We start from the raw sequence: 144,179 nt of genomic DNA, 5'->3' as shown, positions 1-144,179 counted from the left end.
CAAGGGATGGAAGCCCCCTCCATGAAAAACACGACCACACCATAACACCACCGCCTCCTAATTTTACTGTTGGCACAACACATGATGGCAGATTATGTTCACCGGGCATTTGCCATACCCGCACTCTGCCATCAGAATCGCCACATTGTGTACCGTGATTCGTCACTCCACACAATGTTTACGCTTCTTACACCAAGCGAGGCGTCGTTTGGCATTTACTGGCGCGATTTGTGGCTTATTAGCAGCCACTCGACCATGAAATCCAAGTTTTCTCACCTCCCACCTAATTGTCATAGTACTTGCAGTGGCTCCTGATGCAGTTTGGAATTCCTGTGTGATGGTCGGGATAGATATTTGCCTATTACACATAACGACCCTCTTCAACTGTCGGCAGTCTCGTGTCAGTCAACAGACGAGGTCAGCCTGTACGCTTTTGTGTTGCACGTGTCCTTCCCATGTACTCTTCACTATCACATCAGAAACAATGGACTTCAGGATATTTAAGAGTGTGGAAATCTCACTTACAGACGTATGACACAAGTAACACCCAATCACCTGACCACATCTGAAATCCGTGAGTTCTGTGGAGTGCCTCATTCTGCCCTCTCACGATGTCTAATGACTACTGAAGTCATTGATATGGAACACTGGCAGTAGGTGGCAGCACAATGCATCTAATATGAAAAAGATATTTCTTTTTTTTGGGGAGGGGGGTTCCGGATACTTTTGATCGCATAGTGTATGTGTTCAGGGCACTCTATTTGATCTACCTCATAAATTAGGCCACAGTGCCTGACGTAGTCAAATGCCTCCTCGATGTCCAGGAACACTGGTCCTGAGCCTTCTCTCCTTGCCCTGGACAGAAAAATGTGTTCTATCAAGCAGGAGGATTGCTGGATAGTGGAATGTTCAGCGTGGAATCCAAACTGTTCAGGCATAAGGATGCCATTTTTAGCCAGGAACTGCGCGGGATTAGCCGAGCGGTCTAAGGCGCTGCAGTCATGGACTGTGCGGCTGGTCCCGGCAGAGGTTCGAGTCCTCCCTCGGGCACGGGTGTGTTTGTGTTTGGCCTTAGGATAATTTAGGTTAAGTAGTGTGTAAGCTTAGAGACTGATGACCTTAGCAGTTAAGTCCCATAACGTTTCACACACATTCGAACTTTTTTTTTCAGCCTGGAACGGACAGATGGGTAAAAGTATTATCAACACCAGGAATTTTTCTTGACACTCAATACCATTTATTTCATACACACATATTGATTGAGTGCACGGTGTAATCGATAGGGTAAAGCCTTGATGTGAAGAATCCTTACCAAACCAAATGTCTTTCTACATATATGTCCTTAAAGTTACCTGTTCACCCACATATGATTTAATTTTAATAAATGTTTTCCACTTTCAACAAACTAACTACACTAATTTCAAACATCAATGTACTCTGTCTCAAGGGTGGCACCATGAATTCTATGTTAAATGATGTTCCCAATATTAATGTGGACTAACCAAATTTTCTAGCAACCCTGTAAGTAATTTTAACATCTGGATTAATATGACCCCACAACCTGCAAAGCGTTTTTCCTGTTGCAATGTCCTTTTAGTTTGAAATACTGCTTTGAATTTTTTGCATTATCAAATGCCTACTGTGAGGACTGATAACTTTCTTCGCTTCACCCAAAACCAGCTAATATTCTCTATGATTTCAGCTTTGACAAAGGAAAGTCAACTGTGCGCACCATAAATGAATTCAATCAATGGCAAGTCTAGGATGGAATAATTATACATTATGAAACGGATAGATTTCTACTCACCATATAATGGAGATTAGTCACAGATGGGCACAACAAAAAGATTGCTAAACAAGTAAGCTTTTGGCCAAAAAGCCTTCTTATGAAATAGACTCCCCCCCCCCTCACACACACACACACACACACACACACACACACACACACACAAAACACTGTATCTGGCAAATGAAGCCAGACTGCAAGCAAAACTGCATGATGGGAGAAGAAATCTGCGTGGTGGGAATTAGGAGAAGGCTGGGGCAGGGAGAGAAAGGTATGGCAGGTTAGGGGTTGGGGACACTGAATTGCTGCTTGTGTGAGCATAATGACGTAGTGGGAGAGGGTAGGGCAGCTAGGTGAAGTCAGGAGACAGAGGGCAAGGGAGAGGGGGAAGATGGTGGAAAAGGGGAGAAGTAAAAAGACTGTGGTGCATAGTGCTGGAATGGGAACAAGGAAGGGGACAGGTGGGTGAAGAACAGTGATTAATGAAGGCAGAGCCAGGGATGTTGCAGGAACATATGATATATTACAGGGAGAGTTTTCACATGTGTAATTCAGAAAAGCTAGAGTTGGTAAGGAAGGATCCAGATGGCACACACTGTAAAGCAGTCACTGAAGTGAAGAACACTGTTTTGGGTGGCATGCTCAGCAACGGGATGGTTCAACTGTTTCTTGGCCACAGTTTGCAGCTTATCCTGTAGATCACACGACATGTAGCCCTGCCTTTGATGAGATAAGTGATGCGTGTGACTGGAATGGAGTACTTGGTAGTGGTGGTGGTGGTGGTGGTGGTGGTGGGAAGCTTTATGGGACAGGTCTTGCATCAAAGTCTATTACAGAGATATGAGCCATGAGGAAGGGGTTGGGAGTTGGGGTGGAGTAGGGATGTACCTGTGGTCCAGGAGTAGTGACTTTCATTACTTAATCAAAACATTCTTGGTCCCAAGTTCAAAACCCGCCACTGCTTAAATTTTTAATAATAATCAGTATTGGCTGCCGAAGACTTCTGGTGTAAGAAGTCACCCTAATTCTGCCAACGATTTTGTCAAAGAGGGTGGAAAAGCACATAACATGTATCCACAGGACATGTGGCCTGTAATTGAAAAAGTGTCATGGTGGTCTCTCCATTGGCAAAAGATTCTGGAATAGTCCCCCATTCAGATCTCTGGGAGGGGACTGCCAAGGGGAAGGTGACCATGAGAAAAATAAAGAATAATCAATTAAATGATAATATTCTATGGGTTGGGGCATGGAATATTAGAAGCTTGAACATTGTGGGGATACTAGAAGATCTGAAAAGGGAAATGCAGTGGCTCAGTCTAGATATAGCAGGGATCAGTGACATGAAATGGAAACAAGACAAGGATTTCTGGTCAGATGAGTATAGTTTAACATCCACGGCAGCAGAAAATGGTATAATGGGAGTAGAATTCATTATGAATAGAAGGTAGGACAGAGAGAGTGTTACTATGAACAGTTCAGTGATAGAGTTGTTCTTATCAGAATCGACAGCAAACCAACACTGACACCGATAGTTTAGGTATACATGCCAACGTCACGAGCTGAAGATAAAGAGAAAGAGAAAATATATAAGGCTACTGAAAGGGTAATACAGTACGTTGAGGGAGATCTAATAGTCATGAGGGAATGGAATGTAGTTGTAGGGCAAGGAGTAGAAGGAAAGGTTATGTAGGGGAAGGTGTAGAAAAAAAAAGGTTACAGGAGAATATGGGCTTGGGACAAGGATTGAGAGAGGAGAAAGACTAATGGAGTTGTGTAATAAATTTCAACTTATAATAGCAAATACTCTGGTCAAGAGTCACAAGAGGAGGAGATATACTTGGAAAAGGGCTGGTGATATGGGCAAATTTCAGTTAGATTACATCATGGTCAGACAGAGATTCTGAAATCAGATATTGGATTGTAAGGTGTATCCAGGAGCAGATATGGACACAGATCACAATATAGCAGTGCTGAAGAGTAGGCTGAAGTTTAAGACATTAGTCACAAAGAATCAATACGCAAAGAAGTGGGATACAGAAGTACTAAGGAATGACGATTTATGCTTGAGGTTCTCTAAGGCTATAGATACAGCAATAATGACTATCTCAGCAGGCAGTACGTAGGCAGTACAGCTGAAGAGGAATGGACATCCCTAACGGACACTCAGCATACAGGAACATGAAAACAACCTACAGTGACATTAAAAGCAAGGGTGGTAACATAAAGAGTGCAATGGGAATTCCACTGTTAAATACATAGGAAAATGCGGATAGGTGGAAAGAGTACATTGAAGGCCTCTATTAGGGAGAAGATTTGTCTGATGTGATAGGAGAAGAAACAGGAAGTCAATTTCGAAGAGATAGAGGATCCAGTATTAGTGCCAGAATTTAAGAGAGCTTTGGAGGACTTAAGATAATATAAGGTAGAAGAGATAGATAAAATCCAATCAGAATTTTTGAAATCATTGGGAGAAGTGGCAACAAAATGACTATTCATGTTGGTGTATGGAGTGTACGAGTCTGGTAACATACCATCTGAATTTCAGAAAAATATCCACACAATTCCGAAGACTGCAAGAGCTGACAAGTGTGAGAATTATTGCACAATAGCTTAACAGCTCACACATCCAAGATGCTGAGAAGAATAATTTACAGAAGAATGGAAAAGAAAATTGAGGATGTGTTAGATCTACACCTACATCTACATACATACTCCGCAATCCACCATACGGTGCGTGGCGGAGGGTACCTCATACCACAACTAGCATCTTCTCTCCCTGTTCCACTCCCAAACAGAACGAGGGAAAAATGACTGCCTATATGCCTCTGTACAAGCCCTAATCTCTCTTATCTTATCTTTGTGGTCTTTCCGAGAAATGTAAGTTGGCGGCAGTAAAATTGTACTGCAGTCAGCCTCAAATGCTGGTTCTCTAAATTTCCTCAGTAGCGATTCACGAAAAGAACGCCTCCTTTCCTCTAGAGATTCCCACCCGAGTTCCTGAAGCATTTCCGTAACACTCACGTGATGATCAAACCCACCAGTAACAAATCTAGCAGCCCGCCTCTGAATTGCTTCTGTCCTCCCTCAATCCAACCTGATAGGGATCCCAAACCGCTTGAGCAGAACTCAAGAATATGTCGTATTAGTGTTTTATAAGCGGTCTCCTCTACAGATGAACCACATCTTCCCGAAATTCTACCAATGAAGCGAAGACGACTATCCGCCTTCCCCACAACTGCCATTACATGCTTGTCCCACTTCATATCGCTCTGCAATGTTACACCCAAATATTTAATCGATGTGACTGTGTCAAGCGCTACACTACTAATGGAGTATTCAAACATTACAGGATTCTTTTTCCTATTCATCTGCATTAATTTACATTTATCTATATTTAGAATTAGCTAACATTCTTTACACCAATCACAAATCCTGTCCAAGTCATCTAATATCCTCCTACAGTCACTCAACGACAACACCTTCCCATACACCACTGCATCATCAGCAAACAGCCGCCTCACCTCCGATGAACACTCACCATCGAGGACAACATACTGGATTCTATTACTTAAGAAGTCTTTGAGCCACTCACATGCTTGGGAATCAATCCCATATGCTCGTACCTCAGTTAGGAGTCTGCAGTGGGGCACCGAGTCAAACGCTTTCCGGAAGTCAAGGAATGTGGCATCCGTCTGATACCCTTCATCCATGGTTCGCAAGATATCATGTGAAAAAAGGGCGAGTTGCGTTTCGCAGGAGCGATGCTTTCTAAAGCCGTGCTGATGCATGGACAACAACTTCTCGGTCTCAAGGAAATTCATTGTATTCGAACTGAGAATATGTTCAAGAATCCTGCAACAAAGCGATGTTAAGGATATTGGTCTGTAATTTTGAGGATCCGTCCTTCTACCCTTCTTATATACAGGCATCACCTGCCCTTTTTTCCAGTCGCTCGGGACTTTACGTTGGGCAAGAGATTCGCGATAAATGCAAGCTAAGTAAGGAGTCAATGCAGTAGAGTACTCTCTGTAAAACCGAATTGGAATCCCATCAGGACCTGGCGATTTATTTATTTTCAACCCCTTCAGCTGCTTCACAACCCCTGGGATGTCTGTCACTATGTCCTCCATACGGGAATCTGTACGAGGCTCAAATGGCAGTATGTTTGTATGATCCTCCTGCATGAAAGATTTCTCAAATGCTAAATTTAAAATTTCATCTTTCGTTTTGCTGTCTTCCATTGCCAGGCCAGACTGATCAGTGAGTGACTGAATGGAAGCCTTCGACCCGCTTACCGATTTTACGTAAGACCAGAATTTACGTAAGACCAGAATTTACGTAAGACCAGAATTTCCTTGGGTTTTCAGCAAGATCTTTTGCTAAGGTATGACAGTGGTAGTGGTTGAATGCTTCGCGCATCACTTTTTACAGCAGCACGAATCTCTACTAACTTTTGCCTGTCCTCATTCTCCCGATCTTTCTTGTACCGTGAGTGCAAATGCCTTTGCTTCCTGAGCATTCTCCGAATTGCGCTGTTAAACCACGGTGGGTTTTTCCCGTCCGTAACCCACTTTTTCGGCACTTACTTGTCTGATGCATGATTTACAGTGTGTTTAAAATTCGCCCATAATTCTTCCACATCCATCGTACTGGAAGTAATTGAAGTCAATTCATTTACTAAGCGGGATGCTAACAACTGCTTATCTGCTCTTTCTAGTAAGAATACTCTCCTAGCTTTCTTGACCGACTTTTTAACTTTCGTAACAATAGTCGTAATGACAACATCATGATCACTAATCCCTGTCTCAACACTGACACCGTCGATGATGATCAGTTTGGCTTTAGAAAAGGTAAAGGCACCAGTCTTACATTGCGGTTGATAATGCAAGCAATACTAAAGAAAAATCAAGACACGTTCCTAGGATTTGTCAACCTGGAAAAAGCATTTGAAAACGTAAAATGGTGCAAGATGTTCGAAATTCTGAGAAAATTAGGGTAAAGTTATAGGGAGAGATGGCTAATATACAATATGTACTAGAGCAAGAGGTAATAATAAGAGTGAATGACCAAGAACGAAGTGCTCGTATTAAAAAGGGTTTAAGACAGGGATGTAGTCTTTTGCCCCTCCTGTTCAATTTGTACATCGAAGAAGCAATGATGGAAATAAAAGAAAGATTCAGCAGTGGAATTAAAATTCAAGGTGAAAGGATATCAGTGATACAATTTGCTGATGACATTGCTATCCTGAGTTAAAGTGAAGAAGAATTACATCATCTGCTGAATGGAATGAACAATCTAATGAGTACATAATAAGGACTGAGAGTAAATCGATAAAAAGACAAAAGTAAAGAGAAGTAGCAGAAGTGAGAACAGTGAAAAGCTTAACATCAGGACTGATGGTCATGAAGTAGATGAATTTAAGGAATTCTGCTACCTAGGCAGTAAAATAACCAAAGATTGACAGAGCAAGGAGGACATGAAAAGCAGACTAGCAACAGCAAAAAGGGCATTCCTGGCCATAGGAAGTCTACTGGGATCAAACACAGGCCTTAATTTGAGGAAGAAATTTCTAAGAATGTACATCTGTAGTACAGCATTGTATGGTAGTGAAACATGGACTGTGGGAAAACTGGGACAGAAGAAAATCGAAGCATTCACACGTGGTGCTACAGACGAATGTCAAAAATTAGGTGGACTGATAAGGTAAGGAACGAGGGGGTTCTGTGCAGAATCGGAGAGGAAACAAATATGTGGAGAACACTGATAAGGAGGAAGGACAAGATGATAGAACATCTGGTAAGACATGAAGGAATGACTTCCCATGGTACTAGAGGGAGCAGTAGAGGGCAAAAATTGTAGAGGAAGACAGAGATTGGAATACATCCAGCAAATAATTGAGAATGTAGGTTACAAGTGCTACTCTGAGATGAAGAGGTTGATGCAGGAGGGGAATTCATGGTGGGCCGTATCAAACCAGTCAAAAGACTGATGACCAACAAAAAAAGATGGAGGAGGATATTGTGTAATTTCAGAGGGTCATGGAACAATGCTTGGGAGGGGTGGGAAAAATAATGGTAGGAAATTCTCATTGGAGGGCACAACGAGAAACAGTCAATACCCTGGCAGAGAATTTGATTCAGTTGCTCCAGCCCTGAGTAGTCCTGAGTCACAAGAGAAAGTTGTTTTGTGGCCACACAGTGGGACCTGGGGGTGACTGGAGAGAGAAGGCATGGCAGATCTGTTTCAGTACAATGCTGGGAGGGTAATATTAGTTGTGAAGGTCTCAGTGAGCCTCTTGGTACTGCAATGGCCACACGTGGCTAGGCTGAGGTGGAGGTCAACATGGTTTAATGTGGCTTGTTGGGCTGAAAAGGACCAGGTGAAGCAAATAGGGGATAAGGTGTTGAGGTTCTGGAGGAGGGTGGATAGTGTGTCCTTACCCTTAATACAGATCAGTTGTCAATGAATCTGAACCAGGTGAGAGGTTTGAGATTGTGTGTGTTTAGGAAGGATTCTTCTAGGTGGCGTATGAGCAGTTTGCCATGGGAGAGTGTGATGAAGGTGCCCATTGCCTTACCATATAAATGTTTGTAGGTGATGCCTTCACGTTTGAAGTAATTGTGGTAAGGATGTAGTTAGTCATGGTGACAAGGAAAAAGGTTGTAGGTTTAGAATCTATTGGGCATTGAGAAAGGTTGTGTTCAATAGTGGCAAGGCCATGGGCATTAGGGATGTTAGTCTATAGGGGAGTCACATCAATTAGTGACGAGCAGGACACTGTATTGTAAACGGACAGCATGCTGTTCTCAATGGAGAGACGTCTACAGACGTTAAAGTAACCTCTGGCGTGCCACAGGGGAGTGTTATGGGACCATTGCTTTTCACAATATATATTAGTGACCTAATAGATAGTGTCAGAAGTTCCATGCAGCTTTTCACAGATGATGCAGTAGTATACAGAGATGCTGCAGCACTAGAAAATTGCAGCGAAATGCAGGAAGATCTGCAGCAGATAGGCACTTTGTGCAGGGAGTGGCAACTGACCCTTAACATAGACAAATATAATGTATTGCAAATACATAGAAAGAAGAATCCTTTATTGTATGATTATATGATAGCGGAACAAACACTGGCAGCAGTTACTTCTGTAAAATATCTGGGAGTATGCACACGGAATGATTTGAAGTGGAATGATCATATAAAATTGTTGGTAAGGCAGGTGCCAGGTTGAGATTCATTGGGAGAGTCTGTAGAAAATGTAGTCCATCAACAAAGGAGGTGGCTTACAAAACACTCGTTCGACCTATACTTGAGTATTACTCATCAGTGTGGGATCCGTACCAGGTCAGGTTGACACAGGAGATAGAGAAGATCCGAAGAAGCATGGTGCGTTTCGTCACCGGGTTATTTGGTAAGCGTGATAGCGTTGCCGGCCGCGGTGGTCTCGCGGTTCTAGGCGCGCAGTCCGGAACCGTGCGACTGCTACGGTCGCAGGTTCGGATCCTGCCTTGGGCATGGATGTGTGTGATGTCCTTAGGTTAGTTAGGTTTAAGTAGTTCTAAGTTCTAGGGGACTGATGACCACAGCAGTTGAGTCCCATAGTGCTCAGAGCCATTTGAACCATTTTTTTGATAGCGTTACGGAGATGTTTAGCAAACTCAAGTGGCAGACTCTGCAAGAGAGGAGCTCTGCATCGCAGTGTAGCTTGCTTTCCAGGTTTCAAGAGGGTGCGTTTCTGGGTGAGGTATCGAATATATTGCTTCCTCCTACTTATACCTCCCGAGGAGATCAGGAATGTAAAATTAGAGAGATTAGAGCGCGCACAGAGGCTTTCCGGCAGTCATTCTTCCCGCAAACCATATGCGACTGGAACAGGGAAGGGAGGTAATGACAGTGGCTCGTAAAGTGCCCTTTGCCACACACCGTTGGGTGGCTTGCTGAGTATAAATGTAGATGTAGATGAACTGTGGGGGGTCAGCAGAGGAAATGGTTGATATCTTTTATGTAGAAGATTAGGTTGTAGGTAATAGGCTGAAGGTGTTGGTCTACAAGAGCAGAGATTATCTTAGTAGGAGCACATTAACTGGCCACAACGGGGCGTCCTGGGTGGTTGGGTTTATAGACTTTCGGAAGAATGTAGAAGGTAAGACTATGGCAAGTGGTAGGGGTGATGAGAGACAGACTCAGGGGAGAAGTTCTGGGATGAGCCTGACTATTTGAAGAGAGACTGGAGATCCTTTTGCATTTCTGAAATGGAGTCAATGTGAACCAATCTGACAGCTGTATGAGTCCTTCCACCAGGAAATCCTTGCAGTTCAAAACCACAGTGATGAGGCTTTTGTCAGGGGGTAAGATTCTGCTCCACCACTGGAGGATTTGTAAACACAAGGATTACCTGGTGGAAAGGAGTCCATCAGTTGTCAGATTCGTCTACTTGCAAACTACTTGACCCCATTCCAGAAAGCCTACAGGATCTCCAGCCTCTCCTCAAATCCGTAAGTCCATCCCAGAACCTCTCCCCTGAATATCTCTACTCACCCAACCACTCCCTGCACTGCTACCTTCTATACACTTCTTAAGGTCCATACACCCAACCACTATATGACACCTCGTTGCAGCCAGTACTGTGGCCCTATTAAGAGAATCTCTGCTCTCATGGACCAATATCTTCAGCCTATTACCTGCTACATAGCCTCCTATATAAAGGACATCACTATTGATGCAACCTCCATTTACACTAACATCCCGAATGGTCACGGCCACACCACTACTGAATACCACCTTTCCAATGTCTGATGGGTTCTAGAGCTAGAATGCCTTCCTGGTCACCATGACCAACTACAGCCTCACCACAATTACTACACCTTTGAAGATATTACCTTCAAACAAACCCATGGTACGGCAATGGGCATGCATGGCACCACCCCATGCCAACCTATTCAAGGGGCATCTAGAGGAATCCTTCATAACCACCCAGAATCCCGAACACCTCATCTGGTTCTGATTCACCAATGACATCTTCCTGGATCGAAGAAGAGTACACCCTATCCCCATTCCTCCAGAACCTCAATACCTTCTCCACTATTCGCTTCACCTGGTCCTCCTCAACCCAACAAGCCACCTTCCTCAATGTTGACCTCCACCTCAAAGATGCCTACATCAGTACTTCTATCCCTATCAAACCTACCAACCACCAGCAATACCTCCACTCCACCAAGGAGTTCCTTCCATACTGCCTAGCTACCCATGGCTGTCACATCTGAAGTGACAAGCAGGCCATCTCAAAATAGACCACCTTCCACTGTCTGGCCACAAAAAGAAGTATTTTGCTCGTGACCACCCAGTTGCTGAGCACACTGCCCAACACAACATACTTCACTCCAATGATTGCTTCACAGCTTGTGCCATCTGGATCCTTCCTAGCAACACCAGCTTTTCTGAATTGTGCAGGCGGGAACTCTTCCTGCAGTATATCCTAAGTTCCTATAACACCTGTTTCTCAACCTTCATTACTCACTGTCCTTCACCCACCTGCCCCCTTCCCTGTTCCCCCTCCAGCATTACACAGCCTTCTGTTCCACCAACACACCCACAGTCTTTTTACTTCTCTCCATTTAAATCTCCCCCCCCTCCCCCCTCTACCCTCACATCTGCACCTACTTGCCCTACCCTCTCCCCACTACGGCCCTGTATGCTCCCACAAGCAGCACTTTTCTGTCCCCCACCCCTACCCTGCTATCCCCCCCCCTTCCTTTTCTAAACCTCATTCTTGCCCCAACCAATCGGACTGCTTCTCCCATCACATTTTGTTGCTCGCAAACTGGACTCAGTGACCAGAGACAGTGGTCATTAGAATAAATTTTTCCCACTTTATATAGGACCCTATAAAATAATAGGTATTCCAGATCCGACAGTGGCGTATTTCTTAACTCTAAAATGGGTCAGAAGGAAAGGCTTATGCTAATATGATAGAGGAGTTTAAATCCTCGTGAGACATTGTGATCTTCACAAGTTTAGTAGATTTACTTCTGTCAGGTGTCTACATTAACTGTTTCACAATTTGTTTTTCCTGGAGCAGTTTCTTATACTCTTCCTATCATGTTGTCTTTGCCCTAAATCTCCTACTGTCCTATCCTAAAAACAAACGTGACTGATGAAGCATATAAATAGACCTGTAAGGCGTAATGTAAAAGTACATTACTTAAGATCTAAATTAACTGTTTCAAATATTAGTCACTGGTTATTATAACCAACATAAAGATTTAACAGTTCTTTTATAAAGTGTGATCAGTCTCTCAGTCTCAGTCTCTCTCTCTCTCTCTCTCTCTCTCTCTCTCTCTCTCTCTCTCACACACACACACACACACACACACACACACACACACACACACACAGCAATAAAATATAACCGAGCGAGGTGGCGCAGTGGTTAGACACTGGACTCGCATTCGGGAGGACGACGGTTCAATCCCGCGTCCGGCCATCCTGATTTAGGTTTTCCGTGATTTCCCTAAATCACTCCAGGCAAATGCGGGGATAGTTCCTCTGAAAGGGCACGGCCAACTTCCTTACCCATCCTTCCCTAATTCGATGAGACCGATGACCACGCTGTCTGGTCTCCTTCCCCAAACAACCAAACCGACCAATAAAACATAGCAAATGTTCTGCAAAAATTTCCTTTATTTGTTGAAAGGTTAATTTGTGTTTTCAGTGAGACATTTTGTATCTTTCTGTAAATTTTATGAGAACAATGGTTGAGCATGTTATCTTTTATAGAGGATGTAGGATACCACAAGCGAACAAGTTCATACATGCTAATATGCAAACAAAAAAGCCATAGTTCGGTGAGGCAATTGTTTTGCGCCACAGCAGTAAAATAACACTACCACTATTGTTGTCTCTTGTGAGAGTGCATATGTGAATGAGCAGAATAGTCTCCTATTTTAAAATGAGAATGTAGTGTCCTTAAGCAAGAAAGGGAAGTATCACATTTGTGGTCATTGTACAAAGGCATTATGGGAATAATTAATGAGGAGATATACTTAATATGAATTTATTCTCAAAGCTTTGTTTTGGACATGATAAATTATGTATCACAGGGATTAGACATCGAACGAAGCAATAATTTCATATTCATAGACTCCTTAATGGACGAAGAGGATCAATACGTACATGTCAAGGGCATATAACACAATATCTGGGTAGCAAGCATTCAATATTAGCATAATACATATTAATCTTAAGTTATAGAACTAATGAGTAAACCAACATGATCGAACAGAAATGAAAGGGAAAAGAAATTTACCACACAGTATTGTGAGGAGACCTTATGTATGTTAGTGGAATGGTTATATGTTTGTAAAAACACAAATGGAAGTACAGGTGAAAATGTGTTTATAGAGGGGCTTGGAAATGTCAGTTTACAAGCATCAAGGGGAAGTTGAAACTCCATATAGAAATTTCTTCAAATAAATTAATACGGAAAAGGATACAATACTTCAGTTATTATTGACTTTTGGGATGCAGTTTATCTCATATCATTGATGTGTTTGAGAGCAAAGGGTAGATGAATACAAATGAGATGTGACCTCTGCCTAGGTTAGGTAAATCACTTTACAGGAGTAGGTCTGGAAGGACACTAGCTTCATAACAATGATAGGTGATTGAGAAGTATCCTCTCACAGAAGAATGAACATGCAGTTCTTACACACAAACGAAACTGGTGTAACTGTAGTTCCCATTCACGAATAATTCTCCAAATAGGCAGAGTACGAATAGACTTAACTGGGTAATGGTGATTTACAACAGAGGCATTTCCATACATGCTTGACATAATAGATGTCCAACATTCACAGTTGGCAATGGCAGGTTATGCTTATCTTGCATCATGTAGCTCCTTCAGTGTGGCAGAACCAAGTGTATCAAGGACATTCAAATGTAAAGTGGAAAAGTAAAATGAACTTGTTAATTTATCTTCAAATGTGTTCTCAAAGGTATGGCAAAAACAGTACAGTAACCTACAGATTGAAAAAAAGGGAAATGGTACTCATTGACTGTTTAAGAATATAACAATAAAGGAATATAAGCAGAGGCTCTCCACAAATTTCGCAATAATGTTATGCATTAAGTACGGTATAAAAACTCAAGGAAATCAGAGTTTAAACCTAATGTGGCCAATACAGATAAGATACCTACATAATTAGGACTTATAAACTACAGGACCAAGATAGTGAAAGATGTATTGTTTAAGGGGGCCCGGGAAATGACCTGGGGAGTCTCTGTAGACACCGTGAGACTCTGGCATAAAATGGGGTTGATACGCGATTACAAGAACTCAGCAAGAGAGTTCGCACAGCCTCTGTCACCTCAATTCTCCCAACTTCCTACCTACACGTGGTGCCCCTGTTAAGCCGAGCAACTCAGCGAAAGGTTGGGTAACCAACCCCAGCGGGAAACTGAGTCGGTGAGCAGATAGGAGTGGGAGGACAGTGGAAGGCAACGGGAAACCACCACTGAACTATCCCAAGAAAACCCCATGGCTTCGCTCAGCTCAAAATGTTCCGGAGTTTCAAGTTCCCCGATCAGATCTCTGGGGGGACCAGGTTGAGAGGAGCTTCACGAAGAGTAATATGGTGCAAAGAGAAGCACTGCATAGGAACATGGAATGTAAGATCCATGTGTCAAGGAAAACTAGACATAGTGAAAAGAGAAATGGAGAAAATTAACATTGACATATTGGGAATAAGTAAAATGAGGTGGACTGGCATGGGAGAATTTGCTTCGGATGGGCATATGGTGTATTATTCTGGGCACGATAACAACATAAGTAATGGAGTAGCCTTCATAGTTAGTGATAAAGTGAGAAAAGCTGTAATGGGATGCAAATATAAAAATGATAGAATGATGTCCATCAGACTTCATGGTCAGCCTCTCAACATCACAGTAATTCTAGTTTATGCGCCAACAACTGATGCTGAAAAGGAAATTATTGACCAATTCTATGGAGATTTACAAGAATTACTACTGTCAACATCAAAAAAGGATATCGTCTTCATAGTTGAAGATTGGAATGCAAAAGTGGGAAATCAAGTTGTAGAAGGTATAACAGGGAAATATAGTCTTGGTACAACAAATGAAGCAGGACAGAGACTCCTAGAATTCTGCCAAGAAAATTCATTGATAATTACTAATACACTGTTTCAACTACCAAAACGTCGCCTATATACCTGGACTTCGCCAGATGGCCAACACCGGAACCAAATTGATTACATACTATGTAATCAGAGGTGGAAGAGCGCCGTTCAGTCAGCTACAACAAGACCTGGGGCTGACTGCGGATCAGATCATGAGCTCCTGATTGCAAAATTTCGGTTGAAACTTCAGAATGTAGCAAAAAGTATCCCAACTTGCAGATTCGACCCCTCCCACTACACTGTAGAGGTGCAAAACAGATTTAATGTATTAGAGCTGGAGGACAAAAGTTCACAAGAGATGTGGACAGAAGTAGCTAATACTGTCAAGGAGGCCACAGAGAAACACATTCCCAAGAAAAGGAACAGCAAGAAGGCTAGATGGCTATCAGTTGAGGCACTGCAAGTTGCAGAAGAACAAAGGAAAGCAAAAATCAAGGGAGATAGATCAGCTATGTTTGAATTAAATAAAGATTTTGAGAAATTAGCTAGAAGAGATAAAAATATATTCTTCAATGAACAGTGCAAGGAAGTTCAAGATAGTTACGGAATGGGGAAGACAAGAGATCTTTATAAGAAAATTAGAGAAATTAAAGGAAAATTCCAGGCAAAAATTGGAATGATGCAAGATAGAAAACAGGAAAGATCTGGGTGAAGCAAAGGATGTTAAGGAAAGATGGGCAGAATATGTAGAAGACCTATACAAGAGAGAACCGCATAATGACAGGTCTCCTACTGGTGATGTTAATTTAGAACTAGAGCCAGATATTTTGGAGAGCGAAATCCAGTGGGCCCTTGAAAATATGGCTGATAACAAAATTAGTGGGCGTGATGAAATACCAGCAGAATTGTTTAAAGTCACTGGAAAGGATGCAGTGAAAGTGCAGCACTCAATATGTCAAAAAATATGGATCACACAGCAGTGGCCAAAAGACTGGAAAAGATCAGTATTCATCCCCATTCCAAAGAAGAGAAGTTCTAAAGAATGCTCAGACTACCAAACAATCGCACTTATCTCACATGCTAGCAAAGTCACATTGAAAATCTTACAAAATAGACTTCGCCAATATCTAGATCGAGAGCTACCAGAAGAACAAGCTGCATTTAGGAAAGGAAGAGGAACTAGAGATCAAATTGCTAACATTCGGTGGATTATGGAAAAAGCAAGAGAATTCCAGAGAGATGTGTACCTCTGCTTTATTGACTACGCCAAAGCCTTTGACTGCGTCGATCACAACAAATTATGGAATTCACTGAAAAACATGGGTGTACCAGATCATCTCATTCATCTGCTACGGAGTTTATACCTTGACCAAGAAGCCACAGTGAGAACTATGTATGGAACAACAAAATGGATAAATATTCAGAAAGGGGTCCAGCAAGGCTGCATACTGTCACCGTACTTATTCAATCTGTATGCAGAACATGTTATGAGGAATGCGAGGCTAGATGAAGGAAAAACAGGAATTAAAATAGCTGGAATAAATGTAAACAACCTCAGGTACGCGGATGATACGATCCTGTTGGCAGAAAGTGAAGAATAATTGAGAACACTCTTGCTGAAGGTGAAAGACGAAAGTGAAAAGGCCGGTCTTAGGCTGAATGTGAAGAAAACGAAAATCATGGCAACTACACCTACCAATTCATGGGATATAGCAGGAGAAACCATGGAGGTAGTGACCACATTCAGTTATCTCAGTTCCCAGATCTCTGCTGATGGCGACTGCAGCCATGAAATCCGGAGACACCTGTTGCTCGGTAGACAGGCGATGTCAAACCTTGACAAGGTTATAAGGTCCAGAGATATAACACTAGCAACAAAGGTCCGTATTGTGAGGGCTATGGTCTTTCCAGTTGTGATGTATGGATGTGAGACCTGGACCATTAGAAAGGCTGAACGGCGAAGAATTGACTCCTTCGAATTGTGTGTTGTTGGAGGAAACTTTTTAAGAGTTCCATGGGCTGCAAAGAGAACCAACAGATCAATATTGGAGCAAATAAAACCAGATTTCTCCCTGGAAGGTCTAATGTTAAAACAAAAGCTGACCTACTTTGGACACACAATGCAAAGGCATGCCTCGCTGGAAAAAACATTAATGCTGGGGAGGATTGAAGGAACTAGAAGAAGAGGACGTCAGAGGATGAGATGGATCGATGGCATCACAGAAGCAATGTGTTCCAACCTGGAAGGTCTACGGGAGAAAGTGCAAGACAGGAAAAAGTGGTGTGATTTGGTTCATGGGGTCACGAAGAGTCGGTTCTGACTAAATAGAGAGAGAGAGAGAGAGAGAGAGAGAGAGAGAGAGAGAGTTTAAGGAATCACATAATTTTTTATGAAAAATTCATACATTTAATCGAAAGGAAGAGACTGTAGGATATATTATAAAACAAAGATTCATAGAAAAAAATACTTAAAATAGGTGTTCTGGAGGGAAGACACCTAAAAATACAAAGCTGCAAAAGAATGTTCTAATGATGTTAATAAGCAGGAGATCCATGCTCTGTCTGTGGACATAAATGAAAGTTATATGCATGGCTTTACACAGTGTTATATCAATAAGAAAATGTCATCGTTGACATCGTGTTTTCTCCCCATAGGCAGGTTTTCACATGGTAACTCCATATTCTCCTGCATTCTGTCATCCTCTTCACATGCACTTAATTTCCACTTTCCTATTTGTGTCTGAAGGCATCTCGAGTCTCCAGCAATCATGCTTCCAAGGTATTTAAATGCTCTTACTTGGATAACAACCACTTAATATTTGTCAGTCTCCTCTATTTGCTGATCGCCATACACACTGTTTTTGCTGTACTGATTCTAATCCTAATTCCACACACACACACACACACACACACACACACACACACACACACACACACACACACACTCTTCATTCAGATCTTTTTTACAGTTCATTTACTTTCTGCCACTAATACCATGTCATCGGCAAATCTAATACATTTTATTCTCTTTTCGCCAATACATACACTTCTTTTTCCACCTGAGAGCCTTTCGCAGTAATCTCTTCGATTTAAGTTGAACAATAAAAGAGAGATACAACAACCTTCTCTAATTACCCTTCCAGTTCTGCTTCCTCCTGACAGTTCATTTCCAATCCTTATTCCTACTTTCTATTGTAAATATAGATTCTGTACCAGTCGTCTCTCCTCCTAATCTACACCTTTCATCTTCAAAGCATCAATCAGCTATGTACTATGTCAAAAGCTTTTTCCCAATCAATAAAAAACAGCATCACTTTCTCTACCTTTCTGAACATATCTTTACCTATGATTCTTACAGGCCAATAACACCTCTTATTCTTTTTCCTCTTCTAAATCCAAACTGTTCCTCCTCAATCCGCCTATCCAACTTGCCATTCAACATTCTCAGCAATATTTTACCTGCATGAGAAATTAGACTCGTAGTCCTATGCTCTTCACATTTTTTGGTATTTCTCTTTTTCTCAACTGGTGTCATTACCACTGCAAGAAAAATGTCAGGCAATTCCCCCTTGTCATGTACCTCATTACACAGGCACTCTCTTTCCTTCCTTATCATTTCCCAAACTCTTCAACACCTCTGACAGCGAGTTATCGATCCCATGTAACTTCTGGTTCTTCATCTCCACCAGTGCTTTACCTACTTCTGCTTCCAAGCTGCTGCACCCCCTTCCATCTTTTCGGACATATTCCTCCTCTTCAATCTTGAGTTCACTTAGTATTTGATCTATTTTACACAGACATTCTATTCATTCTTGCAACCTGCTCAAAACCTCTATTATTTTTCAGCTAATCTACCATTTATTCTTTCTATTTCCATATTCCTCTTCCTTCTTTCACTTTCAGAAACCATCTCCCTAGCCAATTTGTATATCATTTCATATGACCCCCTCTCTCCATTTTTCTCTATTTCCTCACATTTCTCTTTCATCCCTCTTTCTTTTCTTAATTCATTTTCCAGTTCCCTGCACCTCTTCTTCCCTCCTTCATTTTTCACTTTCTCCCTTTTTCCAAGATGTTTTCCATTATTCATTCTTTCCTGATACTTTTGCACACACTAATTCCTAGTACTTCTTTTACAGAATCCACGAGTCATTTTTATCCATTTGTCATTTACATATGCTTCAAATTCACCTCTTCCCATTTTTCCATAAAATGGTCTCCCAACTCTGAAACATTTACCTACCTCCTTGAGTATCTCCTAAGTTTAATCTTACTTTTGCTTCCTCACTCCACACATTCTTCACCTTCACTTGTGTTTCCCTCATTACAAGGTTGTGGTCTGAATTTGTCTGCTCCTGAATAAGACTTGGCATTCTTCAGACAGTTCCCAAACCTTTCTGTATTAGGATGTAGTACAACTGATGCCTTTCTCTATTCAAATTTGAGATCTATGCCTAACATCTTTTGTTATTTTCACGTAATGTGTACACCACTACTAGCGAGTTTTCTTTACAGAAGCTAATTGGCTGACCTCTCTCACTTTTTATCCCTAACCAAAATTTTCCTACCATATGGTTCTCTCTCTCTCTTCACCCACCACTGCATTCCAATCCCCCATAATGATAATGCAGGAATTTCTTTCTCGATAAGTTCTCGAATTTTCTCATAATATTCCTCCACCTCCCTGGACTCTACGCTGGCTGGTTGGCACACATACATGTATTAACACAACATCTTTTGAACTACAATGTAGTCATATTACGATCAATCTTCCATCAATATATTGCAGATTCATTACCTCATTTCTCAGTTTCTGTCCTATCAATATTCCAACTCAGTTTTCACCACTCTTAGTTTCCCGAAATACAAAAGCTTACATTCCCCACTTTCTATATCTCCATTCTGTCCCCATCTAACGTCGCACATGCCAAACACGTCTAAATCTGTTCTTTTTCATGTCCTGCTTTGCATTTTCTAATTTTCCTGCTTGTAGCAGTTTGCGGACATTTCATACGTCAATCCTTATCATTCCTTCCTTCTATCTCTCCTCCTTCCTTTCACACGTGTAGCCTCACAATGTATTCCCCTGCCAGAGATCAGAGTGAGGGAAGTTTTAACTTTGGACTCTTTCACATGAAGACATACCATATCCTGCTTGGGAATTTAACATGGCAGTATCCTGTTACTTTCCTCGTAGACAGTAGGTTGCCAAAATGGCTGTGCAGACGCTTTCTGTAGCTGCCCCTCTGGCATACAGTTGCTACTTGCTATCTTTATGTACCCAAAGAGAAAGGTGCCTCTTCTTCCAGCTTCTACATTCCGAAAGACTCCGATGCCACTGCATTGAGGTCTTCACCATTACCCTGCCAAGGGGTCCTTACATGGAGCTACAAACCAGAGCCAGATGAACCAATGTTTTTTTAACAAGGTGCTCTGCCTGTAACTTTTTCCTCCCGTTACTTGAGAAGTATAACAGGATTGCCACCAGCTTAGCATTAGTGTTATGTTAACATGCATTCAATGAATTGCAAGTTGTTTTGGATAAGCAGGAAAACCTTAGTGACATATTTCATATCAGTGAGGAGTATATGTAATGTGCTATGTCAATTTTGATAAAAGGATATGTCACATTCCTTAAGCCTTCATAACGATGGAAAATGGTTGAGAGATTTGAAGAAAGTTGTGGGAGGAACGGTTTGCAATATGAGCAGGTATTATGAAAGACAAGGTTGCATCAGGCCTACAAGATGGAATGGCGAGTTAGTGTCTCCATCTGCTGTTTCTTGTAGTTTTGCAGCCATAAAGAAAAGGGTTGTTATAATAACAGTGCAAACTGTGTCAAGCAAAAAGCTAATGAACTGTTACTTGAATCTTGTCCGAACTAAGATGTAAAGAACAGTCAGTCACCATAATATATTTTGAAGACTGTGGCGGTTACTGTGATTGGATGTAATGAGTTACTGTATTAAGAGGAGTTAATACAGCAGCTCAGTGTGGAATTATTCCAAGTGATTTGGGTAGTTTGGAAGAAAACCACAGCTCCCTTTCAGCATACAAACAACTAAGGGGAGATAAGTCCATAAACTACTATTACTTTACTGTTATTTAACCCTGTCTTGCAGGTCCAAATCAGCAAAATATTGAAACAGGTGACCACAAGAAATTTTATTAATATGTGTTATCAAAAATTTCCATAAATCACTTCCTTGAGCAAGTTTCAAAGGGCATAAGGAGGGGTAGTCAAAGCCCTGGTGATGGATATGGCTGAGATTTTCAAGGCCAGTGTGGCAATAGGAGGCTAGTCAGTGGCTGGTTAACAGTTTACAAGTGACAGAGGAGACTTCAGAGAAGATCTGTTTATTGATGAGCTGGATTGGATATCTTTCTGTCAAAGATACAATATTGGCATATTTCAACAACTCCTGCTCTCCACTGTAGATGAGTGCCATCCATAAATGGAGATGCTGTGTGGAAGACACTTTTTGGCAAGGAATGGGTGACAGGTGGGAAAGTGGAGGTACTGTTGGGGGTTGTTGCACTTTACATGAACAGACACATTTACAGAGCCATCTGAGAGGTAGAGATCGAAATCTGGGAAGGTGGTTTGTCAGGCTGAGAAGGACCTGGTACGCTGATCTGGCAGTACGTGTTGAGGTTGTGGAGGAATGCGTGAAGTTGTCCTTGCCACAAGTCCAGATCATGAAAATGTCAATGTATCTGAACAAGACAAGTGGTTTCAGGTATTGACTGGATAGGAAGGATTCCTCCAGATTGACAAGTAAGTTTGCTTAAGATGGTGCCATGTGACTACCCATGGCAGAACCCTGGATTCACTTATAAATTTGGCCTTTAAAGTGAATTAATTGTGGGTCAGGGTGTAGTTGGCTAGAAGGATTAGGAAAGAGGTGATAGGTTTGGTATCAGGACATTTGAGAAGGTAGTGTTCCATGGCCACAAGATGATGGGCATGGGGAATGCTGGTGTAAAAGGACTTTGCGTGCATAGTGGAAAACAGAGGGCCTAGTTATAATGGTAAATTAACTGTGGAAAGGCGATGAAGGAAGTGAGCAGTGTCTTGAATGTAGGATAAGAGGTTACACAAAATACTTTGGAGGTGTTGATCAACAAAAGGTAGGGGTTTGTTTTATAGAAGCCTTGCAGCCAGCCACAATGAGACAACCAGTAAAGAGCCCTGTGGGTTTGGGTTTGGACAGTAGGTAAAATGTAGGTGTGCTGCAGGTTGCTGGTGTGAGGAGGGAGGCCGATTCATGTGTCATGTTTTGGGATGGACCTAAGGCCTTCAGCAGCTGCTAGAGGTCATGCTGGACTTCTATGATAGGATCATGGTCATAAGGGTTGTATGCATGTTTCCCTTTTATGCATGGTTTCATTCCGGAATCATTATTATTATTATTATTATTATTATTATTATTACTATCATCATCATCATAAATGGTTTTGTTATTTCTTTCTGTATATTCTTTTTGTGTTATTACCACAGTTTATTTACTTAACAGGTTACAAAATCACAACAGTTCACTATATATGTTCAACATTCGAAATAAAGTTTTAAACAAATAACAATAATCATTTAACCATCAATGTGTGTCCGTGTGTCTCTACATTCCTTATTACAGTATCTGTGTATATGAAGCAACGTAACAGTTGTTAATGTCATGCATCCCAATTTCTTCTACACAAATCTGTCTTCATAAGGCCCGACATTGTCAGGTGAGGGAGATAAGAGCTATCTGCATTATTTATTATAAATTTTAATGGTCTTGATTACAGTATAATGCAAATACATTATACTATGATGAAGCCCTTTAAACTCTCTAATAAATCTGTCTTCATCTGACATCATACTGAAAAATCGTAATGTATTAGGTCTAGTGAGATTTTGGTGGCCCAGTAATGGTAATGTCATGACTAATCCAAAAATTGCGTAATGTATAACAAGGAACTGCCTCGAAAGTGTTAAAAGGTGGAAACACTCCATCCTGCTGTCAAAGTACCTTCCATTCTGTGTAGCTAGTGAATCATCCACGTTTGGGGAGTAGGTGTAAGGTAGGAGTGCTGGAGGTTGCTGGTGTGAGGAGGGAGGCGGATTCAGGTGTCATGCTAGTAACTTTCACTATCTTCCATTTCTCCAAAATAAAAGTAGCACTGTGTTCTAACTTCAACAATTTGGAACAAAGAATATGTACATATATTTTTTGCTTTTAATATTCATTTATGTCTCCTCCTGGGATACTGACCTCCTCCCGTAGTAAGAGTTGTATAAGTTTGTGTGTGGCCCACTTAATAACAAAAGCAGTCTGGTATGGAGAACAATAAATTGAATTAGGAGACTACATTGTACCAACATGTGTGACTATAAATGACAGAAACTGAAGTAGTGAATCTTTTGCTTTAATTACATTCCTAATTTATCATGTCTCCATTATGGAGTAGCTGTTAAAAAAATTCAATTAACCTGTGTTGAAATCATAGGTAAATAACTGCAAGAGTTCAGCATATTAAATATCTGTCTAGATTTGTATAAATGGTTGAAACACACTGAACTGTGGCACAGCTGAAAATCTGTGTATGAAGTTTGATCAACACACAGCCCTGTAGTGTACACTGATTCAACTAAGCTTGTAAGAACAAGAAATCATTCAAACATGACGGTAAAAATTAAAAAATTTTAAAAAAATGGAAGGCACAAGACAGATCAGGTAGAACCGAAGCTGCAATGGCACAGCTGTCAGTAACTGATTCATATGTAATGTTCTGGAGATCCCATGGACATTCAGGGATGTGTAACAATTTAAGGTTTGAAACTATGTTTAAAGCTTGCTACTAATTATCAAAGGATGAGTAGAGTCTGGTTAATTCGCACTCCATTGTAAAAAATGCTGGTTTTTCACATATCTCGATCTTTATGACATATCTCCTGAACTATACATTGACAATGAAATAATTTCGCAGGTGCTCTCATTGGAGTATGTGTATACTACATGCACTATGTGTTGTTAATAAAGTTAGCAGTAAGTAATAAATTAAAATATCATGCTTGATACTAAAGTTTTACTGCATGAACAGCAAATACACAGAAAGCGATAAACATTTTTTCCTTCATTATTCTGTGTGGGATACCATTGAGAAAATTTTTTGAAAAGGTTTGAAAGTATGTGATAAGATTGTTGGAAGTCACTAAGGGCTCTTTCTCCAATTCTGGATGAATAGTTTACATAAACATCAATATTACGAAAAGGATAAATTGCTACTCACAGTAAAACAACACACTGAGTTGCGGACAGGCACAGCAAAAATATTTTTCGACACTGACCTTTTGGCCGAAGCCCGGTTCATAATGGAAAACACGCACAATCACACAAGCAAGCACACCTCACACACACCTGAACACTTCTTGGCCAGAATGCAACAGCGTTGCATCGCAAAGCAGCAATCCTGAGTGGGGCAGGGAAGGGAAAGAGATAGCAGGGTACAGTTGGTTGGGAGAGAAGTTAGTGCAGCTTGGCAGAGTGATAGGGGCTAGATCATGGCAGGGCAGGACAAGGCTGCCAGGTGCACCATCCAGAGGCTGGAGGGGAGGGGGGGGGGGGTTGAGAGGACAGGGAGTGGGAAAGGAGAGGAGCAGAGATGGGGAAAAGACTAATGAGTGCACTGGCAGAGAGTGGTGCACAAAGAGGGTGAGATGGTGTGAACTGTGAGGCGGTGATAGGCCAGGGACAGAAACTGTTGGGTGGCGAGTATGGGGGCAGTATGTTACCGTATGCTGAGGCTGGGATGATTTCAGAAGTGAACAATGTGTTTTAAAGAGAACTTTCATCTGCACAGTGCAGAAAAGCTGATGGTGGGAGGAGGATCCAGATGGCTTGCGTTGTGAAGCAGCCATTGAAATCAAGAGTGTTATGTTCACTTGTATGCCATGCCAGAGGTGGGCGATTTTGCTCTTGGCCACGGTTAGGAAATGGCCATCCATCCTGGGGGGATAGGAATGGAATAGGAAGTGTTGGGTGGGTGGATTGGGCAGGTCTTGCACATGGGTATTACACAAGGATATGATCCTTGTGGCTTGTGATAGGGAGTGTCCATCCCTATGTCACACCAAATCCCACCCCTTGCCACAAGGATTATATCCCTGTGGAAGACCCAGGTGAAAGACTTGTTCGATTCATCCAATCAGCACTTTCTATTTCAGCCCTGTCACAGGCTTTTCCTTCCCCATCAGAGGACAGGCCACCTGTGAAAGCAGCTATGTCATATACCAGCTCTGCTGCAATCATTGCACAGCTTTTTATATTGGTGTGATTACCAACTAGCTGTCCACCAGGATGAATGCTCATGCTTGATTTCAGTGGCTGCTTCACAACAAAGGCAGTCTGGATCCTCCCTTTCATCACCAGGTTTTCCTGAATTGTGCAGGTGGGATTTATCCTTACAAGATATCGTCCACTTCTGAAATAATCTTGGATTCAACCTACAGCAATCTATTGTCCTCACACCCTCCACCCAACAATTTCTGTCCCCCCTGTCTATAACAACCTCACAACTTACATTCCCTCACCCTCACTGTACACTGCTCTCTGCCAATGCACTCACCGGTCTTTACCCCATCTTTGAATCTCTCCCTGTTTCCACTTCCCCTCCCTCACTGCCACTGGACACTGCACCTCGCAGCTTGTCCTGCTATCATCTAGCCCTTTCAAGCTCCTCCAGGCTGCGCTGCCTTCTCTCTCCCCAGCCGTATCCTGCTATCTCTTCCCCTCCCCACCCTGGATTTCTCCTTTGCAAATCAACACAGTTGCATTCTGGCCAGAGGTAGTTGTCATATGTGCTTGCCTGTATGAACATGTGTGAGATTTCCTTTCAAAAGAAGGCTTTGGACAAAAGTTCAATGTGTAACAGTCTTTTTGTTGGACCCGTCTGCAACTCAATGTGTCATCTTTACATTGAGGAGCGAGCTATCCTTTCCATAATATAGTCTAGCTGATTTGCACACTGTGAGATATGCTGACTCGAGATATTTACACGCTTTCTAACTTTAATACTTGACTTACTGAGTTAAAACTTCAACATAACATCTCTGCTAGATAGACAATCATGTATGCTTGCAAATTGGAGGCTGCCTATCTGCTGGCTTCCAGGGACAACAAAAAATTCATTTCTTATGCAGTCTTGGATCATTAATTACAAGTGTTTACAAAAACATTTTATATACTAGAATATTGCTCAAATAATGACAATAGCTTGCAATTGCACATCCTCTGCTGCACTGTCACGATTATATTCCTCTTCACAAAGCATACCATAAATTAATTTTCAAAGAAGACCACGCAGGGGTTTTGAATGCACCTGCTGCAGGGCCCCACTTGAGCTCCAGTGATGTGTGTGGTCACAATGTTTCAGGAATAGATAGCTATTTCTCTCTACAACATATCTGAACTTAATGGAAATCCTGACCTGAATGTTAAGCCTTAAGAGGTCATACATGCTGAAGGTTACAAACCTGGGACCCGGAATTAACAGCAAAGGACGTCGTACACTGATTAGCCAGAACATTATGAACACCAACCTAAAAGCCGGTATGTTCACCTTTGGCACTGATAACAGTGGCAACGCATCATGGCATGAAGGCAAAGAAGCCTTCGCAAGCCATTCGAGGGAGCTGGCACCACATCTGCACACACAAGTTGCCGAATTCCCATAAATTCCAGGCAGTGGGGTGATGACCTCTGACCCCACATTCAATAACATCCCAGATGTCTTTGAAAGGGTTCAGATCTGGCGAGCTGGGGGGCCAGCACATCAACTGGAATTCGCCACCATGTTCCACAAACCACTCTTTCACACTCCTAGCCTTGTGACATGATGCATTATTTTGTTGAAAAATGCCATTACCAATAGCAAACATCACCACCACAAAGGGGTGTACATGGTCTGCAACAACTGTACGATACTCCTTGGCCGCCATGTTGCCTTGAACCAGCTCCACTGGACCCATGTACGAGTGTTTGGTGCAATGTGTGCTTAGACACACCTGCACTCTGTCCAGCATTTAAGTTTGATATTAGTTCCTCCACTGTTCACTGGCTGTACTGTTTTACCAGTCTGCCCAGCCTACAAAGTCCGACATCTGTAATGAGGGGTGGCCACCCAAAGCCCATGACGTCTGGCTGAGGTTTCACCTGGATTTCACCATGTGTTGAAAACACTCACTACAGCACTCCTTGAACACCTGGCAAGTTTTACAGTTTCCAAAATGCTCGTGCCAAGCCTCTGGGCCATCAAAATCTGCCCTCTGTGAAACTCAGATCATGCGACTTCCCCATTCAACACACGAACAGTGTGCTCACTGATACTACAAGAGCCATGTGTGTGTCTGACTAGTAGTCATTCCTCTCTAGCTGACTCTGCTATCAACTGGACGTGCTGGAATCGATAGTAGGTCAGTGGTCATTATGTTCTGGTTCATCAGCGCATTTGAAAAACTTATGCCATGAACTTCTGAAGAACATATGTGAAATGATTATGCTTACACTGAAAATACACTATATAAGTCAGTCTGGAACTGAAGATCAAGCACACAAGTCCCCATATTCTACCCTACTACTATATTAAACAGCCTGGATGTAATACTTGTGGCAAGGTTATATTGACTGTTTCATAGTGAGCACTTAAAATCAGTGGCAATGCAAATGCACATGGGTCTTTTTTTTCTTTTTTACTGAATGTGTTAACACTATAGAATACACTACTGAATATAAGAATAACTAATGTAACAAATGCACATCAACAGTCTGCATAAATCACTGCACTGCTCAACAGGAAACTGATTCTCAGTGTTCCTGTATGGCAGTTCTAGCTTTGTTCTGGAATAGGGCACATTCCCAACACCAAGTGCCACTCGCTCTTCAGTTTACAGACTGAGTATACTGATCTTTAATAAGATATTAGTGTTTTTAGACTCGCTGGCTGACAGATTCAAAAGCCACCAAGGTGCCTTTAGTCAGTATCTTACAAAAAGCTAATCAGTTAGCACATTGCATTCTTTCATTTGCACATAATACTCTTATAGGTAGATGCCTAAACAAAGCTGATACCAATATTACAATTGTCACAAGAAGAATATGTAAAATTTAATATGTGAACTATTCATACATAGAGGTTTTAATGGATTGATACAATGACAGCACATATGTGAATCAAATGGTTCAAATGGCTCTGAGCACTATGGGACTCAACTGCTGAGGTCATTAGTCCCCTAGAACTTAGAACTAGTTAAACCTAACTAACCTAAGGACATCACACACATCCATGCCCGAGACAGGATTCGAACCTGCGACCGTAGCGGTCTCGCGGTTCCAGACTGCAGAGCCAGAACCGCGCGGCCACTTCGGCCGGCAAATATGTGAATCAATTCCTGAAATACGAGAAGTTCTGGAGTTCTTCCTTATGCTGCATCCCCACAGGTAAGCTTTGAAAATAAACAACAGGAAAATCTCAGCCAGAAACTTGCAACTATGGAACATCAACATTCTTATTCATCTTCAGAATAAACACTACGAACAAACTTATCACAATGAAGATTACACTCAGCTAAAAGTTAACCAATTCATGAAACGACTTTCAATAATACAGTCAACACTTTACAAGTTTAACATTCTAATCCAGCTGGAAATTTGAGTATGTGCTGTTTAAGTAAGAAGCCACTAAAGTCTCCATTTGCATAACCACACGCTATTTACAGCAGACCAGTTCAGGGCAGTTGTTATTTGGTGATAAACAATAATGTCAACTGAATAAAAAAGTCAAAGATGAAGAGGCGAAGTTTTAACAATATCTGAACAGCACTGTTTGGAAACTTTATTATTCTAAAGCATTCTTCACACAAGAAGTGAACATAGATACATTCTCAACATGGGTAGCAACTGCTCAGAAATGATCACATAATACACCTTTATGCAATATGTTTCTGCTGCACTATCCAATGGCAGTTTTTTTAACATCTGGTATGCCAACCACACAGGTTTGGATTTGGCACTGAAAAATGTAAATGCATGAAATGGCCACATTATTAACTCTACTACACGTAACTGACAAAGATTGGTGGAGAACATCTTAAAGAAGACTGCAGATAGTGAATTCCCCAACAACATTAAAAAGTTTTAAAGGAAGGCTCTAAAAATAGTCAGCTTTAAGTTTGAAAAAATATAACACAGATCCTTACATCTCAAGCAGCATTGTCAAATGTATTTTTCATTTTGTGAAGAAAAATTCCCACTTGTACAAACATTTTGAAAGAGCACAGAAAGGTCTTACCACTGACAGCTATATTTAGTATCACAATTAACCTCAAATAAATGTCACATGGTTTGAGTTTTCTCTCAAATATGTTTCAGTAACAAGCATAATTTGTGATGCAAGAGAACAAGCCTCGGTACACAGGAGAAAGGAAAAGTGAGGCCTTCACACTCAACTGTATACTTTGATCAAACGTCCAAACTGCAGCACAGTAAACCTTAATCTTCTTTACTTACAAAGTAATTTTGAGTACATATTCACATATCACAACAGCTGTCTGAAAATATACTACAGATGGAACATTTCAAAATTAAAGCATCAGGATGTCAACTTTCTTTAATATTTTAATGGCAGAAAGCAAGCAAATTGTTCTTTTTCTGATAGGAGAGCAATCTTAGTTTACAAGCTTTGCACCATTAAATATACAGCAGTTCTACCACAAAGCAATAGAAGAATCCATCAAGAAAGAAAGTTTTATAAACGTAAGTAATCATTACCATCTGGGAGTACGTTTTCTTGGAGAAATACACAGTAGAAGCAGTTGAGTGTTTTGGAAAGATATTTCATACTGATAAGAAACACTATGTTTTTTAAGGAAGAAATTGCAGAAAACTAAAGAACACTTCAGTATAAAATTATTTCTTAAAATAAACAAATCTGTTCAGAGGTAAACAGACGTAAAAATGTATCGCAAACTATATTTAATGGGACGTCCACATGAATTAAATCTCTCATTTAGTGAAAAACATAGTTTAAAGGTAACAAAAATTAAAGGCATTTCTCTCTCTCTCTCTCTCTCTCTCTCTCTCTCTCTCTCTCTCTCTCTAAAAATGGAGCTTTGTACTTTATACACTAAAATATGAAATAAATAAGCTATTAAATGCAGTAATTCATGTATCCAAACAGAATAATCATGTCTAGCTGTCGTCCATACACATGTATTAAAAATCAACTTTGTCAGACTGGCTTCCCAAGGAAACACCATTACCCTGTAAATGCTGTACACCATTTGAAACAGATTTCACAAAGGTAAATACATCTGCTTGAAATAAGGGCAGAATTACAGTTTTCATTTCAGTTTACTGGATAATGAAGCAAATCAGCCACCCATCCCCCAAGAAAATAATCTTTTCGTTTCCCACCCCTGAAACAAAATGCATAAATAAATAAAAATCACTATTTCTTGTAGAAATCTTAATTTAATATCTGAAGTTATATCAAGACTCAATACTATATTTCACAATCTATCACAACGATTGATACAGCTTTTAATTTTGTTTCAATCTGGAAATATGCAGTGTCTGAAATTGATTAACAATGGAAGTCACTTAAAATATGTATCTATTAAAATTTAAATATAGTATCTGCATGACACATATGGATAAAAAAACTCAGCAGCACACATAATAAAATACAACTAAAAAATTATATAAAAGACAACAAATTAATTTGCATGTATATTAAGTATGTACAAATAAATTTTCTTTATGTACAATTTATAAATATATCAGCACAGTCAAGACATTTAAAAACCAAAACACAAAAGGCTCTGAATTACAACAGTCTCCAACACACAGCTTTTATACAATTTAATAAGATATGAACACAAAATGGAAATTACATGTTTCCCAAATCATCTACGATTAGGAGTCAACCAAGTGTCCCAACTATCTGAAAATTTTGATCTCTTTTTCCGGCACGATCTTCTGTTATTAACAGTATCATCTTTGATACTGTCATCTACAAAATCCATTTTTGTAACAGGAGTATATGTTAACGATGAGGAAGAGGCACTGCGTAGCCGCCTGTTAGATATACCAATTTTAATTGTAGGTACTATCTGATATTCAGCAAGATTAGGAATTCTTTTGACTTTTACACACGGTTTTAGCTCTGAACAAGTGCTGGAGTCTAAACTTCCAGTTCGTAGAAGTCTGCTATGTTTTTCATGCCTCACATTATACGTAACAGGAACATTTTCTGAAGGATCTTTATCAGTTTTTTTATCAGATTGGCTGGATTCACTGGACACCAAAGCAGAACTAACTAAATCACCCTTTGAAACTGAGTTACCCAGTGGGGTACATGTGCTATGCATACCGTCGTCCTCTATCCTCTCCCAGCGTTCTGGAACTTCAATCTTTTCAGCTTTGTCAGGATATTTTTGCACTTCAGTGTCTATGCCTAAGCTACCAGAACAACCTGCATTAATACTGACATCTAATGGAACTTCAGATTCTGTAGGCTTGCACAAATCTTCCCCGTCATGCTTGTGAACATTATCAGAATGTTGCACAGGGATATTTTCATTGCTCTTTTTAAACCTCAAATAGAATTTCCTCCTAAACTTTTGTTTGTCCACAGGCCACCCTGTCCGATTCTTTTTCCTCTTTCTCCGCTTGCCACGGATACCCTGTCTTCCTTCTGGAACATCAGAATACGCAATTGTATCACATGTAGATGAGGCGCCACATTCAGAACTGTTACATGACATCTCTCTCATGGCTGGACAAAATATGTCTACACCACACCTGAGGCAATCCTTGCTACTTACAGGGGGACCTGGACAGTGGCAGTCAGTAATGTTACTGAGTAATGAAACTACATCCACTGTTGGACCACCTCTACTACAAGTTTCAGCCTTTGGAATGCAGTCTATGGTATCTTTTGACATTGTTGCTAAACTGGCCAACACAGAATGATCAATATCAATTAGATCTGACTCTCTTAAAGGCAGCTGATTTAATTTCTTAGAAAATTTCTCTCTCTGAGATTTGCTCTGTTTCTTACAAATGACACGACTAGATCGAGGTGTTCTTAATTTCACTTCACTGTTGTCATTTGTATTTCTTGGAGAAGCACTGATACAGCTTCCACTGCTTTCTGGAAAAGATTCCAGCATTTCATCAATATTCTGAGCAAGCTCACTAAAATCTTTCTTCAGTTCCGACGGACCTTCAACAGTTGACATTTCTCCCAAAAATGAAGTATTTGATCGCTCATCTTTGTTTTGCACATCTTCATTAACAACATCATCGGATGATGATGGGCCATCATCTTTCACTGGTGGTGTATCCTCTTTGAACTTGTCTGGCTCTTTACGTTTTCTGAAATGCATAAGACTTGACAGTATAGCCAATGTAGAAGCATGACAGCGCGGAGACTTTCTAGGTTTCTTATCTAGCAAATGTGCAAATCTTTTCTTCTTTTTTCTAAAAGAAACTGGTGTGTCAATTGATCTGGTGCAAGAAGGAAGGTTACTACTTGCTGCAGCAGCTGCTAATTCAGTTGGGGACATTTCATACGGAAGCAGAAAAGATTTCCAGAATGATGTGTCAATTGGACACGAGAGATAAATCTCATTTCCAGTATCTTGTCTCTGATATGTTTGGTACCACGGCTCTCCCTGCGGCGCAGCTTCAAAAGAAAATCGCAGTCTATCAAGAGACAGATCCTTTGTAGCTAATTCATTGCCATTCTTTTTGTCACTGGACTCCTCTTTCTTAACACCTGTTTCAACGATTGCCTCAGGGGTATTCTTTACCTCATTCTCAGCATTCAATTTATCATTTAATCCTTTCCTTATTGCTTCCAGAGATTTTACATTAAATTGCACCAACTGACTATCTGATGAATTTAAGCTATTTTCTTTATTTGAATCACATGTGTGACTATTTTCACTTGACTTTTTATTATAGTTACTGTCTGTTTCTGACCCCTGAGTCTCGCTGATATTCATCTGAGGCAGCACACTACCTTGGAAACGTAACCGAGATCCAGGTATTTCAAACTTGTAATAATCTAAATTGTCATGTATGAATGCTTCAGCATGTGTACGCCTCTTTCGGTGCCTCCCAGAAAGTGTATTTGCATCCGAAGTACTTCCAACACTGCATGCATCTGCTGATCCCAAAGAACTGTCATCAAACTGATGCACACTAGCCAAGCGTCGTTTCCTACCACGAGAAGTAATACCATTTTTTGATTTTCTGGTTGTTACTTTCACTTTTCTGTGCACTTTTCTGTATATACGACGTCCCTTTTTGCGACCAACAGCTCGTTTTGCTTTCCACTTTGCTTTTGTGTCACCATTGTTACTTTTCTTGACAATTTTCAGTTTAAGTGCCACACATTCATCATCTGAAGATTCATTTGATGAAACCTTTTTCACTGGCTCGCCAAACATGAAATTCTCTGCTTCATTGCTCAACAGGGAAAGTTCTGAAAGCCGAATCCTTGTTCGGCTTGGACCACTCCCAGAACTTTCGGTCTTCGATTCCCGCTGTTCCTCAGACTCACAGCTGGCTTGCTTGTTAGAGCTGTCATTCTTCTCTTCAGTCTCCTTACACTCATTCACAGTGAAACACTGGGAATCTGTTTCTTTCCCACCATCTATAGTCTTGCGGATGGTACTCTTGTTATCAATGCTATTTTTATGCAGGTTGTTATTTTTAGTTTCACATGAACTACTCTTGCCTTGATCATTATCAATGACACCACACTCATTATGATTAATGCTATTCTCAATATTATCAAGACTGTTACTGCAATCACTCTCAGGTTTTCGACAACTTCGTAGCCTGCACCTTTCTGATTCATCTCCCTGATTGTCCTTAGTAACACATTCACTGGAATTTTTTTGTTCAATGTTTTTATGCTCAAAGTTTTTCTGATCATAATTATTTTTATGACCACCACTACAATTAACCAAACCAGAATATTGTTTACTAATGTTCACTGGCGACACTTCAGCCTCCTTGACAAAAGCGTGACCCATTTCAAAAGAACTTCTGCTTGTGACAAAGTAACCACTTGACCGAAGTTTGTTGTTTTTCATTTCCAACTTGTAGTACGCTTTATTATCCTCAATTAGCTTTTCTTCAGCAGTCAAACGCTTTCTTTTACGAGCAGGTGTACCTGTGGCCAGATGGGACACTGTCTCTTCAGCATCCCTAGTTGTTCTTGCCGGTTGCGGATGTGAGCTTGAATCTGGAGCCTTTTCCTCAGCAGTTGTTGCGACCAAACCAGCCTGGGGCCAGAAATGGCTTCGAGACCTCAGATGGTGTCCTGTTTCTGCCGTTGGTTGTTCACAAGAAGCCAACTGTTTGGGCTGGCAGCTACGAGGTTCTTCACAGTGGTTATTTTTCTGATTTGCTGATGGTAATGTTACCTCAGCTGCACACTTCCCACCAAATCTTGTCTCATAACAATGCATGCTTGAACTAATATTCCACAGCACCTGCAACAATAATGACAGAGGTACCATGAAATTCTATTATAACAATTTCTTAGAACGAGACAAAATAAAGATTTATAAGGAAAGAGGACAACACAAGACAAATGCAGCCATTCTGGTTGTCTGTGCAATACACGTGGTTGTAACACACATGGTTAACTGCACAATTGCAAAAAGTGAGGCAAGTATAAAAATCCAATATGTCTTGACATTACGAAGTAATATAGTGGCCTGCCTATTTATTGCTGCAATGAAACTCCCATATTCCACAACATATCACAGTGAAACACTAAGTACAAATGCATTAAAAGTTGTTACTTAACGTGGTCTGCCTTCACATCACTTTTGAACTGACTGACCAAATCTGTCTTCAGGAGATCTAAAATTTAATGTGGATTTCAAACTATGGGACAACTCTGTATTTTTCATGTTGATAAGTCATCGACAGAGGTGATGAGTGACAGAAAAAAGTTCTAGGACTGAATGGAGATTGAATCCCAGACTTTTGGATTTGAAGTCCCCACTTATACACTGAATTACTATACTAAAAGGGGAAGACAAAAAAGGAGGAAAAATAAAGGATATATGAAGTAAACAAAGTGCAGCCACTAACAGAAACTTATTTTCCATGGTATGGACATCATAACACAAACAATGTCAGTCAACAGAAAAATTTTGAAATCTGAACTAAACATCCGAAATTTGTAATTGTTTTGGCATGTAAATTTTGTCCAAATAATGATATTTTCATGAGTAATGTGGCAATAATTATCATAGGGGCTGTAGCATTCAATGTAAAAGCTCTTCACGTAAGCAAGAAACATAACTATTCTAGATATTTCTAATTTTATTCAGTGTATGACATTGACTGGGGCATCTATGGGCATTCATGTTTTAGTGTCATGTGTGGACATATCAAAGCCACACCTCTTAACTAAATTTGGCCACTGGAAGTCGCTGTATTAAGGACAGTAATTTAAGGTCATTGTGCTGCCAAAGTATTTTATGCAATGACCTTCCCCCAACTGCCTAAAAGTGGATTAAATGGTAGTAGCAAGCTGGAGATTCCAAACAGCACTTTACACCACATTTCAGAAGCAAGAAAATATATTACTAGCCGAAAGCTCTTGGGAGGACCAATATTTAGGTGCTGTGCAGCTCCTCTACACTGAATCACAACATAATTCAGTAGTGACTAAACAAAATCAAATCATCATTGCAAAGGGCCTCATCAAAGGGGACTTCAAAAGTAAGTTACACACATGTCCCAAACTGAGATCATTGCACAAAAAGAGTGGTGCATTGTGAAAAGTGGAAGCATATTCTTTGTTTCCTGCAGAGACAGTTCTGCACAGTACAGATAACAAGTGCATTACAGTATGGGAGTGAAACTGTGCAGCAACTAGAAACATACTCCAAAGCTTAAGTACACAAAACAGAACACTACTTGTCAGCAAATTGTCTAAATTGCACACAGATTCATCATGAAATTCTGGCAGTCCATGGACCGAATGCACTGTCAGATGCACCTGCAGTGAAATAGTGCGAACAATTTGGGCAAGGTTGCACAGAAGTGGGAGATGCTGAACAGGAAAGAAGGCCATGGAAATCTAACACAGGCAACAATGTGCAGGCAATCTAGGAACTGATTTGCAGAAATCACAGGTTTTTCAATGAGGGACATATTCACTCAGCAGTTCTTAAAGGGTTCCATGACCAAGGGCTCGATTTCTATCGCCAAGGAATTTAACAACTGTCAAAACGTTCCAACCAATGTTTACAGAGGAACTTTGTTTCTGGGATAGTTTTGTTTATGAAGCTTTTTAAAGCTGTGTGTTACACGGATAAACTAAAAACCCTCACCACCTTAAAATTCTTTATTCTGGAAGTTTTATTATAGATTACACACAGAAATTCATGAAAAGTTGATGAAAGTTTACGGGGATCTACTTCCCCATTTTCTGCAGTTCAGAATAAGCAATTAATTTCAAATATAGACAATACCAAGTGCTCGCATGAACCACATACCAAAACTACAACAATTGACTGAAATGCTGATAAAATGCACAATATGTGTACTGAATAAGCACTTAATAACTTCCAATGAAACATGCAAAATATCTGTCACTATAAAAGACAACGAAGATTAGTCCAAAAATAACTGTGGAAACAAATTTCCCCAGAAATGTTTAGACCAAAAACAATCCAACTAATTTTATTACATAGATTTTTTACTGTGGATGTCACATGGGACCATCACATCAAACAAGATATGTAACAGTGAGGGAGGGGAGGGAGAGGGAGGGAGGGAGGGAGGGGGAGGGAGGGAGGGGAGGGGAGGGTGAGAGAGAGAGAGAACTCTGACATTTTTGATTTTTGACTGTTGTAGTTTCAGAGGACCTGTAACACTGGAAAATGGTATCACAAGTCATTCTGAGTATTTGACAGTTTTATTGAGAATGAAACCTTTGACTGAACCCTGAAGATTTGTAATTTAGGTAAAGATCAAATGTAAAAAAAAGACTGATAAATGAATGCGTCTTCAATGCAGTAGATGGTAAACGAGGTCATACTAGGATGTGACAAATATCTATTAATGAAGAAGGTAAACCAAGATGGATTAGAGAATATTTTTTTCTGAAGCAATCCTCCTCCAAAGCAATTCACTGCTCTGTTCAACAATGCTGTATGTCCCTCAGCCAATAGAAATTGTGGAAGAGTAGACTGAAGGAAGGCAATTTTAGATGTTAAGACTCTACAAAGTATTACATCTCCCTCATACTGCACTTATGTGAAACCCGACATCCCAGTACTTCCTTTTGAAACCAAACTGGTAGACCTGGGAGAAGAAAACAGTCTGTGAGATGTTTGTGTCTATATTGTGAGAAAAATATTGTCATTTCATAAATGTGAAACATGTTCTGTCTTTTTAACCAATGATAGCACAGTGTCAGATAACCATAATAAACTGTGGAACCATTTCAGAAACTGCAAGATGATACTACTTTTCGCAGTTTTATCATTATCAGTTAAGAGCGGTTCAATTTTTTGGTAAAATGTAAAATTACATTAGCTAGTAACTTTGAGAGGTACACTCAAAGAGCATCAGCGTGGCATTACGACTGTATAGAAGTTAATGGATGTTGCAGGGTCTGCTGTGAGGAAACAAAGTTACTGACTTAAGTACTTTGTAAGATTAAGGCTGTATTTCATTCTCAAGTATGGTAATCATGAACTATTACAAAACAAGAGAAAGACCATAAAATACTTCAGTTGTTATTAGAAAGAGAAATTAACTTTGTTTCCTCTGTCAGTTACTGTAGTTGTTTATTTCCACCCAATATCCTTTCTCTGTCCATTTCATACTGCGGATTACAAGGTTTTCTTTTAATAATTGCACTGAGGTAAGTTAATTTTGTAAAAAGGAATGTCGATAGATGGTCAAGTTTCTTTTGAGTATTAAAGAATAACATATACACACAAAATTCAAGCTTTCGCAACCAGCGGTTGCTTCATCAGGAAAGAGGGAAGGAGAGGGAAAGACGAAAGGAAGTGGGTTTTAAGGGAGAGGGTAAGGAGTCATTCCAATCCCGGGAGCGGAAAGACTTACCTTAGGGGGAAAAAAGGACGGGTATACACTCGCGCGCGCGCGCGCCCACACACACACACACACACACACACACACACACACACACACACACACACACACACACACAAGCAGACATAAAAAAGTCAGTTTATGGTTGCAGTGCTACTTAAATTTGTAACCCTCATATGGTGTCACTTTAACACTTACTGTAATTTGCATTTGGGGCATATATTTTGTCACAACATTTATGTATCTGTTGTGTCTGGTCTCTCTCAAGTTGAAGGACAGAATGATGAACAGGTTTTATTTGAGGTTACAAAATGGAACACCATGGCAATTTCTGCAAAAGCATCACATCTGGCAATGGGAGCTCTTAATGGATCTCAGTTAGGAGTGTGACAGTAACACTGTAGAATGAGTAACAAATTTCAGTCACAATAGAGACATGAGGGAGGGCACTCCAGAAAGTGTTTCACCATAGTGTTAAGTTATACAGGAAAACTAAGGAAATGTATATTATTTTTTGCAAATAGCAAAAGGTGTTTAACAATGTAGGATGAAATAAAACGTTTTCCTTTATTAGGCAGTAAAGGTTTGATAACAGAGAGAGATGGATAACTAATTCATTCTCTTTCTTCAAAGCAATTTTTAATAGTATGCACTCACAGATTTATATAAGAATTCAAATCCAATCCATGAAAGGCATAACACACTACTGTTCATTGTAAACAATAGTGTCTGTTTCGTACTTTGAATAGGGAATGAGGGAAGTAAAAGACTTATTGTTTGGCAAGGCCAGAAAGTTAGCACAATACTGTTAATTGATGATGAAGCAGTGGTGCCTGAAAGTGAACAGGAATTGGGTTTTGTGTAAATGTAATGGAACGTGTGATAAGCTGTAGTTGTAGCTGTATATAAAGCACATAAATAATAAGAAAGCTTCATAGGTGTACATGCTGGAGACTAAGTGTTACATTCTTGAAGAGAGATATACATTTGAGGAGCAGGAAAGATAAGCACATTAGGTGCACAACAAGACAGAAGCAAGGACACAGCAAAAAAAGCTTATATAAGAAGTAGCACCTACTGTCCAAATGTAGAAATCTTGTCTAATTTTGAACTATTAAAATGAGTCAGAAAGCTGCTAAAAAAAACTCTTGAAGTGAACTATAATCGGTGCAAAGAATCAGAAAGTATGCACTAAGCATGTGGATATAATCATAATCATTTCTTCTTCTGGTTACAATTCATTTCTTGTCTTAAACAATTTTCAACAACATGATTACAGCTCTGTCACTGTGAACCATATGGATTACAATGCGCTAACATTTTATTATTATAGACTGACATTAACAGGAGTTGGGTTATTTGGTTTAATCACATTTTCCTATTCGTACTGGAAAATTCACAACAACTTTTAGTGACTAGGAAATATGGAAGTAACTGCATTAAAAATAACAAGTTCTCCATTTGTATCATGCCATTCTTCTGTTACTACAGGCTAGCCACTTTGAGCAGTAGCACCACTTCAGCTGCCGAAAGGTTGCACTTTTTGTCCTACAGAATTTGCAAATGTGTGAAGATTGTGATATATGTCAAAACAAAAAGCAACTGGATACTTCTGCCTTCACTATTTCTTTCAGGCTTTGTTTAAGTGCTTCAATGTTTACAACTGATAAGAACATGCTTATCTTGTCTTAGGTGCAGTGTTTATGACCCTTCCATTCTCTTCTGCTTACTTTTTCCATTATATTTCCCATCTTCTCTGCATAAAGACAATATGAAGCACCTTTGCTTCTCTTTCTAGTCTTTTAATAAATGTCTATCACATTATCACAACTCTCCCTAGTTTACATGTATCTCATTATTAACAACTGCTTTCTTTTTCTGGTTTACTACATAAACTCCCCACCGACCTAAAATTTAATTTCTTCTGATGAGAGCTGCTATTGTGCCCAAAAATTCTGTAATCAAGTTCTTGTTATAAATGAAATGATGTGTTCCCATATCCCAGCAACTGTAAAATTCTTGAGCATGTAGTCCTGTTTGGGTCTAAACAACCCAATACCAATACGTCTTGGTTATTATCCATTTTATACTTGTACACAAAACATTGAGTTTGTCTACAATTCAAACTCAAAAACACATTTTTTGTTTTGTTCCAAATGGTAATACACAACAAGATGATTTCTTTTTATTATTTGAGTGTGTTTGTTGATTAGAGCCATGTAACACTTTTATTTTGTCAAAAGTTGCTTTTCATATAACAATGAAAGCAGCACCAATGACTGAATTATTCTGCGATGTTGCCCACTTGAAAATTCACTATCAGCAATGTCCTTAAACTGCTCAAGTGTTATTACTTAGTTTGTGATGTCTCACAGTAAGGCACAGACCAGCAAGTATCGCTGATGAGGAAGCAACAGTAAATGCTTCTGTACTGAAGACCCCTTTCTCAATACAGAAGTATATGAGAATATACTTCTCAGACCCCAGATATTTTTTGCAACCCTGGCAAGGACTTTTAAAAAAAAAACGGACTGTCAGGGCTAGCCCTTGAACTTTCATAAGCCAATACATTGGGGCCCTGTTACTTCCCCAAGGAAAAATAATGTGCTAGGATAACTACTCTTATCACTTGCAGACACAGTAACTGTTGTCTCCACTCTGCACTATTCACAATAAACACTACAATGGTTAAAAACATTCACCATACCTAAATTAATGGGACAATAAGTGCTAAATGTGAACTGCACTTCCTGTAGTGTACACTACAAACAGATGCAGCAGATAACATGGTATACTGACCAGCTGCTATCACATATCGCTCCACCACCTGCCCTGCCTATTCACCTACAAATAACTGTATGAACTATTCCTTTGAGAAATCAAGCTGTAGGGTGGTAGTTATATTTACTTCTGGAATACACCAATCTTTCTGTAGAAAATATCATCAAGGCCACATCTGGAATCACAAGCCTCAATAGTAACTGATACATATTTTAGAAATCAACTGAAAAATAAATTACTGAGATGACAAACATTTAAGATAAGTGGATTTGTAGCTGATACTGGATAAACATGATCCAGTCAAATTACTATAATCACTGCCTGCGTTTTTGACGTCAACATGCAATCACCATCCAAAGACGGCAGGAGGCAGCACTAGCAGTGGAGGGTACATAAAGTGGCCATAGGGACGAGAAAACATTGCAGTCATTGTCGTAATGTGGAAATAGAGTGATTTATCCGATGTCTAAAAGGGCATGATCATTGGGTTTCAGACCAAAGGTTGAAGCATTTCCAAAATGGCTAACTTTGAAAACTGTTAGTATGCCACCATGGTTAAAGTATACTGTGCATGGCAAAATGGCACAGACCAAAACTGGCACTGAGGCAAATGTGATGCACCATGGACCATACACGACTGAGGTGAACAACGGCTCTGGAGATGTGTACAGGCGAATGGACGTGCAACTGTTGAGCAACTGACTGCTCAGACGAACCAAGGGGCTATCAACAGTGTCTCCTCAATGACCATTCAGCGCACGCTGGTATGCACGGGTCTACACAGCAGGCACCTGGTTCGTGCACCCATGCTGACTGCTGTTCACCCATGGTGAATGCTGGAATTTGCAAACCAATACCGTAACTGTGTCTACTGAGTGATGACAGGTGGTCTTTTCAGATGAATCACATTTTATGTGTGGATGGCATAAAACATGTGAAAGCAAATAGCCTGCAACAATTGTTGAAACAGTCCAGGTCAGAGGAGGGAATGTTATGGTCCAGAGAACTTTCTTGAAGTATTCCCTGGGTGATCTTATCATTCTGGAAGAAATGAATCACATTTTATGCGTGGATGGCATAAAACAGGTGAAAGCAAATAGCCTGCAACAATTGTTGAAACAGTCCAGGTCAGAGGAGGGAATGTTATGGTCCAGAGAACGTTCTTTAAGTATTCCCTGGGTGATCTTATTATTCTGGAAGGCACAATGGATCAACACAAGTATACATCTATCCTTGGAAACCATGTCAGCCACTATATGCAATTTCTTTTTCTTCGGCACGGTGGCATCCACCAGCAAGACAGTGCAACCTGTCACACAGTTCGCAATGTATTTGAATGGTTCGAAGAGCACCAGGATTAGTTTACTCCACTCTCCTGGCCATCAAACTGCTTGGATTTAAACCCAATCAGGAATCTGTGGGATCAACTCAATCGAGCTGTTCGAATCGTGGATCCTCAACTGAGAAATCTATCACAGCTGGCCACGGTACTAGATTCGGCATGGTCCCACATCCATGTCGGTATCTTCTTTAACCTACACTGGTATCTTCCTTAACCTCACCGACACACTCCCTGCATTTCTCATGGCTGTCCGCAGTGTGAAAGGTGATTATTCAGGCTTTAGGCATGTGGTCACATTAATGCGATTCAACAGTGTACATTGATAATGTTATTTTCCAAGCATATCTACATCTGCTGTTTCTTGTACATGTTCACCAATCCTGCAGAGTCAACAACACCTGTGTGATATGGAAATTGACTTAATAATACACTGCCTACATGTACAATGAGAAATCTATTAGAGAAGAGGTGCAACATCCTGACCAACTTGCTGCAGTTCACACTATTTAGGAAACATTTGTAGAAATACTTCCCAAAGTGATTGTTTATGAACAACTGAGGTGTATGTCCCTTAACACAGTATATTCCAAGTAAATCACCAAACGTATTTCATTTGCATTAAATTGCGAATTTATATATTTGAAACAGCGCAATGAAAAAAAAAATCTAGGTATGAGAACGGAGTTAATCTGTCAAAACATATCGAGCAACCCTTTTTTTTAATACTGATTATGAACCGGAATAAATGATTTTTAAAATGGAACTGACACTGCTGGGAATGATATAGTAATAATAGCTAGAACATAGAAAGAGAACAGGCAGCAGAGAATTTCAGTCAGTCGTTTTACCTCACTAATGACTTACTATGTTCAAGCCCGCTCATATAGTGTAACAAGTAGTGCGCTTGTCTACAAGACAGAAAGGTGAACCAGACCCTAATCAAACCTGTGCAGTGGATTAACAGCTGTCGGCTGGTACACCAGCCAGCCTGAGTGAGGTTTTAAGGTAATTTTCCAAGTTTGTTTAGTAAAATGCTGGGTTGGTACCAACATTCCACCTCAGAGGATGTAGCTCACAAACTGTTAAAACACGATAACAAACAATTCCCAGAAAGATGGCACATACAGATTCTGTCCCGTAGGCAGAACCTTTTGACAAGTGAAGTGACAGGTGGCATGGCGTGCTCAAATTCTACGCCAATGAAAGTAATGTGCAACATGCCTTCTGCCCCTGGTAGCCGAGTGGTCAGCGCAACGGACTGTCAAACCTAACAGCCCGGGTTCGATTCCCAGCTGGGTCGAAGATTTACTCCGTTCAGGGACAGGGTGTTGTGTTGTCCTTATCATCATCATCATCATCATCATCATCATCATCATCATCATCATCATCATCATCATTTCATCCCCATTGACATGAAGTCGCCGAAGTGGCGTCAACTCTAAAGACTTGCACCAGCCGAATGGTCTACCCGACGGGAGGCCCTAGCCACATGGCGTGTGTTCTAGCTTTAGTTAATCTATGTTTTATGTAAAGAAAGCAAACTATTCACATAAAAATTTAAGAACCACTGGTTTGGGATTTATGAATGTTCTCCACTGTGCAATCTTTCTCATCCAGTTTCTGAGGAAACTACTCAATAAAAATTTTTTGTTTCTTTCACACCTTATAGTTCGATATTGCAGACTTATGATGAATTGGCTCTCTTTAAAATATTGTTTATAGTTATTTTGATATTTTGAAATTAAGTACTGTGCATATACTGAAAAGTTTACAGTGCAAACTGTAGTCACTGGCCAGTTTACATTTGGTACATTTTACTTTCTTTTTTGCTGCATGTGAAATGGAGTTAAAATATTGAAACTGTTTTTAGCACTGGAAGCAGAGCCATCTCTCTTTTCACTGCCAAGCAACTATGTGACATGTTTTGATGTGTGGCCACAACAAGCTACATAGTGACACACTCAACATTACGACCACATGCTATGCGGAGTTGTAACTTGTGTTTCTCTTTTGTATGTGGTTTATGTAGTCAGTTACAATCAAATTAAGAGTTTTTTTTATTTTAAAACTAAAGTTAGACAATCGTAGATCCAGAACAGAGTTAGCTATACTAAGTGTAACTAAATTCCCTTTACAAACCTTGAGTACTCGTAGCGGGGACTAAGACACTTACGTTCAGCACAAGAACTCATGTCCACAAATCTATTATTTTCCTGCTACATGCAAAAATGTCATTTGCCAGTTCCCTGATATTTCACTACAGATTTGTTAACAGGCCATTCAGTTGAGTTTGTGAACTGCCCAGAAATGTTTGTAATTGTTGTCATCCTTGAGGTATTTATTCACCACAGTGCAGAATACAAGTTGTATGTACATTCTATTTTCAGTATGTCACACTGATACGAGGAAGAAACAGCTGAATATATGACCACTAAAGTAACACCGTTTTCTGGTTACAATGGCAAAGGAATAAATAATATGGGAATAAACAAATGGTGAGTGTGAAAAGAACTTTAAATTAAAGACATACAATCAGATGATTAATTTTTTTTATTTGTATTATAGGATTAACAATGTCTCAAAGTAAAGAGTGGTTAGAAGAAGGAGACACTAACAATGTGTACCCAGTCTGGTTGGAGTCCAGACAGTAAGTACACTTAATGACAAAATTCACAGCATCTGAAGAAGACGGATGGGTCGGTTGTCGAAATATTGTGCATAAAATGAAAACAACAACTCTGAAGAACAGCTGGAAGCACTGAGAAAACCTGAGAGAAGGGCATATTATATATGTAAAGAATGTTGTATCCGACTATATGTAGCATGACTAGCTTAGCGCCCACTGTTCGCTTGCATAGACTGTATGGCCTGCAGAGATTTTTTTTTATTTCATCGAATTTTCATGTTGTTCACAAACTGCAACACCTTTTAAGCTTTTCACTGTAATCATGGTCATATATGCATGGTCTTTTCCGAACGTACTTCTGGCCAAAAAGATTCTGGTAACTGGAGTCTAAAGTTTTTGCTTATCATACCTTTTACGTTCTTGTGGAGATATTTCCATGGCAACTTTCATCCCCTAACAAATATTTCTATATATCAACTGAAATACCAATTGTCACGGATGAAGACTTTCAAAATCACTTAATCTTTCACCCACTATTTTAACCCCTTAGTGGTTGAACCTCCAAAAATGCTGACATGTATTTTCTACTTCCTGACTAGGAAACCAAATACCAGTTTTCACAGTTCTAGCTTCAAAATTCCCTTAATAGCGACATGGTTTCAAAAAGCCTTTCATCCCTTATTTCAACCCCTTAGGAATGGAATTTCGGACAATCCCTTCTTAAACGATGCCTACAGTGTAAGATCCACACCCTCTCAAAACTTCATGTTTCCATCCTTAGCAGTTTAGGCTGAGTGACAATGTATTAGTCTCACACTACTTCATTCCCATAGAGATTGAATTTCCAAAAACAATGACATGCATACGTTTTATTTCTAACACTGAAGTCAAATACAAATTTTCATAGATTTAGCTTCAAAAACGCTTGCACAATGAAATATTTCCATAAAAACTTTCATCCCTATTTCACCCCCTTAGGGGTTCAATTTCCAAAAACAGTGAAACATGTATTTTTCTTATTGTAACTGAGAAATCAAATATCAACCTTCTTAGACGTACCTTTAAAAACACTTTAGTAGTTCTTTAATAATGGTACGCTTTCAAAAAAAAAAAAAAAAAAAAAAAAAAAAAAAAAAAAAAAAAAAAAAAAAAAAAAAGCTTTCACCCACCATGGTGTATATCCTAAGTCATCTGTACAGCACAATTTAGATTACCCTACTTATAACTCTCATCAAAAACCAGAAAACCAACATCATTAACAGTCCAAGAGGAGCACTGTCTCTTCAGAATAAAGTATGCATGTAGCTACATACCAAAGGGATCTGATGTTACATTAGATCTAGAAATCAGTGAAGAGGTTTGCAAATACTTTTTATAGAAAATCAGCTTACGTAGTTCCATTTAGTTCTATGTCTTCATTCTCTTCCACAAATGAATTGATTCACTAATAATTACTGTAAACATTTGATGTTTCTCTAGAGATCATCCCAGACTCTACGGGATAAACACCACAGAAAGGAAAGAAAATCATACTGTGTTCAACTACATAAAAAAGATTCTATTTTTAAGTACATTACATTGCATTGCAATGGCAAAATCTTCAAGTAAAGAGTGCAAGTAGGATTCATGATCCGAGGAGGTCCGAACAAACTTAATTATGTATACAGACATTTCATCTATCTCAGGAATCAAGAATTTCAACAATTTTTGCCTACTAATGATATTAATACTGGCAAGATATCAGAATACATCATGTAAATAAAAGTGTCTTTTGATTGCAAGGACGTAGAAGCTTAATTTTTTTACACTGCCAAGGGACCATAGACCTCATTAAGCAACACAAATTTCAAGTTGATATGTCTACCTGTTTATGTGAAAAACGGTTCTTAGCACATGGGCAGACAGACAAACAAAGTGATCCTGCAACTGTTCCACTTTTACTGATTGATGTACGAAATTCTAAAAAGGGTACCAATGTCCTATGACTACTATAGGAGTAAATTGTCTGTTGACACCCTTGATCAACTACTAAGTACTTACACCTAAAAATGAAAAACAAGTTGTGGGTTAATGTTCCACAACATTCTAACATTCCTTGTTCCAATGCTTGTGCCTTTAGACTTCAGTAAATCCTGGGTAGAACATAAAAAAAGTGACAAGAAGAGCTGGCTGCTGTGGCCGAGCGATTCTAGGCGCTTCAGTCTGGAACCGTGCTGCTGCTACGGTCGCAGGTTCGAATCTTGCCTCAGGCATCGATGTTTGTAATGTCCTTAGGTTGGTTAGGTTTAAGCAGTTCTAAGTCTAGGGGATTGATGACCTCAGACGTTAAGTCCCATAGTGCTTAGAGCCATTTGACAAGAAGAGTATATTGGATTCTCTGTTCAAAATGTTCAAATGTGTGAGAATTCCTAAGGGACCAAACTGCTGAGGTCATCAGTCCCTAAACTTACACACTACTTAAACTAACTTATGCTAAGAACACCACACACACCCATACCCTAGGGAAGACTCAAACCTCCTGCAGGAGGGGCCACGTAATCCATGACATGACACCTCAAACCGCGTGACGGAGTCTCTGTAATATTGAACATGCACTGGAACATGCAACAGGAAAAAAATCTGTAAAACCATGAATTTAGGCAATGTAACTTGATCGGGAACTGCTGCAAACTTATTACACACGCACACACACACACACACACACACACACACACACACACACACACACACACACACACACACACACAGGCACACACCCTATTTTTCAATATTAATTTTTCCATCTTTGAGCTTACGACCTGACATGAAAAAACTGGACACATTGTCAATCACAATATATTCTCAAAGTATGTTCGAACAGAACAGTGAAGTTACAGTAATTACAAAAATGATTATGTCCTATATAACCATTCTTCCTTTTTATATTGTTTCTTGCAATTAATATAATTTATTGTGACTTTTTAAGTACATTAACTACTTCCTAATAAAAGCCAACTAAAAGAATGAACATGCAGTGAATATTCTTAAAGATAAGATTCAGCAAAATGCATAAATGTAAAATAATTGCACCTTTTTGATAAGCAGCTTGCATGAACTGTAATTGTTTCCAACAATAACACACAAAGACCATTATTTTGCTACCTTTACTGTCACATTCAGTACACAATTAAAAGAGCACCCTACAATAAAGACAATACAAATGACAGATAAAAGATAACAAAATTATTAATCGCTAGATATACAAAACTTACGGAGGTAGAGATTAATATAAGTTGTTCCAGTATGGAAAGCTAGAACAAAACAATATGGATAGCTGAAACAAAACTGTCTGGTAACACAGGCAGATGTTCAAGGAAAAAAAATACAACCCACATCATATATATTCCTCTACACCACAGGCATTCACGTTACCACTCAACAGAACACCAAAACTTTGCTCCTGATCCAGATCATCTGGAGTCTACCAATGTGAACGCTTACCGCTAGAAGCTGCATCGTGCAGTGACAGCTGTCTCGTCAACTAAAGATAATGCATAATGTGACCGAACAGGTTGAATGTGAGTCCCTCGGAGAGAGTGGTGTCTTAAAATTGTAAACAGCAGCTGCAGTGTAATTTGTAATAAATAATTGTTATAATTTCCAGTTCAGGAAATGGAAACTAAATGAACAACGAAGAAATTATGAAAATAATTCAGCACACATTTTCACGATTTAAGATGGTACATGAATGCAACAAACAAATCAAAATACATTTAACCACAGAAGAAACATTCCAGGCAAAATAATGAGAGGAAATTAATGTAATAATGAACTCTGCATTTGTCATTGGGATAGTCTCTGTTCTTTGCCAAGGGTTTTATTGTCTAATGCTGCTACGAATTTAGTTTTTTACATGGTTTAATATTTTGTACACTAAATACTTCCCATAAAAAAATCTGCAAAACGATATAGCGCCTACCACAATATTAAAAACAGTTGATAGTCAACAAAGAAAATAAATGAACAGTTATTAGAACTGTCTCTCAATATACTTATGTAAGCTGAAATTATACAAATGTGTATTACACAGGACTGCAGCTATTATACAATTTATGTATATGGGGAGGGGAGAGGGGAAAGGTGAAAGGAAAGGAAAGAGGAAAGGAAAGGAAAGAACTAATGATATCAGTTGCACCAGGACTTTGTGCGGAATCAGCAGTGATGAGTGAAACTTTGTGCTGGGCTGGAACTTTAACACGGGATCTCCAGCTTACTAGACAGTTGCATCAACCTCTGCACTTCCCATACCCAGTGTTTATAGCAAAAGCACGGATTACCTCAGCACACTCCCTGGCCAACTCTCATGGACGGTGAATGCGGATAGGTGGTGCTCAGTGGGAGCACGAGTCAACCACAGAGCGTGCCGAGATAGTCTGCATGTTTGCAATAAACAGTTCCTGCGCACTGCAGTGGGTAGCTCAGCTGCCTAATAAGCAGGTGATCCCAGGTTCACATCCCAGTCCAGCACACACTTTCACTCTTCGCTGCTGATTCCGCACAAAGTCCTGATGCAGCTGATACACTTAGATCTCTTAGAGCCATCTATCTCCTGCAGATGTAAACGAAGTCACCACTGCATAGTAGGTCCACATCAACAAGAAAGCCACCAAGAGGGTGAGTCAAGTTCGAATAAGGCAAAGGTGATCATATGAAGCATCAGGATGACAGAGTGATCAAAGAGTTAGGACTTAGTTACAAACCATAAGAGTTTTTTTTATTTACCTTCAAACAGATGAAGGCATTAGAAAGACATTTGTGTAAAGCAGTAAAAACGGGAGGTAAACTTCATGATTCCCTTTGATACTGACAATGACTGCATAATACCATCTCACTGAAGCGGCTATATACTCTGTTTCCACCTCTTCCTTTAGCTGCAGCTGACATTCCTATTCAGTTTAAAACTTCAACTATTTATTCCACTTCAGGCATTTAAGCTTTATCTCTTTTTACTCGTGGTGACAAGTCAAATTTATTCACCAACCCATTACTTCTTGTATTACACTGATGGGCAGGTAATTTCTACAAATTTTAAGGTTACCTTTTCAGTTGCATTTTGAAGGAGCCCTTGCAAAGATAAGTACAGACAAAGCACGTTAAATGTTTTTGACTTCGTCTGTTACGAATTATGACTTTTGTGACTGAAAATGACCATAAAAATTTCACAGCAGGTCTGATATGAATGACCAGTAAGTGATAAAGTACATACATAACCACCAACTATATAAACAATGAGTACAACTAGTAAATGGGACAAAGTAGCAGAGCGAGTGTGGAGAAAGAGAAACTGCAAACACTGACTATCGACATATCTTTATAAAGTTATCAATGCAATATGAAAATAATATATATGTATAAATAGTATATAGAAACAGTTCCTCAATGCCATAAAAAAAAGATAAAGCTCTGATCAATCTAAAGGATGGTTTGAATGCTACAGCATTTAACTAGGAATGGTCTAGTTAGAGATGAGGAATGTCATTGCTTTCCTCTCATTTCGGAACTGACCTCCCCATCCAGTTACAGAAGGACCTGCTACATCAGTCCCTAAAAAGTTTCTAGATTGGAACAATAAAAAGCAACTGCCCTATCCTCTCTTCACCTTGTCCCTGTACGTTTCCACAAGCAGCACTTTACTGGTCCCCACCCCTACCCTATTATCCCTCCCCCTCCCAACCCCAGCTTCTTCCTTACCTGGCAGTACCTGGGCCACCCAGATTGCTTCTCCCATCATGTGCAGCTGCCCGCAGTCTGGTCTCAGCAGCGAGAGACAGCGGTCATCTGTGTGAGAGTTGTGTTTCTGAGAATATGTGTATGTGTATATTTTGTCTAATTCTGAAAAAAAGCCTTTTGGCCGAAAGCTTACTTGTTAACAGTCTTTGTTGTGTCTCTCTGCTACACAGAATCTCCGCTATGTGGTGATTAGCAATCTATCCTTTTCATGATATTGTCATTATTCCATCCTGGATTTTCTATCGTTCAGAAAGTAAAGAAATGTTAAGACTGTGGTTCTGATGCTTCTGGTGTTCTACATAGCGACCCCCCCCCCCCCCCACACACACACACTTATGTATAACATGCAGAACATTCATAAAACTGCACATGAAATTGTCAGATAAGTCCTGTGTTTCAGATAGTATTCAATTCGCTTGTCACATTGGCTTGAATGTCATTTATGTCATCTAAGTGCTGACCCTCATGTGAATTTCACATTTTGATGTTTCGTGGTAGTTTCATACTGTTAACACAAAGTCTCATCATCCGTGATGATATCTTCCAGAAAAGAAAATCTCTTACATCTCAATCAAATGTGTGTGAATTCCTAAGGGACCAAACTGCTGAGTCATCGGTCTCTAGATTTACACATTACTTAACCCTTTAACCTCTCTGGACGTGTTAATGAGCTCGCTTTTGTACCTGTCTGGTACACGTTCAGAGTACCAGGCAGAAGGACTGGTGGCGCGCATAAACACAACCTCTCTGGACGTGTTAATGAGCTCGCTTTTGTACCTGTCTGGTACACGTTCAGAGTACCAGGCAGAAGGACTGGTGGCGCGCATAAACACATTCAGATCACACAGGAACAGGTACAAAGGCACGCGCGTTAACACATTCAGAGCACACAGGGACAGGTACAAGCGTTAACACGTCCAGAGCAGTTAAAGGGTCAAAGTAACTTATGCTAAGACCACCACACACACACACACACACACACACACACACACACACACACATGGAAGGACTCTAACCTCCAGCAGGAAGGGCCGCACAATCAATGACATGGCGCCTCTAATCACACAGCCATCTCAATCAAATCATGGTAGGCATCCACAATCATCCATTTTGTTCAAGAGCCTGAGAGACTGGCAGAAACTTAACACACAATTTGTTACACTTTCACACTGATGTGCCATTTGAAACTGTTATAAATTTCGTATACTGTAAAAATACTACTGTGTACCACATTTTGAGATTCACCAAAAGTTAAGGTGTTCTGTGCAGTCTCATGGTTTAAAGTTTATGGTTGCTTTTCTACTGCAGAAAGACCATTATAAGATGTGTGTATCGGGACATGCTGAAAATTTGGTCGTACCAGAACTGGAGACCAACAGTCCGGATTTCATCTACAAACAGGATGGTGCTTCACCCCAATTCCATCACGATGTTCATGAATTCTTAAACAGGAAATTGAAAAACTGATGGAGTGTCCATAAGGGGGGTGTTGATCAGCAATTCATGTTGTGGTCTCCCCACTCTCACAACCTAATCTCCTGTGATTTTTTTGTGAGAGGTTATGTGAAAGATTCGACGTTTGTGCCTCCTCTACCAACAAACCTACCAGAACTGCGAGCTCGATAAACAGAGCTTCTGAACATAAAGATAGAGACATTTTGCACTAAATGTGGGAAATATTTAGTTATCAAGTTGATATGAGCAGAATCAGTAAGTGGGCACCTACAGAGCACATCTAATAAATTAAAAAACTGAGTTTTCTATGTCTGTGCAAGCCCCTGTGACAATATATCAAATAACACAGCTACAGCAAATTTGTGAAACCGCAAGAGTCATTTATAACTATTTTGTATGGAGTAACAGCAGCACTGTCAACAACAGTGATGATAACGTCCCAACATCTATGATAAATTGTAATACCTTTTTATTTTCGTTCACACCTGAAGCACTGTGAGGCATTACCCTAGTACTGTTGTTTAAAGCCAAAAGAACATTACTAAGAAAGAATAATAATGCTAGTTTGTTTTCTTGTTGAAAGTATAATAGAGTAATTATTAATTATGTCTCAGACAATTAACTGTTCTGTTCTATAATAATAAAGAGACAAAATGCGTTCTTGCGATCTAAATAAGAAGTAAACTACATTAACTTCAATGAAAGTAACACCAGCATGTTAAAATTCAAGTAATAAAATATATTAATACTATGGAGCAGCGTGGGGAAGGGGGGGGGGGGCAGGGGGGGGGGGGGGAAGGAAAAAGAATCAGGAAGCTTCGCGTGATCCAACAGGGTCTAATTGCACATAATAATAGTAATAATACTGTACGCTTCATTTTATACTGTTTGCCAAACCCTTATTTTCTGCTGGCTTGGTTCGTACTCTGGCATTCCAATTGTGCTCAGGGTTAATTGTGATTTATGCACCAATGTGGATTCTAAATTAGGCCAGTAGGAAATCCTAAAGAGGTTCACTAGCCAATTTCCTAAGTTCTGTACATGTAAATAAATGTTACTGAGAAGGTACATAATGCTCACTATAACAGAAAAGGAGACAATGGAAAATCCAGGAAGGAACAACGACAATATTATGAAAAGGATAGACTGCTGCTCTCCATATAGTGGAAATGTTGAGTCGGACAGGCACAACAAAAAGACTGCCAAACAAGTAAGCTATCAAGCCAAAAAGCCTTTTGAATCAATTACACACACACACACACACACACACACACACACACACACACACACACGCCTCTCTAGCTTCCGGCCTCGGCAGCCAGAGACAGCGGTCATCATGTGTGTGAGTTGCGTGTGCATGCGCTTGATGTCTAATTCAGAAGAAGGCTTTTGGACCGAAAGCTTGCTTGTTTAGCAGGCTTCTTGTTATGCCTGTCTGCAACTCAACACTTCCACAATATGGTGAGTACCAATCTGTTCACCTCATAATACTGCCATTACAACAAAAATGGCTTTTACTAGTCAATTGTTTTCAGTAATGAGTGTCAATTACCCATCCAAAACTACAAAACTAGTTCAAATGTGTGTGAATTTCTATAGGACCAAACTGCTGAGGTCATCAATCCCTAGACTTACACACTACTTAAACTAACTTAAGCTAAGAACAACATACACACCCACACCCGAGGGAGGACTCTAACCCCGGCGGGAGGGGCCGTGCAATCAGTGACATGGCACCTCCAAAACTAGTACTTCAGATTAACAATTCAAAACCATTGCTAACATTTCCCATTGTTACTCTGCACCACATTGTGTTCTTGGAAACATGTATACGAACCGTCTGTTGTACACACTTGGTTAATCAGAAACACAATCATTGCTGCTTTAATTATCTTTTAGGTAGTGAGTAGATATTGTCTAAATGGACTGGTGACCAGTTCAACACACTGGTTGCCGCACGATTAGCGATTGACGTTTCATCACCAGGCCAGCAGGTGCATCGCTCAGGCATAAGTGCAACCAAGCTGTGGCCAGCGGTGGCAACACGCCATCAATCATGCAGTTCTGATGTGCCCACCAGCAGCCACACAGCACTCAACACATTAATTACTTCCAAATTATTTCATTTATGTTTTGCTGTCAAATTTTCAAGTTCGTGGTACCCCTCATCATTTCATACATTACCGTGTGTGACTGCACTATTTGTGGTGTAACATGGTGATCTACAGAATAACATGTTCTACTTTTAACCAATTAGACTGACAACAGATGTTAGTGGAAACTGAAAACTTAGTTTAGGCAGTTGTTGGATGTGCACACCCTGGTTTGATGTATGTGCACATGGATGCAAAAGGAAGTCATCTCAGCATATCCATAGGGCACGACAGCGAATGCGAGTCTTCATCTGCTGTGGAGGTCCACATATGCTTTGGTGTTCGGCTCAGCAATGCCTTGGAAGTCGCGGAGGAAAGGGCATGGGCAAGAAAGTAAACATCTGAACAAATGAAGAATACTTGAGAACTTTCATTCAAGAAGCTAATGACAAACCAATAAGGCAGTATGTGTTATGATCTATGATATATTGTGACCTTAGCTATCTGTATAATCCGTAATTGTAAAAATAGCTGTAAAGAGAAGACATCGTAATTACAATACAGAACAGTTTTCACGAAACTGTTTACATTGTTTAGTAGCTAGAATAAATCGGGCTCTCTCTCAGCAACCGCCCCAACTGCAAAAGGTAGTTACACAACACAGTCTAGCAGCACTGCTTAGCATATCCCCTCAAGTAATTAACTTTCAAGAACAGCAACCGCACATTATTCGCAAGGTAAAGTCGGCACACACATGCGACTGGGTGAAAGATTTTGTGTAGAGTGGACCATACAATAACCCAAACCATCCACCAGTAACACTCTATTTCTTAATATATTAATCAAGATTCAAGTGTGCTGGGAGTATAGGAAGTGGTGTTTGTTGTTCATGACATTAACTTCTTGAACACTTCTCCCCACTAACCAGTTATTCTCTTTGTAAACAACTCCCTTACAAAATTCACTTGCTATTATTAGGCTCACATGACCACTGTCAATAAGTTTGCATTGATCGATTAATAAGTTTGGGAGATTACACATGGCACTTGGGACGGGACAATATCAGTTCCGGTACTGCCTTACCTCCAGAATTTCACACTTAGTGCAAATTCATGTTCGAATAAAACCCTTTCACTATTAATAAAAAGTCACTCCCATGCAATAACAGTCAGTGGAAACAGGAAACCATGATGAGTACAAAACATCATTGGTCGATTTTCACAGACAGAAAAGATGCCATATGCAGTGGAATCCACTGTCAAGAACTGGGACGCAAACATCACAGACATTGAAACTTCCTGGCAGATTAAAACTGTGTGCCCGACCGAGACTCGAACTCGGGACCTTTGCCTTTCGCGGGCAAGTGCTCTACCAACTGAGCTACCGAAGCACGACTCACGCCCGGTACTCACAGCTTTACTTCTGCCAGTACCTCGTCTCCTACCTTCCAAACTTTACAGAAGTTCTCCTGCGGACCTTGCAGGACTAGCACTCCTGAAAGAAAGGATATTGCGGAGACATGGCTTAGCCACAGGCTGTGGCTAAGCCATGTCTCCGCAATATCCTTTCTTTCAGGAGTGCTAGTCCTGCAAGGTCCGCAGGAGAACTTCTGTAAAGTTTGGAAGGTAGGAGACGAGGTACTGGCAGAAGTAAAGCTGTGAGTACCGGGCGTGAGTCGTGCTTCGGTAGCTCAGTTGGTAGAGCACTTGCCCGCGAAAGGCAAAGGTCCCGAGTTCGAGTCTCGGTCGGGCACACAGTTTTAATCTGCCAGGAAGTTTCATATCAGCGCACACTCCGCTGCAGAGTGAAAATCTCATCACAGACATTGCCATACAAACACAAGCACGTACAGAAACGGAATTTCAAACATTTGCATTCGCCATCAAATATGGTATACATACTAAACTGAACTGACAACGAGTATAAGGTAGAATTAAAAAGGGACACGAGTCAGAATCATAACCGGAACCTCCTATAACTATGAATGATTTATTAAGAATTTTGGTAAATAAAATTGGGTGTTCAAGCAGATCCTCAGTCGTACAAAATGGATGGGCAAATTGCATCCATCAATACTTAATAGCAATACTCGGACAGTAAACAAAAAAGTAAATTCTGTCAAAAAAGGAAAATTCTTAAGCTGGAAATAGCAATGGTACAGAGCAAATTTAATCATCACCAACACTTGGTTTAAAAATCTTGAAAGAAGTTTGTATATGTGGAAGAGACGTGGAGACACTGGAAGGTTTCAGATTGATTACGTAATGGTAACACAGTTTTCAGAAGCAGATTTTACATTGTAAGACATTTCCAGGGACAGGTGTAGACTATGGCCACAATTTATTTGTTATGAACTGTAAATTAAAACTGAAAAAATTGCAAAGACATACGATATTAGAGAGACAGGACCAGCATAAGCTGAAAGAACCAGTACGAGTAATCCTTGGATAACAAGAGATACTGAATTTAGTTGATGAAGGGAGAAAATATAAAAAAAGGCAGCAAATGAAGCAGGTGAAAGTGAATACAAACATCTAAAAAATGATACTGACAGGAAGTGAAAAATAGGTAAGCAGGATTGGCTAGAGGACAAATTTAAGGATTTAGAAGCATATTCCACTAGGGAAAAGACAGATGCCCCAGTCAGGAAAATTTAAGTGGCTTTTGGAGAAAAGAGAATCTGCTGAATAAATATCAAGAGCTCAGGTGGCAAACCAATACTAAGCAAAGAACGGAGTGCTGAAAATTGGAAGGAGTATATAGAGGGTCTGGTGAACTTTAAGCTCATTAGTCTACTGACTGGTTTGATGCGGCCCGCCACGAATTCCTGCTAACCTCTTCATCTCAGAGTAGCACTCGCAACCTACGTCCTCAATTATTTGCTTGACGTATTCCAATCTCTGTCTTCCTCTACAGTTTTTGCCCTCTACAGCTCCCTGTAGTACCATGGAAGTCATTCCCTCATGTCTTAGCAGATGTCCTATCATCCTGTCCCTTCTCCTTATCAATGTTTTCCATATATTCCTTTCCTCTCCGATTCTGCGTAGAACCTCCTCATTCCTTACCTTATCAGTCCACCTAATTTTCAACATTCGTCTATAGCACCACATCTCAAATGCTTCGATTCTCTTCTGTTCCGGTTTTCCCACAGTCCATGTTTCACTACCATACAATGCTGTACTCCAGACGTACATCCTCAGAAATTTCTTCCTCAAATTAAGGCCGGTATTTGATATTAGGCTACAGCCTTGTCTTACACCCTTCTTAATACGAGCACTTCGTTCTTGATCGTCCACTCTTATTATTCCCTCTTGGTTGTTGTACATATTGTATATGACCCGTCTCTCCCTATAGCTTACCCCTACTTTTTTCAGAATCTCGAACAGCTTGCACCATTTTATATTGTCGAACGCTTTTTCCAGGTCGACAAATCCTATGAAAGTGTCTTGATTTTTCTTTAGCCTTGCTTCCATTATTAGCCGTAACGTCCGAATTGCCTCTCTCGTCCCTTTACTTTTCCTAAAGCCAAACTGATCGTCACCTAGCGCATTCTCAATTTTCTTTTCCATTATTCTGTATATTATTCTTGTAAGCAGCTTCGATGCATGAGCTGTTAAGCAGATTGTGCGATAATTCTCGCACTTGTCAGCTCTTGCCGTCTTCGGAATTGTGTGGATGATGCTTTTCCAAAAATCAGATGGTATATCACCAGACTCATATATTCTACACACCAACATGAATAGTCGTTTTGTTGCCACTTCCCCCAATGATTTTAGAAATTCTGATGGAATGTTATCTATCCCTTCTGCCTTATTTAACCGTAAGTCCTCCAAAGCTCTTTTAAATTCTGATTCTAATACTGGATCCCCTATCTCTTCTAAATCGACTCCTGTTTCTTCTTCTATCACGTCAGACAAATCTTCACCCTCATAGAGGCTTTCAATGTATTCTTTCCACCTATCTGCTCTCTCCTCTGCATTTAACAGTGGAATTCCCGTTGCACTCTTAATGTTACCACCGTTGCTTTTAATGTCACCAAAGGTTGTTTTGACTTTCCTGTATGCCGAGTCTGTCCTTCCGACAATCGTATCATTTTCGATGTCTTCACATTTTTCCTGCAGCCATTTCGTCTTAGCTTCCCTGCACTTCCTATTTATTTCATTCCTCAGCGACTTGTATTTCTGTATTCCTGATTTTCCCGGAACATGTTTGTACTTCCTCCTTTCATCAATCAACTGAAGTATTTCTTCTGTTACCCATGGTTTCTTCACAGCTACCTTCTTTGTACGTATGTTTTCTTTCCCAACTTCTGTGATGGCCCTTTTTAGAGACGTCCATTCCTCTTCAACTGTACTGCCTACTGCGCTATTCCTTATTGCTGTATCTATAGCGTTAGAGAACTTCAAACGTATCTCGTCATTCCTTAGTACTTCCATATCGATTCTTCCTGACTAATGTCTTGAACTTCAGCCTACTCTTCATCACTACTATATTGTGATCTGAGTCTATATCTGCTCCTGGGTACGCCTTACAATCCAGTATCTGATTTCGGAATCTCTGTCTGACCATGATGTAATCTAATTGAAATCTTCCCGTATCTCCCGGCCTTTTCCAAGTATACCTCCTCCTCTTGTGATTCTTGAACAGGGTATTCGCTATTGCTAGCTGAAACTTGTTACAGAACTCAAATAGTCTTTCTCCTCTTTCATTCCTTGTCCCAAGCCCGTATTCTCCTGTAACCTATTCTTCTACTCCTTCCCCTACAACTGCATTCCAGTCGCCCATGACTATTAGATTTTCGTCCCCCTTTACATACTGCATTACCCTTTCAATATCCTCATACACTTTCTCTATCTGTTCATCTTCAGCTTGCGACGTTGGCATGTATACCTGAACTATCGTTGTCTGTTTTGGTCTGCTGTCGATTCTGATTAGAACAACCCGGTCACTGAACTGTTCACAGTAACACACCCTCTGCCCTACCTTCCTATTCATAACGAATCCTACACCTGTTATACCATTTTCTGCTGCTGTTGATATTACCCGATACTCATCTGACCAGAAATCCTTGTCTTCCTTCCACTTCACTTCACTGACCCCTACTATACCTAGATTGAGCCTTTGCATTTCCCTTTCCAGATTTTCTAGTTTCCCTACCACGTTCAAGCTTCTGACATTCCACGCCCCGACTCTTAGAACGTTATCCTTTCGTTGATTATTCAATCGTTTTCTCATGGTAACCTCCCCCTTGGCAGTCCCCTCCCGGAGATCCGAATGGGGGACTATTCCGGAATCTTTTGCCAATGGAGAGATCATCATGATACTTCTTCAATTACATGCCACATGTCCTGTGGATACATGTTACGTGTCTTTAATGCAGTGGTTTCCATTGCCTTCTGCATTCTCATGTCATTGATAATTGCTGATTCTTCCGCCTTTAGGAGCAATTTCCCACCCCTAGGACAAGAGAGTGCCCTGAACCTCTATCCGCTCCTCCGCCCTCTTTGACAAGGCCGTTGGCAGAATGAGGCTGACTTCTTATGCCGGAAGTCTTCGGCCGCCAATGCTGATTATTTATCAAAATTTAGGCAGTGGCGGGGATCGAACCCGGGACCGTAGACGTTTTGATTATGAATCAAAGACGCTACTTCTAGACCACGGGTACCAGCCAATATTATAAAAATGGAATAGGACATGGATGAAGATGAGATCAGAGATATGATAGTGTGAGAAGAATTTGACAGAGCACTGAAAGACCTAAGTCAAAACAAGGCCCCTGGAGAGGCCTCCAAGTTTAGGGAGAAGAAATAAAAACTCTGAGATTTGCCGATGACATCGTATTCAGTCAGAGTAAGCAAAGTACTTGGAAGAGACGTTTGAACGGAATGGACAGTGTCTTGAAAGGATATAAGATGAATATCCACAAAAACAAGACAAGGATAATGAACAATAGTTGAATTAAATCAGATGATGCCGAGGGAATCGCAGATTAGGAAACGAGACACTTAAAGTAGTCTATAAGGTTTTTTTATTATTATTATTATTATTATTATTTGGGCAGCAAAGTAACTGATGGTGGCCATAGAAGAGAGGATGGGAAGGCAATGGCAAGAAAAGTGTTTCTGAAGAGAAATTTGTTAACACTGAATATAGATTTAAGTGTTAGAAAGTCTTTTCTGAAGGCACTCGTCAGGACTGTTTCACTGTATGGAAGTGAAACATAGATGATAAACAGTATAGATAAGAAAAGAATTTAAGATTATGAAAAATGGCACTACAGAAAAATGCTGGAGATTAGATGGGTAGGTCATTTAACTAATGAGGTACCGAACACAACTGGGAAGACAAGAAATTTGTGGCACAGTTTGACTAAAAGAAGGGAATAGTTGATAAGACACATTCTGAAACATCAAGCAATCACCAATTCATTACTGGAGGGAAGCGTGGGGGGGGGGGGGGGGGGGTAAAAATTATAGAGAGAGACCAGGAGATGAATACAGTAATCAGATTTAGAAGAGTTGCAGTATTTATTCAGAGATGATGAGGCTTGTACAGGATAGAGTACCACTGAGAGCTGTATCAAACAAGTCTTTGGACTAAGGACAACAACAACAGTCACAATTTACTGACATAAATAGTCAACCAGACTCAGATTCAAGAAAATGTGTAGCCTATCACAGAAAGTAGAAGAGTTGCGAGATGAAATTCGGACTACACAGCAGTTGAAAAAAACCACAAATTTGAGAAACGTGGTGTCTGTAGCAGATAATAATGTTAACAAATGGATTGACCCTTCCGACAAGAAAGGGTCAGAAATGGAGACGCTGATCATGACCACTTTCGACGTAGTAAGCAGAACTGCAAAATAGAACAAACACGTCATAAAATTACAATATTTGCAAAAACATCCACAGAATCAGAGAAACCTTAGAAGAAGCTTCCTGATGATTACCAGTGTTACATCGATAATAATTACAGAACAATGACTACATTTTTGGAAAAATGTTGTACAGTAGAGACAACTAGCAGAATAATTTCAAAAATTTTAGGTACTGAAGTAATAATGACGGGAATGGGAAAGGCCAGTGCCACACAAGAACATGGCACTGAGCCCACAGTAAGATTATAATTGGAACAGAAACATTTAAATTATGTGCAAGCCAAAAGAAACAGTACTACCAACAAAGATTGGGAAAATCTTTAATTATGCTGGTTATGGGCCCGACAGGCACTGATGCCACTGGCAGCTCAGAAATAAGACAACTTTGGAATCCCTGTGATAAACCTGTTTGGATAAACCAGCGATCAGAGACAGAGTGTGTTAACACAGACCGTAATGCACCTGCAGTTACAATAAAGGAAATAAATGCAAGCAAAAGCTAAGAGCTTAGTTTGCATAAACTGAAGTTTCAGATTTGTATTAGACTTCGACCACTCTGGTTCCACTGGCTGCACTCTTCTGTAATGATTGCTAAAGTATTTCTGTATACAAACTGCGGTCTACATGCATCCGAACTTTATGTCAATGTGACCACACTACGTGTTTTATGCACCGATGATGACTATTCTATAGTTGAAATTTATCTACAGTAAAATTCAGACTTTCGTGACTGCTATTCTTCCTTTCTGAAAATGCAATGGTCACTGCATAATGTGATCTTATGGATACCAACATAAAAACTCTTCTAAATATCATATCAATGTTGAATTTACAGAAGTGATTCTTTTCTCTTAGTGTGTAACAGCCAAAAATGAGGCAACAAGCAGTATAATAAATCTACAATGCTACAATCAAAAACCAAAAGTCTGTTTAAAATTACTTTAGGACTGACATTTCGGGAGGAACATGTTGATGTGCTGAGCAGCATAATCTTACATTTCATTCAACTTTCTCCAACTCACAAACTACTCACTTTATAACTATGGAACTTTCATCAATGTGTTCTACATGAGCTGTACCATGCTTTCACTTTTATTTCTGGCAACAAATTACTAAGACAATACAAGGACAGTATATGAAAATATATTTTCTGGCAATTTTATCAAAAACTTACAAAATTATAATTTTGTTACGTAGCTACTTTCCAGTGCAAGTTGCACACTTCAAACATACAGCTGAATCTGCCTATACTTCATTTCTATTGTGATAATCGAAAAGCTCCATTGTAATCACTCTTGTCATAATGACTGATGCTTGAAGTGTCACCTGTAACTGCCACTGTTATTATTTGATGAAATAATTGTCTCCTCCACTAATGCTGACCAAATACTGGCAGTGAAAATTTTTTCCACCGCCAGGATACAAATCAGCTGAACACCGGCTCAAAGTTTATAATAAACTCAGCAGTCCAATCTCCTAACCACCACACTTTATAGCCACACATCACGGGTTTCACTGGCATATATTATTGTGTTAAATGTCCTTTGAATGCCAGCATACATTTGTCAACTACCAAAACAGAAGAATGTTTGTACACTTCACACAGCTTCTTTGTTACAGCCCTGATGACACATCAGATTTTGTGCAGCTTGTCATATCCCAGTTGTCCCTATAATCGAACACACATGCTGTTGTCACTGCAATGCAGATTCTGAACAATTTTTTTGTATCGATGCTTTGTCATCACCGATGAGATAGCAGGACACTAAGAATAGGATTGCTACTCCAATAATAACCCAGTTATGGAATTTAACATACACCCAACAAAATAAGCATTCTTATAAAAGAATTTAGCATAGTAACAGAAATGTCCTGCCAGTTTTAAGTTACTTTACTTGTTTCTTCCCTCACTCCACTACACATCTTTCTTCTTTTGCATATAAGTTCATTTGATTGTAAAGGTGTAGCAACAAATCTTCTGTGAATCAAGACTGGAAACATTATTTCTTTGTCAAACTTTGAGAAATTAGTGTGATTTTCTGGGCTTTTTTCAATTTCACTGGAAGATTTTCGAAATAAGAAACATCTTCACTCCATGTATTAACGCTGGGAGAAAACGTGGAAGCAGCTTTTACTGGAGTTAAGTTAGATACACTGGCATGCCAAGGAGACCCTTTTTTTTCAATTTCAGATACTTCTACTGTCAAATCTAAATCATTATCTTCACTTAGTACAATAATGTTATTAATTTATTCGTTGAATCAATGTCTTCACCAGAATCAGAGTCAGCATCAAAATCTTAATTTGCTATATCCTCTGGTAAGGACTGCAAAACTCAGAATCTCCTCTGGTGTCAGTCCAAGTATTCTAACCAATGAGAAACATACAATAAACATGATGCCAATTTCACAGCCACACAACTCTCACATCAAAGACAGTTCAGTGGGGTACACAGTTCCCAATAACTTACCTTCAATATTTGTCATTTCAGTGAAAGCTGCCAAATACAGGCATATAATACACGCCACTTCACACACAAAAGAAAAGCGCAGAATACAAAAAAAGTTGTTGATGTCAAAATAATGGCTTCATTTCACTCAGAAACATCACCTCTACATTGACTGTCTAAAGACGCACAACAGCTTCTGGGTGCCAGTTGACATTCTATAGGCGGTTAGCACACTATAACAGAGATGGCAGCAGATGCTAGAAGTGAGAACACTGATTACCACTGAACTTATTGCGAAAGCAAAAAAAGTGGGAACTATAATTTCCACTGGTCACGAAAGGGTTAAATCACACCCACTTCATGCAAATTGTTTTCAATGTTGTGTGAAGACTTTGGGGCAGACATAAAACACTCCTGTTCCACGCCAAGGTTAGGTGGTTATCTTGGGTAAGACCTTAACAAGATTATTCAAACTAGGAGGTAAATTATAAGCTTTTACGACTTTTTAAAATTTTTATTATTTTTTATTTAAAAGACCATTTGAGTGGTGCAACTTGATCTTGACACTAACTTTTCTGGCATATAAGTGGGAAAAATTAATGAATAAATGATCTCATAAGGAAGACAGACAACTGTTTTTAATACCAATAACAAAATAACCGCTTTAAAAAAATATATATTTTTGGATTGTTTGTGTTTGCAAGAGAGAACTTTAAAGGTTTTTAAGACTAAATGTCATTGTTGGCGAGACAGCAGAATTACTGACTGAAATATTTGAAGAAATGATCCAATGTCTCCATGATACGAGCACATCTTCTGAGACATTTTCCTGAAGATCAAAATACAAAACAAACTGAATTCATGGATTAAGAATCCTTTTGTACCAAATTTGCAAAAGATCAAAATACAAAACAAACTGAATTCATGGATTAAGAATCCTTTTGTAGCAAATTTGCAAAAGCCATTAAATATTTCAAATTAAGTCTGTGAATCCTTTTCAGAAATGACATAACATTCAAGCATGAAAGTATTGTTCAAAACGTCATCATTTCATTTTTGTTGATGAATATCCACAAATGGCCCTGGCCACACAGATGGTGTTCTCCCATTCCCAACAACATACTCAAGTGAAATGGGATTCTCAGAACATTCAGCTACAAAGCCAAAATATCAAACTGACTGGATGGTGAACCTAACATGTGTCCCAAGCTCTCTTATCAAGCCTGACAGTTGGCCAAAAATACAAAAATAACTTCATACCTCCCACTAAGCTGAAATAATTTTATCAATTCACAGTGGAATCAACAGTGTTATTTTTGTGTACTGTATTACTGTGTGGAGTTTTTATATTGTTGTTTACATCAGTAGAGTATAATGCACCTGTTTGTGTATCATTTTCATTAAATGATGTAATTAACAAAAGAACATATTATTTTAGGGCTCTGTAGAAAATTTAGCATTTCAAATGTATTCAGTCACCAAAACAAGTTTGAAAATCGCTAACACAACAAAATAATTGTCTTACAACTGAATTAATTTGTTTGATAAACACTTTTATCTACTCATGCTAAGCATCATTAGTGCTCTATAATACAAAGAAAATTATTTAATCATACATATTTCAATGTAAGATCTGTAGTGATTGGAAGAGACGGAAAAGTAGTAGGTGAATATGGAATGGAGGTAAGGAATGAAAGAGGAAGCGGCCTGGTAGAATTTTGCACAAAGCATAACTTAATCATAGCTAACACATGGTTTAAGAATCATGAAAGAAGGTTGTATATGTGGAAGAGGCTTGGAGACACTGGAAAGTTTCAAATAAATTATATGATTGTAAAACAAATATTTAGGAACCGGGTTTTAAATTGTAAGATACTTCCAGGGGCAGATGTGGATTCTGACCACAATTTACTGGTTATGAACTGTAGATTAAAACTGAAGAAACTGCAAAAAGGTGGGAATTTAAGGAGATGGGACCTGGATAAACTGAAAGAACCAGAGGTTGTAGAGAGTTTCAGAGAGAGCATTAGGGAACAGCTGACAAGAACAGGGGAAAGAAACACAGTAGAATAAGAGTGGGCAGCTTTGAGAGATGACATAGTGAATGCAGCAGAGGATCAAGTAAGTAAAAAGTCGAGGGCTAGTAGAAATCCTTGGGTAACAGAAGAGAGATTGAATTTAACTGGTGAAAGGAGAAAATATAAAAATGAAGCAGGCAAAAAGGACTACAAACTTCTCAAAAATGAGATCTGCAGGAAGTGCAATTTGACTAAGCAGCGTTGACCAGAGGATAAATATAAGGATGTAGAGGCATTTATCACTAGGGGTAAGATACATAGATACTGCCTACAGGAAAATTATAGACACCTTTGGAGAAAAGAGAGCCACTTGTATGAATATCAAGAGCTCAGATGGAAAACCAGTTCTAAGGAAAGAAGGGAAAGCAGAAAGGTGGAAGAAGTATATAGAGCGTCTATACAAGTGTGATGTTCTTGAGCACTATATTATGGAAATGGAAGAGAACTTAGGTGAAGATGAAATGGCAGAAGAATTTCAAGAATTTGACAGAGCACTGGAAGACCTAAGCTGAAACAAGGCCCTGGGAATAGACAACATTCCATTAGAACTATTGACAGGCTTGAGAGAGCCAGCCCTTACAAAACTCTACCATCTGGTTAGCAAGATGTACGAGACAGGTGAAATACCCTCCGACTTAAAGAAGAATATATTATTAATTCCAATCCCAAAACCTGAAAATTACCAAACTTTCAGATTAATAAGACACGGCTGCAAAATACTGACATGAATTCTTTACAGACGAATGGAGAAACTGGTAGAAGCCGACCTCGGGGAAGATCCGTTTGGATTCCATAGAAATGTTGGGACATGTGAGGTAATACTGACCCTACGACTTATCTTAGAAGAAAGATTAAGGAAAGACAAACCTACGGTTCCAGCATTTATAGACTTACATAAAGCTTTTGAAAATGTTGACTGGAATACTCTCTTTCAAATTCTGAAAGTGGCAGGAGTCAAATACAGGGAGTAAAAGGTTATTCACAATTTGTACAGAAACCAGATGACAGTTATAAGAGTCAAGGGGTATGAAAGAGAAGCAGTGGTTGGGAAGGGAATGAGACAGGGTTGTAGCCTATCCCCAATGTTATTCAACCTATATATTAAACAAGCAGTACAGGAAACAAAAGAAAAATTCGGAGTAGGAATTAAAATCCATGGAGAAGAAATAAAAACTTTGAGGTTTGCTGGTGACACAATAATTCTGTCAGAGACAGCAAAGGACCTGGAAGAGCAGCTGAACCGAACAGACAGTGTCTTGAAAGAAGGGTATAAGATGAACATCAACAAAAGCAAAACGAGGATAATGGAATGTAGTCAAATTAAATCGGGTGATGCTGAGGGTATTACATTAGGAAATGACACATTTAAAGTAGTAGATGAGTTTTGCTATTTGGGGAGCAAAATAACTGATGATGGTCGAAGTAGAGAGGATATAAAATGTAGACTAGCAACAACAAGGAAATCGTTTCTAAAGAAGAAAAATTTGCTGACATCGAGTATAGATTTAAGTGTCAGGAAGTCATTTCTCAAAGTATTTGTATGGAGTGTAGCCATGTATGGAAGTTAAACATGGTCGATAAATAGTTTAGACAAGAAGTGAATAGAAGCTTTTGAAATGTGGTGCTAAAGAAGAATGCTGAAGATTGGTAGATCACATAAGTAATGAGGTGGTACTGAATAGAATTGGGGAGAGGAGAAATTTGTGGCACAACTTGACTAGAAGAAGGGATCGGTTTGTAGGACATGTTCTGAGGCATCAAGGGATCACCAATATAGTACTGGAGGGCAGTGTGGCGGGTAAAAATCATAGAGGGAGACCAAGAGATGAATACACTAAGCAGATTCAGAAGGATGTAGGTTACAGTAGGTACTGGGAGATGATGAAGCTTGCACAGGATAGAGCAGCATGGAGATCTGCATCAAACCAGTCTCTGGACTGAAGACCACAACCACCACAACAACAACAACAACAACAACACAAACAAAAACGAATATCAACACTACAACTCTTCTGATTGTCACTACTGGAATCATTTTCTACATGTAGACCTTTCTATGTATTCTTGGACGTTTCCCAATGTCATCTACCAACCTTCCATTGGGTAACTGATCTGATCTTTTATACCTCAAAAGAATTTCTTTGGTTCATCCATTTCAATTTGCCTGGCTACATGTAACGCCCACCTCAATTTTGTTTTCATTATGGCCATATGTTTTCTGATACACTGTTTTTCTGTGTGTTCTAGAATTCCTAACATATGTCTTTAATTGCTGCAACTTCAAGTTTTTAAATGGTTTTTGCATTAAAAAATCTACTGTATTTACCCACATACAAGACAACTCTGAATATAGGATGACATCTTTTTTCAAAAGGCTTCTCAATAAAAATATATTTTTAACATACTCCGATCAATCAAAATTACAAACTGTTGGTGCATTAATCCACAGAACATTTTCTTTTTTGTCTCCCTACATTCTTCACTTACTAACCCTGTCGTCTGTGGTATCACTATCTGTAATTATCATTATCATTCTAATAGCACAGCCATGAAATTTATATCTTCATTCCCTCAAGTAATTGTTGTTGTTGTTGTTGTTGTTGGTGGTGGTGGTGGTGGTGGTGGCGGTGGTTTAAAAGAGGGGGGAAGGGACCAAACTAAGACGTTATCAGTTCTTTGTTCCTAATAAAACAATATCCTAAGTGTGAGAATAAAACAAACAAGACATATAACACAAAACAGAAAGAAAGGAAAAACCACAAGTATGAAGGAAAAGCAACAAACCCTAAAGGGAACGAAAGAGGACAAGAAAACAACAGAGGTGCTAGAAACAGAAGAGAGTGAAACAAGAAAGCAGATTATAGCGGCTGGGTGACCACGAGAAGAAAAAGGAGAAGACAGCCACTCTGCAACAAATTAAAACTTCAACCCTAAAAGCACTAGGGTGGAGGACACAAAGAAACAAAGGACATGTGCTAAAACCTTCATAGAAGTATAAAATCCACTCTCACGGATAAAACTTAAAACTAAAGCTGCTGCTGAGACATCATCACCCAACACTGAAGGTAGGGAGCTGAGGAAGTTAAAAGTCCGCCGTAGAGCAGCTGAAGTGGGCAGTCCAGCAAGAGGTGGACGACTGTCATTTGGGAGTCAGAGCGACACAGAGGTGGGTCCTCGCGATGGAGTAGGTGACCATGCATTAGCCATGTATGGCCAACGTGGAGCCAGCAGAGGACAACTGATTCCTTGCGAGAGAACCACATGGAAAACTTCCGCACATTCATCGTCTCCTTAATGATACGCAGCTTGTTGTGCGTACTGTTATGCCATTCCGTCTCCCAAAGCCTGAAAACCCTGCAGCGTAAGACAGAACGCAGATCAGCTTCGGAGATGCCCATCTCCAGAAGCGGTTTCCACGTCGTCTGTTTGGCCAGTCTGTCGGCAAGTTTATTGCCTGGGATTCCGACATGTCCAGGGTCCACACAAACACCACTGAACGACGGGACCATTCCAGAGCATAGATGGACTCCTGGAAGGATGCTACCAGAGGATGGCAAGGGTAACACTAGTCGATAGCTTGTAGGCTGCTCAATGAGTCAGTACATAGCAGAAATGACGCGCCAGGGCATGAGCGGATGTGCTCAAGAGCATGAGATACGGCTTCCAGCTCTTCAGTGAAAACACTGCAGCCATCTGGCAACGAGTGCTGTTCAATATGTCCTCTATGAAAATATGCAAAGCCTACGTAACCATCAGCCACCGAGCTGTTGGTGTAAACCACTGATGGCCCTGGTACACATCTAGAATCGAGAGGAAGTGATATCGGAGAGCCACAGAGTTAATGGAGTCCTTAAGGTGATGTGAAAGGTCCAGACAAAGCTGCGGCCAAGGCATACACCATGGAGGCATACATGATCAGACCACAAGTAGAGGTGGTAAAGGGTAGGACTCCAGTTCAGAAGAAAGGACTGCACCCGAACCGCAATCGTTAGCCCCAACCTGGGCCGCCGATGGGGGAGATGGACTGCTGCGGGTGGAAAAAGGAAATGGTAATTCGGATGCTCAGAAGAACTAGGAATATATGCAACGTAAATGGCGAGCAGTTGTGCACGTCTGATCTGCAATGGAGGGACCCGAGTCTCCACCAGTACGCTGGCCACCGGACTCGTCCTAAAAGTTCCTGTCACTAGCTGAACCCCGCAGTGGTGCACAGGGTCGAGTAAATGCAATGTTGAGGGTGCTGCCGAACTATAAACCACACTCCCATAGTCAATTCAGGGTTGAACAAGGGCTCTGTAGAGCCGCAGCAGCGTAGTGCGATCTGCACCCCAATTGGTGCTGCTCAGGCAATGGAGGGCATTGAGGTGCTTCTGCTTAAGCTAATTAAGATGAAGAAGCCAAATCAATGAGCATCAAAAACCAGCCCTAAGAATCAATATGTATCCACTACAGTGAGCGGATCATCATTAAGGTAAAGTTCTGGGTCCAGATGAACGGTACGACGCGGACAGAAGTGCATGACACATGAGTTTGCGGCTCAAAACTGGAAGCCGTGGGCTGCAGAAATCATCTGCATACAGAGAAGGTGAGACGGAGGGCCAGACAGCTGCTGCTAGACCATTAATGACCGCGAAAAATAGACAACACAGAGCCCTGCAGGACTCCATTCACCTGGGTATGGATGGAACTATGGTAGGCACGAACTTGGACACGGAAAGTATGGAGTGATGGGAAGTTTTGGATAAAAATCGGGAGTGGGCCCCAGAGACCCCACTCATACAATGTGGCAAGGAAATGGCATCGTCAGGTCATTTCGTATGCTTTATGTAAGTAAAAAAGACGGCAACCAGGTGTCGCGTCTGGAAAAGGCTGTTCGGATGGCAGACTCAAGGGACACAATGTTATCAGTGGTAGAGTGACCCTGGCAGAAGCCGCCCTGACAGAGCCAGTAGGCCACGTGACTCCATGACCCAACGCAACCGCCGACATACCATACGTTCCAGCAGCTTACAAAGAACGTTGGTGAGGCTGATGGGCCGATAGCTGTCCACATCAAGCGGGTTTTTACCAAGTTTGAGCACTGGAACAATGGTGTTCTCCCACCACTGTCATGGAAATGGTACCATCGCACCAGATCCGGTTGAAGATAACGAGGAGATGTCGCTTTTAGTGAGATGAGAGATGTTTAATCATCTGGCTGTGGATCCGATCAGGCCCAGGAGCTGTGTCAGGGCAATGTGCAAGGGCACTGAGGAGCTCCCACTATGTAAATGGGGCGTTATAGGATTCACTGTAGAGTGTAGTGAATGAGAGGACGTTCCCTTCCAGCTGCCGTTTGAGAGTGCAAAAGCTGGGAGGTAATTCTCCGACGCAGAGGCTCGCGCAAAGTGCTCGGCAATCACGTTTGCGCCGGTAGATAACACGCCATTTATGGTAACACCAGAACACCTTTGGTGTCAGGTACCTGAAAACACGTTTAACTTGGGATGGCAACGTATGGCACCCAATGGTCGAGACTTATCTTTCCCAACACTCTTGCTTGCGTCGTTTGATAAGTTCGCGAACGCAGGCACGGAGCCATTTAAGGGCTGTGAGGTGGTCCAGGGAAGGGTGCTGCTTATGCCACGGCAGAGCTCGCCGACGCTCCATAATTCCTTCAGCAACTTCCGGAGACAACCAAGAGACTGCCTTTTGCCGGGGACACCCTAAAGAGCGAGGGATCTCATTTTCAGCCACAAGAACAATTGCCGTAGTCACCTGCTCAACCATCACATCGATGTTACTGTGTGGGAGAGATTCAATGGTAACAGCAGAGGTGAAAGTTTCCCAGTCCGCCTTGTTTAAAGCCCATCCCATCTGGGCAGACGTCCATGGGCCTGACACTGGGGTAGTGACAGGAAGATGGGGAAGTGGTCACTACCACACAGGTTGTCATGTGCTCCCCAGTGGATAGATGGGAAAGTCCTGGGCTGCAAACTGATTTATCATTGGCCGAGTAAATACCATGGGCCACACTGAAATGTGTGGCAAACCCAGTATTTAAGAGAGAGAGGTCGAACTGAGACGGTAAAGTTTCGACATCTCTGCCTCAACCAGTAAGCAAAGTGCCACCCCACAAGGGTTATGTGCGTTAAAATCTCTCAAAAGTAGGAAAGGTTTAGGGAGTTGATCAATCAGTGCAGCTAATACATTCAGGGGTACTGCACCATCTGGAGGAAGATATACATTGCAGACAGTTATTTTCTACAGCCACAGCTTCAAGAGGGGTTTGAAGGGGCACAGTGCCACAACAGACTGAGCTTAGGACATAAACACAAACTCCACCTGACACTCAATTATAGTCGCTACGGTTCCTGTAATGTCCCTTATAGCCACAGAGGGCAGGGGTCCGCATTGCCAGGAACCAGGTTTCCTGGAGGGCAAAGCAGATAGCAGGTGTAAAGCATAACAGCTGCCGTAGCTCAGCCAGATGATGGAAAAACCTGCCGCAATTCCACTGGAGAATGATGCGATCGTGAGACTTTGAAGACATGGAACATTCAATTACGTAGGTTACGCCTCAAGAGTCACCTGCTGCCACAGACTTATTGCCTGAGCAGTCTATATCCATTGTGTCTGAGGGCCTGGCGAGATCTAGGTCCTCAGCGGACGCCAAAATTTCCACCCCATCCTCACATGCAGAGCTTGTACGTAGCAGTGGTGTGGCTGCCACTGCAATCTCCTTGGTCTTAGGGGTTTTCTTTTTGGATTTCTCTCATTGCTCCTTGGGTTTCCATGGCTGGGAGGACTTCACTGGCCCAGTCTCCGGGACTGAGGATGAGTGTGAAGCCCTACAACCAGCTGCTTTTGGGCTCTTCAGCCACTGGCAGGTGTCATTTTTCCCACTAGCAGAAATCTGGGAAGGGAGTGACCCAAGGGACCCCTTCCTAGCAAGAGAAGCCCAAGAAGACTAACACTTCTCCGGCTTAAAAGTGGAGACGGACATATGTGATGGTTGGGGAGCGTTGTTCCCGAAGTAGGTGGTGCAGGAGCAACAGGAATGGAAATGCCGCCCACCATCAAGGGGGCAGGTGTAGCCTTCCAGCTCAGAGAGGTGACTGGGGTTGGCGAAGCTGATGGTGCCAGAACTGTTGTAGCGGCAGCGTAAGAGGTCATATCCACAGGAATGCAAGCGTTCAAATTTTCTCTTAGCCTCAGTGTATGTCAGTCGATCCAGCGTCTTGTACTCCATGATTTTCCTTTCTTTCTGGAGAATCCTCCCATCTGGCGAGCAAGGCGAATGATGCTCTTCGCAGCTGACACAGATAGGAGGCAGGGCACATTGAGTATTGGGATGTAATGGGGGTCCACAATCTCGACTGGAAGTACAGCGGGAAGACATATGGCCGAACTTCCAGCACTTAAAGCACCGCATCGGGGGAGGGATATAGGGCTTTACATCACACCGGTAGACCATCACCTTGACTTTCTCGGGCAATGTATCACCCTCGAAGGCCAAGATGAAGGCACCGGTGGCAACCTGATTATCCCTCAGACCCCGGTGGACACGCCGGATGAAATGTACACCTTGCTGCTCTAAATTGGCATGCAGCTCATTGTCTCAGACTGCAAAAGAAGGTCCATGTGAAATATAATACCCTGGACCATATTTAAGTTCTTATGGGGTGTGATGGTTACAGAAATATCTCCCAGCTTGTCACAAGCGATTAACACCCATGACTGGGCAGAGGGTGCTGTTTTGATCAAGACTGACCCAGATATTGCGGACAAGCCCTCCACCTCCCCGAACTTGTCCTCTAAATGCTCAACAAAAAACTGAGGCTTCGTTGTCATGAAAGATTCCCCATCAGCTCTTCAACATACAAGGTACTGGGGCAAATAAGATCCGCTGCCATCCTTAGCCTGACATTCCTCCTATGGTGTGGCCAGGGAGGGCAACGATTTGGGGCTGTACTTCTGTGCATTGAATTGAGCTTGTTAACATTTAGAGACTGCTGGTGTTTCACCATCAGCAAGAGATGATGGACTACACTTCATCACGTGTCATCCACCCTGATGCCACCTACTTTGACCAGGGGCCCTCCCCACAGGCACCACCCAGCCGCAGCAAAGGCCACCTAGCAGGATGCCATTGCCAGGAGTCCCAATGTCCCAGTAGGATGGGCATCTACCCCTTGGCATACATGGGGAGTTAAAGGTGCAGGCATCAGCAGAGCAATCCCTGTGTGGTAAGGGGGCTACAACCAACAGGGTACATAGTGGCCCCACCACAACGGACTGGCTACCATGCTGGATATCAGGTGCAAAGAAGTCCATGGTCATCGTCGACGCAGAAAGCGACACTGCATAGACGTTGGTGGGAAACGCACCCAGGAAGGTGTCCCAAGAGATGGAGAATGGGCGGGACTGAAAGGCGGCGACGAGAAAGCGGGCTAAAGGTCTCAATGCACGATGGCCACAATGCACCGTGTAAGGTGCCCTTCCCCAATTGGCTCGCTCTTCGGGAAAATTTTGAAGAATGGAGATCAAGCCCTACAGGGGACCATCACATGAGGTCGAAACGTGAGAGATTCCTTTTAGTCACCTCTTATGACAGGCAGGAATACCTCGGGTATATTCTAATTCCCGGACCAACAGGGGGAACAAGTATTTGGCTGTTTCTTTCAGTTACATTAAGATTTCTGAGGCTGTAATTACCATGGGACCTGAGAACACAGCTGATTTTATCCGAGTACACATCGTATTTTGCTTCTGTCCTGACGTGAAGGAGTTACAATCTCTCTTGCTTCCAAACTTATCGTCCGTCTGCTGATCTCTCATAGGCTGCATAGAACTAGCAGCTGACGTATCCTCTTCCATTCCCATCACATGTAACAGTGAGTGTTGACAACATTGCAGCTCGAAACACCTAAGTACACCACTGGCTCCTAAACAGACTTTCACTGTCTCTGCAGAAATTAATATTATTGTTTAGTATTTGTCCAATTTTGAAGTCAGTTCAATTCCGGCTACAAATGGATTCAGGCAAACTCCAATTTAAATGTGGTAGGTGTTCCCAAAAAGCCAAAGTATTTGGCATAGATTCTCTTGGTTGGCATACTGCCCACTCACTACTATCCACCATAACTCATCTTGTTCTCACTCAAGCTAGTATCACTGTCCCCCTCCAACACTTCCGTAGCACTTCACCTGAACAAGTGTGAGCTAGTATCACTGTCCCCCTCCAACACTTCCGTAGCACTTCACCTGAACAAGTGTGAACACAGACTGCAAGATCTTCTAGGATGCATGTCATACATAACGACAGCAAAACAACGATGTCATGTCAGCGAGCCACAATTGTTTGCGATAGGTTTGAAGAACATTCTGGACAATGGTACATTCCATGGCACGATGGTTCAAATCTCACTCTGACATTCTTTTTTTGATGAATTTGGAATTACCATGACTTTTAAATGTATAATTCATTAAATTTATGCTAATTAAGATGCATCTAATCATCATTCTGTTTTAATTACACACTGCACACACCATTCCAGTTTTCATTGCAAATATAAATGCTTAATTATAGATTTTTATGGAAGGTAGTTAATAGAAGTTCTTTAAACCACGAAGACAACTTCAATTTTTACGAAAAAATGTGAAAAATTGAACAGTCTTTGTGGCAAGGATTGTAGAAACGTAGAAAACAATTTTCACAGCATCAAGCACACCACACAAATGCTTCATTTTTACAGTTGCCACCTCACCACATCACTATGAACACAATTGAACTAGAGCCAAATTAAGTGATTTGTTGCAAGAAATAACAAGACATTTAAGGTACCAGATGTAATGGGACTAATGCATGAAGCTTTGTCCCCTGTCATCATTGAACACTGGCGGCATACAGAACAACACATCAAAAGAAGAGGAGAAAATGTGGCACTTAGATGGCTTCATGGCTTTTGTTGATGGTCAACTCGTTACACTGTAGTAGATGACAGCTGCAGTGCTGAAATTTGCAGTATAACGTCACTTATCTGTCCCCTATGGGACCAGGAGCATGGTCAGAACACAAAAAAGGTTGGGTTATCAGAACACTTTTAATGATCCATAACATAACAATGCAGTATCTTGGGACTGTGGTTAATGTTACTACAGACCAATAATTATTCTATATTTGTCAAGTTCTGCACCCGTTACAGATTCACTTTGTGCAGCAAGAATTCTTGTGGGAAAGCATTTTGTAGTTTAAACCAGACTCATCAATATTGCACACTTTATCAAAATTAAACTCAACCAGTTTCCAAAATTCAGAATGAATTCAATGGCAGCTGTTTCGGCAGCAGATAACTTCCCACCAGAAATCACAAAGTCAGTGCCTTTTCTTTTATGAACGGTCCAGAAATTAAGTCTCTTTTCTTCTCACCTGCTTGAACCACACCCACAAAGCACTGTCTAGAATTTCACTTTTAGATTTCTTGAAAGTCTTGCATATTTTCAGTCCTTTCTCATTGTCAGTCATGACTGTACGACCTTCAAGAGTTTTCCTACTTTCCCCGCTCCAGTCTTTAACAGCTGTTATGCCAATCCCTCCCTCAGTTGCAATTTGCAATGGTTTTGGAGTGAATCGTTTTTATCTAACCTTTCAATTACTTTCAGTTTCTTCGCTAAAGTCAGCACCATATGTTTATGGTAAGTTGATGCCGTAATATAGTTTTACTCATTTTAGTGAAAGACTAACACTGTCACTAATTTACACAACCAATGTGTACACAATAACATTTAGTGGCAAAGTTGGAAACAAATTATTTCACACTAAAACTGATGGACCTACTGCTCCAACCAGACCATCCAAGAGCTTTAGCGAGGTTCTACTGTATTTCTCGGATTGGATATGAAAAGTTCAGAGGTTACCAAATGGATGACTGTAATTAATTTCAGTGGCTTCAATATTTAACTGTACAATAAAATCCCTGGAATAGGCTTTTGCATCACGCATAGCTCGCTCAGAAGAATTGCTTAGGAATTTTCATTACTCTTGCTTTTAATTGCCATATTATGTTATCTGAGAACGAAAGCATATAATGCCTTCTGTCTGGTCACCTAAGAAGCGTGTGGTATTGTTGGAATTTTAGCAAATATTATTTCGTTCTCTTCATGCTCGTCTCTTTTCACATCTTAACTGAAACTGCTCACATCACTGGCTGGCTAGGGCTGTCCAAGTTAAATGCACTGGTAAGCAGTTGCCCCATATTATCCCTCAATCAATGTGAGTGTAACACAAAGCATAAAATGTATGTTTATTATCTTACTTAACTGTGCTCGAGTCAGCATGGCTTCGGCTCCACATGAAATGAAATCCAATGAGATTCCTGCAAGAGTGTAACAATACACAGTGTAACGCTTACATCACGTTTATTCTGATGATGAACACAGTATAGTGCATATTTTCTCATATATCCCTTGCACTAGTAGCAGGTGAGTCAAATGTCACTTGATTGTTCGCATAACACTGATAATAACCAAATCTTCACCTGTAAATGTAAGAGAACCTTTATATACTCTATTACACAATGTAAAAATGCTAACCCCAGCAGCAACATTTTAATTTATTAATGTAAGACAACCCCGTATTTTTTTTAATGATGAATTTGGGAAAAAACTTGTCTTATAATCAGGTATATATGGTATGCCCCACTACCATTTTTACTTTTCTGTTCCTTCTTTACCAGTTCGTTCAGATTTCATTTCCTAAATACACAGATATTCAAAATAAATATTGTGATTACAGACAACTATAGCTATTTAATGCATAATTATGTACTGATAAGAATTATGGAGAATGTAAAAGGAAGTTCAAAATTTGAATCATTGTGCAAAAGTAGTGAATCAAAAGCTGGCATTTGCGTGGTGACACGTAAGTGAAAAGCTTTTAACAATGAGGTAGCCTTAAGCGGCAAACTTAACTGACACATTTGGATATGGATTATAAAAAGACATTCCTGTGTAATTGTACATCAGAGTGACACACAGAATATCCATGTTTCCAGCACAAAAATTTACAGTACATTTTTCTTCATCACTAGGACACATTTGAGTAATGGCTGATGCCACAGTTTGTTATGATTCCATGGATTACATGTTTCAGCAAGGTGGATCACCCCCACTTTGAGATTCACACCTTTTTTTAAATCAACATCTCCCAAAACCACTGGATCAGTCATACTGGAGATGATGACGTCGTTCTGCTCTTGGCCATCTAGTTCTCTTGACCTTCCACACACAGATTTCTTTTCATAGTTTATGTGAAAGCCCTTGTGCACGTGCCCTCTTCACCAAAAATTCCAGAGATCAAAATGCACGTTTATAATGTGCTCGTCAGTGACTCCACATAAGCTTCAGAATGTATAGCATGAAGTGAATTATTGCTTAGATGTTGTCCATCTTACCAATGGAGGTCATATAGAACACTTTTTAAACTGGAATTTCTTTCATATTGCCTCTAACTCTTACTGATGCATTCAATGGTTACAGCCATATGTAATCACTATTCATTTACAGTTGTCCTGTATAAAAACCCATCAACTTGTGCAACAACTTCAATCTTAGTTTTTACTACTTTCTTTTAAAGGTATTAGTAATTAATTATTTTAGTGAGACTGCAGTTGATTTTCAGTCCTACTGCAAAATACTTCTATAAGTATGTACCATTAGTTACTAAAATTTAGCTGCACTAGAAGCAAACATTGCTATGTCGTCATTAAAATGAAGGTGGTTCAAATATTGTCCACTAACATGTATTTCTCCTTCGTTTTTCCAGCTTGAGAATCATGGAACTTCCTCCGAGACTGCTGAGAACAGTTCTGCCAGTATAGAATCTCCTTGCCGATTCCCCCTTCCAATTCAAAATTTCTCACTATCCCGATGAAGTCTAATAGAGGCTGAAGTATTAATTAGTATTTTTCAGTATACTAACATGTTGAATAATGCCCTTTTCTCAGGGGCTGGGAGTACAGATTTTGTTGAAACTGACCTTTATCAAAAACCACAAATCCCACAAAAAGTGATAGTTTGTACTCACTGCTCCAAACTATAATCATCCATTGTGCTATGTCAATTTCTGAAGCCTGCTTATCCCTTTGATTCATGAAAATTTCATTCCCTCTATACAGTTAGTGAAAATTTTTATGAATGTCTATTACATTACTGACAGACAGCTGATAAATCGAAATTTTTGATTTTGCGTGTTCCCCTTTTCTTGTTGTAGAGAAAGTGCTGTTCCCGTTTTGAAGAATGGTTTTCTTTTGCAATTCTGTTAATAATTCTGTTAGTCCCATTTTCAAAACTGTTCCTCCAACTTTAATCATTTCAACAAACACCTCCTGGGACCTTCACTTTCTTCGTATCTTTAATGACTTTGTAAACCACATCTGGCATTACTTCCAAAACATCATTTAACTGTGTGTTTCTGATTAATCCGAGGAGCAATACAAATATTTCATTTAATGTTTTCGTGAGTTATATCTTATTTTTAAAAATCACCTATCAGCTCAGTTTAATAAATTTATGTTCCCCAATGACAGGATAAGCCCAAGTATCTGTCTAATAACGGAATTATTTAAATTCTAGTTCAGTGTTCTTTGAAAATAAGATGTCGTTCATGGAAGTTACAAGTCTTAAATTTTTAGTTTCTGCTTCAATTTTTTCATACTTTTATTGTTTATAATTGCTCTCATCAAATTTTAACTGCTGCTCTCAAGTCCTCGCATAAACTCTCACCTTTTCTTTCATAGTTGTCTCATTCCATTTGGCATTTGCTCCTTCCTGCCCCCCCCCCCCCCCCCCCCCTCTCTCTCTCTCTCTCTCTCTCTCTCTCTCTCTCTCTCTCTCTCTCTCTCTCTCTCTCTCTGTGTGTGTGTGTGTGTGTGTGTGTGTGTGTGTGTGTGTGTGTGTGTGTGCGCGCGCAAAATTATGCTGACATCAGTCTCTGCCCAGAGATACGATTGATTCTGAATTTCAGTGCCTGGAACAAACATTTGTTCATAATCCGATCACATGCAAACAGAACTCAAGTTTCCAGTCAATATCATCAATTAGCAGTGAAATGAGTCCCTGTCAATCGTAATACATTTTATCAAGAGAGTAGTTGCATCTGATTCATCATGGTGCCTAAGGCATGGGTTGATGAGAAGCCCATCCATATTTGTTCCCCATAAACTGATGCATCAAGATTGGTGTCTTATGAGTGCTGACAGCTCCATAGTGTAAACAACTAGACTGGAAGTATGATGAAATTAGCATAAAAATACACTCACCATATAAGGGCAACATAGACAATGAGGTGGTGGATGGGTGCATAGCCAAGTTCATGCTGCTATCTATGTTCTTTGTGTGTATCTAAAGCTCAACATCTCCTCCGCACAGCATTTGTTGACATTTAACCAAAATTGAACACAGAAAGAAAAATGGACAACTTGTCTGCTCAGAGTTTGGCTTTCGTAAGGTTTTCCATCCCTCTGCCACCCTTAATACATTTCTTCAGTTCCCTTTTTCTTTCCTTCTTTGTTATTTTCAGTACCCAGTGATTTAACTACAGGCTCCCAACGCTTCAGGTCTATTACATCATGTTATTTCAAGTTTTCTTTAATTTTCTCCCATCTTTACATTCCCTATTACAGCTGATACTATATTGCAATCAAAATGTCGTAACTGATGTACTGACCTTAATGAGTGGAATTCCGGAAAATAAACTGCATTTACCAACCTTTTAAGGGCACAATTATTTGAATTTAACTTTCTGAGTATCATAGGATTTGAAGAATAGGTATTTCACTAAGTAGCTTACTCACCTGAATGACCAGACCATGATGATAACTGTAAAGCAAATTGTCCATATGCTTAGAAGCCACATAATAAATGCATGCATTGCCACATAATAAGGGCATGCTTCACCCAAAGAAGTGAGACCAGAAGACAGAAACTGAATCAATATTTTGTGACCTGCTGGAAGTCTGATACACACCTTACATCACATGTAGTATAAACTTCAGAGTATGGTTCCATCAAGTTTTTGTTGATAACAGCATTCTCAAGGAGGTGAGGGATCACTACAACTTTTGTTCGTTGATCTGTTTTTCTGTTTTCTTTGTGCCATCTGGAACTCAACTGACAGATTCTGCAATATGTTGACCGATTTCCCAGTGTTGAATGACGCTTATTTGCTTTATGTTTTTCCCCTGTCATTCTTAAAAACAAGAAATGGCATGTGAGACTTAAATTTCAGATATACTAATATTTATGCTTTTCCTAATGTTAGTATTGTCTAGCTGTATAAGAAAAGTGTGATTATCTTATTCGGACAAATGTGATCTTAATTTTTTTCTCGTACTCTGAATCCTATAGCTGATGCAGAAAAAATACACTTTTGCAGTTCCATGTAGTTTTATCATTTGAGTATGTCGAAAGGTTAAGCAACTGATTTGCTAATAGTAAACTTCAACGTTATAGTTACACCCAACCATGACAAAGTGAAGACAAGTGCAATACTTCATCAAATGAATCCACTGAAATTTATTTCTTACGGTCACAGTAGGCAAGTGTACTGTAATTAAAGTTAATTCATTAAGCAAAAACACAATATAACGCCTTGATGACCACCCGGAGGAAACAAAACTATAATGGCGTTGCTTGCGTATGACAAGCGAAACTGCACCAAACTTTGCATAATGAGGCAAAAAAGTAGCTAGTAGTAAAAAAAATACAAACATTAACTGAGGTTTGCACATGAAACTTGACATTAACTTTCATCTTTTAGACAACGTAAAACAAAAAAATTGACACACTGAATATTTCTCAAGTAAAAATATGAAGTTGACTCCACAATGAAACCTCAGACCTAGTTTTGTGACCAGGCAGAAGTTCTGACGTTGCACCTGGATTCCGATAATTTTGCTTTGCCAATAACAAATGTCGTGGGGAAAAAACTTCACATAATACTTACAGACCACATACTTGCAATCTTTAAATGTTAGCATAAAAATTGCAGTAAACGCAATGCGCACACACAAATTATCACATTATGTCTAAACTCTATATGTAAACAGAGAACATTATCCACTACAAGCTTTCTCACAATATTGACAGCAGAAACAGAAATAGATGTAACTTAGGAGGAAAGCTATACAACATAAAAATAGTAACATGAAACAGTGATGTACCCACTCTAACAAGCTATTTCTTCACCTTGAGTATGCCACAAAAAGACTGAAGCAACCACGAATAATGAACTGATCTTTGAATTATCAAACATGCCATCATGCATCACGGAATAAAGGGAATGTGGCCTAATTCTCAAAAATCAGATACCTTTAGTTGTGTATTCAACTTAGAAACAAGAAAAGCACTTTGCAAGTACAGACTAACTGTGGTGTACAATCACGTAGTCTGTTCAGGGGACTGTGTCCAAGAAGTATTATACCTTCCACATGTCAAAAACCATATCAAGAGTCAGCTCACAAATGATTGTTATAAAGCTCTCTCCAATACTAACAAGTTAGCAATGATGTAATGATAATTATTGAAGCATGCGCAAAGCAAGTAAGTTTTCCATTACTCTATAGTTATTTAGTTTGTTTCTGCTGCTCGCATTACATGAACAGAGGTGCAATTACTAAAAGTAAATAGTATTAAAGTTCTCTGGTTTGATAAGTAATATGTCGCAGCACTTACTATCCGCTGTATAACTACTCCATCTGTGTAGTGTTAAATAGACAAAAGAGAATCTGTTCAAATTAGTGTGTGTTGTTATACAGCATTCCATCTTGTTTTGGAATCAAAAAAAGAGTAATGCAGAGCTCTTGTGATGTAAAGTTCACTACTACAAGAAGAGAGCAGCAACTGAATGGATCCTTAAAACTGGAATTACATCTACCTCACCTTAAAACCTTCTTGCTGGATTAAAACTATGTGCTCAACTAGGCTCTAACCAATCTTCTGTCTTAAGTCATTTCTCCACAACATCATTTCTTCAGCAATGACAGTCTTGCTTAGTATGCAAGAGAATATAAGCAACATTCCAAAACTAGGAGATAGGTACCAGCAAAAGTCAAGTTGTGAGAACAGAACACCAGTAATGCCCAAATAGCTTAGTCATTAAAAGCATTGTCCGCGAAAGGCAAGTTTCCGGGTTTGAGTACCATCTGTCATACAGTTTTAATATTCAGCAACTTTCAAAACAGTACACAATCTACTCCAGCAACAGATTCATTTTGGTAACTACCTGTTCCTTCTGTTGTAGTCTTCCAAGAGCATAATTAAAGACGATAATTTTCGTTCTATGATACACCATAAAATTTATTTGATATTGGTTAAATGTTGTCAGTTACACACACACAAAACATTTTGTTCTTTATTATAGGCAGTGTCTGATACTGATCTACCTTTCCCATTAATATAACTTTCAACACTGCAGCAATTGAAGTGGGAATATAAAAAAGAAAAAAGAAAGAAAAAAGTGAAAACTGCTGAACAAATGTTAATACCATTGTCTGGCGTGAGCCCTATAATACCGTGGAGGCCTCAGGCTCACTACTAAAGGGGCATGGGTGCACAATCACATGACAACAGAGAGAACGTGTGCACATGTCAACTATCCACTACACTCAGTCACACTGAAAAAAATCCACTAGAAGAGGAAAGGGGTACAATACATTTCCTGGCAATGGAAGGAAAGAAGTGTACAATATATATATATATATATATATATATATATATATATATATATATATATATATATATATATATATATAAAACAAAGATGATGTGACTTACCAAATGAAAGTGCTGGCAGGTCGACAGACACACAAACGAACACAAACATACACACAAAATTCAACAAGCTTTCGCAACAAACTGTTGCCTCATCAGGAAAGAGGGAAGGAGAGGGAAAGACGAAAGGATGTGGGTTTTAAGGGAGAGGGTAAGGAGTCATTCCAATCCCGGGAGCGGAAAGACTTACCTTAGGGGGAAAGAAGGACGGGTGTGTATGTATATATATATATATATATATATATATATATATATATATATATATATATATATATATATATATAGTGTCTGTATATGTGTGGATGGATATGTGTGTGTGTGCGCGCGAGTGTATACCCGTCCTTTTTTCCCCCTAAGGTAAGTCTTTCCGCTCCCAGGATTGGAATGACTCCTTACCCTCTCCCTTAAAACCCACATCCTTTCGTCTTTCCCTCTCCTTCCCTCTTTCCTGATGAGGCAACAGTTTGTTGCGCGAAAGATTGAATTTTGTGTGTATGCTTGTGTGTCTATCGACCTGCCAGCGCTTTCGTTGTGTAAGTCCCATCATCTTTGTTTTTAGAGAGAGATATATATTTTTTTTTTTTTTTTTTTTGGGGGGGGGGGGGGGGGGGGTTTAGGGCACTCAACTACAAGGTCAATAGCAGCCAGTCACAAATGTAAGTGCACATAAAATCGGGTAAAACTCAAGGGGGGGGGGGGGGGGGGGCACCAGAAAGTTCTTACAAAGACACAGATAAAATAATTAAAAGAGTTCGATGTCTTTGGACAAGTCCGTCAAAGTAATAAAACGAAGAACACGAGCAGCTGCTCGAGCGTCATCAGCTAAAATTTCCTGTAAGGTAGATGGCAGAGACAGGACAACACAAGATTGATTAAAATGGGGACACGACAATAAAACATGGCGCACTGTCAATGCAGGACCACAAGGGCACTGCGGGGCAGGGTCACCGGATAGCAGGTAGCGGTGGCTAAACCGGCAATGCCCAATCCGCAACCTGGCCAAAATGACCTCCTCTCCCCGAGAGGGTCGGGAGGAGGGTGTCCAAGTTGTTGGGAATGGTTTTATGGCCCAGAGCTTATTTTCTTGAAGTGACGACCAAATATTCCAGCATAACGATACAAACCTCTTACAAACAACCCCACTAATGTCAGACGATGGGACACAAAGGGAGGCTGGCCGAGGCAGGAGGACTGCAGTCTTGGCTGCAGCATCAGCAGCCTCATTCCCAGGCACTCCTACATGGCCTGGAACCCACATAAAGCTAACATGAGAGCCATCATCAGCAAAAGAATGGAGGGATTGCTGGATCCGTTGCACCAAGGGATGGACCGGATATGGAGCTCCAAGGCTCTGAAGAGCACTGAGTGAATCAGAGCAGAGCACATACGGAGAATGGCGGTGGCGGCGGACATACTGAATGGCCTGATAAAGAGCAAAAAGCTCGGCCGTAAAGCTGGAACACTGGTCGAGGAGCCGGTATGTAAAGGTGACATCCCCGACGACAAACGCACAGCCTACACCATCATCAGCTTTGGAGCCGTCAGTGTAAATAAAGGTGTTACTGGCGAGTCGTGCACGAAGTTCGACAAAACCGTGAGCAATACACTGCATCCGGAGTACCCTCCTTCGGGAGCGAGCAGAGGTCAAGATGAATGTGAACCGGAGCCTGGAGCCAAGGTGGTGTCGGGCTCTCACCCTTTCTGAAGGTGGTAGGGAGGGCAAAATACAATTGTTGAAGTAGGCAACGAAAGCGGACTCCAGGGGGCAGCAGGGCAGACACATACAACCCATACTGACGGTCAAGAGAATCGTCGAAGAAAGAGGGGTGGTCGGGCATTTACAACAGCCGGCAGGCATACCGACAAAGCCGTACATCACGCCGGTAGGTCAATGGTAATTCGGCAGCTTCAGCATAAAGACTCTCGATGGGACTAGTAGAGAATGATCCGGTCGCAAGACGTAACCCCCGATGATGGATGGAGTTGAGACGGCGTAAGAGGGATGGCCGAGCAGACGAGGCTCCCATAATCCAGCTTTGATCGGACTATGGACCAATATAAGCAAAGCAGGCCAGTGTGATCCGCTCCCAAAGATGAACATGGAGGACATTAAGGGAACATGTACAACGGGCAGCCAAATGAGAGACATGCGGAGACCAACAAAGTTTCCTGTCCAATGTGAGCCCTAAAAACTTCGTTGTCTTCACGAATGGGAGAACAACGGTACCGAGATGTAAGGATGGTGGAAGGAATGCTTTATATCGGCAAAAGTTGATGCAAACTGTCTTTTCTTCAGAGAATCTGAAGCCATTAGCCACACTCCATGAGTATAGGCTCTCGAGACAACGCTGAAGGCAGTGCTCCAGGAGGCATGTTCTCTGGGCACTGCAGTAGATCGCGAAGTCATCGACGAAAAGAGAGCCAGAGACATTAGGTGGAATGCAATCCATAACTGGATTGATCGCTAAGACAAAAAGGGCTATGCTCAAAACAGAGCCCTGAGGCACTCCACCTCCTGGAGGAAGACGTCTGACAATATGGAACCCACACGTACCCTAAACATTCGATCTGTTAAAAATGAATCAATAAAAAGGGGCAGGCGACCACGTAGGCCCCACCTGTGCATAGTGCGGAGGATACCTCCTCTCCAACAGGTATCGTAAGCCTTCTCCAAATCGAAGAACACAGCTACCGTTTGGCGCTTTCGCAAAAAGTTGTTCATGATGAACATCGACAAGGTCACAAGGTGGTCAACAGCGGAGCAGCGTCGACGAAAGCCGCATTGAACATTGGTAAGTAGCCGTCGAGATTCAAGAATCCAAACCAACCGAGCGTTAACCATGTGCTCCATCACCTTACAGACACAGCTGGTAAGAGAAATGGGGCGGTAATTAGAAGGAAGGTGTCTATCCTTCCTGGGTTTGGGCACGGGAACGACGACAGCCTCACACCAACGCATGGGAACCTGACCTTTGGTCCAGACGCGATTACAGGTACGAAGAAGAAAGCATTTGCCTGCCGGAGAAAGGTGTGTCAGCATCTGAACGTGAATGGCATCTGGCCCCGGGGCAGAGGACCAGGACAGTGCAAGTGCACGTTCGAGTTCCCGCATGGTAAAGGGGGCATTATAATCTTCCAGATTCAGCAAGTGGAAGGAAGGTCGCCAAGCCTCTTCTGCCTCTTTTCTGGGAAGAAAGGCACTATGGCAATGGGCGGAGCTTGAAACCACCGCAAAAAAGCGGCCGAAGGCGTTGGAGACATCCACAGGGTCCATAAGTACCTCATTCCCTGAAGTTAGGCCAGGTATCGAGGAGTGGGCCTTAATGCCCGACACCCAGTGCAGGCCGCCCCGGACGACAGAAGAGGAAGTAAAACTGTTGAAGGAGCTTGTGAAAGATGCCCAACAAGCTTTTTTGCTGTCTTCGATGACTCTACAACATTGCACTCGGAGTCGTTTGTAATGAATACAATTCGCCAGCGTAGGATGGCGGCGAAAGGTGTGTAAAGCACGTCATCGAGCACGGATAGCGTCTCTGCAAGCCTCATTCCAACAGGGGACTGCAACGCGACGTGAAGAAGAGGTAGTACGAGGAATGGAACATTCGGCCGCATTGATGATAACAGCCATGAGGTATTCGACCTGACTGTCACAATTGAGAAAATCTTGGTCCGGAAAAGTCACCAGGGAGGTGTGAAGTCCCCAGTCAGCTTTCGGTATGTTCCAGCTTGAGGGACGTGGGGATGGGGTGGGTGCAGGAGACGAATGACACAGGGGAAATGGTCGCTCGAATAGGTGTCAGAAAGAACATACCACTCGAACCGACGGGCAACAGTGGTAGAACAGATCGAGAGGTCAAAGTGGGAGTAGGTATGAGTAGAGTTCGAGAGGAAGACCGTTGAGTCACAGGGATGGTGGGCTGTGGGGGCTGGACCCGAAGAAAATCCTCATGCTCGGGGTCCTTTTTTGAACGACGGACCTTGGAAGCTGGGGTCCATATTGCTTCCCCGATGGACACCTGAGAAGAGGATCGCTTCTCAGGCGGAGGAGGAGGAGGAGGAGGAGGAGGAGGAGGAAGGGTGGCCCCTGGGGCAGACGGGGCAGGGCCCGTGAGGGAGGAGGATTTCGAATGGATTTGGGAGGCGGAGGCATAGACCCCGGATGGGGTGAGGAGGTGGAGGGGGGACAGGATAGGGGTGAGGATACTGCAGAAGGAGTGGACACGACCGAAGCAAACGACATTGTCAACATCACGGGATGGAGGCGGTCATGTTTCTTCCTGGCCTCAGAATAAGACAGACGGTCCAAGGTTTTCAATTCTTGTATCTTCTTCTCCTTCTGATATGCGGGGCAGTCGAAAGATCTAGGCGAGTGGAGGCCAGGACAATTGACACATCGAGGTGGTGGGGTGCTTGTATGTCCCTCACGAAGAGGACGTCCGCAATCACCACAAAGGGGCTCAGCTTCACACCGTGACAAAATGTGCCCGAGGCACAAACATTGAAACAAACGTAGGAGGCGGGACGGGACGTAAGGTCGCACATCGCACCGGTAGCACAACACCTTTACCTTCTCCGGGAGAACATCCCCCTCGAAGGCGAGGATAAAGGCCCCAGTATCGACGCGACGATCTTTGGGGCCGCGCTGGACTCGCTGGACGAAATGCACGCCACGGCACTCCAGGTTGGCCCTGAGCTCCTCATCAGACTGCAGCAGGAGGTCCCGATGGAAAATAATCCCCTGCATGCTATTGAGCGCCAGATGTGGGACAATGGAAACTGGGATGTCCCCTCGTTGGTCGCATGCCTGGAGTGCCGCCGACTGTGTAGCGGAGATTATCTTTATGAGAATGGACCCCGAACGCAATTTACTAAGAGCCTCGATTTCTTCGAAGATATCCTCAATATGCTGTACAAAGAACATGGGCTTGGACGTGGCGAACGTCCCCCATCGGTCCGAGAACAGACTCAATAGCAGGGGAAGTATTTCGCCCCAAGCCGGCGGGCCTGTCCTTCCTCCCAGGGAGTGGCCATGGGGGGAAAGGCAGTAGTACCAGAACCAGAGACAGAGACCGAGACACAGACACTTCCTCTTAGAAGATGCGGCCGCACAGCGACCTGATGCATGTTGACGTTTCATCTGCGAAACGTCCGCCCCGATACCACCCACTCCGACCAGGGGCTCTCCCCACAGGCGCCACCCAGCCTCAGTAAGGGCCACCTGGCAGGATGACCATTGCCGGGAGTCCTGATGCCCCAGGGAGACGGCATCTATTCCTTGGCTTACGTGGGGAGGGTGCACCTCAGGTATCGGCAGTACGATCCCTGTGTTGTCAGGGGGCTACAACCTACAGGGTACACGACGACACCACCACAACGGGCTGGCTACCGTGCTGGATTTCAGGTGCCACAGAAAGTCCATCATGATCGTAGGTGCAGATGGGGACGCACTATGGGCGTAACTTGTGCAACCCATCAGGTGTTTAGGCCCAAATTGATGAACAGTGGGTGCAGTTACGACACCGTTACGATGATGAATGCCAAGGTCTTAGTGCACTGAGGACCGGTGATACACCACGTAAGGTGTCCTTCCCCAAAAGGCTCGTACTTCTGTAGAATTTTGAAAAATGGAGGTCAAACCCCAATGGGGACCATCACAGTGAAGGCCGAAATGGTTGAAACTCCTTTTAGTCGCCCCTTACGACAGGCAGGAATACCTCGGGCCTATTCTTACCCAGGACCCGCACACAAGAAATGTACAAAGCACACTGCTTCTCCAGTGGGAGTGTCAAGGCATGGCACAAGCAATTAAAAGAAGGACAGATGCCGTTGCCTGACTAGAATGCCACACCACATTAACTGATACTATCGTATAGCAGGTGGATGCCCTAATTATTCAAGACTGGTGAGTTATGGTGGCAGCCATTACATTCTAGTGCCATTCTTCAATGAATTTCCATTCCACACATACCTTCCGCTGCAAGGAAATCCACTACACCCATTTGTTGTTCTTCCGAAGCCTTCATTTCTGGTGAGTTATGGTGGCAGCCATTACATACTAATGCCATTCTTCAATGAATTTCCATTCCACGCACACCTTCCGCTGCAAGGAAATCCACTACACCCATTCGTCGTTCTTCCGAAGCCTTCATTTCTCTTTTTTCAGCACTACTGAGTGCATTGGACAGTTTACATGCATATGATCGCTCTTTTGGAGAATGGGTGCACGTCCATGTCCCTCTATAGTCTGTCCAAAATTACTTTAGAACTGACAGTGAGGACAGAAGTGGTAGAGGGGGCAGGGGGACCCATGCAGCAGGCCCTGGCCACTTTCTGCCAATACCATGCTAACTGCAGGTGCACCACATCCCCTGAAGTTGCCAAACTTTTACCCAACACAACACTTCCTGCTTGCAGTGGGCTCCAGCTGCAACCAGATTGTTGCCCTGTGTGATGGTTGCACCCTGTGACTTCGTGTGTTCATTTTTTAAGGTTCTAGAAGTTACTCTCTTATTCGTTGTTCCCGTTATTCATTTTATGGTACTGAATGACGTGGGAAGTTCATCAAAATTTATAAGTGAAAAAGTTCTATGTCATTCTTGTGGACAGGGGATTGCCACACAAGGGCAGTCAAGAGGAATTGTTTGTGTGTTATGTAGCTACTTTGAGAATGAAAAACTTAATGATGGCCCACTGCTCTCCGTTACCAAAAGTGATCGAGAGAACTGCTACAGCTTTGAATATAAACAAAAACATTGTTGTGAAGATTGGGAAGGAAATGATCAAGAAAGAAAAGGAAGCTGAAGAACCACGAAAACTTAACACCTCTGGAAAAAACAATGTACAGATTAGCGGATCACCAACCTCTATTCATCTGCAGAGGGTGCAATTCATTGCCACATTTCTGTTTATCATTGCAGGACGAAACATCCGCTGCTCATACGAAGTTACTGGTCCCACTTAAAGAAACAGGACTTTTTCAAGGCAGTCGCACATCCTTTTTCACAGTTTTACACAACATTGGCTTTCACTATGGCCATTAGCTGCTGATGGAGAGGGAGAAGCTGATTTTTAAGGGGCATCCATAACAAATATTGACGAAGCTGTATGGCTTGACAAAATGTGGGTCAATTCGGGTCACACTGTCAAGCAGGAACGGACATACGACACAGCTAAAGGAACAATGGCAATGCCTCGTAGCAAGAGGAGTGGGAGGTGGTGGTGGGGGGGGGGGGGGGGGGGGGGGAGGATTTATTATTCTTTGTGGTGACACCTCACAAGATTTTCTCCTTAACAGTATCCTGCTCTTTAAGTCAAAGAAAACAGGAGATTATCACAAAGAAATGAACCACGTCACATTTATAAAGCAGTTCGAAGACCCACTAATATCAAATCTTGGAGAACAGTCGGCAATTATTATAGATTATGCTTCTTACCATTTGGTTGTTGTTGACAAGGCACCTACCAAGGCAAACTGAACGGAGAAAATGATTGACTGGCTTCAGCATCATAACCTCAATAGAAGTGATGACCCTAAAAAGGTGGTGCTTATGCAAAAAAATCTCTCCACAGTTCCCCCATAAAATTCAACAAAAAAAAGAAAAAAGGACATACAGTTGTTAGGCTACCACATTACCACTGCCATTTCAATCTGGGCCCAAATTTGAAGGTTATGTTGCCAGAAACAACAGTAAATTTATGCTCTATGCAGTCAAAGCACTCACAAGAGACTGTCAGGAACATCACAGCTGAAGATTGGAAAAAAATCTTCAAATATACACAGAGCATCATGGAAAGAGCATGGAAGAAAGAAGCTCTTTTGGAAAATTCAGTGGAGGAGGTGATAGTTTCATTAAATGACAACAGTGACAGTGATACTGGCATTTCAAGAATCCACCTTAGTGACAAGACTGACAGCAGTGGCGGTTTACCACTATCTCTGTAGAAATGTAGCTTTATGTTCTGCATGAACAGTTTGCACCTGTAAGTACCTACATAGCAAAATCATATTGTCATAAGTTTCGAAATTTTAATAAGGAGGCCTTAATAATGTGTAATTCCAAAGGAAGTTCATTTCAGAATTCATTATGTATCATAACAAAATAAATATTACTGTTTACAATATAACTGTTATAGTAAAGAGGCACTGTTATTGGCCTACTTAAGATGTTTTGCCACTGTGATAAACACGCTTAATCTTATTTTTGTTGTGGTATATATAATTATGCGGATCAGAAAAATTAATAGGTTTCATGATAATCCTATAGTGATCTGTTTCTCATTTTGTAACTACTTGCACCCGATTATTAGTCGATACGCGAGCTGACCATTGTGTGTCTTATTTAACTCAAATTATCCCACATTAGAGATCTCCGAGAGAGTCCTGGTTTTGAACATATGAAAATACGATGTATTCTGAAGATTTCATTCCGATATTGTATTTGTCTATCTTCAATACCAAAACAGATTCCCTCACGTTGACCATTTGGTAACGACATGAGAAAATGCACTTTTGTAAACTGTCCTTGTACCATCTTAATAATTAGTTTCTGCAGATAAAATTAAAATCAAAACATAGCGTAATTCTTTCAGAACACAGTGATGCAGTTTCCATATTTATAAAGTGAAAAATTTGCCTGAGTGAGTGAGCTGAATAAAACACACACATCAAAAACGTTTTGCATCACCCCAGTTCCAAGAACTCCCGTACATAGACATTGACTGTGGATATCTTATCACACACTCCCTTTGACTGTTCAGAGATGTCACTAAACCTGCCCAAATATGTAAACAACCATGCATGAGGAGGACAGAGGGGTTCCAACAGCTGATCAGTTCCAGTCATACCACCAAGAAGAAAGTACACAGCTCGTGTTTCTGTAATTCAACTGTGCCTAGACAATCAATACTGCAGTTCGATTGGGTCCACATTGTTACTTTGTGCCAGTAAGAGCTCTCCACAAGGGAAGTGTCTTGGCGTCTCGGAGTGAATCAAAGCGTTGTTGTTCGGACATGGAAGAGAAACAGAGAGAGACAGGAACTGTTGATATGCCTCGCTCAGGCTGCCCAAGGGCTACTACTGCAGTGGATGACCACTACCTACGGATTATGGCTCAGAGGGAACCCTGAAAGCAATGCCACCACATTGAATAATGCTTTTCGTGCAGCCACAGGACGTCGTATTATGACTCAAACTGTGTGCAATAGGCTGCATGATGCGCAACTTAACTCCCAACGTCCATGGCGATGTCCATCTTTGCAACCATGACACCATGCAGTGCGGTAAAAATGGACCCAACAACATGCCAAATGGACCACTCAGGATTGGCATCACATTATCTTCACCAATGAGTGACGCATATGCCTTCAAACAGACATTCACTGGAGACGTACTTGGAGGCAACCTGGTCAGACTGAATGCCTTAGACGCACTGTCCAGCGAATACAGCAAGGTGAAGGTTCCCTGCTGTTTTGGGGTGGCATGATGTGGGGTCGACGTATGCCACCAGTGGTCATGGAAGGCGCAGTAACATCTGTACAATACGTGAATGCCATCATCCAACCGATAGTGCAACCATATCAGAAGCTTATTGGCAAGGCATTCGTCTTCATGGACGACAATTCGCACCCACCATCGTGCACATCTTGTGAATGACTTCCCTCAGGATAACGACATTGCTTGACTAGAAAGGACAGCATGTTCTCCAGAAACGAGCCCTATCGAAGATGCCTGGGATAGATTGAAAAGGGCTGTTTATGGAGGATGTGACACACCAACCACTCTGAGGGATCTATGCCAAATCGCCATTGAGGATTGGGACAATATGGACCAATAGTGCCTTGATGAACTTGTGGATAGTATGCCATGACAAATATAGGCATGCATCAATGCAAAAGGACATGCTACTGGGTATCAGAGGTACCAGTGTGTACAGCAATCTGGACTACCACCTCTGAAGGTCTCGCTGCATGGTGGTCCAACATCCAATGTGTGGTTTTCATGAGCAATAAAAAGGGTGGAAATGATGTTTATGTTGATCTCTATTCCAATTTTCTGTACAGGTTCCGGAACTCCCAGAACCGAGGTGATGCAATTTTGTGTGTGTGTGTGTGTGTGTGTGTGTGTGTGTGTGTGTGTGTGTGTGTGTGTGTGTGTTTGTTTAAGAGTACACAAGTTCCATGTGTAACACCGCAACTGTGATTGTACAGGTATGAGCAGCCCATAGTGGCTCACCTTCCTGCACTCTTTAAAAAAGTTTTGTGGCTAAAGCCCTTCTGGCCTGTTATTTATTTTATATGTGACATGTAAACTGCCTCTGTCTTTTATTGGTAGTCAGTACTTACACTTTTATACAAAAAATTTCTTTTCTCATAAATTTGTAATTATGTTATAGGCCACTTAAAAGTTTAAATTCTGATGAAGGCACTCTTAGAAGTGTTGAAACCTGGTTAATAAAACTAAAAATTGTGACCTAAGGCTCATTTATTTCAATTTTAATTCATAAACGATACTGAACCAAGCAGTCATGTTTAAAACTTTACAATCCTTTAAGCAGATTTCATTTTATAGTCTCAAACTCATTTCTTTTTGAGTGACTAATATCTACTGTTTCTCTTAATAAATTATCACATCTTCACTTTCACAAGGCAATACATTTCATGGTTGTCTTCCAAATTTAGAGACAAGCTGCCTTCAAAACTGACAAAGGATTTCAGCAAATGTTACAATGGAATGAAATGTCACATATTTGATCTCACTCACTTACTCACTGATGCTGCCCTAGTGTTCCAGTACAGTCAACACTTTTGAAAGCAACCAGTTACACTGCTAAGCCATCACTTGCACAGCCTCTTTCCAAACACTGCTCTTCACAACAATATACTTTTTTATTAGTAACTTCCAACAGAGTAGTCCCTTGAAGGATAACTGTTCGAAGTGTCCAGCAAACAGTAGGAAAAACTTCCACCGCACTACAGATGTATGCCATTCCAGATGCAACATAATTCCAAGAAATATCTTTTAAGACTTTTTTGGCAGACACCCTTTCCATTAAAGTACGTCTCAGAAGAACTTATTATCAAAGCTGCGGATCAAAGAAATATTAAGGACCATGAGGTTCAAAGTGTCTGGGAAAGTTCACTAACTATACACGTACACTGATGAGTCAAAACACTAATATTACAGGTGCCCAACAGCGTCTCATGTGTCCCAACAGGTTCAGATCAGGTGTGAATTTGGTGACAGACATTTTGAGATCACTACTATGCTTGACTCACCAATGGAACAGAATTCTGGCCTTTGACACAGATAGTTATCCAGCTGCAAAATGCAATCACCATGATGGAAAGCATCAAGCACGAAGGAATACAGATGTATCAACAATAATGTTTACATAGCTGACAGCTGTCATCATGCCTTTAATCAATACCATGGAAGCCCAGCTTAGTGTACCCCCGTAGAATAATACTGTCCCAACATCCTGCATTTGTGACGCAGTGCATGTTTTGAGCAACCATTCACATGCGTGTCTGCATATCAGACAACCATTGACCTGGTGTAACAAATACGTTTCATCCAATCAGGCAGCACATTGCTATTAATACCTGGTCCAATTTCAAAGACGTTGTGTCCACTGCAATCAGAATTGACATTACCGGGTAGGATACCCCTGAACCACGGAATAATAAGTAGTAGTCGAAGGGATGTGGTTGAGATTTTCATGGCCAGGGTGATACTGGGTTATCAGAGGTCTCGTTGGAAGCTGGTTAATAGATTTACTAGGTCAAACAAGGAAATGACACAGGAGATTGGTTTATGAATGTGCTGGATAGTATATTGTCTGTCAATAGAGACTCTGGTAAAGTTATTGGTACACTGACAGGTCCTGCTTTCCACTGCAGATGCGGCATCCACGCATGGCAGGCTGTATGGAACAGACTTTATAGCATGGAATAGGTTACAGCTGTAAAAGTTGAGGTACCGTGAATGGCTGGTATGCTTGATGTGAACAGACATTCTTACAGAGCCATTTGAGAGGGGAGATCAACATCAAGGAAGGTGCTTTGTTGAGTTATGAAGGACCAGGTGAAGTGGATCTGGGAGTAGGTATTGAGGTTATGAAGAAAGGCTGAAGGTTGTATTTTCCACGAGTCCTGATCATGACAATGTCATCAACGTATCTGAATCACATAAATGGTTTCACGTGTTGATTGTATAAGAAAGGTTCCTCCAGAAGACCTATAAATATGTTTTCATAAGATAGTGCCATGTAAGTACTCACAGCAGAAGCATAGATTTATTTATAAATTTGGCCTTCAAAGTGAATTAATTGTGGGTCATAGTGTGACTGGCTAGAAGGATTAGGAAAGAGGTGATATGTTTGGTATCAGAAGGACACTGGAGAAGGTGTTCCTTGGCTGCAAGCCAACGAGCATGAGGGATGGTGGTGTGAAGAGGAATTTTCATGCACAGTGACAAACAAGGGAGCCTGGTAAAAACGGGACAGTAACTGTGGTAAGGCAATGAAAGAAGTGAGCTGTTTCTTGAATGTAAGATGGGAGGTTACACACAATAGTTTGGATGTGTTGGTCAACAAAGGTGGTGATTTGTTTTGTAGGTGAATTGTACCCATCCACAATGAGATAACCAGGAGGGAGACCTGTGGGATTGGGTTTGGGGAGTAGGTACACAGAGTGTGCAGGGGGTTGCAGTTGTGAGGAAGGAGACTGATTCATATCATGTTTTGGGATGGTTCCAAGGCCTTGAGGAGCTGCTGAACATCATGTCGTGTGGACTGTTGGGATGGGATCACAGTTGGAAGTTTTGTATGCACAGGTGTTGGAAATTTGATGGGGAACCTCAACCACACAGACAGTATGAATCATGACCACAGTAACAGAACCATTGTCCATGGGAAAGATGATAAGGTCTGGATTGTTTTTCACGTTAGAGGTAGCTGTCCCAGAGAAATGATGTTGGACTTACTAGGGATGGAATTTGGAAAGGAAGGGGAAGCCATGTTAGAAGTGAAAACTTCTTAATAGGTTATCAGGAAAAGTAAGCATTTCTTAATAGGTTATAGGGGATAACACTATGAATTTCTAACACATTCACAAAATTTAAAGTACTGACATTGATGATCTGAGATCAAAACCGGTCATGGAATAAAGCTATATTTTCAGACTGTCTGGGCACCATGAACCTTACATAATATTTATTGGCTGTTGCTAATCATCTTATACAAATGTTTCAAGCCATTTACTGTTCTTGAGTCAGCATGCAAACCACCTATTTATCTTCCTTTTGTAGAGGAAACAGTGCATCCCAAGCAAGATTCTCTGCTGGACACACTATGCAGATGTTCTGCAGGGCACTCAGCAAGTCATAGAAGATGTTCGACATCTGTCTCACAAGCCATGAGGTTTGCTTGTAGCTCAACACTGATGTCCCCTTGGGTGGTGTCACCTCAGTAAAAACACTGGTGCATGGCAGGATGTAGCTTGCACCACTATCTGTCATTTGCTTTCCTGTTCCACACACAAATAGAGAGAGAGAAAAATGACTGTCTACATGCCTCAGTATGAGCCCTAAATTTGGTCATCTTATCTTGGTGGTGCTTACATGAAATGTACATTGGTGGCAGTATAATGATTCTCTTGTCAGCTTCAAATGCTGGTCCTCTAAAATTTTCTCAATACTGTTCCATAAGAACAACATACTTCCCTCCAGGGATTCCCATTTCAGTTCACAAAGGATCTCTGTAACACTCACGTCATGTACAAATTGGCCGGTAACAAATCTAACATCACACTTTTGAACTGTTTTGATGTTTTCCTTTAATCTCGTGGGGATCCCAAACACTTGAGCAGTACTGAAGCATTGATCAAACTATTGTTCTATACACAGCCTCCTTTACAGATGAACCACACTTTCCTAAAATTCTGCCAATAAACTGAAGTCAAGCAATCAGTTTCCCTGCTATCATCCTTACACACACGTTCTATTTCATGTCGCTTTGCAATTGTAAACCTAGATTTTTAATCGATGTGGCTATGTCAATTAGCGCAATTTTAACATTACACAATTGTTTTTCCAACTCATCTTCATTAACTTGCAATACTCTGTATGTAGAGCAAGCTGCCATTCACCACATAAACTAGCAATTTTGTCTAAGTCATTCTGCATCCTTCTGCAGTCATTCAATGAAGACACCTTCCAGTACGCCACAGTATCAGCAGCAAACAGCTACAGATTGCTGTTCCCTCTGTCCGTTGGAGCATTTATGCTTACACAGAATAAGAGTGGTCCTATCATACTTCCCTGGAGCACTCCTGATGACACCCTTGCCTCTCATGAACACTTACCACTGTGGATAACGTACTGGGTTCTATTAAAAAAAATCTTCGAACCACTTACATATATCTGTGAACCTGATCTGTATGCTCTTATCCTTGTTAACAGTCTGCAGTGGGGCACCACGTCAAATTATTTCCAAAAATCTAGGATTATAGAATGTGTCTGTTGCCCTTCATCCAAAGTTTGCAGGATATAATGTGAGAAAAGGGCAAGCTGTGTTTTGGACAAGAAACATGCTTTATAAATTCTTATCAATTTGTGGACAGAACCTTTTTCATCTAAAGAAAATACCAACGATATTGGTCTGTAATTTTGTGTCTTTTTCTTTTATCCTTATGTACAGGTGTCACCTGTGCTTTTTTCAGTCACTTGGGACTTTGCCCTGGGCAAGAAATTCGAGATAAATGCCAGCAAAGTAAGAGGCCTGTGCTGTAGAATACTCTCTGTAAAACCAAATTAGGATTCCATCTGGACAAGGTGACTTATTTGTTTACAACTCCTTCAGTTGCTTCTCTATGCCAGGGGTGTCTATTAATATGTTCTCCACACAGGAAGCTATACGATTGTGACACAATGGTATATTTATACCATTCCTCCAACGTGAATGATTTCTTAGACATGAAATATGAAAGTTCAGCTTTCCTTTTGCTGTCTTCTACTGCCACACTATAAATGAGTGACTGGACAGCAGCCTTCGACCTGCTTAGCAATTTTACTTCGGACCAGAATTTTCTTGGATTCTCGGCAAGATCTTTTGTTATGGTAAAACAGTGGTAGTTGTACACTTCTCTCATCAATCTTTCAATAAACGCACAAATATCTGACTGACTTTTACCTGTCATCATTTGTGTGTTCTTTGAGTGCAACAGTATCTGCTTCCTCCGCTTTCTCTAAAAATTGTCTTTAAGACATGATGGGTCCTTCCCATCCCTCATCAACTTACTCAGCACATACTTCTACAGAGAATGATTTAAATCCATTAAAATATTGCCCATAATTGTACTGGAATTGAATGATGTCCATTCATTGTCTAACTAGGATGCTGACAACTGCTTATTTGCTCTTGCCAGCAAAATGACGGTCCTATCCTTCTTGCTGGATTTATTAACTTCAGCAACCACCATCACTATATCATGATCATTAATCCACGTCTCTACGTTGCTCTGCTGGGCGTTGGAGACTCTTTTGTCGACTTGTCTTCAAAAGCATGTTTTATGGATAGGAGCAGCCATCAGGTAGTGAAAGGTGGGTCACTTATTTTAACAAAAAAAACAAAAAAACAAAAAAAAAAGAGGCATCATCTGGATCACAAATTTTTTTAATGATGACTTGGTGTTATGATCCTCCCAGCAGATCAAACACGAAGTCGCCAATAAAAAAAAAAATTGAGATGTAGATGGTGTTTTTTATTTACTTACTTTAGAACATCTAAAAACATGTGATCTTATTTTAAGGTTCCACAAAATGGGCAATCATGAGCCTTTAATCAAAAACAAAACATAGGAACGTAACTGACTGACTAAAATTGAGAATTGTACCACTAAGAGGCAGTTCTTGATCATTAAAATTTTGATTTCAGTCATCAGCCTTCTCACTGGTTTGATGTGGCCAGTCACAAATTCCTTTCCTGTGCCATCCTCTTCATCTCAGAGTAGTATTTGCAATCTACGTCCTCAATTATTTCCTGGAGGTATTCAAATATCTGTCTTCCTCTACAGTCTTTGCCCTCTACAGCTCCATCTAGCACCATGGAAGTCACTCCCTCATGTCTTAACAGATATCCTATCACCTTGTCCCTTCACCTTATCAGTGTTTCCCACATATTCCTTTTCTCTCCGGTTCTGTACAGAACCTCTTCATTCCTTACCTTATCAGTCCCATCTAATTTTCAAGATTCATCTGTAGCACCACATCTCAAATGTCTCAATTCTTTTCTGTTCCAGTTTACCTATAATCCATGTTTCACTACCACAATGCTGTGCTCCAAACATGCGTTCTCAGAAATTTCCTCCTCAAATTAAGCAATATGTTTGAAACTAGTACACTTATCTTGGCCAGTAATGACCTTTTTGCCAGTGCTTGTCTGCTTTTGATGTCCTCCTTGCTTCATTTGTCATGGGTATTCTGCTGCCTAGGTAGTGGAATTCCTTAACTTCATCTACTTCGTGACCATCAATCGTAATGTTAAGTTTCTCACTGTTCTCGTTTCTGCTACTTCTCATTACTTTCATCTTTCAATTTACTCTCAATCCGTATTCTGTACTTATTACACTGTTCATTCCATTCAGCAGATCCAGTAATTTTTCCTCGCTTTCACTCAGGATAGCAATGTCATCAGCGAATGACGTCCATTCACCTTTAATTTTAATCCCACTCCTGAACCTCTCTTATATTTCAATCGTAGTTTCTTCGATGTACAGATTGAATGGTAGGAGCGAAAGAGTACAGCGTTCGTATAAAAAGTAATGGAACTGATTTTTTGCTGATGCGACTGTACTGCGCTCGCCTGGGGGGGGGGGGGGGGGGGGGGAGATCAGTGGTGGGGGATGTCTGGCCGAAAACGCACGGCGTGCCAGTTGCCTGCGAGCTCTTGTCTCAGCAGCATCGTGCGTTGGGTGGACACATCCCAAAGAAGTCTGTCGTGGCGCAACATGCAGCAAACGATCAATCAATTTTAGCCATAAAACTTTGTGTGAAACTAGGAAAATCGGGTACGGAAACATTGGATTGGTGTCGGCAAGCCTACAGCAATGATGCCTGCCAAAAGGCCAGATTTTCAGGTGGGTGAAGAGCTTTAAAGAGGGCTGGGACAGCTTTGAGGACGAGGACCGCTCCAGACGCCCGTCAACCAGCAGAACTGACAAAAACATCGACCGTGTGCATATTTTATTGAACACTGAGCATTGGATGAGTGTCAGGATGATAGCAGATGACCTCTGACTTCATAAAATGACAGTGCACAACATCACCACCACAAAGAATTATCAATGAGGAAGATCTGCACCAAGATGGTCCTAAAGATTTTGTCAGGCATTCAAAAGCAAGCACATGTGCACACCTGCCAAAACAATCTCCAGAGCCTTGAAGCTGATGCAGAATTCTTAGATAATATTATCACCGAAGATGACGCCTGGTTGTTTCAGTACAGCCCACAGACAAAGCACAGGAGTGCCAAATGGCACAACGCAGCACCCCCACGTATAAAAAAGGGCTCACATGAGCAAATCAAAGGTGAAAGTCTTGCCAATTGTGTTTTTCAATGTCAGGAGTGTGGCTCATCATGAGTTTGTGCCCCAAAGCCAAACTGTCAATGGTGCTTTTTATTGCAGAGTGCTCAATAGACTGAAAGCCAGGGTCCATCGCGTACAGGCAGCTATCACCAATGACTAGAAGCTGCATTATGACAACGCGCTATGTCACACTTGTTTCGTGGTGGCCAGCTACCTGGCCAAGAAAGGGAAACCAATGATTCCCCAGCCCTCTACAGTCCCGACGTGGCCCCGCCAGACTTTTTTTGTTCCTCAAACTGGAAGCATCCCTGAAAGGACACCGTCATGGGACCCTGGAGGAGTTCCAAGCCGCCATAATGAGGGCTTTGAAGGCCAACCCGGACTCAGCATTCGCAGCAGCATTTGAAGCATGTAAATCTCACATGCAGAGGGTTGTTGACTCTCCAGAGTCATACATAGACGAGTACTAAGTGGTTGTAGTGGTATCTACAACAAATTTTTATTCACAAGCTCAGTCTCATTACTTTTTATACAAACCCTGTACATTCCTGTCTTACACCCTCTTTAAACCTAGCACTTCGTTCTTGATCATTCACTCTTCAGTCTATCCCTATAGCTTACCCCCATCTTTCTCAGAATTTCAAATGCTCTGATTTTCAAACATCTTGCACCACTGTCAAACACTTTTTCCAGGTCGACAAATCCTATGAGCGCCGTCTTGTATTCCTTTAGTCTTGCTTCCATCATCAACCAAGTCAGAATTGCCTCTCTGGTACCTTTATCTTCCCTAAAGCCAAACTGATCATCACTTAAAACATGCTCTATTTTCTTTTCCATTCTTCTGTATATTATTCTTGTCAGCAAAGTCGATGCATGAGCTGTTAAGCAGATTGTGCGATAATTCCTGAACTTGGCAGCTCTTGCAGTCATTGGAATTGTGTGTATGATATTTTTCTGCATGTCAAATGGTATGTCACCAGGCTCACACATTCTACACACCAATGTGAATAGTCATTTTGTTGCCACTTTCCCAATGACTTTAGAAACTCTGAGGGAATGTTATCTATCCCCAGCAGCGCGAACTGTGGCAAAGCGCCTCAGACTGTACGGCTACCCCATGCGGCATAATATTGACAAGGTGGCTTTTTGTACAGCGAAGGCTAAATAGAAATATTAGACTGAAGCTCTGTAACCTTGTCTAATTGAAGGGAAATAGCGATTGTGCTGACTAAATCATAAACTATATCTGCTGTTTCTCAGGCACTGTAGTTAACTGGGCTAGCAAATCCACTTCAGACACTAACATGTAAACACGAAAGCGAAAAACAGTTTCCAAAATTTTGTTTTTCTGTTTCAGACGATATGTCACATGTAAATGTAGTGATTTAGAGTATAGGATATCTGATGTAGTCAGCGTGTAGCAACAACAATTACGTAGCGCGAACACACAAATAGGAGAAGTTAATGGTATAAATTAATGTACGTAGTATAGGTACAAGAAAAGCTAAGCTTTCACATGTAACATTTGTCTTTTTTGTGTGTGGTACACTTCAATACATCACACAAATGTGCCAGTAAAATTTTAAGTAATGACGGAAATGCCTGGTCTTCCAGGCATGTAAATCTTCTAAGTATCGGGCTCTCAAAGTATTAAGCTTTAAATGAAACTCAAACGCTCTGTAATTTAAGAAATTCAAAGAACATTTGCACACGTAATGTAACTCATGTTGCGTAAAATAAAATGTACTTTGAAAGCAACACTTTTCAAATGACCAATTGCAATATTTTTCTGCAACCTGTTAGAACTCGTTTCAGCAGCTGTCAGAGAGCGGCAGAAAACGGCGTTACTGTGGGCTGCACAGTTACAATGACGTAGGTACACAATATGTTTGTACGTATATGGCATTAAGAGATCTGACATTATGTCATCCAAGGGCATCAGAATTTCGTAAACAATACTAAAATGCACAACATATACATTCGTATGTCCAGATTCACAAAGAAGTAGGCCCCAACTTTACAAACTTTTAAGTGTGGTTTTCAGAATGCAAATTTGCTTGGAGTACTAGTACTGTATTATCTCACATTTGGTTCTTCATTATGGCATAATCTCATGTGTACCGAAAGTGCATTATAAATTCCGCAAACAGCTGACACTAGCCAATAGTGTTTCAGATAAATTGATTGCCTCTGCGGGAAAGGTTAATTAAAGCCAAATTTTTTTTAGCAAATCAACAACAATACCTTCACTGTTCTGCAAGGCAATTAATACCCGACTGTCAAAACCCTGGAAATTAAAATCAGAAAACAAACTAACAACGTATTTTAGCATTCTGTAATTATGTGAATATTTTAATTCACTCTATAGCTCCAGATCACAGAAATCCATTTTGTTCTTGAGAGCTGTAAAATAAGAGAAAGCATCAAAATCCCTAAACAATAAGTACGGTTCACATGGAGACTACCCCTCATCTCACTAAAATTCAGACTGTTCTGTGCAAATGAGATCTGGCAGCTTGGGTGTGCCAGAAAAATTCTTTCTGGGTAGCAACTGGCTGCTTATTGCTACTGCTGATACAGCTCACATCTAGTTACCTTGGATACAGCTAACAGCCGCACTTCAAGTAGCCGGAAGCAGGAGAAGGTACTGCTTGTATGCGACTCAACTGCACATCCATAAGCCCACTGGCAACTGCTCAAACAAACCCAATGTTAACCCAAGACCCATCGGAAGCAGTTTGTTGTTATGAAGTATTGCATAGTCTTTGTTCTGAAGCCTTTGACTCGTTTTGCTGTTTGCAGACGCTTGTGTGTGTGTGTGTGTGTGTGTGTGTGTGTGTGTGCCGCCTTCTGTTGCTGTAAATAGCGCATTTCCTTTGAAACTTATGTTTTTTTCCTCATTTATGTTTTACTGCTGCACTATTTAATTGCAATAACAGGCTAAAGTAAAATTCTTTGTTACAGCATCAATTCTTACCAGTCAAAACTACGAAAACTTAACTGAAAACTAAAACAACGAAAAATTCCCAGTTTTCTACAGGATGAAAAAGTTCCCAGGTTTTTCCTGGTTGTCCCGGAGCGTATACATCCAGTTAGAGAGCTTCAAGCATGTTTGGCATTCCTTAGTACTTCCATAACCCACCTTCTTTGCACATTGGTTCTTCCTAACTAATCTCTTAAACTTCAGCCTACTCTTCATCACTACTAAATTGTTATCTGAGTCTATATCTGCTCCTGGGTACCCTTACAGTTCAGTATCCGATTTTGGAATCTCTGCCTGACCGTGATGTAATCTAATCGAAATCTCCTCATATCACCCGGTTTTCTCCAGTATACAACCTCCTCTTGTGTTTCTTGAACAGAGTATTGAACAGTACTACCTAAATTTATTGCACAGCTGAATTAGTCTTTCTCCTCTTTCATGTCTTGTCCCATGCCCATATTCTCCTGTAACCCATTCTTCTACTTCTTCCCCTATAGCTGCATTCCAGTCACCCACGACTATTAGATTTTAATCTCCCTTTACTTACTGTATAACCCTTTCATTATCCTCATATAGTTACTTATCTCTTCATCTTGAGCTTGCAACGTCAGTATGTATACCTGAACTACCAATGTTGGTGTTTGTTTGCTGTCAATTCTGATGAGAACAAACCAATCACTGATCTGTTCACATTAACACACTCACTGCCCTTCCTTCCTATTCATAACAAATCCTAATCCGATTATACCATTTTCTGCTGCTATTGAGATTACCCTACACTCATCTGACCATACATCCTTGTCTTCTTTCCCTTTCACTTTGACTTTGATGACTGATACATATCTACATTGTGCCTTTGCATTTCCCTTTTCAGATTTTCTAGTTTCCCAGCCACATTCAAGCTTCTGACATTGCCCCGAGTCATGGAACATTATCCTTTCGCTGGTTATTCAATCTTTTTCTCCTGGTCGCTTCCCCTTTGGCAATCACCTCCCGGTAATCCAAATGGGGGACTATTCTGGATTCTTTTGTAAATGTAGAGATCGTCATGACACTTTTTCCATTTTAGATCAAGTGTCCTGTGGAACACATGTTATGTGTCTTTAATGCAGTGGTTTCCATAGCCTTCTGTGTCGTCATGTACTTGATCATTCCTGATTCTTCCACCGATAAGGACAGTTTCTAACCCCAAGGGCAAGAGTGTGTCCTGATCCTCTGTCCACTCCTCCACCCTCTTTGACAAGGCGATTGGCAGAATGAAGGTGACTTCTTATGCCGGAAGTCATCAGACACCAATGCTGATTGTTAATTAAAATTTAAGCTGACATGGATTTCAAACCCGGGACTGAGGTTGTTTTGATTACTAATCAAAGGTGCCACACCTAGACACAATTAAAATGAGTGCGCACTGTTTTATCTGTTAAAAACTTGTCTTTTGTACCTAATCTTCCAGTCTCTGAAGTGTCAACTGAAATTGAAGAGGTGAGGGAGTGAGGGTGTAATACTTAGGTTGCACAGCTAGTCATACAACCATCTACAAATAAAGTCTTCATTGGACTGCTCATTGCTTATACTTGGTTACCACAGTGGTTCCTCACCTTTTCTACTTAGTACCCCACCTTGCAAATGCAAAATATCTCATGCCCCTAGATACTGCCTACCAGAAAATTAAAGAGACCTTTGGAGAAAGAGAACCACTTGTATGAATATCAAGAGCTCAGATGGAAAGCCAGTTCTACGCAAAGAAGGGAAAGCAGAAAGGTGGAAGGAGTATATAGAGGGTCTATACAAGGGCGATGTACTTCAGGGCAATATTATGGAAATGGAAGAGGATGTAGATGAAGATGAAATGGGAGATATGATACTGCATGAAGAGTTTGACTGAGCACTGAAAGACCTAAGTGCAAACAAGGCCCCAGGAGTAGACAACATTCCATTGGAACTACCGACTGCCTTGGGAGAGCCAGTCCAGACAAAACTCTACCATCTGGTGAGCAAAATGTATGAGACAGGCGAAATACCCTCAGACTTCAAGAAGAATATAATAATTACAATGCCAAGGAAAGCAGGTGTTGACAGATGTGAAAATTACTGAACTATCAGTTTAATAAGCCACGGCTGCAAAATACTAACACGAATTCTTTACAGACGAATGGAAAAACTGGTAGAAGCCTACCTCAGGGAAGATCAGTTTGGGTTCCCTAGAAATGTGGGAACACGTGAGGCAATATTGACCCTACGAATTACCTTAGAAAATAGATTAAGGAAAGGCAAACCTACATTTCCATCATTTGTAGACTTAGAGAAAGCTTTTGAAAATGTTGACTGGAATACTCTCTTTCACATTCTGAAGGCGGCAGGGGTAAAATACAGGGAGCGAAAGGCTATTTACAATTTGTACAGAAACCAGATGGCAGTTACAAGAGTCAAGGGGCACGAAAGGGAAGCAGTGGTTGGGAAGAGAGTGAGACAGGGTTGTAGCCTCTCCCCAATGTTATTCAATCTGTATATTGAGCAAGCAGTAAAGGAAACAGAAGAAAAATTCGAAGTAGGTATTAAAATCCATGGAGAAGAAATAAAAACCTTAAGGTTCACCGATGACATTGTAATTCTATCAGAGACAGCAAAGGACTTGGAAGAGCAGTTGAACGGAATGAACAGTGTCTTGAAAGGAGGGTATAAGATGAACATCAACAAAAGCAAAACGAGGATAATGGAATGTAGTCGAATTAAATCAGGTGATGCTGAGGGAATTAGATTAGGAAATGAGACACTTAAAGTAGTAAAGGAGTTTTGCTATTTGTGGAGCAAAATAACTGATGAGGGTCGAAGTAGGGAGGATATTAAATCTAGACTGGCTATGGCAAGGAAAGCATTTCTGAAGAAGGGAAATTTGTTAACATCGAGTATACATTCAAATATCTGGAAGTCTTTTCTGAAATTATTTGTATGGAGTTTAGCCATGTATGGTAGTGAAACATGTACGATAGATAGTTTAGACAAGAAGAGAACAGAAGCTTTCGAAATGTGGTGCTGCAGAAGAATGCTGAAGATTAGATGGGTAGATCACATAACTAATGAGGTGGTATTGAATAGAATTGGGGAGAAGAGGAGTTTGTGGCAAAACTTGACTAGAAGAAGGGATCAGTTGGTAGGACATGTTCTGAGGCATCAAGGGATCACCAATTTAGTATTAGCGAACAGCGTGGAGGGTAAAAATCGTACAGGGAGACCTAGAGATGAATACACTAAGCAGATTCAGAAGGATGTAGGCTGCAGTAGGTACTGGGAGATGATGAAGCTTGCACAGGATAGAGTAGCATGGAGAGCTGCATCAAACCAGTCTCAGGAGTGAAGACCACAACAACAACAACAACAACAACAACAACAACAAATGCTAAGGTAGGCCTATGTAATTCTAATAAACTTAAATTATTATGTTAGTCTTTTTATGCAACACTACCCTCTTATTGTTTGTTAATTCATTAAATGATATTTTAATGCGAGAATAAAATATATAAAAAATAACAACTTAAGAATCTTACAAATTTATACGACATTCACTTTTTATTATAAAAACATGAGATTTTCATGTAGGGTCAAAGCTCTAGTTTTGGCCACTACCACACTTATGGCCACCCTGATGTAAAGGGCGCAATTTTAAGCTCCTTTGGAATACCAGCCAGTCCTACCATAGATTATAATGAGCAATATGAAATGTGCTATTCAATTGTCTACAGAAACATTTCTTTGTTTGGTCTTGTTTGAAGTCACCATTTAATGAAAAGATCTGGGTTGCAGATGTTGAGTTTTGTAGTGTTTTTCTTTAAGCAACACACAATCTGTTTTTTGTATTCTACATGTTGTACAAAGCATCAGAAGAAACTAAATTCATTGAGAGGTAAGATTAAGTATTATATTTTCATTTCCTAGAAGTTAAACATGACAAAAGCTAAAAACATGGCATTAATGTGGCCGTAAGTGGGGCCTAGACCCTACATTAAATGTGCATGAAATAATCACAGCAAAAAAACTTATGAGTGCTATATTGTACTGTGTTTTAGTGTTAAGTTGTCCAAGTGATCTAATATAGAGTGGTGTAGTCTTAGTGTACGCCATGTCATGTATGTGGTATTATATCAAACATCATAAAATATGATTATTTACTATATTTATTTTTTCTAGAATGAGCCGAATAATAGAAATGTAGTTATTTAAGTTGTGTGTGAGATAATACACACACACACACCTTTCTGATAGTAGAATTTGTTACCTTACAGAAATGGCGTCTCAGAAGAATTGGGCGATTATTGCTGCTAAATGTTGTATCCCTTTTAAAGTACAACAACATAAGAAAGTCCGTCAACAATCACTAAGAAATGTTACAGACTGGATGTGCTCTCTAGACTTAGGAATCATTAGTGGCATGAAAATATGTGATGTATGTAGAAAAAGGTTAGTGACAAACACAAAACAGAAGAAGTAGTTTTACCTTGCAGTAGTGAAAATGTAAACCATTCTTTTATTGATCCTCAATCTTCCGTAGACTATTTGAACAAGCCACTGGAACTCATTGGTGAGTCACCACTAAAGAAGAAAAAGTTTGCTGTGCCTATCTATACAAAGAAAAAACTCAATATAATAAAGTCTAGCTTAGAAAAGAACTTACTACCAGAATCGAGCCCTGAAGAAGTTATTACTGAATATTCCAAAGATGAATCGGAGATTATTCAACAGCGCTTGTTCAGAGAAGCTGTAGAAATCCAAAAACATGCGAACAGTTTCAACAAGAAAGAGGAAAGCCTTAAGGTAAACGGATCCTGGCTGCCCGTACTGCAGCGAACGACCGTTGCAGGTAGCAAGAGGAGAACCGCACCGGAAATGACCGCGGAGAAGCCCTCGGACGTTGGCGTGCCAGGTACATATAGTCTGCGGCCGCGAGCTCGCCTCCAGTTCACCACTGGCAATGGAGGGTGAAGCTTTGACAATGCCAGCCACTCGTGCTGATGAAACATCGGAAAAATCATTAGATGAACGTCGGCCGAAGAACCCGAGACAGAAGTCAATTGACTTTGAATATTGCACAACAGATGACTATGAACTGACCAAAGAATACTTACATCCTCAGTTTAGTGAATCAAAAGCGATTGTGGGAACACAAAAGTTTCACTCATATAAACCCTGCACAGAGTGTCAAATTACTGTCAAGCCTTATCGTTTTAATCTGCATGAGTCTCTTGAATATGTGACAACACTGAACCAAATAACACCGTCACATGTGGAAAATATTGCTGCTGGTTTTGTGACAGTAGCATATGATGACTCTTGGTCGCCACGATGCATTGAAGAAAAATACAATTACATGTGCCTAATAAATTTTTTACACCCAAAGGGTCCAGCTCAGTCTTTTTACTATCCACAACCAAGAGATATATTAGATGCCCCAGGAAATACTCTTTTACAAACAGCAAATCCAACAACATCTACAGGAAGAACCTACACTTTTTAAGTGCTAACGAAATGAAGTTGTCTTCTCTTGCTTTGGAAAAATATCTTAAAAGATAATAAAAGAAGCACGTTTAAATTATGTTACACCTACCCTCACTAAACACTAAGTTGTATAAATACCATGTGTATTAACTTTCTAAATACCAATTATTATTAGAAATACAGTTCTATCCATGCAAATATCAACAAGTTAATCTTTTTCCCATGTGAGTTTACTTATATGCCAATTTCTAATACAAGGAACTTGTAAACGATTACAAGTAAAACTGGAAAACCAAGAAAAAGATAATCTCTGCCATTTACAACTAAGGATGAAGGTGAGTGGCTTTATTCAAAATTTTAACTTTTAGCACGTATATTACCAATTAAAATATGTTCACTTCCTTCTGATGCATAGTTAAAAGAATCATGAACATTAAATTAAAACAACACTATATCATTTAATGAATTAACAAACAATAAGAGGGTAATGTTGGGAAAAAGGCTAACATAATAGTTTAAGTTTGTTAGAATTACATAGGCCTACCTTAGTATTCATAGCCTAGAAATAATCTGCTTTTCACCTCACTAGTGTCTATTGTGGCAGTAAAATACTATTTTATACAAGAACCCATTGAGATCCCATCTTGAAATGTTGCATGCATGTAGTCAGACTGGACAACACATACAATTTTTTATAATAAAATTCAAGGGTACATATTTTGGAAATTTCAAAAAAATTTTTTTTTTTTTTGGAATAGTTTAAAATTTTCAGATTTAGGTAGCATAGTCATGTTACATATCAAATTGAAGGTAATTTTTAAGAGGAAAACAATGGCGCAAGTTTGAGCTCTTTAGGTTGTATAGTTTTTGAGCTACAGCATTTTAAAACAATCATCGATTGATCAAAAACAGACTTTTTTTTATTTTTAAACCCTCGAAACTCAAAAACCGAAGGTCAGAAAAATTTGAAATTTCAATTTTACACTAGTGTTAGTGGATACATTACCTGGGGGAAAAAAATCATCCAAATCTGAAGAGTCATGGTTCAAATCATGTAGTACAATTGGTTGGTTTGACATGGAATAACCCAGTAGCCATTACCACCCAAAATGAAAACCTCACTGTAGAGTGGGTACACAAGCCACTGTCCCAAAAATTTACCTTTGCTGCCATTCCCAGAACAGGTCCAGCAATGCTGCCAATGAGCATTCGAAGGGAGGAAAAATGTGCTCAGATTGACGAAAATGTCTCAAATAACAGGAGATAATACACCTGCCAGCAGGGCATCACTTGAACTTCACATATTTATTTTCCTTAAATGGAACAAAATGTGCCTCTCATTTACTTATGTTAGTATCTCCCGCAAAAAAAATGCACCACCCTGTCAGTCGAAAATTGTGTTAGACTGTTCTGTGGATCCCATCATTCGCATGAGGGCGCTTATGTTCCTCTCCCTAAGTCATCTGAAATTAAAATAGAGAACATCTGGGATGATACTGAACAAGATTTGCACACCTGATATGAATATCCAACAAATCACTGTAACCTGTAGGCAGTGGTTCAGCTGTCATGAATGAGGATTGCTACCCAATACTTCAACATCTCATGGAGTCCCAAGTTTCAACACATTACACCACAGATAACAGGGCATAAGAGATTCTTACATGATATGAGGTAGGTCTCTAATTCAGCTGCAGTGTACACTGGATACGTAACAAATTTATGAACGTAGTTATTTCATTCCAAAACATAAAATTGTTACTTGAATTACAAGAGATGAGAAGCACTACTTATCAAAGTGTAAAAAAGAACAGAAAATAGTGAAAAAGCGCACACGCACATGCACACACACACGGGGAAGAGAGAGAGAGAGAGAGAGAGAGAGAGAGAGAGAGAGAGAGAGAGAGAGAGAGAGAGAGGTATCTCCTCCTAACACAGTGAGAGAGAGAGAGAGAGAGAGAGAGAGAGAGAGAGAGAGAGAGGTATCTCCTCCTAACAAATGTAAAATTTAAGAATAAAACAATGAGCATATGAGTTACTCACAATCACCACTAAAAGAAGAATCTTTTGAGTATTCCTAACTAATCAATATCTAACACTATTAACACCACCATTGCCAGGATTAATTCAAGATGCTAAACTTGGGAACAAGGATTTTCACCTACAGCACATAATTGTTCTCATATATGAGTACAATACTCACTAGCATTGCTGATGTTAGAAGTTGGGCCGTAACTCCAGTTCCTGTGAAAAATTATTCTATTTGCCTTATTAGAACCTACTTCAATTCCAGATTACGAAAATGAACGTAAGTGGAAAATTGGGTCAACCACCTATACACGAAAGGTTTATTTTATTTCTACAGAAGAGAAAAGGGGCACGACAAGCAGTAGCATCAGATAACCTACTTTTTAGTTTGGTAACGGTAAAATGGAGAAAAGAAACCAACCACCATGCAAGTGCATGCACTTCAAAATCATGCTTGTAAGTCTACTCGATTAATTAGCCTGGAAGTGGTTTCAACTAAATTGTGAAATACCGGTATTGTATGCAGAAATTAAACATTAGCGAGCTCCTGTTAAGATTTTACAATCACACTTACGTTCAGATATGTTTTGAAAAACTGATTGATGACCAAGTTTGAAAGGCAGTTTTACAGATGTGATGCTGCTGAAACTTCAGTCTCCCACTTTCACCTCATGTGTACCTCCTGCAATGCATGGACAAATACTAAATTTGCATAATGTACAAAGTAACTGACACACAGTAGTAGCTATTACCCACACTACAATGACTAGAAACCTCCCTGAACAAAGCATTAAACAACATCTAAGGCTTCTTTTCTGTGCAGTCAAACATACCCTCAAACACTTAAAAGTGACATAGGAACCTTACATATTTCTGTACAGCGTATGTCTCAATATGAAAACAAAAATTATTATCAATGTAACAGGGCACACATCAAACCTGTAGCTAAATAGTGCATTTTTTTGTACTATATTTAAGTAGTTTCTCACCCTCAGTACAAGCAAAACCTGTACCTATCAGTAGCATAAACAATTATTTATGACAAATACACCACTTAAATTTTAAACTATGGTGTCCATTTATAATCAACTCAAATACTGACACCAAAATAAGGAAAGTGTGAGCTGAAAATTTTAAACACTATAAAGCAAAGTGTACCCACAGCGACAACGTAACAAATACTCACTGGGGTTATGGCTGTAGTCTACTGTACTAAAATATCAGAAGGCCAAACTGAAAGGAATGTCGATAACAACTGAACACGATGGCATTTTTCTCATCTACAGAAAGAGTTAAACAAGACAGCTGAACAATTCTTGTCACTATGGCAAAACATTAACCTCCACTAAAAACGTTTGGAAACAGTCTTGGAGAAACAGAAGACAAAGTACCGTGACTAAACATACAACTCACCTGACGTGGATAACGTTCGTAACATCTGCAAAGATGGCAATATATCTTCCCCGATCCATTCCTCTTGACGTCTGTCATCGTGTATAGCCAATATAGGGGTGGAGTTACTTCATCTTTTGCATCGAAGATTGCGTAGTCTCCTGCAAAGAAGCAAAACTGTACCACTGGTTTCGATTTAGTGGAAGTGCCATTTAAGCGTTACGTGCCTTCTCTACAAGCCAATCTTATTGCTTTCGAGTGAAAGTACGACGAACGCTCCTAAAATTAACTGTAGGAACGCAACATACAACTGGCACACAAAACGTAAAGTTGCTACCACCCATGACGGCGATATCTTCGTTTGTAAACAACACTAGACCCGCCTCCTCAATTCATTCCCAATGCACGAGCAATATAATTATCAAAGTTCAGCAACAACTTACACAATTCCAGTGTTTACTGTCACAAACATCTCACATTAACAGAAACTGCAAATAATCTCCTTGGGTGAAACAAGCCTAAATAGGTGAACTGTCACAAAATGGCTTTAGCTTCTCCCACAAAACTTGCGCCGGTTCGACAAGTGATGGCAGCACAAACGCGCAAAAAGAAACATGGCTGCATCAACTTTGTGGGAGACAAATACAACACGATAGCGGCTAAAACAACAAATAACTGATGTTCTGATGAACCACGGGTTCGTCAGCAAAGAAAAATGTGTATCTTATTACCTACTAACTTTTGCAACTTCTGTAAAAAAACGCGGGTCGAAATCTGGGTCCAGAGTTAAGGAAACAAGATATATTGTGTGAACAGCAGAGTGCAAGTGTGTGACTTCATTGTATGACCTACTATAAACGTATTATGTTTTGATATTTCCCTAGGCATCACATTAAATCAGAGTGCCCGTATTAGCCAGTAATATAGATACTCGGAACAATGCATATATGTACAAGTAAAGCGGAAGCTCATGTACACAGAAAAAAATACGAATGCTATTCCGTAACGCTTTCAACGGTTATTACATCGGTGCTTTCATGAGCATTTTTGTGTATCTGAAGTCTCGGTGACACGATCAATAGGGCAACAGAAAAATAAATAACTGTTCGATTTATGCTTATAAGGTTACCGTTCGTTCTCTATCCCTCACACAAGCATATTTGTCTCATTTCGTAATGTGACCCAACTCATAGATCAACACACATAGCATACCATCATTGTTGACACACATTTAGCCTTTCATCACTTTTACTGTAATGAATACTTTGGTCAGCTGTTCCATAGCTCAAATTCGTTTCATAATTTCAAATAGTCATCATGCACTCCAAACCACTAAAATGTTTCTACTATAAATGTGCATTCTTGTTCATGTTCTATACAATAAGTTGTTACTGCTCTTTACATACTACCTGCATCAAGCTTTATGGGAAGCAGATACAGCACAGACAGTTACCTTTTCTCCTTTCATCAATGACAGTAACACTAAGACTGCATGAGATCTAATCTTATTATCCAATTATCAAAATTAGTCCCTCACGAATCGCTTAGATGATGATGCTTCCACTGTAAACCTTTGAGTTCCTCCTACTGTTCTATCAAAAATTCAATGTGAAGTCTCACATGTAAGCTTTCAACTGGCACATCATAGTTAGTTTCATGTTCTGTGGATGATTTATGCAATAAATAGTAATGATGTGGAACACATCATTTTACATTCACATCACAAATTAATTTGTAAATCTAGCTACATACTGAACATTTATAAGGTCTTTTATTTTAATATACATTTGTGAGTTAGTAATTCCTACCCACCATGTTTAAAACTACAATAATAGGAACTCTTTTACAGAACAGGTGGTGTTCTCAAGCCGAAGCTTTTTCAGTTTGTTTTCAAATTTCACTCTTTGCTGTCTGTCAGACATTTTATATCACCAGATAATTTATCAAAAATTTTCATTGCAGCATTGTGCACCACTTTTTGCATTAAGACAACCTTAATGTGATGTAATAAATGTCATTTTTACTTCTGGTATTGCAATTATTTACATCATAGTTCCTTTTGAATTGCAGAAGATAGAGATAATAAATACACAGTGACACAGTAGTCAGAACTTCAAACTCATTGAACAGATTTCTACTTTACTAAGATGACACTCAGTGCATTGGCTGATAGGAGCAATTGTAAAGGCATTCCCCATTCATGGCCACACTCACCAGTGCTGAGTGTCACCTTAGTTTGCACGTGTAGCACAAGGTGATCATGGATGAGCACCACATATTATTCTTACAGCACATTTTTGAGCAATGAAGAAGACTTACTTTCTTAAAGAGATAGTTACCCCAGAATGTTATTCCATATGATGTAACTGAATGAAAATATACAAAATGTCAACTTATTAATTTGTCCCTCCCCAAGATTTCCAATAATTCTAAATGCAAATGAGGCTGAACTAAGTTGCTTTTAGATTTCCAAAACGTAATTATTCCAGTTTAAATTCTCACCATTGGTGCTGTACTCATATATGTGCATAGCTGAATATGTTGCGACTTTTCAAAATTGAGGGTGAGACCATTCACAGAAAACCAGTCAATGATACTTTTAAGAAGAGTTTACCATTTATTTTATTTCTGTATGTATGCTTAGTCTGATTACAATAGTAGAGCCATCTGAAAAAAGAACTAATTCTGCTTGTTGTCTATCAGACAATAATGGACCTAAAGACTGAACCTTGGAGAACTCCATACTTGATTTTTTCCCCCATCAGTACTGATGGGGGAAATACATTGTTTGGGTTGCTAAGTAAAACTTTCTGCATTCTTTTGGTTAGATAGGATACTACCCATTGGTTGGCTATACTATCAACTCCATAAAAGTTTAATTTATCTCAGAGAATACTGTGATTCATGCAGTCAAATACCTTTAAATAGGTCACAGAAAATACCCATAGGTGCTATTTTATTATTTAATGCTTGTAAACCTTTGTGAACGAACAAGGAAATGGCATTCTTAATAAAACAACTCTTATGAAATCGGAACTGTGATTTGCTGAGGATGATGTTGCTCTGGTGAGATACTGTTCGAGAAGACAGCACCTTCTCAAAACTTTTGGAAAATCGTGTCAGCAATGAAACAGGCCAGTAGTTACTGACATCTCTCCTATCATCTTTGTTATGGAGAGGTTTAAAAATGACATATTTCAATCTCTCTGGAAAATATGCCCCGAGTCAATGATGCATTACATATTTCAGAGAAGACAGAGCTTATTATATGAGTACAAGTATTTCGTTGTTTTTTTTAACATATAATTTTCTTAATTTCAGAGGGAGAAGTTGCCGATACATTTGTATGACTGAATTTTATAAGAGTTTCTTTTCAAAACACTGCTGTGATTTTTCTCTCGAGCTTTTTGTCCCTATACTTTCTACTATCCCTTTAGTGTTCCATGGTTTTTTATGTGGTTGTTTGATGTCCTTTCTTTTACCTTTTGCAGAAGGATATTTTCAAATAATGGTAAAGCTTTATCACTGAATAGATTAAATTTTATGTTAACACTTGGTTCATTATAAATTTCATCCCAAGTTATATCTTGTAAACTATTCTTAAAAACACTTGTCCTTGAGTCATTAATTGTTCTAACTGAATTCCACTGAGGAGTATCCATACTGCAAGGCAATATCTTATCTATCCTAACTAAATGCGTATCATGATCAGAGAGAGCATCTGTTACTAAGTAAACAGTTATTTTCTCAATTTTCTCTCTTTTCACCAAAGAAAAGATTGTCAGTTCCCACTGTGTTTACCTATCTGTGTTGGTAAGTTAATTACTAAGATCATATTTATTAATAACAGGAAATAAATTTATTGAATAAAGTGTATCACATATTTATAAAGTGCAGTTAGAAAAAAATATTCTTTCTTCTTCTTCTGTGGTGCTACACTCCAGGACAAACCTTGGCCTTCCCAACGAGCTTCTACCTTACTTCAGGGTCACATGCTACTCTCCTCCAATTTCTGCATCCAAGCTTCAGTAGGTCTTCTTCCACTCCATCCAGCCACCTTGCTCGAGGTCGATTTTGCCCTCTTTGTCCTCCTGGATTAACAAAGAGAGTCTTCTTTATCACCTCAGACGCCTCCATTCTTGCCACATGACCTGCCCATCTGATCCTTCCTGATCGTTTGATTTTTGTTACAGGAGCATCAGCATATATAGTGTACAATTCTGTATTGTGCCTTTTCTTCCATTGTTCTCCATCATACACCGGGCCAATTATTCTCCTCAAAACTTTCTTCTCAAATCCATCGAGCAGCCTTGCATCGGTTTCTGTCAAGGGCCATGTTTCCGAAGCATAAGTGAGAACTGGTCTAACAAGGCTTTTATAAATACCGAATTTTGTTGGGCAGCTGAGGAGTCTTGATGGAATAAATTACTCAAGGTGAAATAAATGTCTTATTTGCTGATATCAGCCTAACCTTAATTTCAGTTGAGATGTCATTAAAGCAAGGGACTGTGGAACCAAGATACTTGAATCTATCAACTCTTTCAAATGTGTATCCATTCACACTGAAAGTTGACAGCATACTGTGTTGATATGCTTTCTCACAGGCCATGTATTTAGTTTTATCTTCATTTATCATAAGATTCATCTTCTTACTCGCTTGACCTAAGGCTATAAAAGCTTCTTCCAGTGCTGGTACTGTCCATGCTATGATGCCTGCGTCATCTGCATATGCTAAAATCTGCACTGACTTGTAGAAGATGGTGCCCCGGTCTGTTGGCCTGTTTCTCTAATCACCTTCTCGAGTGCTACATTAAATAATAAGCGTGCTAATCCATCTCCTTGACATGGCCCATTTTTTGTTTCCAGGGGGTCTGAGTAATTTCCTCAAAATCAAATGCAGCTTCTTAAATCACACATAATCGTTTTAAACATTCTCAGGAGCTTTCAGTGTATCCCCACCTCCTGTAAGGCACGAAACAACCAGTTTCTACTGATGCTGTCACATGCAGCAGTAAAGTCAATAAAGAGGTGATGTGTTCCTATTCTACATTCAAATGCTTTATCCAAAATTTGGTGCAGGTAATCTGCTCTATTGTTGACCTTCCTCGTCAAATCGGCTTTGGTATATTACAGTTTCTTTATCCACCTGTGAGAGCAGCCAATAAGAAATATATTAGGTAACACCTTGTACTCCAGGTTCAGGAGGGTGATTCCACAGTGGTTTCTACATTCCATTCGGGTGCTCTTTTTATGTATGAGACATAATATTCCTTCATTCCATTTATATGGTATCCTTTCCTGTTCCCGAATGAGAGTGACAAGTTCAAACAGAGAATGCTCTAATGTTGCTCCTCCACATTTTAGCAATTCTGCAGGAATGCTATCAGTGCTGGGGGCCTTGTTATTCTTCCGTTTCCTTAAAGTTTCTTTAACATCCTCTAACCCTAGGCCATCCACTAACTAGTCATCATCCAATCCTTGCTCACAATCATTAGACACATCCTCTGCTTGCTCTATCCCTCGATTCAGGAGGTCATTAAAGTATCTTCGCCAATTTTCCTGAGTCTAGTTACTCTCGGTTATTATGTTCCTTCTTCATCTCTAATCAAGCTGGTTATTGGAGCAAATTGTCTTCTAGCATTGTTTACTTTTATAAAGAACTTCCTTGTTTCATTCTTCTTCTTGGACAATTCCATTCATTTCATATACACATCAAAGTTAATAAAAATACTGTCCATCCCTGTCTCTGGTTAATATCTAGTAGACATGCAACAATTAGAATGCTCAACATGTAGCCTACACAAAGTGGAGAGCATTTCAATTTCTACAACAAAGTGCAATAACTTTAATTTTAGAAGCAACTGTAAAAAACAGTTTTGCTTTTCTTATAACAAAAAATGAATATGGGCTAAAAAAGTCTGTTTTGTGCCGATACTTATCCATCAAGGTTGCAGCGTATGTCAAGTAGTTTGACAGTAGCAGGTCTATTTTGAAAGACATGAAGTTACTTCATATACACTCACCAAAAAAGTTATGCATATTTCCAAATTATCCACCAACAGTCACTCTGGGTATTCCTTTTGTGTTTATGTAGGAAGGCGGTTGTGTAAATAATGTGAACTCGTTTGTAGCTGCCATTCTCCCTCATCAGCAGCCTTGCAAACAAACGCAGTACACCAGAGCTGAGTTCTCGTTAATGCACAGCTGTGCCTTGTAGTGCAGCGCAATGCCTCGGAAAAGGCTCTCCGTGGCAGGCCATATCAAAATAATCACATTGGTGGGAGAAAACATGAGACATGACATTGCGAATATTGTTCACATTAATAAGTGCTGTCTCCAGACTGCGGAAAAAGTTCCAGGAAACGCATTCAACAGCAGATTGACATCGCGAAGGGCATCCATGCAAAACTACAACAGCTCTTGACCAGTATGTAATGATATCTACACGAATACACCCTACAAAGACAGCTACTACTCTGCACCATGAGCTTCAGGAAGCCACAGCGGTTACCGTAAGTACCCAAACTGTGGGCAAGAGACTTCATGATTTGGGGGGGGGGGGGGGGGGGGGGGGGGGGGGGGTTGTACAGCCGAAGACCTCTCAAGAATCTACCACTCTATCCACATCATAGCGGTGCTCGTCTCTAAAATGGGCTACAGCATATGAACATTGGAAACCAAAGGACCAAACACTGTTCACAGACGAAGTGCAAATAAGCTTGCACCCTGATGACAAATCTGTTCATATATGGAGGCGAACATGGGAACACAGTCGCCCATCAATGACTGTGGAACGTCACCAACAATCTGGTGGCTCAATCATATTGTGGGCAGGCGTCAAGTATGACTGCCGCGCACTACTCGTTCCAATTGAAGGCAACATGACTGCTGCAGTGTATGAAAACAAAATTCTCCGACTCATAGTTAGTGGTTTTAGAGAGACTGTGGGGAAAGGGTTCACTCTACAGGATGATAACACCCGACCTCACCGTGCTCGCAGTGTGTGTCCGTATCTGACAGGATGTGGGATCCAAAGAAAAGACTGCCCAGTGTGCTCACCAGATATGCGTTGCGCAGAGCATACAAGGAGCTTGCTCGGTGTTACAGAAGCATCCGATTCCACCCATCAGCTGTGACACATGACGTCGTCAATATGCAGAGAAAAATAAAAATGACAATAACATCTCACTCCAAAAATAAGATGAAACTTAACAGGACAACCATGGAAAATTGGGAGTTTAGGGCAGGGACAAGCCAAATATACAACAAGAAAAAAATATTGCACCATCCTAAAACAAACAACATAAAAAAATTAAGAGTTCTTCCCGCACAACAAACACCAAATTAATCAGCCTAATAAAAAGCTAAACATATAAACAAAATGAAACCTTAATAACTCACTGAACTACTTCCACAGCCCACGTTACCAAACCAACTACCTAAACTCAAAACCACATTAGCACGATGACAACCAAAGCTCACACCAATTGCCTAAACTCAAAACCACATTAGCACAATGACAACCAAAGCTCAAAATGGACCCAATACCACACATTAAATTCAGCATGTCCACATCCACCACCAGAGGGCAAAACCAAATACAGCAACATGACATGTACAAACACAACCAACTCAAAAACTCTGCACTGTAGTGACATCACACACCACACCACCACTACGTCATGGGTCAAAGCAGACGTGTGGAATCAGACACTTCTGTTAACGCACTTGCTCAAAATAGAGATTTCTTGTCATCAATATACTCCATTAATGACTGAAGCTGTTGGGAATGCTGCCATTAAGAGGTGGAAAAATGTGTCTGAAGAGGCCAGCAATGAGTTGGTACTGAGCATGTCCCGTCACATTCAAGAGAGCCTGAGGGTTCATAAAGGACAAAGATGTTATTAACAGACCAGTGAACACACCATTTTGTTTTTTGATGTAGTGGGACATTGTAATTTCTTTATTTTTTCAAATAATGATCCTTTTTCATTTCATAACCATTTTAAAAAGGAACAGGATGTATATTGTAGTTTTCCATTGCACAATACTCTATTCTATACTAGACAAGACATCTACCTCATTCTGAAATAAGATAAATAATTATATGCTTAACCTTTTCTGATAAGTATGAAAAATATATCTAAAAACAAAGATGATGTGACTTACCAAAAGAAAGCGCTGGCAGGTCGATAGACACACAAACATACACACAAAATTCAAGCTTTCGCAACCAACAGTTGCTTCATCAGGAAAGAGGGAAGGAGAGGGAAAGACGAAAGGATGTGGGTTTTAAGGGAGAGGGTAAGGAGTCATTCCAATCCCGGGAGAGGAAAGACTTAGCTTAGGGGAAAAAAAGGACAGGTATACACTCGCACACACACCCATATCCAACCACACATACCCAGACACAAGCAGACATTTGTAAAGGCAAAGAGTATCGGCAGAGATGTCAGTCAAGGCAGAAGTACAGAGGCAAAGATGTTGTTGAAAGACAGGTGAGGTATGAGCGGCGACAACTTGAAATTAGCGGAGGTTGAGGCCTGGCGGATAACGAGAAGAGAGGATATACTGAAGGGCAAGTTCCCATCTCCGGAGTTCTGACAGGTTGGTGTTAGTGGGAAGTATTCAGATAACCCGGACAGTGTAACACTGTGCCAAGATGTGCTGGCCGTGCACCAAGGCATGTTTAGCCACAGGGTGATCCTCATTACCAACAAACACTGTCAGCCTGTGTCCATTCATGCGAATGGACAGTTTGTTGCTGGTCATTCCCACATAGAATGCATCACAGTGTAGGCAGGTCAGTTGGTAAATCACGTGGGTGCTTTCACACGTGGCTCTGAATTTGATCGTGTACACCTTCCGGGTTACAGGACTGGAGTAGGTGGTGGTGGGAGGGTGCATGGGACAGGTTTTACACCGGGGGAGGGGCGGTTACAAGCGTAGGAGCCAGAGGGTAGGGAAGGTGGTTTGGGGATTTCACAGGGATGAACTAAGAGGTTACGACGGTTAGATGGACGGCGGAAAGACACTCTTGGTGGAGTGGGGAGGATTTCATGAAGGATGGATCTCATTTCAGGGCAGGATTTGAGGAAGTCGTATCCCTGCTGGAGAGCCACATTCAGAGTCTGATCCAGTCCCGGAAAGTATCCTGTCACAAGTGGGGCACTTTTGTGGTTCTTCTGTGGGAGGTTCTGGGCTTGAGGGGATGAGGAAGTGGCTCTGGTTATTTGCTTCTGTACCAGGTCGGGAGGGTAGTTGCGGGATGCGAAAGACAAATGTCTGCTTGTGTCTGTGTATGTGCGGTTGGATATGGGTGTGTGTGCGAGTGTATACCTGTCCTTTTTTCCCCCTAAGCTAAGTCTTTCCGCTCCCGGGATTGGAATGACTCCTTACCCTCTCCCTTAAAACCCACATCCTTTCGTCTTTCCCTCTCCTTCCCCCTTTCCTGATGAAGCAACTGTTGGTTGTGAAAGCTTGAATTTTGTGTGTATGTTTGTGTGTCTATCGACCTGCCAGCACTTTCGTTTGGTAAGTCACATCATCTTTGTTTAAACAAACACAAACATACACACAAAAATCAAGCTTTCGCAACAAACGGTTGCCTCATCAGGAAAGAGGGAAGGAGAGGGAAAGACGAAAGGATGTGGGTTTTAAGGGAGAGGGTAAGGAGTCATTCCAATCCCGGGAGCGGAAAGACTTACCTTAGGGGGAAAAAAGGACAGGTATACACTCGCGCACACACACACACACACATATCCATCCGCACATACACAGACACAAGCAGACATTTGTAAAGGCAAAGAGTTTGGGCAGAGATGTCAGTCGAGGTGGAAGTGCAGAGGCAAAGATGTTGTTGAATGACAGGTGAGGTATGAGTGACGGCAACTTGAAATTAGCGGAGATTGAGGCCTGGTGGATAACGGGAAGAGAGGATATATTGAAGAGCAAGTTCCCATCTCCGGAGTTCGGATAGGTTGGTGTTAGTGGGAAGTATCCAGATAACCCGGACGGTGTAACACTGTGCCAAGATGTGCTGGCCGTGCACCAAGGCATGTTTAGCCACAGGGTGATCCTCATTACCAACAAACACTGTCTGCCTGTGTCCATTCATGCGAATGGACAGTTTGTTGCTGGTCATTCCCACATAGAATGCGTCACAGTGTAGGCAGGTCAGTTGGTAAATCACGTGGGTGCTTTCACACGTGGAATGTTTCCCTCCCTCTCTCTCTCTCTCTCTCTCTCTCTCTCTCTCTCTCTCTCTCTCTATATATATATATATATATATATATATATATATATATATATATGTATATATACACACACACACACACACACACACACACACACACACACACAAAGATGATGTGACTTACCATACGAAAGCGCTGGCAGGTCGATAGAAACACAGACAGACACATACATACACACAAAATTCAAGCTTTCGCAACAAACTGTTGCCTCATCAGGAAAGAGGGAAGGAGAGGGAAAGACGAAAGGATGTGGGTTTTAAGGGAGAGGGTAAGGAATCATTCCAATCCCGGGAGCGGAAAGAGTTACCTTAGGGGGGAAAAAAGGACGTGTATACACTCGCGCACACACACACACACACACACACACACACACACACACACATATCCATCCACACATATGCAGACATGTCTGTTTGTGTTTCTATCGACCTGCCAGTGCTTTCGTATGGTAAGTCACATCATCTTTGCTTTGAAATATATTTTTCCCGCGTGGAATGTTTCCCTCTATTTTTATATATATATATCTGACTGGTTTGATGCGGCTCGCCACGAATTTCTCTCCTGTGCCAGCCTCTCCATCTCAGAGCAGCACTTGCAACCTACACCCTCAATTATATGCTGGATTTATTCTAATCTCTGTCTTCCTCTACAGTTTTTGCCTTCTACAGCTCCCTCTAGTACCACTAAAGTCACTCCCTGATGTCTTAACAGATGTCCAATTGTCTTGCCCTTCTCCTTGTCAGCAATTTCCACATATTCCTTTCCTCTCCGATTCTGCGCAGAGCCCCCTAATTCCTTACCTTATCAGGCCACCTAATTATTATACTATGTAATATACTATCATAACATATTTATATTCAATATCACTTTCTAGACATATAGAGCTCATTAATGAAGACATGCGAGGATTGTTAAGCTGACAATTTTTCCGTTTTGTAGTGAATCTGGAGTTTGGATTCCATTATGTTTCTGTGTTTGTATCCCGCTATGTTTTGTGCTTTGCAGCATTAGTAATCTCTCAATTTCTATTTCAATATACCTGCCTGGAAACACTAGAGTCATCAGGAGGGTGACTATTCAAATCCACGTCTGGCCATCCGGAGTTAGGTTTACCGTGATTACCCTAAACTATTTTGGGCAAATGCCAGGATGGTTCCTTTGAAGGGCCATGACCGATTTTGTTTGTTGTCATTGCAGCATTCTGAGCTTGTCCTCCATCTGTAGGCCTAATGACCTTTCTTCCTTTTTTCAATTGAAAGGTAGTTTTACACAAAGCATTTATTTCCTCTGATTATGCAGTAATGTTTTGACATATTTCAGTGAACAGAAAAAAAAATCTGAAATACTGGATACTACAGAACCAGAGTTGTGCACAGGACAGAAAATCACAAATGTGCTCAGCCGCACAGAAACAGTCTAAATACCATGCAAATCTGTTTGGAGAAGGCCATACAGGACACAAAGGAATGTTCCATACAAGTTGTAAGCTTTGAACAGTGTCACAGGAAACATGCGGCAAGTGCCACCAACTCACAACCCAACTATCACCATCCAATCAATGTAACCTAGATGTTGGTCAAAGCTACAGAGCTCTCTGTCACCACAACCAGTTTTGTTTTAAGTATCACATTCATTGGTTCGCCAACTCTCAACCAAGCTATTACCTTCCAATCTATCTTGTACCTCAGGCTACGCTACAGATCAATCATAACAAGGTCCCCCCCCCCCCCCTTTCAAATTCATTTGCTTCACCAACTAAAAACAAAACTGCATAAAAAAGTGACATGACAGCAGCCACTAACATCACACCACCAGCCAAAGCTGGCAACTTGTATCTAACATTCCATGAAATATTGGACCAAAAACTAGAAGACAACTAGTAATAAAACTTCATCAACTTCAAAGTGACTTTACAGCACAACAAGGGTGACAACTGTTCACTTCACTAATTGATGAAGGTACAATACATAGTATGTAAAAGGTTATAAACATGCTGCATGGGGAAACTCACTTTTATGTCGTTTATGTTAGTGTCCTACATAACCGAAATTCCTACCACTTTTGACTGTATGCAGTTGCATGAGCCTAGTGTTTCCAGTCAGGTATATTGAAATAGAAATAGTGAGATTACTAATGCTGCAAAGCACAGAAACATACAGGAATACAAACACAGAAACACAATGGAATCCAAACTCTAGATTTGCTACAAAACAGAAAAATTGTCAGCTAAACAATGCTCACATGTCTTCATTAATGAGCTCTATATGTCTAGAAAGTGATATTGAATATAAATATGTTATGATACTACAGGGTGGCGCACAAAATGCGTTACCAATTGTTTCTTTCACAATTTACGACGCACATTAGATATTCTGCTGGGATCTCTACAGCAGTACCAGCAGAGCTTGGAAAAACAAATGAGTTACGAAATGATGTGTAATTCACGATACTGCCACTAGGAGACTAGTAAGCAGCAATGGCTGACAATGGAAGACTGACAACACAGCAATGATCAGCAATTGTGTTACTTATTCATGAAACGAAAAGCCTTGCTGTGACTCAGAGGCGTTATCGAAAACAGTTTAACACACGATGGGTCCCTTGCAAGAAGACCATCCACAGGTTGTACAATAAATTTGTACAGGAAGGAACAGTATTGGAAGCGAAGCGACCTCGGCCTAAGACTGTTTGTTCGCCAGAGAATATTGAAGCAGTACGAGTTGCTGTACAGAGAAGTCCCGGGAAATCGTGTAGAAAGGCAGCAGTGCAACTGGGAATATCCAGATGCTCCGTTCAACGCATTCTTAAAGGTGACCTCCATATGTACCCACACAAGATGACCTGTGCACAGAAGCTCACTGAAGAACACAAGCAGCAGAGACTACTTTTTGCTCACTGGGCAGAAGATAGGGAAGAAACTCTCAACATCATTTGGTTTTCAGACGAGGCGCATTTTCATTTGGAGTGTGTGGTTGACAAACAAAATGTACGCTTTTGGGCCACTGACAACCCGCAAGTGCTTCATGAACGACAACATTATGCTCCGAGGATTACAGCGTGGGCAGCAATTTCCAGTCACGGACTTACTGGATACTTTTTCTTTGAAGAAACTGAACAGCAAGAGTTATTTCAGCATGCTTCGCAATAGCTTCATTCCACAGCTTCTTGCTACTGCCTTGCCCTTCAACACGCAGTGGTTCATGCAAGATGGAGCAAGGCCACATACTGCAAACACTGTGTTGGAGTTTTTACACGAGCATTTTGACATGCGGATCATTTCACTCAGGTTTCCAGGTCACTTCAATGGCAGACAAGTTCAGAGCAAGCCCATTCGCAGAAAACCAATTAATAACTTTTCCAAAGACCTTATTTGTATCATTTTCTATCAGACTTTCTTTTACTGGATTAATAATTATGCTTGTATCATCAGCAAACAGTGTCAGTTCATCACGAACAGGAGGGGACCCATGATCGAACCTTGTGGAACACCAAATGTTATTTCACCCCGGTTAGATGAAGTGGAAAGCTCCTTTGAATCACTTGAAGCATATAAAGAGACTTTTTGCTTCCTGTTCTGTAGATATGACTTAAACCACTCATATGCTGTTCCATTTATATCATAGAATTGTAATTTCTCTAACAATGTTATGGTTCACACAATCAAATGCTTAGGATAAGTCACAGAATATTCCTACTGGAGACATTTTACTATTTAAAGACTATTATGTGGACAGTGAAATTATATATTGCTGCCTCAGTGGAACAGCATTTCTGAAATCCGAACTGTGATTTACTAAGTATCCCATTACTGTTGAGATGGCTAAACACTCTTGAGTACATTACTTTCTCAAAGATTTTTGAAAATGCTGTAAGCAAGGATACTGGCCAGTAATTATTGACATCCTTTTTGTAGAGAGGCCTGACAATGGCATATTTTAACCTGTCTGGAAAAATACCCTGAGTCAGTGATGCATTACATATGTGACTCAAAACATCAGCTGTAATTGCTCCACATTGTTTTAATAACTTGTTAGAGACATCATCTACTCCAACGGAACATTTATTTTTCAAAGATTTAATAATTTTCGTTATTTCACAAGAGGTTGTTAGATGAAACTTAATCTGACTAAAATTTTTCAAAACTGACTCTTCCATGTACTGCCTGGCTTTTTCGTTTGAACTATTCTCACCAATTTTTTCTCCTACACTTAACAAGTGATTGTTAAATACATTGGCTACCTGTGTACTGTTGGTTAAGATGGTCGCATTCTCTTTAACAGTAATACTACCTACCCCAGTGGTTACTTTTTCTGTCACCCTTCTAACAACATTCCATATTGATTTGATTTTATTGCTGGAGTTGTTAATTTCTCCTCTAACATACATATTTCTTGATTTCCTTACAACTTTTCCCAGTATGTCTAATTTTTATAGTGTAAAACTATTTCTGGATCTTTACTAGTTCTTGCTGTCTCATACAGTTTTCTTTTTATTTCTGAAGATACTTTAATACCTGTAGTTATCCAAAGTTTCTTTGAAAAGATTGTGGTGTTACATTTAGTAATTTTCTTTGGAAAACAATGATCAAAAAGGGATATAAATTCATCAAGAAATATGCTACATTTATCATTAGCATTTGGCTCATTGTATACATCTTCTCAGTTTACATTTCCTGAACTTTCTCTGAAGTGATCTATAGATACCAGGTTGAGCACCCACATACTTTTACTTAATGGTTTCTGAAGTGTACACCCTGTTAGGTTTTGTAAGTTAATCAGTTGTGCATCATGGTCAGATAATCCATTTACCACAGGGAGAGCGTGTGTTTGTTCTACATCCTCTTACTGTACAAATACATTATCTATTAGAGTACTACTGTCCTGAGCTATACGTGTAGGGAAATTGATCGCTGATTGTAAGTTATATGTTGTTAACAACACTTCCAGTTCACTTTTCCTATCAGAAGTGCTTAGAAAGTTAACATTGAAATCACCACAGATTAATAACTTCTTCTTTTCGTCTGACAGACAGCGTAATAGGGAGTCAAACTTTTCTATAAATAGCTCCTAATCTCCTAGTGGAGACCTGTACACTGTTGCTAATATCAACACAAGATTATCTAGCTGAAGTTAACATGCACCAACCTCAAAGTGCTGATCAACACAAAATTTGCTTACTTCAACAGTTCTGTATTTATACCCTTGTTTTATGAAAATGGCAACTCCTCCTTTATCCATACTAGATCTACAAGTGTTAAATTATACCCATTTATACTGACATTTTCCATCCCCACAGTTACATGGTGCTAGACAGACAAAGCATATCAACCTCATTCTTATTTTTGAGATCATCTAAACACATTATCTGCTCATCTACTTTTTTTTCCCCCCCTGATAATTTGGTGAAGTAAGTTGATACCTCCCTTAGCTTTATCCCTATTTGCTGTGCATGAAGTTTCTTTTCTTCTATTTTCCTTGGTTGTTGTCTGTCTGGAATTTGGCTTTAACCTAAAAAACCTGTCTGCCTGGTCCCAATAACCACAACGATCACCCCTTGTGTTACTGTGGCCCCCCTGACAGTATATGCTAATAGAGAAGCTAACTTCTCTTTCCCCTTCCTATTAACGTGCAGGTCATGTGTAGTGTAACCCCACCTACCAACAGCATCAACTGCAACTACACTCATGTAAGACTTTGCCAGTGTCTGGAGCATCCCGTCCAGTTCAGTGTTAACACGACTTACAGCAGTGTTTACCCAGGGCTGACCATGGCTCTGAAAGACCTCCACAAACCCCACATTCGTGTGCCCAGTTTCTGCTCCTATTTTATCCAGGTCACTCCTAATACTATATCTTGAATTCATAGCCAGGATGTTTCCTGCTCCCCCAACTATAATTACCTGATCTTCCTTCTCAAAGTCCTTGCATAACAGATGTAAGTTTTCTGTCACCTGGCTAAGGCTAGCACTTGGTTTCACAAAACTTGTTACGTGGTACTCTGTCCCTAATTTCTCCTGAAGCTGTTGGCCCACACCCCTCTCATGACTACTACCTATAAGTACAATTTTTCTTTTCCTCTTCTGTTTTGATCCTGACCTGTCATTTTTCTTTAAGCTAGTATTCTGCTTCAACCTACATTCAACTACATCTGAATGAGGCCCTTCCTCCACTACTTCAGATAGCAAAGCCAAACTGATTTGCTAACTGAATTTCAGAAGTTTTATCAATTGTTTCCCTTTTTCGCCCTTTGCTTGCTACGTTTTCCTCCCTTAGCTTACAAATTCTAAATTCACGATTTCTAATTCAGCCTTAAGGGCACAAATCTTTGCCTCCTGTTCCGCGATTTTTCTGTCCTTTCTACATAACCTACACTGCCATGGAAGAGACTCATTATCTACCCTTGTTTCCTCTCCACTGCACTCGCCCCAATGAAACCACAGCCTACAGTCTATACAGAACACCCCCTTTTTCAAATTTCTACAGCAACCACCACACTTGTCACACATGGTATGATGGTAAAACGTAACACAAAAGCAGAAAATAACTTCAACAACACAACAGTTTCATAACCTGTACTAATACGTAACTAAACACTAATGTAAACAAACCTAAACTTGCTTCAGAAACTTTTAATTAACCACACAAATTCTGGATGAGAGACACGAATTAATTTAACTTTGAAGCGCTAAGTCTAGTCAAAAACAAATATCTACACTCGTACGAAATTTACGCCTAAATATGTAAACAAACTCGCGACTGCCGGGCTTTACAAAATACTTCCTTTTCGATGTAGGGCTAATTGCATTTACAAAAGCGAAACCTTCAATAGATAGATTAGATATGAGGTAAATGCACTAATCTAAAATGTAATATTAACTAAATTAGCTCTTAATTCAATATTAATCGCTTAACTTAATGAGAGCTTCGTACACACACATCCGCCTGGCTGCAGGGCTGCTGTCATTGTGAGTTCTGATACTATGCCACAATTCACTGTAATATGCTTGCCTATTGCTAAGTAGGCCTGCTAACAGTAATCTGTCGAATATCAAATAATACCAAACATCATGATACAAAACTAGAGGTAATGCAGCAGATATGGGAGATAACAAGAGTAACAAAAAATACAGGTCTTAAAATTTCTATTAATAAAAGAAAGGTGCAGAACACCAACAGCAGTAAATTTTATGTGTAATACAGAATATCTGGCAAAACACTTTGAAGCACTAACAATTCAATGTAACCCAGCATAGAGAGCCACAATAAGGCCAGAAAAATCAAGGGGAGAGAAAAGAAATGAGACTGGTCAATGTCTGTGATAAAAGTTTAAAGGAAGGAAAGAAGATGAACCTAGAGTAACCTCCCTCCAATAAGACATCTTTAGAGATGAAGCATTCAAACCGGGCAACAATTACCAGGAAGGAGATCACCCACATTCTCTCAACAGAACCATTGCAGAATTATCAAAATTCTTTCCTCTATTCATTAAATTTTTTAGATCTTACCAAGGAGACCTGCTTCTAACAGCACCTCTTAGAAATGTAATCACCTTCACAGGGTTTAAGGAAAACAGCACCTATACCAAATCCAGGTTAATGGGACAGATACCCGAACTCCGCTTCTCCCAGATACAATTGTATTAATCATTGTGCCACTTTCCTTAGTCAAGATTTTTCAGCAGAAAAAATGTAATGGAACTAAGTTCACGAGTAACAAGATGTAATTTGGTACAGACATGTGTGAAAACCATGACAGAGCTGAAGAAATAAAGCACTTCTGCACAAGAGAATCATATAAAGATGTAGGATAGAGATGAAGAAAACACTCTGTGACAATGCATTTAAAACAGAAATGGCAGTATGCAGTCCCCACCTGTAGAATCTATATTTATGCTTTTTACTGTTCAGGGGTGGAAAAATTATGCCTGATAATGTACTGTACTTTTTAAATGTATGCAAGGCCATATAGTACAACGTACTTGTGAAAAGCTTCTGACAGCACAACTACCAACAAATATGTATTGCTGAATACATAATTAATTAGTCTGTTGCCAGGGCTGGAAATGGCTCAAATTTACTAGAACAGTAAAGAAAATACGTGACAACTGAGTGAGGGCTGTGTGTTCTTACAAACTTCAAACTAGTTCTACATGGTGAAAACACGTAATTCCTCAAAATGTTGAAACAAGATTTACTATGAATCTAAAATGGTTAGCAAACAAATCGTACGCTGCGCGACTGCTCGATAACCCAGCATCTCATAGCTTTCTGTATAAGAATTCTTCATGTGCTGTTCTACAAATACCCAGTCCTGAATCATTTACCTAACTATAGAAGCCAACGTAAAACGAACATGGCGTGGAATTTACTGCATTATATGAGATGATGTTTACAAATAACTTATCGTATTAGTTACGTGAAACTACAGTACATACCTCAGCAATTTCTTAAGGCATTAACACTAAATTTTCTTCGTCCGTTGACGTACCGAAAGTAAGCATTACTTGCACCAACTAATGTCACTTTAACTCAACACGATAAGAGCCGATAGTCACACAACAGTTCAATACTTCAACCAGAAAAAAACGCGTTTTCACTCTACGCGCGCAATGCTACACATTGACTCCATGATGCGAGTTTTGTTTACATGTGCAGAAGTAGAATCAAATCTCAACTGTTAAGTTCGTATTAAAGCATCTATAAGCAACGGGAAGTAACACAGAGCGCAACTCAGTTTCTTTTTCAAAGGGGTGAAATACACTTTCCCACATTTATCCATCCCTACATACACTTCAATCTAATTGCCACGCTCTCTAAAGGAAAGGAAACGCCATTTGCACAAGCTTCCAAAAGAAGCACCCACATCAGCTGAATTTCGTTGGCGAATAATTGGACCAATATCGTTCAATCGTACATTGTTTACCTTCCTTTAGAAAAGTCTGTTTATTACTATCCAAAGCACATGCATCTCTGTATCAAAGGCTACTTACATAAAAAAGCATCCCCCGCCAATTTTTAAATATAGCTATTGAAATAAAGGAAGCATATGTGCGCAACAAGTATGAGTGACAGTTGTTCTCATTGACTAAAGGAGAGGTTTTAACCGCTTTTCTTAATACGGGCTACAAGTTGATGTGTACAAGTTGTTCCTGTAATTTAGTTTCTGAATCAAAATATTTGAAATTCGTATTAATGCAAGCACGACAGTTAATACGTTTACTGTTTCGATATCGAATTATTGTGGGAGACATGATATTCGCGAGTGTTTATCTATGCAAAATGTAGCGCTGATGATTCGCGCGTGTCTGATTATACAGAAAACAACGTTTATTACTATATGATGCCTAGAAGTGGGCATCTCTGCCGCTATACACGGAGAAATCAGTCGGTTTAATTGGAGTAAAGGCAGAAAGAAAGATACCGTATATCTTCTCTTCGCCCGAACTGTGACATGTTAGTGGGGTAATAGAAAAAACATCACAGTGTGGCAGACGAAGTTAAGATACAGGTGATAACGTAACTTAAAGCTATAAATCAAACATTTATGTTCCAGGGTGTCCATTACCCTGAGTCTACAGACCTTCCGACTTTAAAAAATGGAATCATCTAAACCTCACAAAATAGAGCCCATTGTTCTTATAATTTCACGTTTATTCATCCCTGAAACCAATGATTCAACTGCGATAACTTCATGAAAATGGAAAATTAATGCAAAAAGTTCACAGTTGCTGTCGCAAAGACCAAACAAATATATATGTAGCATTTCCAGACTATCAGCCTACAGAAACCTGTCATCCAATCTCGCAACATTTTTGATAGTATATATGTATTTCAAACTAAATTAATTATATTTCTACTCAGGTATTTACTCCATAGTACAGAAAAACATATAAATGCAGGAAACTGAGTTTTTTCTTTAAACGTAGATTAACCAGTGGTCTAGCGTTGTTTGTTTTTGAAGTCTCCTCGGGTTATAGGCGGAGTCTGGGTGTCGAACTGCCAGAAAATTTCGATGATGTTCCTACTAGTCATCTTCAGGCTAAGAATTGGTATCATGCTCGGTCTCTCTCTTCTCTCTCTCTCTCTCTCTCTCTCTCTCTCTCTCTCATCTAGTACTTTCCCCTTTTGGTTTTTCCTCCACTTGTGTGTGCTTTTTTTCTGTGTTTTTAAGAAGTCTATGTACTGTGATGATTGTTCTGTTTGTGTCAGGGGTGAAATGAAATGTCTTGTGGTTAGGGCCTCCCGTCGGGTAGACCTTCGCCTGGTGCAAGTCTTTTCGAGTGATGCCATTGCGGCGCGGCGACTTGCGCGTCGATGAGGATGAGATGATAATGACGAAGACAATACAACACCCAGTCCCTGAGTGGAGAAACTCTCAAACCCAGTCAGGAATCGAACCCGGGCCCCTAAGCATGACATTCCGTCACGGTGGCCACTTTTTTTTTTATCTCGGTTTGTTCCGTATTGTTCGCTCTATTGGTTCGGGGCGGACGTCCCATGACGCTTATTCACATTCATCATTGATCCATTAACTCAGGGTTTTTTTATTATTATTTTATTACAGAGAGCAGCTAACCCTCTGACTGAACATGCTGAGCTACCGAGCTGGCGCCACTCAGCTATCGAGGCGGACGTGTCAGGGTTGAAGGAACGGAAATAGGAATTGGCGATTCGTATTTTCCCCTTCGACTTACATCTACATCTACATCACACTCCGCAAGCCACCTAATGGTGTGCGCTGGAGGGTACCTTCGGTACCACGATCTGATCCCTCCAACCACGTTCCACTCGCGAATAGAGCGTGGGAAGAATGATTGTCGGTAAGCCTCTGTATTGGCTCTAATTTCTCGAATTTTCTCCTCGTGGTCAATACGAGATATGTATGTGGGGGAAGTAATATGTTGTTAACTTCTCTTGAAAAGTGCTGCCCTGAAATTTCAATAGTAAATCTCTCCGTGATGCACTTCTCTCTTGTAGTGTCTGTCAGTGGAATTTGTTCAGCATCTCCGTAACGTTCTCTCGCCAGCTAAACGATCCCATGATAGAACGCGCCACTCTTCGTTGGATATTCTCTATCTCCTCTTTCAGCCCTACCTGATAGGGATCCCATATAGATGAACAATACCAATAATTGGGCGAACAAACGCCTTATAAGCCACTTCTTTCATGGATGAGTTACATTTCCTTAAGATTCTTCCGGTGAATCTGAGTCTGGTGTTTGCTTTTCCCACTATCTGTTTTATATGGTCATTCCACTTAAGGTCGCTCTGAATAGTTACGCCTAAATATTTTACGGCGGACGCTGTCTCCAGCTGTTTCTCATCGATAGCGTAGCTGTACAGTAGTGCATTTCTTTTCCTATGTATGTACATTTTGTTACATCTATTTACGTTAAGGGTCAGTTGCCAGAGTATGCATAATTCATCAATTCTCTGCAGGTCGTTCTGCAAATTCTTAGTATCTTCTGCTGTTGCTGTTTTCGTATAAACAATTGCATCATCTGCGAATAGCGTTAAAGAGCATCACACGCTTTCTACTACATCATTTACATATACAGTGTGAACAGCAACGGTCCTGTCACACTTCCCTCTGGTACTCCGGATATTACCTTTACATCTGTCGATTTAGTTCCGTTAAGAGCGATGTGTTGAGTTCTATCTGCAAGGAAGTCTTGAATCCAATCGCAGGCCACTCCGTAATTCGTATTTTTGTCATTAAACGACAATGCGGGACGGTGTCAAATGCCTTACTGAATTCAAGGAACACGGCATCCGCCTGAGCGCCGTTGTCCACTGCGCTGTAGATCTCTTGGAGGAACAGAGCGAGCTGGGTATCGCAGGATCTCTGTTTGCGGAACCCTTGTTAATTTTTATAGAGGAGCTGTTCATTTTCCAAGAACGTCATAATTATTTAGCATAAAACATGTTCCATAATTCTACAACAGATTGATGTCAACGATATAGGTCTATAATTGTGTGGATCTGTCTTATGGCCTTTCTTAAAAACGGGAATGACCTGCGCTTTTTTCCATGCCTTAGGTACCTTTCGTTGCTCAAGCGCTCTACGATAAATTACTGCTAGAAGAGGAGCAAGTTCTTTCGCATAATCTTTATAGAATCTTATAGATATCTCATCTGGTCCTGAAGCCTTTCCACTACTAAGCGATTGTAGCTGCTTTTCAATTCTGCGATCGGTTATCTCAGTATCTGCCATTTCGACGTTCACACGACGATTGAAAGGAGGGACAGTGTTTCGATCTTCCGCGGTGAAACAACTTCGGAAGACTGAATTCAGTGTTTCGGCCTTCTCTCTGTTATCTTCCGTTTCTGTGCCGGTAGGGTCGCTGAGAGAATAAATAGATGATTTTGACCCACTTACTGATTTTACATACGACCAAAATCTCTTAGGGTTTTTACTCAGGTCGGATGACAACGTCTTACATTCAAAATTATTGAACGCTTCTCTCATTGCTCTCCTTACGCTGATTTTCGCTTCGTTCCGCTTTTATTTGTCAGCTAGGTTTTTACTTCTCTTGAATCTGAGATGAAGTGCTCTTTGATTACGTAGCGCTTTTCTAACACGGCTATTAAACCATGGTGTATCTTTCCCATCCCTTAAAACCTTACTCGGTATACACTTGTCTAGGGCATATTGAACGATGCCTTTGAATTTTTTCCGTTTGTTCTCCACTACTTCGTCTTAACCACAGAATATTTTATGCTGACTGCTGAGATATTCTGAAATTTGTATCTCATCAGCCTTGCTGAGCTAATATATCTTCCTGCATTTCTTAACATTCCTTGTAGGACCCGTCGTCATAGATGCTGTCACAGCCTTAATATCACTGACAACTTCCTCTACGTTAACTGATTCGATAAGTTCAGGTCTGTTTGTTGCCAGGAGGTCTAAGACGTTACCCTCACGAGTTGGTTCTCTACCTATCTGCTCAAGGTAAGTTTTGGACAAAACATCCAGAATAATGCCACACGATTCCCTGTCTCTGGCACCAGTCTTGATGGTATAACAATCCCAATCTATACCTGGCAAGCGGAAGTCACCTCCTATTATAACGGCATTGCTAATGATATTCTGCAGCTCTGTCTGAAGCGCTCTACAACTGCAGATCCTGACTCAGATGGTCTATAAAAGTATCCGATCACCATTTTTGACCGTTCCTTGATGCTCAGCTTCACCCAGTTTAATTCACATTCGGAATCCGTGACAACCTCACTAGATTTTATCGAATTTTTTACTACAATAAACACGCCGCCACCATTGGCGACTAACCTATCCTTACGATAAATATTCCAGTCTGAGCACAGGATTTCGTTGTCACTGACGTCTGGCTTCAACCAGCTTTCTGTTCCCAATACTATCTGTGCTTTATTGCCTACAATAAACGATACTAATTCTGGGACCTTTCCTTGGATGCTCCTGCAGTTTACTAAAATCATATTAAACTTTTCTATTTCTGATCTGTGAGTACCTAGATTCTCTGAGGTCGCTGTGACTGATTTATCAGGCAAATCGTGTTTTCTCCCAAGGGATGGGTCCTCTAACCTAAAAAAGCCATCGAAGATAGTCATCGTGCATTTGTGCTTGTTGGGGGACATGTCATATGTCCTAGGTGGTGGATGAGGTCATTTCCAGATCTGGAAGAGTTAAGAATGGATGAGCATACATTTCAGTATGTCCTCAATGAAGTGTATTCTCATATCACAAAGCACAATATTCACTTACGAACTGCTACATCTGCAGAAGGCAGGCTCACTGTAACACTCCGATTCCTTGCTACAGGAGAGGGTTGGGTTAGGTTAGGTTAGGTCAGGTCTCTAATCTTCGTAATCTATTTTTGTATTCAGCACGCCTCACGTTGTAAAGCGCCTCATCAGCTTTATACATCTCTATTAATTTTGTAGTTGTCGGCAGACACCAATTGTATTTACCAGCAATGTTTATAAAAACACTACAGATGACAGAATGCAGCGATGCTAGCGCTCCATGTGGTAACATGTCACATTGCGGTGAACAGAGGACAAACGACTTCTTTGATCAAATCTACAACGAGGCCCTAGATTTGATCAAATATTGGACGACATTTGACAAAGTTCCCTATTACACCATCAAATATCTTTGACAAATACCAGGCTTACCCCTATAGACCAGGAAAGGGAGCTGGTTGAGTTCAGGATATGATAGAGGATGGACATTCTGGCATGGACCTGCATGTGAACCTCGTTTATGTGGGGCTTCCACGTAAGACGAAAGACCAAGGTCACGCCAATGTACTTAGTGGTTCTGCACCAAGTGAGTTGGATATAGTGTAGGAGGAGCTGGAAGGGGGGGGGGGGGGCGTTAAGGGGGTTCATGCATGTCTCCCGAGTCTCCGATTGATCAGCATAACCTGTGTCTTCTCAGAATTGATAGTGATATGCAAGCAGCAGGCCCGAGTCTATGTCATCTAAAACCCTGTGTAGTCTACGAATGACCAGGTCCTTGTTCGTATTATGTGTGTAGAAGGCTGTGTCGTCAGCATATTGTGGGTATGCACCAGGGGGGCTGTGGGGGTGTCTACAGTGTACAAACTGTACAATACGCGTCTCAGAACCGATCTGCACGACACGCCAGCACAAATACGCCTTTTGTTGGAGGTGGCTGTTTCTACTTTGACAGAGAAAGTTCAGTTCCTATGATAGCTTTTTATAAACTTACCTATGCTCCTGGGGAATCCTGTATGCATAACTTGTATATAAAAAGCTATCACACGACTTGAACTTTCTCTGTCAAAGTAGGAACAGCCACCTCCAAGAAAAGGCGTATTTGAAGCAGGCACAGAGGGCTACAACCACTCTTGTGATCTGTTGTGGGGTGGAGTGGTTCTGCCGGAATGTGGTGGAAGTTGCTCTCTGGCTGTAAGCTCTTGTATGGTTATTGGCAGAAGGCGCTCATAGATCTCGCTGAGAGTTGGCAGGAGGCTAATCGGCCAGTAAAGCTGCAGGAATAAAGGGTGTTTCCCTGGTTTGTGTATCGTGACCACTTCCGCGTGTTTCCAGCAAGCTGAGAACTCACGGGAAGTAATTTTGTTGAAGACGTTCGCGAGGTGTGTGATCACCGAGGGCGGGAGGATTTTAACTAACTGATTGGTTACACTGTCATGTCTTGGCGCCTTTTTTGTCAAAAGGGACCCAATTACTTTTGCCACGTCTTCGGGAGCGAAAAGTGAGAGTTCGTCTTCTGGGTCTTCCTCGGCATTGAGGAAGACAGCCAGTTGATGATGAACTACATTATCCTGCTCTTCATCTTGGGGCTCTGCCGCCTGGAACTGCTTCTCGAAAGCATTGGCGAGGGCGTTGGCCTTTCCAGCATGGCTGTAGAACATACCCCACTCGCTATGCAGGGGTGGCTTCCTAGCGCATCTTCTGGTGTATTGTCTCGTGTCTTGCCAGAGTGTGTGATCATCTATTTTGAGAGTCGAGAGGCTGTTTTGCCACTGCTGGTTTCTGTGCTATTGAGTGGTGCCTTCAGCTCTCTCTGTAGACGATTTAGCAGCCTCCTGGTGGCCTGATCTCTAATGATCTCCTACTCTTTTGATAATATGTTGTTGTGCCGAATTTGAGCTAGCAGATGTCCCAGGAGTTGTATTTTCAGGGGCGCCCTGTCCGTCTGAGAGGGGTGGCATCTTCCGCTGGCCGCAAGATGGTACCTGTTAAGTCTCATAGCACTTGCTCTACTGTTTTGGCAGTAGGTGGCGGAGCGCTGGCGATATCCGAGGTATCGCTCCCAGTTTGTGCGTTTGTATGACATCTGGTACCGTGGGAGTGCTACCCAATCTCCCACATAAACTTGGAATATGACATGATTGTGATCGGAAGACATTCTGTTGACCATCTTTGCACCCATGAACCCCAAGATCCTCCTAGAGAGAGCTATGTCTAGTACGTTGGGCCTACATCCATTTTCAGGAAAGTGTGTGGCCTAGACTGGACCCCATGTTTCAAAGTGGTGGTCATGCACTAGTTGTTGCAATTTGGCGTCTGCTCTGGAGGTTACTCTAGAGTTCCAATCTGGGTTCTTGGCATTGAAGTCGCCTCCAATTAGGAGTTTGCCTTCGATTTACCCTACTGCTGCTGTATCTCCCTTGTCTATTTCTTCATTTGGGGTCAGTAGATTGCAACAACTGTTAGAGGTCTGGCGGCAGTGGTTATTTCTACTGCCACTGCTTAGATTTTATTGTTAGCTGTTAAGTGTATCTGATGGTGGAGGATCCCTCTTTTTATGTATATTGTCACTCCTCCACCTTGGGTTGGCCTATCAACATGGTAACTATTGTAATTGGGAACTGTCACTTTGATTCCCAGCTTGAGCTGGGTTTCCATCATCTTGCGTATGTCAACTGAGAACTCCTCCATGAATTCTCTGATTTCGACCACTTGATTAACAGAGCCATCTGCGTTAAAGAGCACATTGTCAGGCCTTAGGTATTTGGTCGTCTATCCATGATAGGGTATTGCCGCTACTGATGAAGGCGCAGAGGGAAGTGACTGCTGGACTGCTGCCTGAAGGTCAATGAGGATCTGCGTGTTCTGTCTCTGAGCCTCCCTGAATTACTTCATCATCTCCACGATGAGGTTCATGGTCTGGACCATAATGACTAACAGCTGATCCAAGGGGGGGGGGGGGGGGGGGCACTGGTAGCTGCTGAGGAGAGGCTTGCATTCTCTGTTGCATTTTGCGTTTGGGATTTACTAGAGCTTTCTCTGTTTTGGTGGACCTGGTCATTGTTGTTGTGCCTTCCCCACTGTTGTTCTTGCATATGTGTCTGGTGTTGTGGTGACTGTGCTACGCTTTCATGGTTTCTTGGTGGAGAAACCACTTCAGCATATGTTGCCCTTGGTGTGTCAGGTCTTGTTTTTACCCAAGATTTGTCTGTGTGTGTTGTCCTGTTTTGTTACTTTGTGTGTGTCTAGAGGGGATGATGGTGTCTTGTTTCTATGAGTGGGGGGGACAGCCTTTGCACCCTTTGCCTGCTGTGCATATTGTAAGTGGACCTCGAAACCTTAGTAACCCACTGTGTGGTTTTTGCACACCTAATTTTGGGTCCATGGGTAGGAGTGTTGTGGGGCTCAGTGCTCTTCCTATGTCATACAGCCATCTTGCAGTATGCAGTTTAGTCCCTGACACCTGAAGCACTGCACTGCCTTGTTTTTGTGGCACAGTGGCTCGGTGGTGACAGGATGGCCAGAACCACCTTAATCTCCCTTTTGTTTCAGCTGATGTATGGGAATGTGACCCGAAATAATGGCCACTTGCTCTGTACCCTGGGTTTAGTCATCTATTTGACCATTTTAACTAAAAATCCCTCGGCAGTCAGGTCCGTTTTAATTGCCTGGGGGATAGCCATTTTTGGAAGTCCCTGATGACTATGTTTTGGTTTCTTGTTTTTGTTGTGGGGAACGTCTAGTGAGGTATGTGTTTGTCAGTGAAAAGAGTCTTGATTGTGTTATAGTCCTCCATCGTGAGTATTGTGGGATCATGCACATTTCGTTCATTTTATAGCCAAGGACTGCAGACTTCTTTACCAAGAGTCCAAAGGGTGGGCCAGTCACTTGCCACTGGAAGAGATGACACGACCGGTGATGGAGAGGTGAAGTGGGGCAGTAGTGTGGAGAGGGTCCGATCGTTGACTTCTAGTGCTGCCTGTCTATTCTGCCTGCTGCCTCTGCCACTTTTACTTCAAAGCATTCATGACATCTTTTTGATTTATTAACCAATCCTCTCCAGATACATGTCATATTTTGAAATCATCAAGTAGAGAATAACTTATATTTTGATCTTTGAAAAATCTTAGTTGGTATTCAGCTGTGTCTAGCAGAGACTATGAAGAGCGTGGGCTATGTGATTTGTCCGAAAATCTTAATATGTTGGAGACTGTTGTCAATGTTGTCTGAACTTTGTGTGAAGAAGATCTTAACATGGACGCTCAAGAGATTGTACAATCTGGGAAACGACAAGGAGCTACTGAAAATATGACGCCAGATAAGCATATTGGCCCAGTGCCTACTCACAGCTCAGGTATGACCTCCTATAATAATTTTAACCATGCCCAGGTTAGTGGCAGAAAGTAGACTTAATAAAAAGTCTCAGCTAAATAGAGAAAACGCTATTGGACCTAACTCAGCCTATTATGAAAGTGTGTCATAAGTTTTCAGCCATCTTCATCTTTTGGCCTTAGGTAAAGTAATTCATTCAACTTTTCCAGAAAAGAAAGATCACATACCCAAATTCTGCAAACAGATCGCAAAATAGTGATCCAGATACAGCAACCTCATTAATTAAATTTCCATCCTGGAGATCTAAAACTATGATTCCATACATTATGTCACATGTGATATACAGATAATGAATAATAAATAATTGTAGACATTTCAGAAGAAGAAATCTTAAAAGGAATATCCTCACCTGTATCACATTATTAATGTAAAAAGAATGAGAAAAAAGATTTTCAGAGAGAACAACGAAAATATAACAAAAGTACAAACATGCGTTTTAACTTTTTATTCTCTAACCCTTCCACAATACTTATATTTATTTGGTGCAGCAAGTGAAGTATCTCTGTATTTTCATTGTTTTAATTGTCTCTGAATTGGGCATACAGGGAAAAATTGCAGAAGCCAGATGCAACGCAGAAGATGCGGTAGACTCCTCTCACACCTGAATTGTATAAGTATGCTTAATTGTCGTGAGACTGGAGCAAGACATGTTCAACACACTGTTCTCTGTTTTGTGCCACAAGTTGAAATTGAGAAACAGAATCTTACACAACAGATCAGAGTGTCTCATGGCTCAAGTTCAGAATGTGTTGCACATGGCATGCTTTTAATTCAGCTAAATTCGTTTCTGGAGCAGCGAACACAACATCATTCAAATAACCCAACAGCCAGAAGTCACACAGATTAAGATCAGGTTATCTGTACAGAAAGGTAATAGGGAAACGACAGCTGATAATTCTAGCATTTCCGAAATCTCTCTGCAGCAGCCACTTCACTGTTTTCACAATGTGCGGAGGAGTGCCATTTTGCATAAGAATGATCCATCTACACATCCACACTGTTTAAGAGTTGGAATGACGTTGGTGCACAGACGAATCTCATAGCACTTGCCAGTGACAGTACAGGTAACAGGACCTACAGGAGTCTCCTCAAAAAATATGGCCCTACAATAAGTAATGCCATCATCCTGCACCACAGTCATCTTTACCGAATGAAGTGTTACCAGTTGACGTGCATGCGAATTTTCCTTTGCCCATATTCTGCAATTCTGTGTATTAACATGTCCTGATGTAAATGGGCTTCATTTGTCCACAGAATTTTCCGTGACCATTCATTGTCCACTTCCATGTGAACAAGAAATTCCAGAGCAAATGTCTGTGTTGGTGGCAGATCAACAGGAAGCAACTCTGAACATGGATGGTTTTATATGATTAGCATATAGGATTTTATGCACTGTGCTCACGGGCATGTCCAGTGTTCAGGCAGTTAATCATATATTGCATGCTTGCACACCAAGGCTTGACACCTCCTCCAATGCTGTGTCCATTTCTTTGACAGACCTTGGATCAACTCTGCCATAGTGCACTTCAAAAGAACCTGTCTTTTCGAATTATGTAATCATCTTCTCCAGACTCTTAGTGGACATTGGACCAATGCCTTTTCTCATCCCCTTGAGTGTTCAGAACCGTTCTTGTAAAAGAGCCGTAATAGCAGTGCACGATCCTTCATGGAGACAATAATGTTTGGCATCTCAGATGCCAACTGAGAAACAGCCATGTGCCTAATGTCTCTTGCTGCATTTCTGTTGGTGTGCATTTTCTGACCCTTACAGTGCCATCTATTAACGAAATTTTCGTTTTGTTCGATGACATTTCCCGTGCATCAATAATATTCTGTTCAAATGCGACATCATAGTGAGCAGTGGTTCTCTTTCTACAGCGATTTGAAACTATAACTGTACTCTTTGTGTGTAAAGTAGAGGAAAAATGGTCGCTTAAATGCCTATGTGTATGTTGTAATTAGTTTAATTTTCTCATCACGATTCTTTTGGGAGTGATACGTAAGGGGCTGTGGTGTACTCCTAAATTCTTCATGTAATATTGGTTGTTGGACCTTGGTATGAATGCATTTGTCTGGTAATTGGCATATGGTTTCAGAGATATGTCACTTAAAGTTTTTCAGTACTTTCATGACACTCTCCCTTGAGTCAAGTGAAGACACAATTATCTGTGCTATCATTCTTTGTATACACTCCATAAAAAGCAATAACAACAATGTGGTTCATATATGTTTTAAGATGGAACACTTAGTATTTTGCAAGCGGTCTCCTTAGTATACACCACCCTATGTAATAGTACTTAGACCAGGCGACATTATAAACCTGAAATTAGTTTCATATTTGACTTGGATCTTCCATGATAAGCTTATGTTACTGGTAATATTCTGGAGTCTTTTTCTTATTTAAATTTATCTGTAAACTTGACACAATTCTATTCCCTGATAGCAGTTGTCCTACTCATGCATCGACAAATTATGATACTTCACCTCGAATATACCACAGAAACATTTGCAACACATGATGCTCTGATGGTAACGATAAGTTTCAAATTTTGTGAAACTCTTGCAAATGTTCTCACACCTAGCTACAAAAACCATACTGAATATTACTGTAATGAAGGGTCACAATACTATTAGTGACTGTAAAGACTACAGAGACATCTACCACCTCATTTAATAATTGCACTTTGGCTTAACAACCGCCCATATGGGAATGCAGACCTTCTCAAAGAATTTCATTGATGATATCTTCTAAGATTATCATGTCATTATGTTGCCACAACGTTTCGACGAATTTACTACTCATCACTTGCAGGTGAAATGTTGAGATCATGTCCAGCTCATTCCTTTATAGCCACTGGACCTCACGATTTTTTGTCTAGGGCACAATGGATGACCTAATGGCATGCCTCTGAAAAAGATGTGGCTCGTTTGGGGGGGACCCACGGGCAGGGTTGAGGATGATCCAGACACTGAGAACTGGTGCTGCCAGG

General features: G+C 40.7%; 1 protein-coding gene across 4 annotated transcripts; it reads right to left on the bottom strand.

The window, feature by feature from the left end:
• Positions 1-28,329: 28,329 nt before the first annotated feature.
• LOC124605341 lies at positions 28,330-132,044 on the bottom strand. 4 transcript variants are annotated; one of them, XM_047136951.1, is made up of 4 exons: positions 112,848-112,985; positions 112,009-112,116; positions 80,547-80,768; positions 28,330-34,471 (listed from the first exon to the last, which is right to left on the bottom strand). In XM_047136951.1, exon 4 carries the CDS (start codon positions 34,445-34,447, stop codon positions 30,866-30,868), a length of 3,582 nt encoding a protein of 1,193 aa, XP_046992907.1. In that variant the 5' UTR covers positions 34,448-34,471; positions 80,547-80,768; positions 112,009-112,116; positions 112,848-112,985; the 3' UTR covers positions 28,330-30,865. The 4 variants fall into 4 exon arrangements, with proteins under 4 accessions (XP_046992907.1, XP_046992906.1, XP_046992904.1 ...); XM_047136950.1 differs by lacking the exons at positions 80,547-80,768; positions 112,009-112,116 and adding an exon at positions 131,515-132,044 and having other exon boundaries at positions 112,848-112,987; XM_047136948.1 differs by lacking the exons at positions 80,547-80,768; positions 112,009-112,116 and adding an exon at positions 113,270-113,419 and having other exon boundaries at positions 112,848-112,987.
• Between the last annotated feature and the right edge of the window lie 12,135 nt (positions 132,045-144,179).

Source organism: Schistocerca americana, chromosome 3 (genome assembly GCF_021461395.2).
Source record: "Schistocerca americana isolate TAMUIC-IGC-003095 chromosome 3, iqSchAmer2.1, whole genome shotgun sequence".
NCBI lineage: Eukaryota > Metazoa > Arthropoda > Insecta > Orthoptera > Acrididae > Schistocerca > Schistocerca americana.
The sequence above is the reverse complement of the archived record's forward strand: the minus strand, read 5'-3'. Positions and strand labels throughout refer to the sequence as shown.

Bases quoted from the DNA above. Each gene is read 5' to 3' on its own strand.
- LOC124605341 (XM_047136950.1), bottom strand. From the start codon at position 112,925: ATGACAGACGTCAAGAGGAATGGATCGGGGAAGATATATTGCCATCTT. The intron at 34,472-112,847 runs GTGAGTTGTATG...TTATTGTTGCAG, and splicing joins ACGAACGTTATCCACGTCAG to GTGCTGTGGAATATTAGTTC.